This window comes from Dromiciops gliroides, chromosome 1 (genome assembly GCF_019393635.1).
Source record: "Dromiciops gliroides isolate mDroGli1 chromosome 1, mDroGli1.pri, whole genome shotgun sequence".
NCBI lineage: Eukaryota > Metazoa > Chordata > Mammalia > Microbiotheria > Microbiotheriidae > Dromiciops > Dromiciops gliroides.
Window position 1 is genome coordinate 529,805,561 of NC_057861.1, and position 109,372 is coordinate 529,914,932.

At 36.8% G+C, this 109,372-nt stretch overlaps 1 pseudogene; it reads left to right on the forward strand.

Moving 5' to 3' along the window:
- The first annotated feature begins 3,575 nt into the window (after positions 1-3,575).
- Positions 3,576-69,808, forward strand: LOC122746548 (annotated as a pseudogene).
- The last annotated feature ends 39,564 nt before the right edge of the window (positions 69,809-109,372 follow it).

Here is a 109,372-nt window from a genome sequence, read left to right on the forward strand (position 1 = left end):
GTTTCAGAATCTATCCAGAGGCTTGATTTAATGTTCTTTTTGAGGGAACCGAAGGAGAGCTCAGGCAACTCGCTGGCTTCTCTATGCCATCTTGGCTGCTCCCCCCTACCCCAGTTCCAAAAGACTCTTGATGGAAAATATTGTCCATATCTAGAGAAAGAACCATGTAGTATTAATGCAGATCAAAGCATATTGTTTTCACTTGTTTTGTCTTTTTTTATGGGTTTTGTTCTTCATTCACAATATGACTTATGTGGAAAAAGGTTTAACATAATTGTACATGTATAACCTATATCAAGTTCCTTGCTGTCTTGGGGAAGAGGGAGAAAAATTTGAAATTGAAGATATCATAAAAATGGATGTTGGGGGGTAGCTAGCTGGAACAGTGGATAAATCCCCTTCCTTGGATTTAGGAAGACCTGAGTTCAAATCTGGCCTCAGACACTTGACATGTATTAGCTGTGTGACCATGGGCAAGTCACTTAAGACTCATTGCCCTGCTAAAAAAAAAACCCAAAGTACTAACATATGGATGTTGAAAACTAATAATTAAATAAACAAATGAATACAAAATAAATTAACTATTTAGAAAATATGTAAATTTTATTAAAAAAGAACCCCAAGATTATACTAATAGATAAAGAAAAAGCTCCTGACTATGGACAACACACATTTCTGTTATAGAACAACAAACCTAAAGGAGATTTGCATTGAAGCATTGTTTTTTTCATATTTTGACATCCATATATTTGAATCCAAGAGGTAACATTACTTGCAGTGGAGAAATACTAAAACTTTCTTACAATTACTTGACTAAAGCAAAGATGTTTATTATTAGTTCACATAATTTAAAAATTCTATCAGTAAATATAAAAAAATGAACAAAGTAGAAGGCCAAACACTATCAAAGAGAACATAAAATTATTCCTATTTTGAGATTGTATAATGGCTTAGTTAGGCAACCCCAGAGCATCAGCTAGGAAATTGAGATACTGCCTACATTAAAGTAATGATTTACAAAATAAACCCACAAAAATTAATATCCTATCAATCTACCTATCGGTAGACAGAGGAACAATATGGACACAATTACAAAATACTCTTTGTACAAATAAAAAACAGATCTAAATTATTGGAACAAAGTTAATTATTCATGGGTATACTAAGCCAATACAATAAAATGACAAAGTTATATAAATAAGTTTACTTATTCAGTGTTACCCCAATCACAGTCCAAAAGAATTACTTTATAGAGCCAAAACAACACTAACAAAATTCCTTTGAAGTTCAATTCAATTTAATTTCATAATCATTAATTAAATACTTACAGCATGTTAAGAATTAAGCTAAGTGCTGCAGATATGCATAAAAAAGAGAGTCTCTTTCCTCATAGAGCTTACAATATAATTGGGGAAGAAAATACACAAAAGAAGGTGAAAACTGGGAGGGAGGGGTTGGAAGTAGGAGAGAAGGTACCCAGAATAGAAGCATGAGAATGATGGAGTGAAACATAGGGAGTATAACTGTATAACTGTTGGGATAAGGAACAAGAGGTCAAGAATGTTCAGAGAATTGGTGAAAAAAAGGAAATTAGCTTAGCCTTATTTTAAACTATTATACTATAATACCATATTTGTGAAAAAATGCTTGGTATTCAGTTTAATAAAGAGAGGTAGTGGGAAAATTAGGGACACAATAAACAGAAACAAATGAGCCTGGTAACCATTTTTTGATAAAAATGAATATCTCAGATTTGGGGGCAAGAACTCAGTATTTGACAAAAACTGTTGGAAAAACAATGTAGTAGAAACCAGGCATATATCAATATCTCACATACCATATCAGGATAAGCTCAAAATGAATCCATGATTAAGACACAAAGATCAGAAGCAAATTAGAGGAGTATGGACAAATTACTTTTCAGATCTAGGGATGGGGGAGGGTTCATTATCAAATAAGAGACAGTGAGGTTGACAGAGGGTATAGCTAATATGGACATTTTTTGCATCTATATACAAATATGTATTTTTGTACATAAATATGCCTATATATGTATACATGCAAATCTGTGTATATGTGTATCCTTAAATATGTATATAAATGTGATTATATATATATATATATTTATAAGCTTAATTATTTTTGTTTTTCTTGCCTTCCTAATAGGTTGTAGTGAGAGGAGAGGATAGAGGGAGAGAATCTGAAACTGTAAATAAAAATAAAATGAATTGAAAAACACAAAGGGGTGTCATGTTTTTCATTAGGAAGATGTCAGTTATACAGATCTTTGGATTTGCTATAGGCCTTTATGGTCTCTTTGAACTCTGAAATCACATGATTATGAGTTTTATGGAAGAAGATGAACAAATTTCTTTTTCTACCAGTAGTTGGAAGCTAGTAGATAATTAGTACCTGAGGCTTTTTATTTGCTTTGGCATAATATTTCTAACTCTGGTCAGCATCTGGGGTTTGATCACAATGTGAAGCTTCCCTAGAGACTTCCTCCCATGTATGTGGATGACCAGAGAACATATGGTGGGAATTTCCCCATCCCTCCCAACACATTTGGTGTTTGCATGCCCGTATGATAGTGCCTCATTAGCAGAAGGCAATCTTAGTCATAGAGAGCATTCATATAGCATTTAAAGTTTGCAAAGCATTTTGTAGACATTAATTCTTTTATGTTTCACAAGAAGCCTGTCAGGAATGTATTTTAAATGTTATTTTTTCCCATTTCTCAGATGATAAAGTTAAGGCTCAAAGAGGATACATACAGGGGCAGCTAGGTGGTTCAGTGGATAGAGTACCAGCCCTGGAGTCAGGAGTACCTGAGTTCAAATCCGGCCTCAGACACTTAACACTTACTAGCTGTGTGACCCTGGGCAAGTCACTTAACCCCAATTGCCTCACTAAAAAATAAAAGATGATACATACAGAGCTTGGAGAGTCTTTTGCACTCTCTGAGTCTCTCATTATTGTGAGGAGTAATGTTACATCCTGTGATGGAAAGCAAATTTTCCATGATTGAAAAAACCATAGATGGCAGACCTTGATTTATGCCTGCTTAATCTTAGTTCACCTCTTTTTTCATGGTTCCATCACCCATGACTTTGCTATACTCATAAAGCTACTAATTGCCACAGGCAGAATTTTCATTTTTGCTTCCCAAGGACTAAGTATACCACCTAGCACATACAGGCACTTGGTAAATACTTTTTGATTATTTCATCTGTACTTTAGGACTCTGTAAATCTTTAACTCTTCTCTGGTTTTGTCATAACTATCTCTGATAAGAATTAAAGATGTTCCTTTATTGCCAGTATGTATTTAAATAGCTAAGATTAATTATTATTTTCTGAATCTAACTGACCATCACAGGGTGCCATGCATTTTTTTTTCCTACAAAAGTTTAATAAACATAAATTCTGTGACTTCAGAGATGAAGATTTGTATAGAATCCATAAAACTTCCTAGCTTGATCATAATTTAATTGGTTGTCCCTTTATCTCCACCCCTTGTTTTGCAGCCTATATATTTCTTTCAGAATTTGTTAGGGAATTACAACAGCACTCAAAGTTGAGAACCAAGGAGCAAACAAAGAGAAGGAGAAGAGAAAAAAGTAAAAATCTGCTTAGAGAGCATGACAATGGACATCATCCCAAGCTTAAGTGTTGGAACCTGGACACTCCTTGTTCTCTTCCTGACTCTCCTGTTTCTGTAAGTGAGAAGCTCCTTTCCTGCCCCCCCCCAAACCCCTTTACACTTTATCAGGGCATTAGGGCCAGCTCCTTTGTGACTGTCACAGGACATTTGACAATGACTGGTTTCTAGTTGCTTCTACTCTGCATAATGTACATAAGGATATATTGGTTATATGGAATATTTACTGGCCTTTATTTTTTATATAAATGAATTGACGTTGTTTAATTGATAAAATATCAAGAGAAATCTGTAAACACCTTGATCAAAGGCTCGATTGTCTTTTACCAAAAGAATCAACTTTGAGGATAGTGTGTGGGCATTGCTCAAGTGATTGAAAAGCAAAGAGAACACCTTAAAGAAACTTGAGTACATCTCAACTGTTTTTCTTGTTACCTTTCCAATTTTGCTCCCTATTATTTTACTTTCCCATAGTTAAAAAGATATTTCCTTTTCTCCCCAAAATTACAGCTCATTTGCTAATACTCATCTTGACCAAAACTCTGTGGTCTTTTCTGTCTGCTGGTTTCTAGAGATTATGTATAACATATTTCTTTATTCTCTTTTTCAAAGAGCAATCCTGTTCTCCACCCATCTCTTTTAACTAATCACTCACCTGGAAAGAGAGCAAACTAGAAAATTGCTTAACATGGTCATTGATACATTAAAAAATGGAAGTTTCTGTGTACAAAAAAATACAAGTAGATAAATTATCTCTGGTGTGGCAATCTACACAAGTTGATGAGACCAAAGGATCTGTTCTGGAAGAGGACATGTAGAGACCCCACTGCAGATATTGCATTTCTCTAAATTTCATCATTTGTTGTCTCTATTTTTAAGGCTTCTTATGGCTTCAAGGAGTATTATTTAATTGTTCTCCTTAATATACAAGATTTTTTGCATTTAGGTCTTTGTTTATTCCCTCTTATGTTAGTTTATCACAAAATGTGACAGTGGTCACTGTTAAGTGTTAGAGAAAAATTCACAGAGGAACTTCATACATTTAAAAAATATATTTTTATTTTTTCCTGCAGACTCTGAATCACACTAATTAAGTCAGGCAATAGAGGATAATATTCATTTGCCCCTTTTTTACTAGGATTTTCAAAATTCCCTGTAAGTGAATGGTGGAAACTTGGTGCTAGTTTTCCATCAGGATATAAAAAAATGACCAGAATTATTGTGGGATTTTCTATTATATTTGATAATGTGCCATAATTAATTTAGGTAATTTTGAACTCAATATTTGACCCTAGTTTGTGTCTCAAAAATAAAGAACCAATAACTATATTTTTATGTGTATAAGTAATGTAAATATTTAAAGTTTATTTCAGTGATAGTCCTTCTAGAATAATTGCTCAATTAAAAGGTATAGCCAGTTTTGTGACTCTTAAAGTGTATTGGCATGTTGCTCCCCAAAATATTTTCTTGATTCTGTTTTTTGTGTGTGTGTGTGAGGCAATTGGGGTTAAGTGACTTGCCCAGGGTCACACAGCTAGTAAGTGTCAAGTGTCTGAGGACAGATGTGAACTCAGGTTCTCCTGAATCCAGGGCTGGTACTCTATCCACTACACCACCTAGTTTCCCCTTTTCTTGATTCTGACATCTCACAAATAATATACTAAGGTATCTGTCTCCTCATAACCCCAACAAAAGTGGATATGATCATTGGTGATCTTATTACAAGGTTTTGCAATGTAGTCTGGTTTAGGACAATGAATTCAATGTCATCTGCAAATGGAAACACATGAGGTACCTCACCATATTAATATCCTATACAGGAAAGCATTTTGGGATTTTTCAGAGGCACAATTACTACAGACGCAACTCTACCTGTTCTCCAAGTTAGGTCTGCAATACCAGGTTGCCTAGAACAAATGAGCGAAGGAATGTGTAAAAACAAATTATTAAGAATTATTAAGAGACCAAGGATATTGGAGGCAGCTAGTTGGCACAGTGGATAAATCACTGGCCCTGGATTCAGGAGGACCTGACTTCAAATCCAGCCTCAGACACTTGACACTTACCAACTGTGTGAGCCTGGGCAAGTCACTTAACCCTCATTGCCCTGAAAAAAAAGCAAAAGACCAAGGATATCCAATAAGTAAACCAAGAAGAGAATAACTCTCATTTTCTCTCTCTGATTAAATAAATAAATATAGGTTATATATTGATGTAAGGAAGTATGTATGTATGTAGGTATGTATATAATCAAGGCCTTGAAGAAAATCACAGCTTTTCCACAAAACCAATTATAATCCCTAGAAAAAAATAAAACAGTATTATAAATGAATTGGAAATGACAGAGAAAAGAACTGGAATAGAAATGAGAGATGTAGAAGACACACTTGGAAAGACATTTAACTGTTGTACATAAAAGGTTGTTGCTATTGTTGTTTGTCCTTTGTACTTAAAGAGAACCATGATACTGAGGTGATGTCATGACTTGCAGTGAATAGAATTTAAGTCAGGGAGGCCTCCATAAAGGGTACAAAATCTTATCCAAGTAACTGCCTCCTTGAAAATTGGAATGTACCAAAAAGAAGATCATGATTCTATAAGACAAGAAGAAATAGTAAAATAAAGTAAAAAAAATTAAAAAACAACAACATTGAATCAAGTCTCTAAATAGATTCTGGAGCTACAGAAAAAAAAAGATAGAGAAAAAGTACAACACTGTGCAGAGGGTGTCTGGGCAAGCTGGTGGGAGGCTTTTAGCCATAGCAAAGATCAGCAACTGAGGCCCCTTGGTCCTGGCTCAGCAGACTAGTGGTATAGCAGGCCTATTGGGAGGCCCCCAGCTCCATCACTGAAGGCAATTTCCCTGCCAGAATATCCCCTGCACAACAGATGCAACTAGGCTGGGCCAACCCAGCACAGGGACCAAGGCAAGCCCCTGAGTCCTCAGAGCAGAAAGTCAGTGATACGGCCTCTGGCCCCCAGGAAAAGAAATTTGGGAGAGTGCTTCCTATGCCTCAGAAGCAGAGCTCAACTTTAAAAACCACAAAATAGACTAAAATATGAGTAATAAACAGAAAAGATTTTCTCCTTTGACTGATAATTCTGGAATTTATGGGATGCAAAGTAGTTCTTACGGGAAATTTTATTTCTTTAAATGCTTATGTGAATAAAATGGAGAAAGAGGAGATCAGTGAATTGGGCATACAACTAAAGAAACTAGAAAAAGAACAAAATAAACACCAATTAAATAGAAATTCTGAAAATTAAAGGAGAAATTAATAAAATTGAAAGTAAGAAAACGATAGAATTAATAAATAAAACTAAGATCTGGTACAATGAAAACATCAATAACATAGATAAACCTTTGTTCAATTTGATTTAAAAAAGAAGAAAATCAAAATACTTGTATCAAAAATGAAATGGATGAGGGGGTTGAGTCAAGATGGTGGAAGAGAAGCTATGACTCCCACAAGCTCCAGATAAACCCATCCAATCACCCCAAAATAATGTGGTAAAAACAAAGAAACAAAAAAACGCCAGAGCAGCCTAATGCACATAAGAGCAGAGTGAGACTTTTTCAGCAAAAGAGGGCAACTGTGATCACCTACTGACCAGGCTGAACAGCTCAGCCTGCAGTCTGGACTGTGGAAATTTATTTTGATTTGGGGACCCTGCCTTTGGGCTGAGATTACAAAGCCTTAGGCCCTCAGGGGTTTTTTCTGTGTAAGAGGGGCTGGTGCCCCTCCCCTTCCACTTCAGCTGAGCAAAAAAAACCCCATGGCCTTTACAGGATGCCAGATCAGAAGGCTGGGGGAAAAAGCCCCAGCTCCCTACACCCCAGGTGGAGCTGCCCTGGAGATCCTAGGCTTGTCCTGCCAGGCCCTAGCATAGCCCATGCAGAGGTCCCAGGCATGCAGCAGGGAGCACGGGCCCCTCGAGCCCCATTGAGCACAACCCTAGTGTGGCCGGCGGGTTAGCTTGGTGTGTGCGGGGGCACAGGGAGTCCAAGGTTTGAGGGGAGAGAAGGAACATATATACAGGGGGAAGACAGTGAAGAGGAAGCTGGAAGATTAAGAAGACAGGAAGGGAGGTTGGACAAAGTGGATACACTGGAGCACTAGGAGAATGGAAGGAGAGGTTGGTGAGAGAGAAACACAGGGGCTCAGTGTGACAGTATGGAGAGGAAAGTTATATGCTGGGGGGTCGAAAAAGTGAAAGGAGCTTGGAGTTAGAAGAAAAGAGCTGAGCAGTGAAAGGGAAGCTGGAGTGAAGGAGAAAAAGAGTGAAAGTTGGAGAAAGCTGGAACATACCCTAAAGGAAGAGGCAGCAAAGGCCCTTATTAAAAACAGACAGGTAGTATAATTTGCATTTCTTTACCCCTATCATTTACATTGATTTTTATAAATAAATTCTGCTTTGATCATTTAAAAAAATCTTTGTGTAAAAAAATTAACTTAATCTGAAAAAATTATATCTGTCCTTATATGGAAAATTGTAATTATATGAAAAATTATAATTTGGCCATAAGTCCTGCTGTGGTAGTCATTCAAATGTAAAAATTATTTTATTAATTAATTGCATAATTTTGGGGGACTAATCTGACTGGGGGGCCTAATCTTACTGGAGGACTAATCTGGGGACTGGCTGGCTATCTGACTGCTATTAATTTAATATGGGCCATTTAAAAATTTCTCCACACTGCTCCCAAATTGATAGACAAATGATTAAGAAGCCTCTTAATTAAAAATTGACACACTTTAGAGGTTCTGTAATGACTTTTAACTGTTTGATCTGAGAGGTGCTAGGATGCTTCTGTGAGCATGCTTCGCAGCATCCTGCATGGGAGGCTTCTGCTGACCTTCTTTTAAAGACAGGTCAACATGTTTTTGTGAACTCAGGTTATTTCTAGCAGAGGGAGCTCTGGCACCCCTCTGAATACATGGCTTACTATGGGTACAATTCTTTTTCTCTCTCCAGAGTTGTATAAGAAAATACCATGCTATAGTATTAGTAATGGAGAGAAAAAAATTACAATTGCTAGAGCTATTATTATAGCATAATAAGGGTCAAAATTAGTCAAAATGTCTCCAGTAATATTAACCATGGGATCAGTGGGGAAAACAGACTCACTCATCCCATCATTCCAAAAATTTTTTGTAGTATGGATGAGGAGAAGTCCTATAAGGCTATAAGAAAGTACTGAGATAGTCATTCTTTGAAAGCGAGACAATATGTAGTCCCAGAATATCCCAATGAAAAAAGGCAAGAGGTAAAACAAATATTCAAGTATGATTCAGTATAAATGCTAAGGCTTTGCTCTGCTAGAGGCTTTCAAAAAAAATTAAGGGGAGCAGTGGTTGGAAAATTTTTTATTTTTTTATTTTTATAGGAAAATCTTACCAGGTTAGTAACTCCTAGTGGACCTATTTTTTTTTTTTTAAGATTTACCAATTTAGGCTAGAAACTCCTTGTGACTCACCAATTAATATGTAAAAAAATTAGTAATTTAACTTAATCTAATCTAAAAAATTATATAACTGGATTTATATGAAAAAGTATAAGTATATGAAAATTACAACTTTAGAAAAATTATAATTTGGGCCATAAGTCCCGCCACGGTCGCCATTCAAATGTGAAAATATTTTACTGACTAGGCCTAATTTTGGGGGACTAATCTAACTGGGGGGCCAATATAACTGGAGGACTAATCTGGAGACTTTTAATTGGCTGGCTATCTGACTGCTATTAATTTCCTAAGCCAATCTGTTAGGGCCTTTTAAAAATTTCTCCACTCTGCTCCCTACCAAATTGATAAGCAAAAGATTAAGAAGCCTTTTAATTAAATAATTAGAGTTTATTTATAAAAATCAATGTAAATGACAAGGGTTAAGAAATGCAAATTATACAACGTGTCTGCTTTTAATATAATAAGGGCTATTGCAGCTTTTTGCCTTAGAGTATGCTCCAGCTTTCTCCAACTTTCACACATTTTCTCCTTCATTCTAGCTCCCCTTTCACTGCTCAGCTCCTATCTTCTAACTCCAAGCCCCTTTCACTTTGTTGACCCTCCTGAAAAGCCCGATAGCTTCCTCACCTCTGTTGCCAACCCCCTGGAATCTCTAGCGTCTCTGTATCATAACCCTTCCTCGCTTTCTCTAACCTCTCTTTTTCCAACCTCACTTTCTCCAACTCCCAGACATCTTCTCTTGTCATCCTCCTTCCATTCTCTTAATCCTCTGGCCTCCCCTTTCACTGTCTTCTCCCCTGTATATATGTTCTTTTTCTCCCCTCAAACCTTGGGCTCCCTGTGCCCCCTTACACGCCAAGCTAATTTGCCAGCCACGCTAGCGCTGTGGCCAGGCAGGGGCTCAAGCGGCCTATGCCCCCTGCTGCACACCTGAGACCTCCACATTAGCTGCACTAGAGGCCAGCCTGAATGATCCCGGGATCTCTTGGGTAGATCCCCCCAGGGTGGAGGGAGCTGGGGCATTTTCCTCCAGCCATCTGACCTGGCATCCTGTAAAGCCCCCAGGGCTTTTTGGCTCAGCTGAAGTGGAGGTGGAGGGGCACCAGCCCCTCTTACACAGAAAAAACCCCTGAGGGCCTAAGTCTTTTTAATCTCAACACAAAGGCAGGGTCCCCAAATCAAAATAAATTTCCACAGGACCCAGCCAGAAGCAGACAGTGCTTCCAGAGTGCTTCAGAGTCTTCAGCACCAGCAGCTTCTGAGGATCTGATTGGGGACTTGTGATGGGGTTTGGCAGTAGGCTGGGGTGAAATGGAAGCAGTCTCTGCTGGAATTGGGCTGAAGCACCCTGTTTCTGAACCAATGGGCTGAATTGAAGGGTGATGGCCCAGTGGGAGAGGAGCACAGGCATGTCAAGCTTTCAACCATAGAGAATTAGAGTTCAATCAGATTTCTATTTCTGGGTCAGAGAGAAAGCAGCCGTGGTTAATCAGAGGCCAGGCAGGCTGAGAAGAAGCCCAATCACCTCCTGGGCCACCCTGTAGCTTGAACAATGTGTCCTGGAAGCAGCGCTACACTTTAAGAAGGATTCAAAAGCCAAGAAATAGTAAGCCAGGATGAGTAGGCAGAGAAAGGAGCAGACAATGCAAAACTTCTTTGGGGAAATGGTAGACCAGAATACACACTCAGAAGAAGAAGATAATAACAGGGTCAAAGCTCCAACATCCAAAGCTTCCAAGAAAAATATGAACTTGTTTCAGGCAAGGGAAGAACTAACAAGGGACGTTGAAGGGAAAGTAGTAGAGATAGAAGGAAGAGAGATGGAGGAAGGAATGGAAAGAGAATTGAGAGCAATGCAGGAAAGGAAATAGAAAAGCTCTCCCAAGAAAATAATTGCCTAAGAATTAGGATTGAACAAATGGAAACCAGTGGATTTATGAAAAATCAAGACAAAGTAAAACAAATACAACTGAATAAAAAGATAGAGGACAATATGAAATATCTCCTTGGAAAACAGCTGACCTGGAAAACACATTCAGGAGAGATAATTTGAAAATAATTGGACTACCTGAAAACCATGACCAAAATAAGAGTTTAGACAGCATCCTCCAAGAGACTGTAAGGGAAAATTGCCCTGATATCCTAGAAGCAGAAGGCAAAATAGAAATTGAGAGAATCTACCACTCACCTCCTGAAAGAGATCCCAAAAAGGAAACCTCCAGGAATATCATAGGCAAATTTCAGAGATCCCACGTTAAGGAGAAAATATTGCAAGCAGCTGGAAAAAAGGAATTCAAATACTGTGGAGTGACAATGAGGATAGAACAAGATCTACCAGCATCTATGTTAAAGGACCGGAGGGCATGGAAAATGATATTCCAGAGGGCAAAGGAACTGGACTATAACCAAGGATCATGTACCCAGCAAAACTGTGTAGAATATTTCAGAGGAAAAAATGGGACATCAATGAAAAAGAGGACTTTCAGGCATTTCTGATGAAAAAACCTGAACTGAATAGAAAATTTGATTTTCAAATACAAGACCCTGGAGAAGCATAAAAAGGTAAACAGGAAAAAGACTTTACGAGGGATATTAAAAGATCAAACTGTTTACATTCCCACATGGAAAGATAATACTTCAAACTCATAACTTTCTCAGTAAGAAATTCACAGAAGACACAGGTCTGAACTGAATAGGAAGAGATGATACCCATAAAGCATTTATGTTTTGTTCTTTTTGAGGCAAACGGGGTGGGGTGTCTTATGTCTGGGGCCAGATTTCGGCTTGGGGCTTCCTGGGTCCAGGGCTGGTGCTTTTTCCACTGTGCCACCTAATTAATCCATGAGGACATCTTTAAAATAGGGTTAAGGTGTAGGAGGAATACACTGGGGGAGGGGGAAAGGGAGAGAGAGTCTGGGGAGAGATAGTTCACATGAAGGAAACAGGAAAATCCCTTATGGAGGGGAGGGGAGAGGGGGAAGGAGTGGAGGAGTGAGCGTATCTTACTATCATCAGAATTGGCTCAAAGAGGGACTAACATACATATTCAAATAGGTATAGTAATAAATTTTTGCCCTGAGGGAGGGGAGGGAGATGGGGGGGGGGGAGAAGAGAGGAAGGAGGGAAGGGTAGATTGGGGGAGAGAGCAGTAAAAAGCAAAACATTTTTGAGGAAGGTGAAAATGTTCTGCATAACTGTACAACTATGACATATTGAATTGTTTGATTTCATAGGGAAGGTTGAGGAGGGAGGCAGGAAGAAAAGTTTAGAACACAGAATTAGCTCAAAGACCTTAATCTCATCTGAGTGGGCTCAAGGAGGGAATAACATTCACACCCAGAAAGTAGGAGGGGAAGAGGATAAGGAGGGAAGGGTGAAAAAAGGTAATGCAGAGTGGGGGAGGGGTCAGTCAGACGTAAAACACTTTTGAGGAGGAATGTTAAAAGAAGATAGAAAATAGAGTAAGTATCATGGAACGGGAATAGGATGGAAGGAAATAGTTATGATGATTGATTACAATGGCAAAACTTATGGTACCTACTTTGCTGGGCTAATATCAAGAAAATTCTTTGTCAAGTTTAAGGTACTATATACAGATTATAATGAACAGGATACTTTCAGAAAAACCTGGAAAGACCTACATGAACTGAAACAGAGTGAAATGTACTGTATACAAAATAACAGCAACGGTATACTATGCTCTGCTGGGAAGCATTTGGTTATTTTCAGCAAGGCAATGATCTAATATAACCCTGAAGGACTTATGAAAATTGCAATCCATCTACAGAGAAAGAACTGATAGTATCTGAAAACAGATGGAAACACATTTTTAAAAAAAAATTGTTTTTGACAATTCCTTAATCTGAAGTTTTATTTTTTTAAACTGTTTTCTCTCATAACCAAGCTAATGTGGAAATGTTTTCAATGACTACTAATGCATAACTCATGTTGAATTGTTTGAGTTCTTGTGAGTGGGATGGGGGACAGGATAGAGGAAGAGAAGATGGAACAAAAGTTTGGTTTTTTTTAAACATCCTAATGAGGTTTATATAAGTTATTGCTTATAGCCATCAAATATCTTAGGAGGACTGGAGATATATATTTTTAAAAATTCCTCAGGTTTGCATTTTATGTTAGGCTTGAACAAGCTAACTGGCATTGTAGGAGCCTGTGGTCTCAGATCAACTTATAGTGTGTGGGGGGGTAGTAGCTCCTCAGATTAGTCATGGGACTAGCAGCACCCCAGATGGGTTATCAGAATTAAAAAATTACTCACCAGCTTTCCTTTTTTTTTTTTTTTTTGCATATGTACCCTGCTTTTCTTTATTTATTTTATTGTCCAGTTACATGTAAGGGTACTTTTCAACATTCATTTCCATAAGATTTAAAGTTACAATTTTTTCTCCCTCCCTCCCTCCCTTTCCTCCCCTCTCCACAAGATTGCAACCAGGTTATACATGTACAATCCACAAGTGTTCTTTTTATCAGTTCTTTCTATAGGGGTGCATAGTAAGCTTCCTCATTAGTTCGTTGGGATTGTCTTGGATCATTGCATTTCTGAGAATAGTTAAGTCATTCACAATTGCTCATTGAACAATATTGCTGTCACTATGCACAATGTCCTCCCAGCTCTGCTCACTTCACTATACATCGATGTTCATTAGTCTTTCCAGGTTTTTCGCGGATCATACTGTTTGTCATTTCCTGTAGCACAAGACCATTCCACTGCAATCATATAGCACAGCTTTTTCCATCATTCCTCAATTGATGGACGTTCCCTTGATTCTCAGTTCTTAGCCACCACAAAGAGTTGCTTTCTTGTACAATTTTTCCCCTTTTCTCTTTTTCATGATTACTATTGTAAACTCTTTTGGAACACAAAGTTTTAAAAAACTGATATACAAAACTTGTCTTTACACATATTTTGGAAAATAAAATTCTATTCATACTGAAAAAAATGAAACAGGTGAATTTACCAGTGAAGGAGAAGAAATTAAAGCAATAATTTTGAGCTGTTTTGCCCAATTGTATGCCAATAAATCTGGCAAACTAAATGAAATGGATGAATATTTACAAAAATATAAATTGCCCAGATTAACAGAAGAGGACATAAAGTTCTTAAATAAGCGTATTTTAGAAAAAGAAATTGAACAAGCTATAAATGAACTCCCTGAAAAAAATCTCCAGGGCCAGATGGATTTACAAGTGACTTCTACCAAACATTTAAAGAACAATTAATTCCAATACTATCTAAACTATTTGAAAAAAATAGGTGAAGAAGGAATTCTACAAAATCCTTTTATGAGACAAATATGGTGTTGATAACTAAATAAAGAAGAGTCAAAACAGAGAAAGAACATTATAGACCAATTTCCCTAATGAGTATTGATGTAAAATTCTAAATAAAACATTAGCTAAGAGATTACAGCAAGTGATCACCAGGATAATATACTATGATCAGGTGGCTTTTATATCAGGAATTCAGGGCTGGTTCGTTATTAGGAAAATTCTCAATATAATTGTCCACATCAATAACAAAATTAACTAAAATCATATGATTATCTCAATAGATGCAGAAAAAGCTTTTGACAAAACACAACATCCATTTCCATCAAAAACACTTTAGAGCATAGGAATAAATGAATCTTTCTTTAAAATAATATGCAGTATCAATCTAAAACCATCAGCAAGCATTATATGTATTAGGGATAAGTTAGAAGCATTCCCAATGAGATCAGGGATGAAACAAGGATGTCCATTATCACCACTATTATTCAATATTGTACTAGAAATGTTAGCCTTAACAATAAGAGAAGAAAAAGAAATTGAAGAAATTAGAATAAGAAAGCAGGAAACAAAACTATTACTCTTTGCTGATGATATGATGGTATAGTTAGAGAATCCTAGAGAATCAAGTATAAAACTACTTGAAACAATTAACAAGTTTAGCAAAATTGCAAGATATAAAATAAACCTAGATATGTCATCAGCATTTCTGTATATGACAAACAAAGTTCAGCAGCAAGAGAGAGAAAGTTCATTTAAAATAACTATAGACAATATAAAATGTTTGGGAGCCAAGACAAACCCATGAATTCTATGAACACAATTACAAAACACTTTTCATACAAGTAAAATCAAATCTAAATAAATGGAAAAATATCAATTGCTCATGGATTGGTTGAGCTAATATAATAAAAATGACAATTCTATCCAAATTAATGTATTTATTTAATTCTATACCAGTCAAGGTACCAAAAATTATTTTATAGAGCTAGAAAAAATAATAACCAAATTCATCTGAAAGAAAAAAAGGTCAAGAATATCAAGGGAATTGGTGAAAAAAATGGAAATGAAGTTGGCCTAGCTCTATCATATCTAAAACTATATTGTAAAAAGGCAACCATCAGGGGGCAGCTAGGTGGTGAAGTGGATAAAGCTCAGCCTTGGATTCAGGAGGACCTGAGTTCAAATCTGGCCTCAGACCCTTTACACTTCCTAACTGCGTGACCCTGGGAAAGTCACTTAACCCTCATTGCCCTGAAAAAAAAAAAGCAACCATCAAAATTATTTGGAAGTGGTAAAATAATAGAATGGTGGATCAGTGGAATGTTTATGCACATAAGACACAGTAGTAAATGAATATAGTAATCTATTGTTTGATAAACCTCAATATTCCAGTTTTGGGGATAAGAACTCACGGTTTGACTAAAACTGCTTGGAAAACCGGAAAATAGTTTGGCAGAGACTAGGTATAGACCAATACTTATACACCTACCAAATGATTTAGACATAAAGGGTGCTTCCATAGTCAAATTAGGAGAGGGAGGAATAGTTTACCTGTCAGATTGATGGAGAGGGGAAGAATTTATGACCAAACAAGACATAGAGAACATTATAAAATGAAAAGTGGATCATTTTGATTAAATTCAAAAGGTATTACACAAACAAAACCAAAGCAACTACAATTAGAAGGAAAGAATTAAGCTGGGAAACAATTTTTAAAGCCAGTGTTTCTGATAACAGACTCAATTCTAAAAGATACAGAGAGCTGAATCAAATTTATAAGAATGCATGTCATTCCCCAATTGAGAAATGGTCAAGGATATGAACAGGCAGTTTTCAGATGAAGAAATCAAAGTTATCTATTGCCATATGAAAAAATACTCTCAATGACTATTGATTAGAGGAATACCCATTAAAACAACTCTGAGTTATCACCTTAGAGCTCTCAGGTTGGTTAATATTAAAAAAGGGAAAATGATAAATGTTGGAGAAGATGTAGGAAAATTGGAACAGTAATACACTGTTGGTGGAGTTGTGAACTGAATCAACCATTCTGGAGAGCAATGTGGACCTATGTTTAAAGGGTAATAAAAGTGTGCATATCCTTTGACCCACTAATATCACTCTTAGATCTGTATCCGAAAGAGATCATATAAAGAGGAAAAGAACCCACACGCACAAAAGTTTTTATAGCTGCTCTTTTTGTAGTGGCAAGTATTAGAAATTGAGGTGAAGTCCATCAACTGGGGAATGGTTAAACAAGTTGTGGTATATGAATGTGACAGAATACTATTGTGCAACAAGAAATGATGAGGTGGAGCCAAGATGGTGGAAAGGAAGCAGCAAGCTGCCTGAGCTCTCCTTCTGTTCCCTCAAAAAGAACATTAAATCAAGCCTCTGGATGGATTCTGAAACTACAGAACCTGCAAAGAGACATGGAGACACAGTCTTCCAACCAGAGATAATTTAGAAGACTTCAGGAAAAGGTCGGTCTGACTCGGGCAAAAGGGAGGCCAAGCACAGGGCAGCAGCCCAGCCCTGAGGGGGTCAGGGCAATTTAGCAGAAGCTGCGGGCCACAGCTGAACAACTGAGGCCCCTGGAACCTGGCTCAAAAATCTGGTGGCCAAGAAGGACAGTGGAAAAAACAATCTGCACCGGCCAGGAGGGCCACGAACGGGTCAGGTGGGATTGCATGCTGGGATCAGGCGCCTGGCTGAGCGCACGCAGAGAGGAAGTGCAGGGGGGCGAACTGCACACCCTGTAAAGGCCTCAGAGTAAAAAGCTGGTCACACAGCACCTATACCCCTGCACAAGAACCCCAAAACAGGGACCCTGGTGCCCCCAGAGCAGACCTCAACTCAACTTAAAAAATAAATAAATAAGCTGCATTAATGAGTAAGAAGCAAAAAAGAGCCCTCTCCATTGAGAGCTTCTGTATCAATAGGGAAGAAGCCAACACAAACTCAGATGAGGACAATAGCCTCAAATTGCCTACATGCGAGGCCTCACGAGGGAAGGTGAATTGGTCTCAAAAACAAAAAGCCTTCCTGGAAGAGCTCAAAAAGGATATTAAAAATCAAGTGAGAGAGGTAGAAGAAAAAATGGGGAGAGAAATGAAAGCAAAACAAGAAAACTATGAAAAAAGAATCAGCAGCTTGGAAAAGGAAGCACAAAGATTGACTGCAGAAAACAATTCCTTAAAAAAATTCATCTGGCCAAATGGAAAAAAAAAGTGCATAATTTCACTGAAGAAAACAATGCCATTAAAAATTAAAATTGGACACTTGGAAGATAAGGAATCCATGAGACAGCAGGAATCAGTCAAGCAGAATCAAAACAATGAAAAAATAGAAGAAAATGTGAAATACCTCATTGGAAAGACAACTGATCTGGAAAACAGATCAAGGAGAGACAATTTGAGAATCATTGGACTGCCTGAAAGCCATGACCAGAAAAAGAATCTAGACACCATATTCCAGGAAATTATTAAGGAGAACTGCCCTGATATCATAGAATCAGAGGATAAAATCATCATTGAAAGAATCCATCAATCACCTCCTGAAAGAGACCCCAAAAGGAAAACTCCAAGGAATATTGTAGCCAAATTCCAGATTTATCAGGTGAAGGAGAAAATACTCTAAGCAGCCAGAAAGAAGCAATTTAAATATCATGGAGCCACAGTCAGGATTGCTCAGGACCTGGCAGCTTCAACATTAAAGGACCACAAGGCTTGGAATATGATATTCCAGAAGGCAAAGGAGCTTGGATTGCAGCCAAGAATCTCTTACCCAGCAAAAATGTGCATTTTCTTTCAGGAGAAAAGATGGACATTTAATGACATTGGGGACTTTCATTCTTTCCTGGTGAAAAGACCAGAACTGAATAGAAAATTTGATCTCAACATACAAGACTCAAGAGAAGTTTAAAAAGGTAAACAGAGGGGGAAAAAAAAGGATACCCTATTAGGTTAAACTGTTTATATCCCTACACGGGAAGATAATACTCATAACTCTTAAGAACTGTAAATGTATTTGGGCAGAGGGAAGGACTTTACACAGAGGATATAAATACAAATTGTCTTTGATGTGATGATACAAAAAAAAAATTAAGGGGTTAAAAAGGCAGTCTATGGGGAGGAGAGGAAAGGAGGGGTGGAAGGGGATGAATTATATCATATGAAGAAGTGGAAAAAAACCTATTACAATAGAGGGAAAGAAAGGAGGGGTGAACATTGCTTCAACCCTATTCTCATTAGATTTGATTCAAAGAGGGAATAACATATATGTTCATTGGGATAAAGAAACTTAACTCATTCTTTAGGGAAGCAAAAGGGGAAGGGAAAGGGGGGGACTGATAGAAGGGAGGACAAAAGCAAGGGAGAAAAGGGTAAAGAAAAGAGAGGGGGGTGATAAAAAGGGAGGGCAGATCGGGGGAGGCAGGAGTAAGAAGTAAAACATCAGTGAGGAGGAATAGGGTGAAAGAAGGGGGGAAAAGTACAAAGGGGGTAAATAGAATGGAGGGGAATAGACAGTCAGTAATAATAACTGTGAATGTGAATGGGATGAACTCTGCTATAAAACGGAAGCAAATTGCAGAGTGGATTAAAAACCAGAATTCTACAATATGCTGTTTACAAGAAACACATTTGAAGCAGAGAGATACACACAGGGTAAAGGTAAAAGGCTGGAGCAGAATATATTATGCGTCAGCTAAAGTAAAAAAAGCAGGGGTAGCAATCCTGATTTCAGACAAAGTATAGGCAAAAATAGATCTCATTAAAAGAGATAAGGAAGGAAATTACATCTTGCTTAAAGTTACTATAGATAATGAAGTAATATCAATATTGAATATGTATGCGCCAAGTGGTATAGCATCCAAGTTCTTAGAGGAGAAGTTAAATGAGTTACAAGAGGAATTAGACAGTAATACTATACTAGTAGGGGATCTGAATCTCCCCTTCTCAGAATTAGATAAATATAGCCAAAAAATAAATAAGAAAGAAGTAAAAGAGGTGAATAGAATGCTAGAAAAGTTAGATGTGATAGATGTCTGGAGAAAATTGAATGGGGATATAAAGGAATATACCTTTTTCTCAGCAGTACATGGCACATTTTCAAAAATTGACCATGTAATAGGGCACAAAAATATCATAGTTAAATGTAGAAAGGCAGAACTAGTAAATACATCCTTTTCAGATCATGATGCAATAAAAATTACATGTAAGAAAGAGCCAGGGAAAAGTAGAATGAAAATCAATTGGAAACTAAATAATTTCATTCTAAAGAATGAATGGGCCAAACAACAAATCATAGAAACAATCAATAACTATATCCAAGAGAATGACAATAATGAGACAACATACCAAAATCTATGGGAGGCAGCCAAAGCAGTGCTTAGGAGAAAATTTATAGCTCTAAATGCTTACATGAATAAAAAAGAGAAAGAGGAGATTAATGAATTGGGCATGCAACTTAAAAAGCTAGAAAAAGAACAAATTAGAAATCCCCAATTAGATACTAAATTAGAGATCCTGAAAATCAAGGGAGAAATTAATAAGATTGAAAGCAAAAAAAACTATAGAATTAATCAATAAAACTAAGAGCTGGTTTTATGAAAAAACCAATAAAATAGATAAAATATTGGTTAATTTGATTTAAAAAAAGAAAGAAGAAAACCAAATTTCCAGTATCAAAAATGAAAGGGGTGATGTTACCGCCAATGAAGTGGAAATTAAATAAATAATTAGGAATTATTTTGCCAACACTATGCCAATAAATTTGACAATCTAAATTAAATGGGTGAATATTTACAAAAATACAAACTGCCCAGGATAACAGAAGAAGAAATAAAATCCTTAAATAAACCCATATTAGGAAAAGAAATTGAACAAGCCATTAATGAACTCCCTAAGAAAAAATCCCCAGGGCCAGAGGGTTTTACAGGTGAATTCTATCAAACATTTAAAGAACAATTAATTCCAATATTATACAAATTATTTGGAAAAATAGGTGAAGAAGGAGTTCTACCAAATTTGTTTTATGACACAAATATGGTGGTGATACCAAAACCAGGCAAAGCAAAAACAGAGAAACAAAATTATAGACCAATTTCCCTAATGAATATTGATGCTCAAATCTTAAATAAGATATTAGCAAGGAAATTACAGCAAGTGATCACCAGGATAATACACTATGACCAGGTGGGATTTATACCAGGAATGCAGGGCTGGTTCAACATGAGGAAAACTATTAACATAATCAACCACATCAATAAGAAAAATAACCAAAATCATATGATTATCTCAATAGATGCAGAGAAAGCTTTTGACAAAATACAACACCCATTCCCAATAAAAACACTGGAGAGTTTAGGAATAGGGGGAGCTTTCCTTAAAATAATAAACAATATCTACCTAAAGCCATCAGTAAGTATTATATGCAATGGAGATAAATTAGAAGCCTTCCCAGTAAGATCAGGGGTGAAACAGGGATGTCCATTATCACCCCTATTATTTAATATTGTACTAGAAATGTTAGCTTTAGCAATCAGAGAAGAGAAAGGAATTAAAGGAATTAGAATAGGCAAGGAGGAAACAAAACTATCACTCTTTGCAGATGATATGATGGTATACTTAAGGAATCCTAGAGAATCAACCCAAACATTACTTGAAACAATTAACAATTTTAGCAAAGTAGCAGGATATAAAATAAATCCACATAAATCATCAGCATTTCTATACATGACCAACAAAGTACAGCAGCAAGAGATAGAAAGAGAAATTCCATTTAAATTAACGGTAGATAATATAAAATACTTGGGAGTCTACTTGCCAAGACAAACCCAGGAACTCTATGAACACAACTACCAAACACTCTTCACACAAATCAAATCAGATCTAAATAATTGGAAAGATATCAATTGCTTATGGATAGGCAGAGCTAATATAGTAAAATTGACAATACTGCCTAAATTAATTTACTTATTCAGTGCCATACCAATCAGACTACCTAAAAATTATTTTATAGAGCTAGAAAAAATAATAACAAAATTCATCTGGAAAAACAAAAAATCAAGAATAACCAGGGAAATAATGAAAAAAAATTCACAGGAAGGTGGGTTAGCGGTACCAAACCTGGAGCTTTACTATAAAGCGGCAGTCATCAAAACTATTTGGTACTGGCTAAAAAATAGAGTGGTAGATCAATGGAATAGGCTAGGCTCAGGAAATGCAGTAGTAAATGACACTAGTAATGTAGTGTTTGATAAACCCAAAGACTCCAGCTTCTGGGATAGGCACTCAGTATTTGACAAAAACTGCTGGGAAAACTGGAAGATAGTATGGCAGAAATTAGGCATAGACCAACATCTTACACCTTATACTAAAATAAGGTCAAAATGCATAAATGATTTAGACATAAGAGGTGATACCATAGGTAAATTAGGAGAGAAAGGAATAATCTACCTATCAGACCTTTGGAAAGGAAAACAGTTTATGACCAAACAAGAGATAGAGTACATTATAAAATGCAAAATGGATGATTTTGATTACATTAAATTAAAAAATTTTGTACAAACAGAAGCAATGCATCCAAAATTGGAAGGGAGGCAGAAAGCTGGGAAACAATTTTTGAAGCCAGTACTTCTGATAAAGGCCTCATCTCTAAAATATATAGGGAATTAAATAAAATTTATAAGAATCCAAGTCATTCCGCAGTTGAGAAATGGTCAAATATGAACAGGCAGTTTTCTGATGAATAAACCAAAGCTATCTATTCCCATATGAAAAAATGTTCTAAATCTCTAATGATTAGAGAGATGCAAATTAAAACAACTCTGAGGTACCACCTGACACCTATCAGATTGACTAAAATGACAAAAAAGGAAAATAGTAAATGTTGGAAAAGCTGTGGGAAAATTGGAACACTAATGCATTGTTGGTGGAGCTGTGAGCTGATCCAACCATTCTGGAGAGCAATTTGGAATTATGCCCAAAGGGCAATAAAGCTGTGCATACCCTTTGACCCAGCAATACCACTTTTGGGTCTTTTTCCCAAAGAAATCATGGAAAGGGGAAAGGGACCCACATGTACAAAAATATTTATAGCTGCTCTTTACGTGGTGGCAAGGAATTGGAAGTTGAAGGGGTGCCCATCAATTGGTGAATGGCTGGACAAGTTGTGGTATATGAATACAATGGAATACTACTGTGCTGTAAGAAATGATGAGCAGGAGGAGTTCAGAGAAACCTGGAGGGTCTTGCGTGAGCTGATGATGAGTGAGATGAGCAGAACCAGAAGAACATTGTACACAGTATCATCAACATTGAGTGTTGATCTACTGTGATGGACTATATTCTTCTCACCAATGCAATGGCACAGAAGAGTTCCAGGGAACTCATGATGGAAGAGGATCTCCAAATCCAAGAAAAAAATAAAAGAACTGCGGAGTATAGATGCTGAATGAACCATACTATTTCTTTTGTTTTTGGTGCTGTTGTTTTTTTTTTTTTACTATTTTGAGGTTTTTCATCATTGCTCTGATTTTTTCTCTTATAACATGACTAATGCAGAAATAGGATTAATGTTATCATGTGTATATATAACCTATATCAGATTACCTGCTGTCTAGGGGAGTGGGGAGGAAAGGGAGGGAGGGAGAAAAATCTGAAATTGGAAAGCTTGTATAAACAAATGTTGAGAACTATCTTTACATGTAATGGAAAAAAATAAAATACTTTATTAATTAAAAAAATGATGAGTAGGCAGATTTCAGAAAAACCTGGAAAGGCCTACATGAACTGAAACTGAGTGAAGTGAGCAGAACCAGGAGAACATTGTACATAATAATAGCAACATCATGGCATTATCAACACTGATAGACTTAGTTCTTCTTAGCAATACAATGATCCAAGACAATTCCATAAGACTCATGATGTAAAATGTTGTTTACCTCCAAAAAAAATTATGGAGTCTTCATGCAGACTGAAGCATAGTATTTTTACTTTGTTGTTATTTTTTCTTCCTTGTGTTTTTCCCTTTTGTTCTGATTCTTCTTTCATAACATGAGTAACATAGAAATACCTTTAACATGATTATACATGTATAGCCTATATCAGGAGAGAGGAAAATTTTGAAATCAAAATCTTATTAAACAAGTGTTAAAAATATTTCACATGTAGTTAGAAAAGATAAATAATATTAAGAATTTTAAATAAAATGTATCAGTGGACTATCTGAAAGTCATCACAAGAAAAAAGAGCCCAAGAATTCTATTTTAGGAAATCAGGAGAGAAAACTTCCCAGATATCATTCAACTACAGAGTAAAGTAAAAATTGCAAGAATTCACCAGACAGTTCTGGAAAGAAATGTTTGAATGAAATAAATTAAAAATGTCAGCACCAATTTGTATGGGTTCCAAAATAAAACAAACTATGGCAAATGCTAAGAAAGAATTTTGGAACTTCAGGGAGGAGCCAAGATGGCAGAGGAAAGACATTAACGACATAGAGCTCCTGACACAATTACCCCCCAAACAGCAATAAAACTACCCCTGGAAAATCAAAGCCCACAAAAAGACAGGCTGAAATTATTTTCCAGGCAAAGACAGATTAGAGGGGGCCATGCTGGGCTGCAAGAAGAGTCCAAAGTTGTGATCAAGCTGACACAGTCCCCAGGCAGACTGTGCTACAGGAAGCTCCAAATAAGCTTCACCACATGTATCTTCTTGAAATAAGCTGATGGTCAGGTGAGAGGGCTGAATGGCTGACCAGGATGGAAAATACAGGGATGTATGTAGAACCGAAGGAGGAATTCAGCTATCCTACTCCAGCAAGGAACCAGGAAGAAATCTTGAACAGTGTGAGGCCCAGGTGGTGGGGGTGGGGAAGGCTCATCAGAGCTAAAAAGCACAGCACAAAAAGATTTGTTGACTGATTAATTAGGAAGCTGGCTAGAAGTTATCTTCAGACCAGAGAACAGGCCAGGTGAGAGAAAAAAAAAAAACTTGCCCTCCTTCCAACCAAAACAACTGGGACCCTCTGTAGCTTTGGACAATGTTGCTTGGAAGTAGACCCCACTGTAAAAGGGAGTTAAAAGTCAAGTAAAAGACAGCAAGAAGAGAAAGCAAAGAAAGGTGAGAAGTATAGAGAGTTTCTTTAGTGTCAAGGAAGATGGAGGTGCACCTTCAGAAGAGGATAACAACCTCAGGGGCCCTACATCCAAAGCTTCCAAGAAAAATATGAATTGGTCTCAGGCCATGGAAGCTCTAAAATGGGACTTTGAAGAGAAAGTATGAGGGATAGAAGGAAGATTTAGAGAAGTGGAGGAAAGATTGGAAAGAGAAATGGGGGTAATGCAGGAAAGTCATGAGAAAAAAGTAAATAGCTTGAAAAGCCAAATGGAAAAGGAGATATAAAAGCTCTCTGAAGAAAATAATTGCCCAAGAATTGGGACTGAACAAATAGAAGTTCGAGACTGTATGAGAAACCAAGACATGATAAAGCAAATCCAAATGAATAAAAATATAGAGAGCAATATGAAATATCTCCTTGGAAAAACAGCTGACCTGGAAAATAGACCCCAGAAAGATAATTTGAAAACCATTAGACTACCTGAAAACCATGACCAAAATAAGAGTTTAGACAGCATCCTCCAAGAGATTGTCAGGGAAAATTGCCCTGATATTCTAGAATCAGAAGGCAAAATAGAAATTGAAAGAATCCACCAATCACCTCCTAAAAGAGATCCCAAAAGGAAAACCTCCAGGAATATTATAGCAAAATTCCAGAGCTCCCAGGTCAAGGAGAAAATATTTTAAGCAGCTACAAAAAAGGAATTTAAATACTGTGGAGCTCCAATAAGGCTAAAACAAGATCTACCAGCATCTACATTAAAGGATAGGATGGCATGGAATATGATATTCTGGAAGTCAAATGAACTGAGACTACAGCCAAGAATCACCTACCCAGCAAAACTGATTATAATCGTTCAGAGGAAAAAAAATAGGACATCAATTTAAAAGAGCACTTTCAGGCATTGGTATTGAAAAGACCTGAACTGAATAAAGAAATTTAATTTCAAATACAAGACCCTAGAGAAGCATAAAAAGGTAAACAGTAAAAAGAAATCATGAGGGATATTAAAAGATTAAACTGTTTGCATTCCTACATGGGAAGATAATATTTCTAACTCATAAGAACTTTCTCAGTATTAGGGTAGCTGAAAGGAATACACTTAGACAGTGGACACAGGTCTGAACTGAATATGAAGGGATGATATCTGCAAAGAATTTATTTTTGGTTTATCCTTGTTTTTCGTGGGACAGGCAGGATGGAGTGTCTTATGTCTTGGGTCGTATCTGGACAGACAGAAGTAAAACACTTTTGAGGAGGAATAGGGTAAAAGCAGATAGAAAAGAGTGTAAATATCATGGGAAGGGAATAGAATGGAGGGAAATAGTTATGATGATTGACTATAATGGCAAAACGTTTGATACCTACTGTAACAACTGGAATGATGCAACCTGCTGGAAACTTACTGTAGGAAAGCTCCAACATGAGGAGAGGGCCTCTGAGGGCAGGACCATGTGTCTTTTCTTTGGTGTCAGGAAGTGAGTTTGCTTGTGGGAGGTAGAAGGGGGGCCTTGCGCTCTGATTGACTCTTTTCTGAGGACTCTGGTGGAGAAGGCAGCTAGAAATGTGCTCTCCCTTTAATAGATAGATGAATCTAGGCCTTTGTCTCTCTCTTTACCAAATTCTTATTCTCCTTAATAAAGGCTTAAAAGTCCAACTCTTGCTAAAGCTTATAATTTATTGGCAACCAGTCAGATATTTTAGACAGTATAGCTAGAATTTTAGCCCTTACCCTACTTTGCTGGGCTCTTGTGAAAAAAAATTATTTGTCAAGTTTAAGTTATGATTAACAGGATGCTATCAGAAAAACATGGAAAGACCTACATGAAGTAAAGCAGAGTGAAATGTTCTGGATACAAAATAAGAGCAATAGCGTAAGATGATCCACTGGGAAGCATGTGGCTATTTTCAGCAATGCAATGATCGACTATAACTCTGAAGGACTTATGAAAATTGCAATTCATCTCCAGAGAAAGAACTGATGGTATCTGAAAACAGATTGAAGCATATTTTTTGACAGTTCTTTAATCTGAAGTTTTGCTTTTATCTGTTTTCTCTCACAACCTAGCTAATGTGGAGATGTTTTACATGACTACTTATGTATAATTGATATTAAATTGCTTAATTTCTTGGCTGTGGGGGGTGGGAAGGGAGGGAGGAAGAGAAGTTGGAACACAAAGTTTTAAAAAATTGATGCCAAAATTTGTCTTTATGTGTAATTTGGAAAATAAAATTCTAAACAGAGATAAAAAAAAAGAAATTGACCCAATTAATATCCCTACAATGTCCTTTAGGTGTTCAAGTGTGAGATTCAAAATTGGATATATGGAGCATTAATCTCCCCCTTTAACTTTTCTTTTATATATATATATATATATATACACATACATACATATATATATATATATGTGTGTGTGTATATATATATGTGTGTGTATATATATATGTATATATATATATATATATATATATATATATATATATATATGTATATGTATATCTCCCAGACCAATAAGAAAAAGGAGCTTCTGAGCTTTAATCTGTGAGGGATTAATTTTTATTGCTTGGGAATTAATTATGCAACAAAAAGTGAAACCAATTAGGGAAATAAGGAAGTAGAAATAAAGATCGATGGTCTTAGATCTAAGCTTAGTCTATTTTCCTTTATAAAACTCACCGAATCCCAAACTGCCCGCCAGGCTTTGAACCAGCACACCCAAGTTCGAGCACCAACCACGTATTTCTGAACTCCTCTCCCTAATGTGCCGCCACAGCTAAGTTTAACAGCCAGAGAGTGCGAACTTCCATTCCTGCCCTCACTTTCAAGTTTGCATCCCAGAAGTTCCTCGTGTTTTCCTCCCCAAAAGGGAGATCCTTTAAAAGCTGCTTCAGTAGCATGTGCAATCTCTCAAATGATTCAGCTAAAACTTCTGATATTAATCCTTACCACAAATAATTTTTACCACATAAGTGAAAGGAAGAGTCAATCACTGTGGCTAACTTCATTGTCGACTTATTTTATGAAACTGACATAGCCACCCCAACACCATTCAGCAATCACCACTCTGATCAGTCAGAAGCCATCAACATCAAGGTAAGACCTTCTACCAGCAAAAGACAACAACTCAGTGAAGGTTCAGATGATGATTAGCATTTTTTAGCAACCAAGCATTTTAATTAAGGTATGTACATTTTAGACATAATATTATTATACACCCAATACACTATAATATAGTGTAAAAAAGGAAAGAATTTCAGTGATGAGTAGCCACAGAATAGATCTTGTTATATTTTGCAGCTAATATTAAAGAGGAGTAGAGGGTGTGGTATATGGTTTTCCCCTAAGCAAATGACATTCATTTAGAACTAAGAATAATTTAGTAAAACAGAGTTTGATTATATTGGGCGCAAAAAGATTGATAATGAAATAGAGAACATCAAAAAATTCTTGAATAACAGACTAGATCAAAGAAGAAACTTTAAATTACAAACTTGAAAGAAAAGATATAAAAAGGTGAGCAATTGGAAATTACAAGTCTGTTATGGATGAAGTGTTGGCATTCTAATTGGGTGAGGAATAGGATGCAATATCTCATAAGATTACTAATAAATGGACAGCACACTTTTTGTCTTTGGTCTTCTCAATTCCAATGTCTTTCTATTTTTCTTTCACTTTACAGATATGCAACCTGGACACACAAGTTCTTTAAGAACCTGGGAATTCCAGGACCAACACCTCTTCCTCTAGTTGGAAATATTCTTTCTTATCAGAAAGTGAGTTTCTATGAGTTCTCCATTCCTGGCTTTGGATAGCGGGAACAGCATTTGCTCATGGCTCAGGTGAATTGGGTACAAATATGAGCTCTGACCCTTATTCCCAGTGTGACTTTGGATAAATCAATTTTTCTCCCTACGTCTCAGTTTTCTCATTTGTAAAATGAGGGGGCTCGGTCTCGGCTCAAGGGCTAGGATCTTCTGATCCTTTGTAAGACCTCCTATTTCACAAATATGTTATTGTGCATTTTTCCTTAAGAGTTAGAGGATGTAGAATTCAGAGCCTCTTCATTGGACAAAGGACTTCATTAACAAATATTAGGGAATAAGAGTTTTACACTAAATTCTGCCTGAATGATTTACTCATTTATTCAAAGAGAATTTACTTTTCAGCCCTTTGCCCTCAGTGCTCTGTAGATAGTGACTAGACTTGTGATTTCATAGGCATAAGAATTCCCAGGTGAGTTAACTACTATTAACACTTGATTTTGTCCCACAACTTCTGGTATTAGAGAGTTGCCTATAGTATTAATTAATTACTTGCCCAGGGTCACACAACCAGCATGCATGAGAGGTAGAACTATAATCCAGGACTTCTTGATTTTGAGGCCAGTTTTGAAAGATCTATGCTTTCCAACTAACTACATAAAAGGGTTTATCTCCAGATGTTGACACATATATAAAAGAAACTGTATGTAAAGATTTAGATCAGAAAATGTGTCATGTATTGCCAAGAAATATTGAATTGCTTCTAATGAATGGTTGTCAGTGACAACCATTAAGGCAACCATTCACCTTTTCTGTGCTTCAGTTTACTAATTACCCAATCAATTTGTTTTGAGAATTAAATAAAACTTATTGAGGCATGAAATGGATGTGAAATAGCTTCAGAACATGAAAGATATTATTGAAAGTAAAAGGGATTTTTCAAAGGATTTCATCATCATTTTTATATTAGCACTAATCTTGTAATGAATGTTTTAATAATTTACTTTGAATGATGCTCTGTTCTAGACATTAAATCAAGGATTCTTCATATGGGGAATATAAAGTTTTTGGATAAATAGTTTTAGAATAATTGGTTTCATTTGTAAAGCTATAGATTTTATGCATTTAAATACATCATTTTGAGAAGGAGCCCATAGGCTTTCCTAGACCACTAAAAAGGTCTATGACACTTAAAAGTTTAAGAAACTTTGAAATACAAAGATTAAAAAAACCATTGTAGATGACCTCAGGGAACCTATTATCCAGTAGGAAAAATATATATTCAGATAATTGTATTATAAATGAGAATATATTGAGCGCACAAGGGTATAGACTTTATCAATCCATCAATAAAAGGGTTTTTATTAAGCGCCTACTATGTTCTAGGCACTGAGTTACAAATACAATGAAAAGAACACTCCCTACTTTAACCTGGCTTTCATAGCATAGGGGAGAAAAAGCATTGCAGCTAGGTGCCACAGTGGATAAAGCACCAGTCCTGGATTCAGGAAGACCTGAGTTCAAATTCAGTCACTTGACAATTACTAGCTGTGTGACCCTTAGCATATCACTTAACCCTAATTGCCCTACAAAAAAATGAAGAGAGCAAGGATCCTGGAGCAATGTCTTTTGGCTGGAGAGATCAGGAAAGACTTTATGGGAGTTATCACATTTGAGTTGGATGAGATGTTTGTAAGTACAGATGGGATTAGGCAACACACCTTCCAGAAAAAATGAAAAAGATAAGAAAAATAGCAAAAAAAATGCTATTCTTTTATATTTAACTTTCTAATGTAAGGCATACTTAACATTATTCATTATTTTTTATCATAAAACTATTTTATTATTCTCTAGTTACATGTAGAGATATTTTTCAACATTTGCTTTTATAAGATTTCTTGTTCCAAATGTTTCTCCCTCCCTCTCTTCTCTCTCCCCTCCCTAAGACAGCAAGCAATGTGATATAGATTGTATATATACAATCACATTAAACATATTTTTGCATTAGTCATATCATGAAAGAAGCAGAACAAAATGGAAAAACCTCAAAAAAGAAAAAAAACAACAAAAAAAGTAGAAAATATATGGTTTGATCTACATCTTGATTCCACAGTTCTTCGTTTTGGATGTGGAGCCCATTTTCCATCATGAGTTCTTTTGGAATTATCTTGGTTAATTGTATTGCTGAGAAGAGTTAAGTCTATCACAGTTGTTCATCATACAATTTTGTTGATTCTGTGTACAATGTTCTCCTGGTTCTACCCATTTTACTCAGCATCAGTTCATATACGTTTTTCCAGATTTTTTTTTTCTGAAATCATCCTGCTTATAATTTCTTACAGCACAATAGTGTTTCATTACATCCATATACCACAACTTGTTTAGCCATTCCCCAATTGATGGGCATGACCTCAATTTACAATCCTTTGCCACCACAAAAAGAGCAGCTATAAATATTTTTGTACATGTGGGTCCTTTTCCATTTTTTAGGATCTTTTTTGGATAAAGACCTAATTGTGGTATTGCTGGGTCAAAGGGTATGCACATTTTTGTAGCCCTTTGGGCATAATTCCAAATTGCTCTCCAGAATGTTTGGATGAGTTCACAACTCCACCAACAATGCATTAGTATTCCAATTTTTCTGCATCTTTTCCAATATTTATTATTTCCTTTTTTTTGTCATATTATCCAATCTCATAGGGCTTAGGTGGTACCTCAGAGTTTTTTAATTTGCATTTTTCTAATCAATAGTGATTTAGAGCATTTTATCATATGGCAATAGATATCTTTGATTTCTTTATCAGAAAACTGCTTGTTCATATCCTTTGACCAATTCTCAATTGAGGAATGACTTGCATTATTTCCTTATATATTCTAGAAATGAGGCCTTTATCAGAAATAATGGCTGTAAAAATTGTTTCCCAGCTTTCTGCCTCCCTTCTAATTTTGGCTACATTGCTTCTGTTTGTACAAAAACTTTTAATTTTAATGTAATCAAAATCACCCACTTTGTATTTAATAATATTCTCTATCTCTTGTTTTGTCATAAATTATTCTCCTATCCATAGATCTGAGAGGTAAACTATTCCTTCCTCTCCTAATTTACCCATGGTATCATCCTTTATGTTTAAATTATTTACCTGTTTTGACCTTATTTTAATATATTGTGTAAGATGTTGGTCTATACCTCATTTCTGCCATAATATCTTCCAATTTTTCCAGCAGTTTTTGTCAAATACTGAGTTCCTACCCCAGAAGGGGAAGGCTTTGGCTTTATCAATCAGTAGATTACTATTGTTGTTTACTACTGTGTCTCTTGTTCTTAAACTGTTCCATTGATCTACCACTCTATTTCTTGATGATTGCTGCTTTATAGTATAGCTTCAGAATTGGTATGGATAGCCCACCTTCCTGTTCATTTTTTTCTCATTAGTTCCCTTGATATTCTTGACCTTTTGTTCTTTTAGATGAATTTATTTTTTCTAGCTCTATAAAATAATTTTTAGGTAGTCTGATTGCTATGGCACTGAATAAGTTAATCAGTTTAGGTAGAAGTGGCATTTAAATTATCTTAGCTCAGCCTATCCATGAACAATTGATATTTTTCTAATTATTAATATCTGATTTTATTTGTGTGAAAAATGTTTTGTAATTGTGTACATAGAGTTCCTGGGTTTGTCTTGGCTGGTAGGCTCCCAAGTATTTTACATTGTCTACTGTTACTTTAAATGGAATTTCTCTTTCTATCTCTTGCTGCTTGAATTTGTTGCTCATGTATAGAAATTTGGATGATTTATGCTGATTTATTTTATAATCTGCAACTTTGCTAAAGTTCCTAATTTCAAGTAGTTTTTTAGTTGATTCTCTAGAATTCTATAAGTATACCATCATATTATCTGCAAAAAGTGATAGTGTTTTTTCCTCCTTGCATATTATAATTCCTTTCATTTCTTTTTCTTTTCTTATTCCTAAAGCTAAAATTTTTGGTACAATATTAAATAAAAGAGGTGATAATGTGAAATCCTGGTTTCATCCCTGGTCTTATTGGGAATGCCTTTAACTTATCCTAATTACCTATAATGTTTGCTGATGGTTTTAGGTAGATACTGCTTATCATTTTAAGGAAACCTCTATTTATTCCTATGCTCTTAAATGTTGTTTTTAAAAGGAATGTGTGCTGTATTTTGTCAAAAGCTTTCTCTGCATCTTTTGAGATAATCATATGAATTTGGTTAGTTTTGTTATTGATGTGGTTGATCATGTCGATAATTTTCCTGATGTTGAACCAGCCCTGCATTCCAGGTATAAATCCCACTTTTTCATAGTGTATTATCCTGGTGATAAATTGTTTTAATCTCCTTGATAATGTTTTATTTGAGTTTTTACAGTTGAGATTCATTAGGAAATTTTCTTTCTCCGTTTTGGCACTGCCTGGTTTAGATAATAATTAGGGCAAAATATCTCCTAATTATTGCTTTAATTTCCATTTCATTTGTGGTAAAATCACACCTTTCATTTTTGATACTGGTAATTTGGTTTTCTTCTTTCTTTTTTAAATCAAATTAAATTAAGATTTATCTATTTTATTGATTTTTTCATAGTACCAGCTCTTAGTTTATTCATTAATTCTATAATTTCCTTACTTTCAATTTTATTAATCTCTCCTTTGATTTTCAGAATTTCTACTTTAGTATTTAATTGGGGATTTAAAATTTGTTCTTCTAGCTATTTTAGTTGCATGCCCAATTCATTGATCTCCTCTTTATTTTATTCCTGTAACCATTTAGAAATATAAAATTTCCCTTACGAAATGCTTTGACTGCATCCCAGAATTTGTTATGTTGTCTCATTGTTGTCATTCTCTTGAATGAAGTTATTGATGGTTTCTGTGATTTATTGTTTGACCCTCTCATTCTTTAGGATGAGATTATTTAATTTTCCATTAATTTGTGGTATATTTTCCCATGGCTCTTTATTACATATAATTTTTATTGCATCATGATATGAAAAGGATGCACATACTATTTCTGCCTGTCTACAATGGATTGTGAGCTTTTTTGTGCCCTAATACATGGTCAATATTTGTGTAGATGCCATGTCCCACTGCCAAAAATGTTTATTCCTTTCTATGCCCATTCAGTTTTCTCCAGAGGTTTATCATATCTAACTTTTCTAAAATTCTCTTCACCTCTTTAACTTCTTTCTTACTTATTTTGTGGTAAGATTTATCTAGTTCTGAGGGGGGAAGTTTCAGATCCCTCACTAGTATATTTTTGCTATTTCCTCTTGTAACTCATTCAATTTCTCCTCTAAGAATTTGGATGCTATACCACTTGGTGCATATATATGCACCAAGTGGTATAGCATACACACACACACACACACACACACACACACATATAGTATTGATATTACTTCATTGTCTATGGTGCCTTCCTGCGTTATGTATTCCAATTTGATCTATTTTTGCTTTTGCTTTATCTGAGAGAAGGATTGCTATCCCTGCTTTTTTGAATTCAGATAAAGCATAATTTGTTCTGCTCCAATCTTTTACCTTTACTTGGTATGTATCTTTCTGCTTTAAATGTGATTCCACTCTGCTATTCATTTTCATTTTATGGGAGAGTTCATCCCATTCACATTCACAGTTATGGTTACTGTCTATTTCACTCCATCCTCTTTTCCCCTTTGTACTTATTAAAAATTTCTTTCACCCTATTCTTCTTCATCTTCTTTTTTTTTAGTGAGGCAATTGGGGTTAAGTGACTTGCCCAGAGTCACACAGCTAGTAAGTGTTAAATGTCTGAGGCAGGATTTGAACTCAGGTACTCCTGAATCCAGGGCCTGGTGCTCTATCCACTGCTCCACCTAGCTGCCCCCACCCTATTCTTCTTGACCAGTGTTTTGCTTCTGATCCCTGCCTTCCCCAATCTGCCCTCCCTTTTATCATCTCCTCATCCTTTCCTTTATCCTTTCCTATGCTGCTTCTGCCCTCCTTTCTGTCAGTGCCCCCTTTTCCCCTTACCCTTTTACTTCCCTAAAGGTTAAGCTAAATTTCTTTATGCAAATGAGTTTATATATTATTCCCTGTTTAAACCAAATCTGGTGAGAGTAATGTTTGAACAGTCCTTACCCCTCCCTTCTTTTCCTCTATTGTAATACTTTTTCAACTCTCCATATGATGTAATTAACCCATTCTATCTCCCCTTTCCCATTCTCCCCATGTATTCCTTTTTCTGCCCCTTAATTTTCTTTATATCATCACATGAAAGACAATTTATACCTATACCTTGTATGTATATTCCTTCTGTCTGCCCAAATAGAGATTTAGTTCTCAAGAGTATTATCTTTCCATATAGGGATGTAAACAGTTTAACCTATTTGAATAACATTTTTTCCTGTTTACCTTTTTATACTTCTCTCCAGTTTTGTATTTGAAGATCAATTTTTCTGTTCAGTTCTGATCTTTTTATTGGTAAGCCTTGAAAGTCCCCTATTTTATTGAATGTTCATCTTTTCCCCTGAAAGAGAATGATCAGTTTTCTTGGTTATTTGATTCTTGTTTGCAATCCAAATTCCTTTGCCTTCCAGAATTTCATGTTCCAAGCCTTTAGATCCTTTAATGTTGAGGTTGCCATGTCCTGTGCAATCCTGACTGTGACTCCATGATATTTAAATTGTTTCTTTTTGGCTGCCTGCAGTATTTTCTCCTTAACCTGATAACTCTGAAATTTTGCTACAACATCCCTTAGAGTTTTCTTTTTTGGGTCTCTTTAAGGGGGAGATTGGTGGATTCCTTAAATGAGCATTTTATCCTCTGATTCTACAATATTAGGGCAGTTTTCCTTGATAATTTCCTGGAACATGGTGTCTAGCCTCTTTTTCTGATCATGGATTTCAGGTAGTCCAATAATTCTTAAATTGTCTCTCCTGGATCTATTTTCCAGGTCAGCTATATTTCTAATGAGGTATTTCACATTTGCTTCCATTTTTTTCATTCTTTTGATTCTGTTTGACTGTTTCCTGGTGTCTCATGGAGTCATTAGCTTCCATCTTCCCAATTTGAATTTTTAAGGCATTGTTTTCTTCAGTAAGCTTTTGTACCTCCTTTTCCATTTGGCCATCTTCCCCCTTTTGATCAATTGGGATTTTTTTGCAGGGCAATGAGGGTTAAGTGACTTGCCCAGGGTCACACAGCTAGTAAGTGTCAAGTGTCTGATGTCAGATTTGAATTCAGGTCCCCCTGAATCCAGGACTAGTGCTCTATCCACTACACCACCTAGCTACTCCCAATTGTATTTTTTAAGGAATTGTTTTCTTCAGTCCATTTTTGTGCTTCCTTTTCCAAGTTGTTGATTATTTTCTCAGAATTTTCTTGTGACTTTCATTTCTTCTCATTCTTTTCCCATTTGTTCTTCTACCTCTCTCATTTGAATTTTTAAAAACCTTTTTTAAAAGCTCTTCCAAGAAGGCTTTTTGGTCTTCAGATCAATTCATCTTACCCCTTGAAGCTTCACATGTAGGCATTTTGAGAGTATTGTCCTCATCTGAATTTTTATTTTGGTCTTCTCTGTCAACACAGAATCTCTCAATGGTAAAGACAATTCTCTGTTTCTTACTCATGTGGCTCATATTTTAAACTTTCTTTTTCTTTTTCTTTTTCCCCAGGGTTAAGTGATTTCCCCTTGAGGGTTAAGTGATTTTTCCAAAGTCACACAGCTAGTAAGTGTCAAGTGTCTGAGGCTGGATTTGAACTCTAGTCCTCCTGAATACAGGGTCAGTATTTATCCACTGCACCACCTAGCTGCCCCATATATTTTTACTTTTCAAGTTGAGGTCTGCTTCTGAGTACAGGGGCCACTGTTGCAAGGTTCATGTGCTGGTGGATCAAGGTCAGAGTTTTCTGTTCTGAGTCCTCTGTGACTTCTGGATTTCTCACCACCCCTAGGTTTGTGACTTGTGTGGGAGTGATTTGGCCTAATCATGCCTGTCCTGTGGATAGTTCTCTAGCTGGCAGCTTTCCCTCTCAGCTGCTGCTGGCAGGTCTCACAACTGGCCTGCTGTATCACCAGCTGGCTGAGCCAGTGCCAAGGGGCCTCATTTGCTGTTCTGTGGCCAAGAACCTCTTGGTGACTTGCCCAGACCCCCTCCATGCTGTTGTGCTGAGCTGCACTGTGCTCCCCTTCTGCCCAAATGAGACAGACCTTTCCTGAAGTCTTCTCAATTATCTCAAGTTGGAAGACTATGTCTCTCTTTTTGTAGGTTCTGTCATTTCAGAATCCATTTAGAGGCTTAATTTAATGTTATTTTTGAGTGAAACTTGGGAGAGCTCGGGTAACTTCCTGGCTTCTCTCTGCCATCTTGGTTCAGTCCACAAAATTATTCATTATGGAGAATTCATGACAATATTGATTTTAAAATGTTTTTTTCAGGGTGTGGCAAATTTTGACTTGATGTGTTTTAAAAAATATGGGAAAACCTGGGGGTGAGTATTCTAAGGAATCTTTCCATCATACCTACACATTTCTATGGTCAGCATTTCAAGAACTTCCCATTCAACTCAGATTTGAGAAGGAAGAATTATGGAAGATCTGTTTAATGTCACATAATTTTAATACAAGCATATCATCATAACAGATGTACCTAGTCTGATATTTCCCTGGATTCAATGTGTACTCCCTTGTTTTAGTTCAGTGCTTTGATGATGTGAATGTTGAACAGATAAGGATATATCATATTTTGTGGCTACCATATAAAAAGCTTACTGAACAATGCAGATACAAAGACATAAAAAGAGTTCCTTGCCTGAAAGAGCTTCCAGTCTCTTGCATAGTTCAATATATAAAAAGAACAGTAATGAAAAAAGATGATTAGAGAAGTAGTAGCATATGGTGCAATGAGGGTAACCAATATTTCTTTGAGAATTAATTTTACTTCAAATGACTATAATTGCACTTTCTTTTATTTACTATGTAAAATCTTATTTATTCTGACCAATTAATTTAGACTCAATGAATTTATGATAATTCATATTTAGTAAATGTCATTCTTACTGACAATGAAGTGTTGGTAGTGTGATTTTTAGAAATATTAGAAATTTTGTGTGATACATCATTACAAATGCAATTGCCAATTACATGACATCACATTAATTTCACTTTAATTTCCATGAGTAACCAGTGATAGATTGGTTAATATTAGTATGGCATTTGATACCCTGTCAATCTGGACACTCCTATTAATTAACTCAGATTCTAGAGATTTGGTAAAGGGCCTAGAATCCTCTCCAAATCTTAGCTCTTGAGCAGTTACACAAAGGTTTTAAATTTAATAATCAGCAATAAGGCACATGGTCCATAGAAGGGAATATAACTAAATAGTAATGAAAAGTGTCCAACAACAGAACATGGCTTTGAGCTCACTCAACCACAAAGAAACTGAAATTCACTGAAAAGTGGTTTTCATTGGAATTATGCCTGGGCAACTACACCTTGGTACAAACGTGGGTAGAAGGGACAAGTATATTGGGAGCAGATGTGAATGAGACATATATGTAGTGTCAGCAGAGTAGTGTGACAGCCAAAATTTGATATACTGAGTGTTATTTGGGTGACTTGACTTAATATTGGGGTCCCAGAAATATGAGGGACCTTTAAGGTTTAACCCTCCTCTCTGAACTGCCCTTTTTAGATATTTTTCTCATGCCAATAAAAAAGGATCAGATTTTATTACTTGGGAATTAATTAAACAACAAAGGTGAAATTAATAAAAATGAAAGATAAGGAAATAGAAAAATAGAAATACAGATAGATATTCTTAACTCTAAGCTTAACCCTGAAAGTTTACAGTTGCTGACCAGAGACAGCATTCTCCTCAGACAGAGCACAAACACACTCTGCGCGCCACCACCACAAGGGCCCCAGCAGAGAAAACAACAGCAAGCTTGTGTACCAGAAGTAGCCCACCTCCCTTCCAGGAGTGTTCAATCTCCCCTCCCCCAAAAAGGGAGGTCTTTAAAAAGCTGCCTTCATAGCCTCGGGGTGGGCCAGGTGTGGCCCCTCCCAAATGAGTTAGCTAAAAATGGGAATATTAATCTTTACCACAAATAATTTTTTTACCACAGTAGCATAGCTGAAAAATCCTTTGCTGATGTCATTGTGGCACTCTATTGGACTCATTCTCTGCCAATCATCTTCTACCACATCTTTTCTTTTTGTATTAAATCTTAGTTACTGTGGAACACCAAAATTCTAAATTCTATATTAAACTCTCAGGAAGGTAATCTATTGATTGGCCTTTGAAAGCATGCCATGCTAACACATCTCTTATATTAGCTTCATAATTATTGTCATTCACTTTAGGTCATTGCATTTTAGGTGCAAGTACATACAATGCTTCATCCTGAATACTTTTTCTTATTTTAATCACTTCAATTCCTTCCTGGGCCCACTCTGAACCAATTTTCCATTACCCACTGATTCTGTGCTTCAAAGAATCCTCATTCCATTCTAATCCAACTTCTACACACCTGTAAACTTTCTGACCAGCTTGATTTCTACTTCCTTGATTTAATAGAAACCTCACTCTAACCTGAAAATAACTTTTTTTTTTTTGGTGAGGCAATTGGGGTTAAGTGACTTACCCAGGGTCACACAGCTAGTTAAGTGTCAAATGTCTGAGGCCAGATCTGAACTCAGGTCCTCCTGACTCCAGGGCCAGTGCTCTATCCACTGTGCCACCTAACTGCCCCTTTCTTATTTATTTTGTGGCTAGATTTATCTAATTCTGAGAGGCAAAGATTCAGATCCCCCACCAGTATTGTTTTGCTACCTATTTCCTCTTGTGACTCATTTAACTTCTCCTCTAAGAATTTGGATGCCATACCACTTAGCTTATACATGTTTAGTATCGGTATTACTTTATTATCTATAGTACCTTTTTTCAAGATGTAGTTTCCTTTCTTATTTCTTTTAATTAGATCTATTTTTGCATTTGCTTTGTCTGAGATAAGGATTGCTACCCCTGCAGGGAGAAAGTTAAAACTCAGTCAGTTTGTATATTTTACTTTTCTTATCTCTAAGTTTATTCATCTCAATAATTCCTGGTTTTGCTTTAATTAAAAACAGGCTATTACTTATCAGTCAGGGAGAAGCAATTGGGGGATTTTTAAAATGGCTCTTACAGACTGGCTTAGCTTTAACAGCCTGTAGATAGACAGCCAGCCAGCCAGGAGTTCACAGAGTAAGACCAAGGTAATATAATTTTTACATGAATGGCGACCACAGCAGGACTTACAGCCAGTTATATTTCAGATTCTAATACAGTTATAGAAAGGTTACAGATTATATAGCAGTTAATATTTTTTACACCCCCTTTGTACTTCCCCACCTTCTTTCACCCTATTCTTCCTCACCAATGTTTTGCTTCTTACCCCTGCCTCCCCCAATCTTCCCTCCCTTTTATCAGTCCCCCTCCCTTTTCTTTACTCTTTTCTCCCCTGCTTCTGTCCTCCCTTCTATCACTTCCCTCTTTTCCCCTTACCCTTTTACTTCCCTAAAAACTATACTAAGTTTCTTTATCCAAATGAATGTATATGTGATTCCCTCTTTGAATCAAATCTAGTGAGAGTAAGATTGAAATAATGTTCACCCCTCCCTTCTTTCTCTCTATTGTAATAAGTTTTTTGCACCTCTTCATATGATGTAATTCACCCCATTCCACCTCAACTTTCCTATTCTCCCCATAAACTCCTTTTTAACCCCTTAATTTCCTTTATATCATCACATCAAAGACAATTTATAGCCTCTGTTTACAATCTGTCTGCCTATATATATACACACTTCTTAAGAATATAAGTATTACCATGAAGGGATGTAAACAGTTTAACCTTATTGAATAACTTTTTTCCCCTGTGTTTACCTTTTTAAAATTTCTTTTTCTATTCAGTTCAGGTTTTTTCATCCGGAAACCTTGAAAGTCCCCTATTTCATTGAATGTCCAATTTTTGCCCTGAAAGATAATGATCAGTTTTGTTGGGTAATAGATTCTCAGCTGCAATCCCAGCTCCTTTGCCTTCCAGAATATCATTTTCCAAGCCTTGTGATCCTTTAATGTTGAAGCTGCCAGGTCCTGTACAATCCTGACTTTGCCACCATGATGTTTAAATTGCTTCTTTCTGGCTGCTTGCAGTATATTCTCCTTCACCTGATAATTCTGGAATTTGGCTACAAAATCCCTTGGAGTTTTCCTTTTGGGTTCTCTTTCAGGAGGTGATAGGTGGATTCTTTCAATGACAATTTTATCCTCTGATTCTATAATATTAGGGCAATTCTCCTGGATACTTTCCTAGAACATGGTGTCTAGACTCTTTTTCTGATCATGACTTTCAGGCAGTCCCATAATTCTCAAATTGTCTCTCCTGGATCTATTTTCCAGGTTAGTTGTCTTTCCAATGAAGTATTTCACATTTTCTTGTATTTTTTCATTCTTTTGATTCTGTTTGACTGATTCTTATTGTATCATGCAGTCATTAGCTTCCAACTGGACAATTTGAATTTTTAAGGCATTGTTTTCTTCACTTCCTTTTCCATTTGGCCAAATAAAATTTTTAAGGAATTGTTTTCTTCATTCAATCTTTGTGCTTCCTTTTTCAAGCTGCTGATTCTTTTTTCATAATTTTCTTGTGTTGCTTTCATTTCTCTCCCCATTTTCTTCTACCTCTCTTAGTTGATTTTAAAAATCCTTTTTTTGAGCTCTTCCACGAAGACTTTTTGTTCTTGAGAAACATGCCTCAGTTTGTGTTCAAGCAATATCAGGTTTCTTTGGAGGTGGATATTATGCTTTATCATATTTTTGGGATTTTCTTGGATCATTATATTGCTGAAAATATTGCTATCACTATGCACAACTCCTAGTTCTGCTCACTTTAGTATACATTAGTTCATTTCTAGGCTTTTTCAAAATAGTTCTGTTTGTAATTTCTTAGAGAACAATAATATTTCATCACAATCATATACTACAGCTGGTTTAGTCATTTGCCAATTGATGGACCTTTCTTTGATTTCTAATTCTTGGCCAGCACAAATAGAGCTGCTATAAAAATTTTCATATAAATATTTCTTTTTCTCTTTTTTGGGATGTCTTTCAATATAAACCTAGGAATGGCATTGCTGTATCAAAGTCAGGCATTTCTATAGCCCTTTGGGTATAGGTCCAAATTGCTCTCCAGAAAGTTTGGATCAGTTCACAACTCCACCAGCAGTGTATTAGCATCACACTTTTTCTACATCCTCTCCAAAATCCAGTATTTTCCTTGTTTGTTATATTTCCACTCTGGTGGATGTGCAGTGATACCTCAGACTGGTTTCAATTTGCACTTCTCTGATCAATAGTGATTGAAAACATTTTTTTCATATGATTGTAGATACCATTAATATCTTCAGCTACTTATAGATCACTTATGAATTGGAACACTCAGTTGTAAATGGTTTTTTATTTTCTTAATGTTGAGAATTATATTCAATAGCTTTTCTCCCTCTTGTATCAGATTCATTCAGTTTAATGAAATTTCCAATTCTATCTCTGCAGCTTCTCTTAAATCCCTTTTACATTCCTACTGAAACCACTGCCAATATTAGTACAAATTATTACATCTCATGTTGATGTTATGTGTGGCTTTTGGACAAGATTCCTCCTGCCCACACTGTCCCTTTTACTTTGTCCATTTAAAATTATTTATTTTTAAAAACTCTTAATTTATTTTAACATTAATTTAAAAAAAACCTTAGTTCTAAATAGTCTCCTTCTCTTGAGTTCCTCCCTGACCCATTGAGAAGGAAAGTAATATGATTTCAATTATTCATATTTACATATTAACATGTTACAAAAAAGCAAGAAAAATAAAGAAAATTATTTCTCTGTGATTGGATGGCATATTTCTTCATGAATAGGTCATTTGGAATTTTCTTGGAACATCTGTATCTATTCATAATGCCATTGGAAGAATAATCTTTCAAGTATATAAATTTGCCTGTGTCTACTCTTCTGGGCAAAAGTCCTTACGAGCTCCCTCTTGCTTCCTCAGGAAAATTCAAACTATTGCCTGTTATTGAAGATTCTTCCTAGCATGTTACTACCTTAGCATGGCTTATTTCCTATTATTCACCTCTATGGACTTTTTCCTGTACCCAAACTGGGGACACTTTCCCTCACAAATACACTTACCACTCTCATGCCACTGTGACTGCTCAGGTTGTCTGCTGTCAATGAAATGTCTTCCAACTTTATTTTCCTTCTGAGTCCATGGCCATTCTTTAAAGCCCAACTCAAAAGTCACTTCCTCAGTGAAACTATTCCCTTTTCCCATTGTATCTCACGTTTGCACTTTAATTTATACTTCTCTAACCAAAACAACAACAAAACAATAAATAAATTGACTCCTTAAGGTTTTCATATCACACTAATTATTTCATGAATATATTATGATGAGTTTTATTTTACATACTTGGTTCACCTCCACATCTCAAATTAGAGATAAAATAAGGCAATAGTGAACTGACGGCCATCAATTTATAGTTTCTACTTGAAATCTCTGTAACTTGGTGATTGATGTAATTTGTTCCACTTGGGGGTATAGGTTTTTTGATGGCAGACAACCAATATTGGCCATCACGGACCCAGAGATCATCAAATCAGTGCTGGTAAAAGAATGCTATTCTGTCTTCACCAATCGTCGGGTAAGTAACAATGGAAGAAAAATGCTGGAAGCAATGGGGAATACATGCTAAGCACATTAAGTGCCACAGAGTTTTTAGAACATCTTATAAACACTAGCTTCACTGTCAACATTCTTGCATGATAGGGCAGGAAAGATAGTCTCACTAAGGGAAGTGCATCTTCAGGAGTAGACAGAAGGCAGGTTTCAATGGGTAATGTGAACCCCCATCAGTATTTCTTTGGCCCAAGAAACTTGGGAGTGGCAATGCCTCCCCCAAAACTAGACTTGATTATAATGTAGCCTCCAAGGATGCTATTAATGGGAAAGGTCACTGTGGAGAATGTGGCTGCTTTTCTTGTGTTTATGGGCAATAACTATTGTCTAGCTGTCTCCAACAGACACATGGGGACAGGCAACACAGTTCTGGAAGTACCCACAAAGCCTCCTTCTCTGCTTTGGGACATCCATTTCTAGTCATGATCCTGGGGGTAAATCCTATAGAGGAGGTGCTGGTAATTCTCACCAATTGTCAAACAATTATCTCACATATGACAGGCCAGCCAGAATAACTAAAGGAATTGATGCCATGAGGAAGAGATAGGAGGTGATATGTAGCAGGCAGGTCAACTTAGCACCACCACCACCACCACCACCACTTCACCTTAGATACTGTGGGAGAGAGTCAGGCTATGGCATCAAAGACCCCTGGGAGTAGCTATGCTTTTATTCTAAAATTCCCAGCCCTTATCCTGGGGAACAACCTCTATAGTGATGTCACCTGGAAATTGCATCAGCAAGTTCTAGAATCACAACTTTCAAGGACCCAGAAAAGAGGATTCTTGCCATCAAAGTCTATGCTCCGTAAAGAGTATTTTATTAAACTACATTTCTATAAAATTGGTTCTTTAAATGACTACTAAATTAAATGATTACTACTTCTGATTCTGCCACTTAATACATGAGTGGTCTTCCCTTGTCCTTTTGTTTCTAGAGGTTTGGTCCAACAGGCATTTTGGAGAGTGCTATCTCAATTGCTGAAGATGACCAATGGAAGAGGGTTCGAACAGTGTTGTCTCCCACATTTACAAGTGGAAAACTCAAGGAGGTAAAGCAATGGACATAGGTCAAATTCTACAAAACTGAGTCTAAAGGAGATTAAAAAATAACTTCCAATGATTTTTTACTTTAAAGCCTAAGAAATAGGCCAACAAGTTTGAGCCTTCTCTAATATTTTGATTACTACTTTTTGGTGATAAAATGGGGAGAACACTGTATTTGGAGTAAGTGATCCTGATCTCCAATCTGACTTCTCATGCATATTTCTTGAGTTACTATTGGGAAGTCATTAAACTATTTTAGATAGCAGTTTCTTCATCTTTAAAATGAAGTAGTTTGTCTACATAACCTAGAATGTCTGTTCTTTCTATAGATCTATGATTCTTTACATTGTAAAATACAGAAATGAATTTATGAAATGCCATTGTGCTTCTTCTGGCTTGAGAAATCTGGTTTGTTCTGGAACTGGGTTTTCCACATGGAACTGTTGTCATTTGGCATTTAGATGTTTCCCATTGTTAACCACTATGGAGAAGTTTTGGTGAAGAACATACACAAGAAAGCAGAGAAAAGCATGCCTGTAACTTTGAAAGAGTAAGTATGGGGCAACAGTTGTAGGTATTTGAGAGGCATCAGAAAACCCTCTTTACCCAAGCCCGTCTCCTGCCATCTTTCCTTATAAATGGAAACACACAATTTTAGAGTTATTGTCTTGACGTTTAAATTAACAAAGCAAATGTAAAGGATAACATGATTGGATCTTCCCCTGTAAGGCCAAACCCTTTTTTCTTTATCTTTTCTTATTCTGCACACTCTTTAGTCTGGCTTACAAATTTATTATTCAATAACGATTAATTTTTTTAAAAAACATTCTCTAAAATTACTACTAATGCTCTTTTCTACATTTATAAATATATTTTAACCTCTTTCCTTAATCTCTTGCTTTATTTCTTCCAGAAATTGCAATGGAATTGTATCCAAATTTTGTTTTACTTTGAGGCTTTTCTAATCAATTTTTAAAAGTTATTCTTCTGTTCTGGGTTTGTCTTTTGAGTGCCTCTGTCAAAGTAATAGCTTTTTATTATAGGATTCTTATTATTTTCTTGATAATTTTTTCAAAATCCTGCCTTTAGAATTTATGTTATGTCCAGGTCCTACACAATTCTGAAGGATGATATTGGCCATTTTCCACTCTGTCCCATCTACCCTGTGAGCCTATGCAGAAAAAACAGTTGAAAACCTGGCCAGACCACATTAAAATATAATCATGAAATATGTAATAAAACAAAAATATAATAGATATTGGTAATATTAACATGAGTTTTTTTCTAATTTAAGTATATAGACCATGAGTATCTTTTTGAATTGTTTAGTGACAGCAGTTTCTTTTGAGTTTGACACCAACGGTTTAGATACTCACTTCTTGCCTTTGCCTAAAGATGAAAAATGCAGTGCCTGTTTTGAGTATTTTATTTCTTTTTCTTTTTAGGATTTTTGGGGCCTACAGCATGGATGTAATCACCAGCACTTCATTTGGTGTCAACATTGATTCACTGAATAACCAGAATGATCCTTTTGCCAGAGAAACCAAGAGGTTAATGCGATTCAATGTTCTGAACCCACTCTTATTTACAACAAGTAAGTTGGTTCTTCTATACAGAAATGAATAATTAAAAATTCAATGTTTCTGACATCTCAGGAGATAACTCAATGAATTGGTTTATAGATTTAAAGATGGAGGGAAAATTAGAAGCCATCAAGTCTAACCCCTTTATTTAACATAGGATTAAGTTGGTACATAGAGAGATTATAGCACAATATCAGTAATTCCGGAGATACAGTTCATAATTTTTATCTGTTATACAGTGAAGGCTTTCAGAGAGCAACTGACCAAAATCCTCAAGGTAATCATTTACTGACTGTGTCAGTCATGGATAGCTTAGCAATTAACCCAGGAGACTGAGGATGGGCATAGTACACCTGATTTTGGAAAGAGATTCCCTACTTTTGGTGGGTTTTGCATTGATTCTCACTAGTTCATAGATAATTGGTGACTTCAAAAAGGAAATGCATCAGCCATATTACAGTTTATACCTCTGGTACCATCTCCCCATCTACCCTTTGAATAAAGTTGATAGCAAGTATCATAAAATGCTACAGTTTCATAAGGATATTTTTGATTATTTTTTCTTCAGCAATCTTTACATTCCTTATTCCTTTGCTTCAAAAATTGGATATAAGCATATTTCCAAAAGAGTCAATAGACTTCTTAGCAAAGGCAGTTGAAAAAAATAAAGGAAGAACGAAAGAAAAATACACAGAAGGTAAGTAGGTCTCTCCAATGTTTAGAATAAGAATATGTGTATATCATAAAAGGTTGTATCCTTTATCCTCAGAGTAGAGAAAAAAACAAACAGAACAAAACCCCCAACAACTTGTGTTCCATTTCATTTAATGTTCCTCTGTCCTCATTGTATTGGTTTTTATTCAATTTCAGCAGTCAGAAATTTATTGAGGACTTTATGTAGCATGAAGAAGCATTTCTTGATGGCTTCTAAGCTCACTCCCAGCTCTAATTCTATGTATCTATTATTTAATAATAATCAAACCTTGTGGTCTGTGTCTCTTGGAGTACAAAGAGAGAAAAGATATCATCCCAGCTCTCAACAGATTTACACATTTACACTGGGATACAACACATAGCCAATATTATACAGTAAATTAGTATATGATATATAGCAGGACTCCCAGGAGGAAGGAAATACATTTCTCTGTTATTTATAGACTCCTAAAGCAGGGTTTGTTAACAATACCAAGATGTATATAAGAATGGACCCCAAAATAATAATTGTGAAAGTAAGCTTGCTTTCAAAATTGCACATGTATGCTCTTGGACCAAATTTAGAACATTTTTCATTTTCCCATAAAACTCCTACTCAGAGGCCTCTTTATAGAATAGCTATGACACTTAATAATTGATGGAAAAGTACAAGCTATTGTTGACCCTTTCAAGCTACAAAGTCTTCAAGCTTGGGCATGTTGGTTTATTGTATGTGTGCTAACCTAGGACCAATCTAGCTAAGTTTGAAGAGCTGTGTCCATGGCTTAACCACAGTGACATCAATTTCTTTGCCTACAGTGATGCTGGAAAACCAGTAGTGAAGTTATTGTAAGATTGTGATCAATGGTATCAATGATATTATAAACCATTAAAGCATTATCTTTCTATCCTTTCTGTCAGACTTAAGATAATTCATTTCCTGAAATACTTAATAATTGTTAAAAAATATTCTTCAGTGTCTGCTTCCCTGTCATGAGGCTGGTCCGGTGATTGGGATATAATCTTTTAAGGTTTAGGAATCTGATTTTAAGCCCTTATTTTATTCACCTGAGGGTCAGGTTTTTTGGCCCTCCACAGTCCTGTATGGAAGTGCCTTAGGTAAAATTCTAACTCTGCCCCTGAGGTGAAATCACAATGTTTCTAATCATACGAATCTTATTTATCATACAGTAGAGATATTAATTTGCTGTGTTCATAGATAATTCCTGTGTGCTCCAGTATTTTCTCAGTGTCACTTCTCATTATTTTTCTAGAAGCGTGTAGATTTCATTCAGCTTTTGATTGATTCTCAGACTTCTAAAAATTCGGAGATGAACTCTTACAAAGGTAACTTGGGAATGAGGGTACTCACCGATTGGAATCTTGAAGACGGTACATGTGGAAGTATGAAAACAATTTCAAATTGCTTAGATGATATGCCAAATGGCAATAAAAACCTCAATGATGACAAGGATGGTGTTACAAGGTTTTAAGATTTGTAGAGCACTTCACACACACACACACACACACACACACACACACACACATGCACATATATCACTTCATTTTATCTTCATAACAATTCTCTCTAATTGGTATCTTTCTTACTTCTATTTTGGAGATGAGGATTCTAAGTCTGAGAATTTAAGAAAATTCCACAGGATCACAGCTAATAAAACTTTGAGGTAGGATTTGAACTCAGATCTGAATTACCTCAAAGACCAACACTTTCACCTAGCCATCTCAGAAAGATTCTTGCCATTAGTATGTTGAGTTAAATGAAGACAGTTTTCAAACTCTTAGTTGAATTTCTGATGATCAAGTTAGTCTGAAGCCTACTTGGTGACACTAACATGACTTTTTTCAGCTCATAATTAGGAGAACTATAAGGCATGGTGAGGAGGGAAAAAATGCATTTTTTTCAAGAGAGAAAAATCTGTTTTCTTATGCTAACTGTGCTACTAAGTACTTGTGTGACCTTGGAAGCATCACTTTAATGGTCTGTTCTTGTTTCTCATAGGTAAAAGCAGGGTATTTGGCCAGTTTTTCTCTCAGGTCTCTCCTAGCTCTAAATCCTAGCATTTTCTTCTGTTCCCTGGGCTTGTTTCTTTGTGCTGAGCTAGTGGGGTAGTTATTTAGCACGGTGAACAGAGCAGCAGTCCTGGAGTCTGCAAGTCCTGTCTTCAAATATGGCCTCAGACACTTACCAGCTGCATGACCCTGGGCAAGTCACTTAACCCTGTTTACCTCAGTTTCCTTGTCTTTAAAATGAGCTGGAGATGGCAATGACAAACTACTCCAGTATCTTTGCCAGAAAAATGCCAAATGTGGTCAGAAAAAATTGGATATGACTGAAAAACAACTGAACAAAACTACACAGGAAAGGAAAAAGAGACTACTATGAATACAAGTTTCTCTTGCAACATAAAACTTGTGGGCAAATGTCTGAAATTGTGTTTTAATTGGCACCATTCTCAGTTAAGGATAAGTAAGATATAGTTCATCCCATCTCATACCTAAGCATTCTTACAAGAACTCATCCTCAATGAGGCAGCATATTTTAATTCTAGTCTCAGTGTCAGCTACCTATTAGCTCAGTGATTTGGAACAGTCAATGTCCTGTTGTGAAACTCAATTGCTTTGTCTGAAGAATGGAAAGAAGCATTCTTGAATTAGTAATTTGTAGGTAAAATATAAAGAGCAGGCATTTGTAAATATCAGTGTTTCTTGTTCCCTCATGGATGCCTTCCCTACATGGAATGCATCAGAGATAGGATGTTGTGGGGTACCTTGCAAAAAGCATAGTCTCTGAAGCCTGAAGAGCTAGGTTAGAATCCCAAGTCTGAAAACTCTGAGACTTCGGAAAAATCTTTTAACATCTTTAGGCCTCAGTTTACTAAACTGAAAAGTTAAGGCATTGGACTACATGCCTCTTGAGGTCCCTTCCAGTTCTAGATCTGTGATCTCCCTTCAAATATATCTCCTCTCTATTTGCTTCACTCTCTATATAACCATCCTACCATAGGTGCTTATCCCCTCTCCTCTGGACTACTGCTAGAGCCTTCCAGTATGTCAGTCCTATGACAAAGTGTGTTAGAAAGAAGAGAGAATTACCTGAAATCATATGTCACTTTTTCACATCCAGAAACAATTGAGGATGAGGCAGGTGTTTGGAAAGAAGAGAACATATATAGGAAAATTAAATTATACAACCCCCAGGAGACCTTTTGACTGCCTTGTGATGATAGATTTTGGTTGAAAATTCCTATCATATCAATGAATGTACTTCAGATCTTTTCTAGATATTCTGGAGCTTCAGGTAGATGCCTTTCCTAAATTCTTGTGATATGTCTGAATGATATAACAAAGGTATGATGACTTTGAATATCTCCCTTGCCTGTATTTCAGAACTGAGTGATGAGGAAATCCTCGCCCAATGCATTATCTTTTTGTTTGCTGGCTATGAAACCACCAGCTTGGTCCTCTCCTTCCTTTTTTACAACCTGGCTACCCACCCTGAGATCCAGGAGAAACTTCAGAAGGAGATAGATGCAGTTTTGCCCAACAAGGTAAGAGGATGAGAAGAACAGAGCTATTCACATATCCCTCCCAACTAACTTCTTATTCCCCCACTTGCCTCATCTCCTAGTAGAAGCTTTGTCAAAATCACCTGTGCTGACTGGGTATTTGCCCATTACTGGAATATCATTAATGTTTGAGAAGGCAAAGTTATGCTGAAATCCCATAGGTTTATACAAAGTTATTTTTGATAAGAATGAAATATCTCAACAAGTATTGCCAGCCCTGGGGGAGATTCTGAAAAATTTAATTTGTACTTACTTTACATAGCCATTTCATAGCCCTTCCTCTAGTTAATGGCACTCTTTTCTCATCTTTCCTGATATTAAATATCTTGACTTTGGGTCTCCTCTCTACTCCTCACTTAGCCTCTTTCCCTTATTTCACATTCCCTTTTCTTTTTTTCTTTATAATAAAATTATTTTACTATTTTCTAGTTACATGTAGATATAGTTTTCAACATTTGTTTTTATAAACATTTTAATTCCAAATTTTTCTCCCTTACTCCCTTCTTTCTCCCCTCCCAATGATAGCAAGAAATATGATATAGGTTAAACATATTGCTGCATTCGTCATATTGTGAAAGAAGAATTAGAACAAAAGGGAAAAACTCAAAAAACAAAGGTATAAACCATATGGTTCAATCTGCATTCAGATCCCACAGTTATTTTTTTCTGCATGTTGAGTACATTTTCCATCATGGAATTTTTGGAATTATCTTGGATCATTGTATTGCTGAGAAGAGATGTGTATCACAGTTGATCAACACAATATTGTTGATACTGTGTACAATGTTCTCCTTGTTCTGCTCATTTAACTCAGCATCATTTCATATAAATCTTTCCAGTTTTTTCTGAAATCAGCCTGCTTATAATTTCTTAAAGCACAATTGTATTTCATTACATTCACATACCAGAACTTCAGCCATTCCCCAATTGATAGGCATCCCCTCAATTTACAATTCCTTGGCACCACAAACAGAGCAGCTATAAATATTTTTGTACATATGGGTCTTTTCCCATTTTTGATGATCTTTTTTGGGATAAAGACCTAATAGTGCTATTGCTGGGTCAAAGGGTATGCACAGTATTGTAGCACTTTGGGCATAGTTCCAAATTGCTCTCCAGAACACATTCCTTTTTCTTGTCCCTTGCCTGTCTTCCCCTTCCCCACACCCCTCTTATCTCCTCTTCTCACATTCTCATTCGTTCTCTGATGTAACTGATAAAAGTCACATTCTTGGAATCAGATGATGGAAGGTTTCATGAGTGGATATTGGAGTTTTTCTAAATCCAGGAACCTCTTTTTGATGCACCAGGATCATCCTTTTCTGTCACCCTTAGACCAAATCAGATAATACTTGCCATAGGAACAGTGAAATAATTATTTCCCTTTGAAGTTAGGAGAAAGACTTGATGGTATATTGAAATAGATCATGCGAGCAGTAATGAGTGACCAAACTACAGTGGTGGCAGTCATAGTGGAGAAGAGAAAAATTCCTAAAAGTAGTCCTGTAGATCTCACTGATCACCTAGCAAACCAAATCTGAGCCTCTATTTATGTACTGAGAAGAACTAAATTCACATGAGAAAACCGGGATAGATTCTGTCTCATCAGATATTTTATGTATGTTCCAAATTTTCTCCATTATTCTGTAGGTTTCCAGGATTTTTTTCTTTCAATTAGGTAATGATGACTAAATAGTTATTACCCTACACTCCCTCTAAGCCTCATGATATTCTGAAAATTATATTGAAGTCTTAGAATAAATATGATCAGGGGGCAGCTAGGTGGCGCAGTGGATAGAGCACCGGCCCTGGATTCAGGAGGACCTGAGTTCAAATCAAACCTCAGACACTTAACACTTACTAGCTATGGCAAGTAACTTAACCCCAATTGCCCTACAGAAACAACAACAACAACAACAACAAAAACAAAAAAAACCTACCCAAAACAAAACAAAGAGAATAGAATATGATCAGAGTTTACCTTGTAATTAGATAACTGTGTAAGTTATCTGTTGTAAAGGAGGCTGAGAAGGCCTCTCTGCCCCTACCCCAAGTATCTGTTTTAAAATCTACTCTTGAAAATGCATTCCTTTGAATCTATTGTTCAAAAGTTCTCTGGAGGTGTAAAATATTAAACTGTTATGAAATTCTGCCAGAGCATCCCAACGTTGATGATGATCTGAGAGTATCTGGATAAAAGGTAATCCATTTTGGAAAGAGAAGCAGAGATTTAAAGAAGTGGAAGCTTGTGAGCAACAAAGACATAGAAGGGCTCTTTTCACGTTTCACATAGATACAAAGTAAATTTAACTGAGGTAGATTTTGTCTCACCCTCGATTTCATAGTTAGTCTGGTTTGCTCCAAAAGAAGACCTGGAAGAACAGAAGAACAAGATTCATCTTGGCAATACTTCCTTTTATGGAGGTTCAAGAATTTTGTCCCAGGCTCAACCATCTCATTTTTGAAAACATTTATATAGGTGCAGATCTCACTACAGAGCTCAGAACTTTTTAGTAACTTCATTAGCACATTGACAACTTTTGTGACTCTGAAATTCTATAGGTTCAATAGTAAAATACTTTTGTGAATTTCATCCAGAGCATATTACTGTAACATCTGGTGCCCAGATATCCAATGCAGTTGGATTCTAAGACCATGTGTGAAAACAGATGTGGTATGTCACCTTAGTATTTAGGACATAGTACTTAATATCATTTGTTTCTCTTTGCAGGAAGCAATCACCTATGATGCCCTGGTACAGATGGAATACCTAGACATGGTAATGCATGAAAATCTCAGGATGTACCCCATAGCTGGCAGGATTGAAAGGTTTGCTAAGAAAACGATTGAGATAAATGGACTGATGATTCCTAAAGGGATATTGGTGATGACCCCATCCTACGTCCTTCATCATGACCCAGAAAACTGGCCAGAACCAGAGGAGTTCCACCCTGAAAGGTACATCCTTTTTATTTTTCTAAATAAAGGAAAAGGTTGCTTAATGTGGTCATTTGAGACAGTTTGGAGAGAACACTGAAGTGGGAGACAGGATCAGCTTCTGAATATTGGGTTTGTGTCTTGCTTAGTTTGATGACTCGGTTTGTAACTTAAACTGTCACAAAAACCTTGTATAGTGCCTACTGTAGCTATTTTCATAGCTTTGAGATAGCCACATTAGGCATTATTGTCCCTCTTTTATGGATGAAGGAAATAAAGCTTATATATATACATATGCATATACATATACATATGCATATACATATACATACATACATATATACACACACACACACACACACACACACATATATATATATATATATATATATATATATATATATAAAATGACTTGGCATTAGCCCTGAAGCTAAGAAGTGTTAAAAGTGGGCTTCAAAAATGGGTTAATGCTAGGTTTGGCCAAAATGTTGGAGAGAAACCAGAAAGTTGCCTGAGCTCTCCCAAGTTTCCCTTGAAAACAACATTAAATCAAGCCTCTAAATGGATTCTGAAACTACAGAACATACAAAAAGACAGAGAGAGACAATCTTTCAATTTGAGATAATTTAGAAGACTTCAGGAAAGTTCAGTCTCACTCTGGCAAAAGGGGAGCAGAACACAGCTCACAGTGCTTCACAATAGAGAGGGGGTCTGGGCAAGTCAGCAGGAAGCTCTTGGCCACAGTGGAGCAACTGAGGTTGCCTGAACTTGGCTCAGCAAGCTGGTGACACAGCAGGCCCAGCAGAACCAGCAGAAAGGGCAGCCTTCCAGCTAGAGGGCCACCCACAGGCAGGACTAGGCCTGGCCATCGCAGAACCTGGAGCAAGCACAGGGAGCAAGCCCAGGGCTATGATAAATTTACAAGACATAGAGGCATCAGAGTAAAAAGCCAGTAACATAGCCCGTATCCCTCAGCACAAGAAGTTTGAATCAGTGACCCTTGTGCTACAGGATCAGACCTCACCTTTACAAAAATAAACTGCAATATGAGTAAGAAAAAGTAGATGGGTTCTTACCACTGAGAGCTTCTTTGTGGACAGGAAAGAGCAAAACAACAACTCAGATGAGGACAATATTCTAGGGAAAATTATTTGGTCTCAAGAGCAAAAAGCCTTTTTTGAAGAGCTGAAAAATATTTTAAGAATCAGTTGAGAGAGGTAGAAGAAAAAATTGGGAGAGAAATGAAAACAACACAAGAAAATTATGAAAAAAGAATCAGCAATGTGGAAAAGGAAACAAAGAATCAGCAGCTTGGAAAACAATGCCCTAAAAATTTGAATTGGGAAGATGGAAGCTAATGACTCCATGAGAGACCAGGAATTGGTCAAACAGAATTAAAATAATGAAAAAACGGAAGCAATTGTGAAATACTTCATCAGAAAAACAGCTGACCTGGAAAATAGATCCAGAAGAGAAAATTTAAGAATTATTGGACTACCTGAAAGCCATGATCAGAAAAAGAGTCTAGACACCATGTTCTAGGAACTTTTCAAGAATTGCCCTGATACTGTAGAAACAGAGGATAAAATACTCACTGAAAGAATCCATCAATCACCTGTTTACTTTTTTAAACTTCTCTTGAGTCTTGTATGTTAAGATTGAATTTTCTATTCATTTCTGGTCTTTTCATCAGGAAACCTTGAAAGTCCCCTATTTCACTGAATATCCATCTTTCCCCTGAAAGAGAATGATCAGTTTTGCTGGTTAATAGGTTCTTAGTTGCAATCCAAGCTCCTTTGCCTTCTGGAATATCATATTCCAAGCCTTGTGAACCTTTAATGTTGAAGCTGCCAGATCCTGTGCAATCCTGACTGTGGTTCCACATTGTTTAAACTACTTCTTTTTGGCTGCTTGGAATATTTTCTCCTTCATCTGATAAAGCTGGAATTTAGTTTTCCTTTTGGGGTCTCTTTCAGGATGTGATTGGTGGATTCTTTCAATGATGGTTCAACATGGTTAAGCTGTTTATATCCCTACATGGGAAGATAATACTTATAACTCTTGAGAACTGTATCTCTATTTGGACAGAAAGAAGGAGGAAGTATAGAGGGTATAAATATAAATTGATGTGATATTTGATATGATGATATAAAGAAAATTAAGTGGTTAAAAAGGAGTTGGTGGAGAGAAGAGGAAAGGTTAGGTGGAATGGGATGAATTACATCATATGAAGAGGTGCAAAAAACCTATTACAATAGAGGGAAAGAGGGAGGGGTGAACATTGTTTCAACCTTACTCTCATCAGATTTAGTTCAAAGAAGGAATAACAAATATGTTCATTTTGATAAAGAAATTTAGCTAATTCTTTAGGGAAGTAAAAGGGTAAGGGGAAAAGGGGGGAGTGATAGAAGGGAGGAGAGAAGCAGGGGAGAAAAGGGTAAAGAAAAGGGAGGGGGGCTGTTAAAAGGGAGGGAAGATTGGGGGAGGCAGGGGCAAGAAGCAACATGTTGGTGAGAAGGAATAGGGGAAAAGAAGGGGGCGGGAAAGTACACAGGGGGTAAATAGAATGGAGGGAAATAGATAGTTACTAATAATAATTATGAATGTGAATGTGATGAACTCTGCCATAAAATGGAAGCAAATAGCAAAGTGGATTAAAAACCAAAATCCTACAATATGCTATTTACAAGAAACATATTTGAAGCATAGTGATACACAGAGAGTAAAGGTAAAATGTTGGAGCAGAATATATTATGTTTCAGCTGAAGTAAAAAAAAGCAGGGACAGCAATACTTATCTCAGACAAAGCAATGGCAAAAATAGATCTAATAAAAAGAAATAAGGAAGGAAACTACATCTTGCTAAAAAAGTACCATAGATAATAAAGTAATATCATTATTAAACATGTATGTGCCAAGTGGTATAGCATCCAAATTCTTAGGGGAGAAATTAAATGAGTTACAAGAGAAAATAGTAAAATTATACTAGTGGTGGATCTGAATCTTCCCCTTTCAGAATTAGATAAATCTAGACACAAAATAAGTAAGAAAGAAATGAAAGAGGTGAATAGAATACTAGAAAAGTTAGATATGATAGATGTCTGGAGAAAACTGAATGGGGATAGAAAGGAATATACCTTTTTCTCAGCAGTACATGGCACATATTAAAAAATTGACCATGTTTTAGAGCACGAAAACCTCATCGTCAAATGTAGAAAGGCAGGAAATAGTAAATGCATCCTTCTCAGATCATGATGCAATAAAAATTACAATAAAGAGCCATGGGAAGGTAGACTGAAAAGTAATTGGAAACTAAATACTTTCATTCTAAAGAATGATTGGATCAAACAACAAATCAAAGAAACAGTCAATAACTTCATCAAAGAGAATGACAATAATGAGACAACATGCCAAAATTTATGGGATGCAGCCAAACAGTGCATAGGGGAAATTTTCTCTCTAAATACTTACATCAATAAAAAAGAGAAAGAGGAGATCAATGAATTGGGTATGCAACTTTAAAAGCTAGAAAAAGAACAAATTAAAAATCCCAAATTAAATACTAAATTTGAAATTCTGAAAATTAAAAGAGAAATTAATAAAATTGAAAGCAAGAAAACTATAGAATTAATCAATAAAACTAAGAGCTAGTTTTATGAAAAAACCAATAAAATAGATAAGCAATTCATTAATTTGATTATAAAAAAGAAAGAAGAAAACCAAATTACTGGTATTAAAAATGAAAGTGGTGATTTTACCACCAATGAAGTGAGAATTAAAGCAATAGTTAGGAACTATTTTGCCCAACTGTATGCCAATAAATTTGACAATCTAAATGAAATGGATAAATATTTACAAAAATACAAATTGCCCAGGTTAACTGAAGAGGAAATACAAACCTTAAATATGCCCATATTAGAAGAAGAAATTGAAGAAGCCATTAATGTACTCCCGAAGAAAAAATCTCCAGGGCCAGATGGGTTTATGGGTGAATTCTACCAAACATTTAAAGAACAATTGGTTCCAATATTGTACAAATTATTTGGAAAATTAAGAGAAGAAGGAGTTCTACCAAATTCCTTTTATGACACAAATATGGTGTTGATTCCAAAACCAGGTAGAGCCAAAACAGAAAAAGAACATTATAGACCAATTTCCCTAATGAATATTGATGCGAAAATGTTAAATATAATATTAGGAAGGAGATTAAAGTATTTTATCACCAGAACAATACACTGTGCCAAAGTGGTATTTATACCAGGAATGCAGGGCTGGTGCAACATTAGGAACACTATTGTGAGGGCCAAAATTTGATATACGGAGCATTAATTGGGTGACTTGCCTAAATATTAGGGTACCAGAAATATGAGGGACCTTTTAGGTTCACCCTCCCCTCTGAACTGCCCTTTTATGATATTTCTCCCAGGCCAATAAGAAAGGAGCCTTACAACTTTAATTCACAGAAGGATCAGATTTTATTATTGGGGAATTAATTAAAAACAAAGGTAAAACTAATAAAATCAAAGATAAGGAAATAGGAAAAAAGAAATACAGATAAATATTCTTAACTCTAAACTTAGCCTATGCAACCCCCAGATCATTTCTAATTAAGCTAATTGAAAGGAATTTAGGGTTTTCCATAATTAACTCACCAACACCTGCAAAGTCTGACATTGCTCGCACCACCAGAAGGGGAGAGACCAGAGAGAGAGCCAGCATTCTGGAAGCACCTCTGCCTCCCCTCATGGAGCATTCAATCTTCCTCCCCCAAAAGGGGAGGTCCTTCAAAAACTGCCTATGGAGAGCTCTCCTTCTGACCTCAGTAGTATATATGACTTCAGGGTGGGCCAGGTGTGGCCTGTCCCAAATGAGTCAGCTAAAAATTGTAATAACAATTTTATCACAAATAATTTTTACCACATTCCCCCCTTTGTTTCTTCATAAAACACATTTGCTTGATGAACCAGCCAAAAATAACAGAATATAATACCCTATGCTAGCAAACAATATGTTAATAACAATGTAGAAAAAGGAGAGAGGAAAGTTTTGTCCAGAGGGGAGGTCCCTCATGAACTGGCACATTTACACTGGCCTGCAGAGGGAGGGCCCCTTCAGACAGTACATGTTAAACATGGTGTATATAATAACAGAAGAAAAAAAGAAAAACAACAAAACAAAACTGTTCATTTAAAGTCTCTGAGCTCTTGTCTTCTTGGAGTGGTCATCAGGAGAAAACTAGACTCTGGTCTGGACTCTGGTTTGGAAAGCTGGATTCTTTAGCTGTTGAACTGCTGGGTTTTTTCTAATCCTTAGCACTAGCATTGTCAATGATCAAAATAAACAGTGAGAGTTCTTCAAAATATAACTCATATTCAAACTCGATATATATTATATATCCTATTACATTATATTACATTCCCCTCCTTTATATAATACAGGGTTGAGGTAGTTATGCAATATCTAACACTTCTTACCACCATGTGTCTGGATCAAAGGCAAATTAAGTAATGTGTCCATGATACCTGAAAATGTTATGAAAAGATTATCATACCACATCTCATGGTTCTGAGACATCCGGCAATTGTGCTTGGCCACAGGTGAATGGATTCTGACCATCCCATCAGACTGAGTGAAAGAAAAAGAAAACAAGTTAAGTTAAACTAGGTACATGTATTGGAGCTTCCATGACACCAGTCTATTTTAGGAGGGAGAGAGAAAGAAACTGGACTGTGTCCAGCAATTGTGGTCTACATAGTCACCATTATAAGCAAACCATGGACTTATGTGTACCTGTCTCTCCTCATGTTGTACTTATATTCTCTCCAGTGCCTGCATCAAACTCACTGTAAGAGCAGTTAGTCTCTGAAATTATAAGTTTCCATAATTCATAAATCTCATATTAATTTCACCAAAGATAGTATGATGGTAAAAATGTGTGCTATGCTGCATAACTGAGGATATACTTGTAATATATAAAATAATTCCAAACCATACCCAGAGTATGATGACATATAAATGATAAATGAATATAAAGAGCTGATAATATTAGACATTATTACATAATCTTCTTTGAGCAAGTACACACATCATCTTATACATGAATTCTCTATCTAGTATGACAATAACGGATAAAGTGATAATCAATTTATCAAAAAAAATAAAACTTCAATCATCAAGACTCAATATTCAATATGTTCATTGATAAATCAAGCAATAGGTTTCATTAACCCTTTTAAAATAAAAACCATAATCCCATAAACAAACTAATCAAACCCATGGTTCTTTCGAAAAAAAAAATTGTGATAGCTTCTGAGGACCAATGGCCCCACAGCATATACTTAAAATGTCTTTGAAAATTCACTTAGTTTACAAAATTGAGTAAAAAAGAAAGCACAAGAAACAAAAGTCAAAACCAAAACCAAAATCAAAAGATTTGCTTAGCACCATTTTGTGCTCATGAGGTGAAACTCTAGGCCTGTCCTATGGATTTTAAAAACAAAACAAAACAAAACAAAAAGATGATTTCAAGGAACAAAGGTTAAGTAGGGGGAGGGGAAAAGGTGGGGGAGATTGAGGTAGGCCAGAAAACAAGGCCATGTGCTTCATGTAATCATTCATCAGCTGAATAAGCCCCTATGGCAAATCCGTGGTACAAACAAAGCCAATGCTAAAGAACTCCACATCTACCATAGAGAACATAATGACAGCATTAGAAAATCCAGTGACAATTCAGAAACCAGTGCCACTTTGGCTTGCAGAGAATTGGTATAATTGGTATAAAATGATGTGGTATACCCCAAACTCTAGCAGTATAATAATTTAACTTTAACACTATGAACATAATCAACCACAGTAATAAGAAAACTCACTGAAATCATATGATTATCCTAATAGATGCAGAGAAAGCTTTTGAAAAAATACAGCACTCATTCCTAATAAAAACACTAGAGAGCTTAGGAATAGGTAGAACTTTCCTTAAAATAATAAGCGGTATCTACCTAAAACCCTCAACAAGCATTATATGTAATGGAGATAAGTTATAGGCCTTCCCAATAAGATCAGGGGTGAAACAGGGATGTCCATTGTCACCTCTTTTATTCAATATTGTACTAGAAATGTTAGCTTTAGCAGTCAGAGAAGAAAAAGGAATTAAAGGAATTAGAATAGGCAAGGAGGATAGAAAAGTTTCACTCAGCAGATGATATGATGATATACATAGAGAATCCTAGAGAAGCAACTCCAAAAATACTTTGGTGCTGGCTAAGAAAGAGTGGAGTATCAATGGAACAGGTTAGGCACAGGAGAGACAGTACTTAATGACTTTAGTAATGTACTGTTTGATAAACCCAAAGACTCCAGCTTCTGAGATAGGAACACAGTATTTGACAAAAATTGCTGGAAAAACTAGAAGATAGTATGGCAAATACTAAGCATAGAACAACATCTTATACCTTATATTAAAATAAGGTCAAAATGGGTTCAAGATTTAGACATAAATGGTGATACCATACATAAATCAGGAGAGGAATGATAGACCTCTCAGATCTATGGAGAAGAAAAAAATTTATGTCCAAACAAGAAATAAAGAATATTATAAAATGCAAGATAGAAGACTTTGATTACATAAAATTAAACATTTTTGTACAAACAGAAGCAATGCATCCAAAATTAGAAGGGAAACAGAAAGCTGGGAAACAATTTTTATAGCCAGTGTTTCTGATAAAAGCCTCATTTCTAAAATACATGAGAACTAAATCAAATTTATAAGAAACCAAGTCATTCCCCAATTGAGAAATGGTCAAAGCATATGAAGAGACAGTTTTCCAAAGAAGAAAACATATGAAAAAATGCTCTAAATCACTATTGATTAGAGAAATGCAAATTGAAACAACTCTGAGGTACGACCTGACACCTATCAGATTGGCTAATATGACAAAAAAGGAAAATAATAAATTTTGGAGAAGCTGTGGAAAAATTGGAACACTGATGAATTGTTGGTGGAGCTGTGAACTGATCCAACCATTCTGGAGATCAATTTGAAATTATGACCAAAGGGCTATAAAGTTTTGCATACCCTTTGACCCAGCAATAACATTATTAAGTGTTTTACCCAAAGAGATCACAAAAAAGGGAAAAGGACCCACATGTACAAAAATATTCATAGCTGCTCTTTTTGTGGTGACAAGGAATTGTAAATTGAGGGGTTGTCCATCAACTGGGGAATGGCTAATCAGATTGTGGTATATGAATGTCATGTAATACTATTTTGCTATAGAAAAGATGTGTAGGCAGATTTCAGAGAAACCTGGAAGGACTTACATGAACTGATGCTGAGTGAGATGAACAGTACACAGTATCAACATTATGTGTTGATCAATTGTGATAGACTTGTTTCTTCTCAGCAATACAATTGTCCAAGATAGTCCCAAAGGACTCATGGTGGAAAATTCTCTCCAAATCCAGAAAAAAAAAAAAAGAACTGTGGAACCTAGATGCAGATTGAACCATACTATTTCTATTGTTTTTCTCTTTGGGGGTTTTCCTTTTTGCTCTGATTCTTCTTACACAGCATGACTAATGCAGAAATATGTTTAATGTGATTGTACATATATAACCTAGATCAGATTACTTGCTGTCTTGGGGAAGGTGGATGAAGGGTAGGGAGGGAGAAAAATTTGAAATTAGAAATCTTATAAAAACAAATGTTGAAAACTATCTCTATATATAACTGGAAAATAGTAGAAAATACTTTTATGGAAAAAAATGGGTTATTGTTAGAGTTTCCAACCTGAAAAAGTGAATCTTTAAACTATATGCCACCCGAGATCCCTTCCAGCTTTAAATTCTATAATATTTGACTCATTTAATTATTTCTTCTATAGGTTGTCTATTTCAGGGTCAATGAAAACAGATGTAATTATTTTTATGTATCACTTATTTATAGATTTTCTTTAAGTGCTTAGCAGTTACTAAATTTTTCAGGTCATATCAGAGAGAAGATCTGGTGCTACATTCAGAGTCTGAAAGACCCCTGACAAAGCCCCTCTCTGAAACCACTTTAGGGATGTGGCTAAGGATACTAATGATCTCCTTCTACACAGTGACTATTTCAAACATTTCCTTCATCCTCAGAACTCCCATTACTTTTCTTCTTTCCATTCCCTAACTTGAGAACCTTCCCTCATGTTTTACAGAAAAAATTGAAGCCATTCACAGTCAACTCCATTTTCCCTCTTCCTAGTCTCCTATCATTCACAAGCATTTTGCCATTAACCCCTCCTTTACACCTGTATCACATCAAAAAGTGAACTTATTCCTGACCACAGTTAACTCGGATTCTTGTCCAAGTGACCCCATCTCTTCTTTCAAATTGCTTCCTCTGTCATTCCCACTCATACTTGTTTTCAGTCTATCCCTGTCTACCAACTCATTTCCTCCTGCATACAAACCTGCCCATGTTTTTTAATATCTTAAATATATCTTCACTTGATTATTCCATCTATGCTATTGTTCTATTTCTCTTCTTTCCTTTCTGGCTAATTTTCTTAAAAAAGGTTACAGAAAAATAAAAATGTACAAAATTTATCTATAATAGGTACCTCCACTTTCTTTTCTTTCAACCTCTTTTTCTTCTTTTTACTTTGAAGATTTATTTTAAATCTTTTGTTATTATTTACTTCTTGTTCAGTCATGACTTCATAAGGGTTTTGTTGGCAGAGATACTGGAGTGGTTTGCTACTTACTTTCCCACTCCATTTTAGGATAAGGAAATGGAGGGGTAGGAGCCAAAATGGGAGAGGAAAGGCATTAAACACATAGAGATCCTGACCCAATTCCCCCAAAACAGCAATAAAATAACCCTTGGAGCAACAAAACCCACAAAAAGATGGCTGAGATTATTTTCCAGCCAAAGATATATTAAAGGCACGTGTGCTGGGCTATAAGAAGAGTCCAACATCATGATCATGCCTACACACAACCCATGCATGCTGCACCAGAGGAACTTACCCCTGAGCCTCCAAATCAGTTGCAGCACCAGCATCTTCTGGAACTAAGCCTACGGTCAGGTGAGAGGGCTGAATGGCTAGCTGGGATGGAAATACAGGGGTGTCTGCGGGACTGAAGGAGGAATATGACTATCCCATGCCAGCAAGGAACCAGGAAGAAATCTTGAGCAGTGGGAGGTCCAGGTGGGGGAGGAGGAAGGATCCTCAGAAGCTAAGAACCACCACAACACACAACATTCTGCCAGCTGGTTAATTAGCAAATTCGCTTCAGTTTATCTTTGGGCCAGAGAACAGGCCAGGCAAGAGAAAACCTGCCCTCCTTCAAACCAAAACACCTGGAATTCTCTGAAACTTGGGACAGTGTAGCTTTGAAGTAGGGCCCCATGGTAAGGGGAAGATAAAAGTCAAGTGAAAGATGGCAAGATGAGCAAGCAAAGAAAGTTGAGAATTATTAAACGTTTTGTTAGTGTCAAGGAAGATGGAGGTGCACTGTCAGAAGAGGATAACAATCTCAGGGGCCCTACATCCAAAGCTTCCAAGAAAAATATGTATTAGTCTCAGGCCATGGAAGCTCTCAAAGGGGACTTTGAAGAGAAAGTAGGAGAGATAGAAGGAATATTTAGAGAGATGGAGGAAAGAATAGAAAAAGAAACGAGAGCAATGCAGGAGAATCATGAGAAAAAAGTCAATAGCTTGAAAAGCCAAGTGGCAAAGGAGATACAAAAGCTCCCTGAAGAAAATAATTGCCTAAGAACTAGGACTGAACAAATGGAACTTCGAGACTGTATGAGAAACCAAGACATAATAAAGCAAATGCAAATGAATAAAAAAATAGAGGGCAACATGAAATATCTCCTTGGAAAACAGCTGACCTGGAAAATAGATCCAGGAAAGATAATTTTAAAATCATTAGACTACCTGAAAACCATGACCAAAATAAGAGTTTAGACAGCATCCTCCAAGAGACTGTAAGGGAAAATTGCCCTGATATTCTAGAATCAGAAGGCAAAATAGAAATTGAAAGAATCCACTAATCACATCCTGAAAGAGATCCCAAAAGGAAAACCTCCAGGAATATTATAGCCAAATTCCAGAGCTTCCAGGTCAAGGAGAAAATATTGCAAGCAGCTAGAAAAAAAGGAATTCAAATACTGTGGAGTGACAATGAGGATAAAACAAGATCTAGCAGCATCTACATTAAAGGACAGAAGGGCATGGTATATGATCTTCCAGAGGGCAATGGAACTGGGACTGCAGCAAAGAATCACATATCCAGCAAAATTGTGTATATTCTTCCAGAGGAAAAAAATGGGACTTCAATGAAAAAGAAGACTTTCAGGCATTTGTGATAAAAAGACCCAAACTGAATAAAAAAAATTTGACTTTCAAATACAAGACCCTAGAGAAGCTTAAACAGGTAAACAACAAGAAGAAATCATGAGGGATATTGGAAGATTAAACTGTTTACATTCCTACAGGGGAGGATAATACTTCAAACTCACAAGAACTCTCTCAGCATCAGGTTAGCTGAAAGTAATGCACTTAACCAAAGGACACAGGTCTGACCTGAATATGAAGGGATGATATTTGCAAAGCATTTATTTTTGGTTTATCCTTGTTCTTGGTGGGGCGAGCAGGGTGGGGTGTCTTATGTCTGGGGCCAGATCTGGGCTCAGGGCCTCCTGGGTCCAGGGCTGGTGCTTTGACAACTGTGCCACCTAGCTAACCCATGATGATATCTTTAAAATAGGGTTGAGGGGCAAGAGGAATGCACTGGGGGAGGGGGAAGGGGAGAGGTGGACTTGGGAGAGGTAGCTCACATGAAGGAAATGAGAAAAATGCTTATGGAGGGAAAGAGAAGAGTGGGAAGGAGTGGGGTATTGAGTGAACCTTACTATATTCAGAATTGGCACAAAGAGGGAATAACATACATACATAAGTTGGTATAGTAATATATTTTTGCCCTGAGGGAAAGTTGGAGGGGAAGGAAATGGGGGAGTAGAAGAGGGGAAGGAAGGAAAGGCAGATTGGGTGAGGGAGCAGTAAAAAACAAAACACTTTCAAGGAAGGTGAAGATGTTCAGCCTAACTGCACATATATGACATATTGAATTGCTTGATTTCATAGGGAGGGTTGAGGAGGGAGGCAGGAAGAAAAATTTAGAACACAGAAATAGCTCAAAGACCTTATTCTCATCAGAATGGGCTAAAGGAGGAAATAACATCCACACCCAATTGCAAGGAGTAATCTATTTAACCCTACAGGAAAGTAGGAGGGGAAGAGGATAAGGAGGGAAGGGTGAAAGAAGGGAGGGCAGAGTGGGGGAGGGGACAGTCAGAAGCAAAACACTTTTGAGGAGGCACAGGGTGAAAGAAGATAGAAATAGAGTAAATATTGTAGGAAGGGAATAGGATGGACAGAAATAGTTATGATGATTGACTATAATAGTAAAACATATGGTACTTACTTTGCTGGGCTACGGTGAAGAAAAATATTTGTCAAGTTTAAGATACTATATAAAAGTTATGATGAACAGGATGCTATCAGAAACACCTGGAAAGACCTACATGAACTGAATCAGAGTGAAATGTACTGTATACAGCAATAGTGTAAGATGTTCTACTGGGAAGCATGTGGCTATTTTCAGCAAGGAAATGATCCAAGATAACTGTCGAAGACTTATGAATATTGTGGTTCATCTACAGAGAAAGAATTGATGGTATCTGAAAACATGTTGAAGCATAATTTTTTGATAGTTCCTTGATCTGAAGTTTTGTTTTTGACTGTTTTCTTTCACAATCTGGCTAATATGGAGATGTTTTGCATGACTACTCATGTATAACTTATATTGAATTGCTTGAGTTCTTGGGGGTGGGAGGAAAAGAAGTTGGAACACAAAGTTTTAAAAAATTGATGTGAAAATTTGTTTTTACATGTAATTTGGAAAATAAAATTCTAAATAGAAAAAAAGAATAAGGAAATTGAGGCGAACATGGTTAAGTGACTTGTGCAGGGTCACACAGGTAGTAAGTGTCCAAATCAGATTTGAACTCAGGTCATTGCCTCCAGGTTGGATTCTCTAACCACTGCCAGCCAGCAGCCCAAAAAATTTTTAGTCTAATTGAAATACTATTGCAACCCTGGGCAAGTCATTTAACCCTCATTGCTCCACAAAAACAAACAAACAAATAAATGGATGAAAAGATAGATAGATAAATGGATAAATAAATAAATCTAAAAAAGAAAAGAATGCTATTGCAATAAAACGTCAACAATTCTATTCCTTACATTTCTTAGAAATCCTAGGTTTAGAATGACTACATTCACAAAAATATTGATATTAGATTAGGTTGTTGAGAATCTGTTGAAATTTCTGCCTTTCAAGCCCACCTTGAGATTTAAAAAAAATGACAAATAGCAGAATGAGCAACTTAATAAGAAAGCATTGCTCCAAAGACAGACAAGTATTACTTTTTATGGCATTCTTTTTTTTTTTTTGCAGGGCAATGAGGGTTAAGTGACTTGCCCAGGGTCACACAGCTAGTAAGGGTCAAGTGTCTGAGGTCAGATTTGAACTCAGGTCCTCCTGAATTCATGGCCAGTGCCTTATCCACTGTGCCACCAACTCCCCCAATGTCACTGTCTTCTTAAGGCAGCTAAATTGATGTCTGATTTTTTGTCTTTTTTATTTTTTCCATTAATGCTTAAAAATTTCATTTCCAAACTCTTTCCGTACATACGGCCCTTTCCCCACCCATAAAAAAGCAAGCAATATGATTAATTTTATATGTGAAGTCATTCAAAAGTATATCCATATTTTCCTTGTGCAAAAAAGTAAGACAAATAAAATGAAAAGCAATATGCTTCAATCTGCACTGAAAATTCATAATTCTTTATTTAATTTATTTTTTGAACTAGATATATTTAGTTTTGGAAGAGGTATATTGAAGATTCCCCAATAGTACAATTTTATTATTTCCTCCTCCTTTAACTTCTCCTTTAAGAATTTGAATGTGTTTCCATGTAGTGAATTTATATTTAGTGTTGATATTACTTCATTCTTTGTGGTACCTTTTGACAAAATGTAGTTTATTTCTTTTAATTAGGTCGAGTTTTGCTTTTCATTTGTCTGAGATCATGATCTTTACCTCTGCTTCAACTTTACTTCAACTGAAGCATAACAGATTCTGTTATAGTCCTTTAAGTTTATTCTATGTGTGTCTCTTTCTGTTTCAAGTTTGTTTCTTATAAACAACACATTGCTGGATTTGACTTTCTAATGTATTCACCAACTGCTTCCATGTTGTGTGTAAGTTTATTTGATTTACATTCACAGTTATGATTGCTGGCTGTATGTTGCTCCTTACTTTCTCCACATCCTCCTCTTCCTCTTCCTCTTCTTCCTCCTCCTCCTCCTTCTTCCTTTTTTAAAAATGATATCTCCAAAAAATAATGTTATCTCCTCTCCTCTGATGCTGCTCCCACTATAGCGCAGTGCCTTATCATGTCATCTGGATTATTATAATAGCCTATTGTGAGTCTACCTGCCTCAATTTTCTCCCCACATCAATCCAGTCTCCATTATGCCATGAAAGTGATGTTTCTGAAGTTCAGGTATGATTATGGAATGCCCATCCTCAATAAACTCCAGTGATTCCCTAGTGCCTCCAGGAGCAAATACAAAATGCTCTATTTGGCATTCAACATACTTCTTACCCTAGCCTCCTAATACCTTACTTACTCCTAATCCTTCCTACCTTACTCTCTGTCACCTATACTTTGATCTAGTTTCACTGGTCTCCTGGATATTTCACAAAGAAGTCACTCCATTTCAGCTCCAAGCTCCTTCCCTGACAGTTCCCCATGCCTGCAATGTTTATCTTTGTTTTCACTAATGATCACCCTACCTTCCTTTAAATCCCAATTCAAATCTGAACCTCTATAGGAAACCTTCCTTAACCACTCTTAATTCCAGTGCCTTCACTCTGTTATTTCCTATTTATCCTGTATGTATCTTGCATTTTATATATTTATTTGCATATTGATTTTACCACTACATTGTAAGTTCCTTGGGGGCAACAAATATCTTTGGCCTCTTTACATATCTCCAGCACTTAGCACAGTTCCTGGAACAGAGAAAGTACTAAATAAATGTTTATTGATTGATACCTCAATTCCAGAGGCAGATTCATTGTTCTGACAAGTCCTGCATTTTGTTTTTTCATTTACCTCTTTTCTCCTGCCATTTTGAAAAACCAGGTTCAGCAAGGAAAACAGGGAGAGAATCAACCCATTTGTGTATCTGCCCTTTGGCGCTGGTCCCCGAAACTGCATTGGGATGAGATTTGCACTTATGAGTATGAAAGTTGCTACTTGCCAACTCCTGCAGGAATTTTCCTTTACAACTTGTAAAGAGACACAGGTGAGGAGTGACATCTTTTCTTTCAATACCTAGGATGGGTTTTTATCAAGATGATTTTATTTTCAAAGTAAAAATTGTCCTATGCCACATGGATGAATTTAATTCAACACAATTGTCCTATTTATTGTGAGCAGGCTATTAAAATTGTTGCCATTTTAAATATGGAACAATACAGAAAACCAAGAGAGAAATAATGAAATTATTATTGGCTACATAATTAATTTGATTTAACCATAATAGCAATAATACAAAATTCTTGGTTACAAACAATATGGTTTTTGAACACCAAAGTATTGCTGACTTTTTTCATTTCTTTATTTTATAAGAGTAAAATAGGCAGTGTTAAAGGTGATGGAAGTAAATAAAATCTCTTAATTTCAGGAAGACGTTTGATTCTCTCTTAGACAAGTGTTAAAATCTAAGTACACAGTTAATACATATTTCTTATATTTTGTGATAATCTCTTATGTCAAACCTACACAAGTTTTCTATTACAATCATATTAATCTAACCCTCCTTTGTGTACCATTGTAGCTAGTTTTTCTTCATTTGTATAATCTTTTTTTAAAATATCATAAATATTTGTAACCACTTCACTTCCCCCCCCTTGTTTGGCGGTGTCTATTTATTGCACTGGAATTGTTCTTATTGTTTCAGATTCCTCTGAAGCTGAACAACGAACCACTCCTTACACCACTTGTACCCATTGTCCTGCAGCCTGTAAAAAGGACCAAGAATGCAAACCAACACTAGCCATCCTCCATCTCCTTCTACTCACCCCCATCTACAGCCTACTATGGTCTAAAGCCACTGAATCCTAGGAGTTCAAAAGTAACTTGATTTACCTTGTGAACCAAAGAAAGAAATTGTTTTTCATCAGCAGAGATTGAGTAGTTAGGTATTGCAGATAGTCTCTTGGAGATTTCTGTCTGAGGGCTAATATATAATGTTCTGTGGTGTAAAGTGTCACAAACCCTGATCCAGCTGATCATGTTGCAAAAGTAATGACCCATAGTAGATTAGTACCACTTGATAATTCTAGGCTATAGTCTTTCAATAGATGAACATAGAGAAAACCATGAATTGAGTATCTGTTCATTATTTTTTTTTTACTAACAATAGTCTTTAATGATTACAATTATACTGAATATAGTAATGTTGGGGGCAAGTTTCTCTTGTAATATTCTTCATTCAATTGAAGCATACTCTTTTTATACTTTCTGGGTTTTTTTTTCCATTTTTTCCCTTTATGTCTTCTTTTACAAAATGAGTACTATGTTAATATATTTTGCATGACTGAACATATATGACCTATATCAAATTGATTCCTTCCTTTGGGAAGGGGAAAGTAAGGGAAGGAGAAAGGAAATTTGGAATGCAAAAGTTTAAAAAAAACCCTGAATGTTAAAGATTGCCTTTATCTCTAACTGGAGGAAAAATAAAATATAATTTCTTTAATATTCTGCATTTGATAACTATGCTGATGTGAATTACTAAAGACATTTCTGTAAAACTCTTGTTTGATGTCTAGTATCCTTTAAAGTCATATCAATATCATTTAGTATGATGAGCAATGTATTGGTTTTGATTACCTTAAATTTTTTTTTGCTAATTTCTGATCAGAATATTTATATGGATGTCCAATTTAACCATTCATAGATTTGATATGTCAATAAATAGGTCAGCTCTTTTTTCCTTTTCCATTCCTTCCACAAACATTTGAGTATAAGCACTGACAAAAACCTTGGGCTTACTTGGTTCAAGATCAGTACTGAAGATTCCTTTAAAATCATAATCTTTTGGTAGTGTCCCCATTCAGGGTTTTACCCAAGAACATCAGAATTTGTCTCCTTTCTTATTGCCACTGCAAATGGTAAAAAGACCTTCAGTTTCCACCTCAATATTTAAGTTAACACTTTATCAAATACAGAATAGGCTTTCTTTCAGGTGACAAAAAATTTAAAAGTAAAACATTTATACCCAAGCTCGTAAATAGTCAAAACAGTTCTGCTTAAATAAGTGGTTGGCCCCTATTTCACTGAAGGATATGTTGTGGTTGAGGTACAGTCAAAACAGGAAAAGATTTGGGGCCACTTGAAAGCCAAGCCTGATGAATGTTTATTCTCCCTTACGCAGTCCTTCTGTGCAAGGCAAATTCAATAGAATTCTGTTATTTTTAATCTCTCTCACCCAATAAATTTAAGTCCTTTTCCTATTAAAGAAGGGCTTTTGCAAAGCAAATAATGGACTTTAACAGTGTTGGGAGAAAGACTAGATGTTCTTCCAACTTCAACATTCTAAGACATCTGACACTTTTTTTTTTCATCAGAGTAATCAACTTTTCTTTTGTAATGTTTCTTGTATTTGTTTAATCATTGTCATTCTATTTGACCACTCTAGTGCAAACCTACATTATTTTATTCCTGTATTTCTACAGTACTGGAGTAGGTGTGTAAATGGGGTCCCTCCCTTGAATTTCTCCCTACATGAGTCAGTCATCTGGATTCATACTAGATTATTATTCCTACAATGTTACTTACAAGGTACCATTCTCCTAGTCAAATTTCTATTCTTTTCATTTTCTACAGCATTAAATGCAAAATCCTGGTATCACATGTACATATATATCAGTAAAAATAACCTTAAACATAATCTTTCCAAATAAAATTCAATGTGGTTTAAAATTGAAAACATATTGGGCAACTAGGTTGCATAGTGGATAGGGCACTTGTCTTGGAATCAGGAAGACTTCTTCAGGGGTTTAAATCTGAACTCAGATGCTTACTAGTTATGTGACCCTGGGCAAGTCACTTAAGGTTATTTGTCTCAGTTTCTAGTCTGCACAATGGACTGAGAAGGCAGTGGCAAAATATTCCAGCGCCCTCATCAAGCAAATCCCAAATGAGGTCATGAAGAGCTGGACACAAATGTAACAACAACAACAACAAAGGTGAAATCAATACTGTTATCAAATGTATGGGCCCATGTGCTTTGGGACCATTGGCAAGTAATTTACCCAGTCTTGCCTCAATTTTCTCTTCTGTAAAATGGAGACAATACATGTTTTGGCATAACTCTTAAGGTTATTATGAGCAAAACACCACTTAAGCTTTAAAATGCTAAATAAATGAGTGGTGATGATAATCAGAATGAAGTATTCTTCATGTCCAGGGAGAACTGAATTTAAATAGGCTGTTATGTACACAATCTCTTGAGATCCCCCCTGCTTGTTTCCAGGTTGACCACATACTCACTGTTTTCCTCACTGGGAATGATCATCCATCATCTCTTTTTCTATCCAATTGATGATAGTCCTCTAGGTGTACCTTAAATCCTTCATTGTTCATTGAAGCCCCAGTGATCTTGGACTTCTATGGGCCTTGTGTGATCTTCTGTTCATTTGGCCCACATTGCCTTTTGTTTTACTTAATTTCTTGATGCATAAAGGACTTATTTCCATAAGCAGACTATAAGCTCCTCAAAACAAAAGACTACGTGTTATTCTTCATTCAAATCTTTGACAATGTCCAGCCTAGTATCATATTTTCAGATGGCTTTCAAAAATTTTCATTGATTGATAAATATAAATGCAGCACTATTGCTAGAAACATAAGTAAACCACATGAAAATAAAATCCATGCCCTGATCATGGTGGGAAAGTGGTTCTAACACTGTACAAAGAGGACAGATCATAATATATCTTTCTTTGGTTATCAGTAAATTAATGAAAGCATGTAAATATTGGTGAATGTGTTAGACAGTCATTCACAGATGGGAATTCCACTTCATGGGTGATGGGTAAGGCAAGACAGAGAGAGAGAGAGAGTAAAGTTGGAGATGCTATATGAAGATGACAATTAGCATTTAAGAAATTAAAAATTTGGGGCAACTAATTAGAAATTGAGAGACTCACCATCAATGGGGAAATCTCTAAAGAAGTTGTGGTATATGAATACTATAAGAAATGATGAGCTTGTGGATTTAAAAAAATCATGGAGAGACCTAAATGGACTGATGCTGAGTCAAGTGATCAGAACTAGGAGGACATTGTTTATAGTAAAAGCAACATTGTGTGATGGTCAACTATGATTGACCTAGCAGTATTGCTGAGAAAATGATCCAATGATCCAAGACAATTCCAAAATACTCTTGATGTACAATGCCATCTACATCTGGAGAAAGAACTATGGAGTCTGTATGCAGATTGAAGCATACTATTTTCACTTTGATTTTTTGTTTTTGATGGTTTTTCCCTTTTGTTCTGTTTCTTCTTTCACATAATGACTAATATAAATCCATATTTAATATGATTGCAGTTGTAATAACCTATATCAAACTGTACACTGTCTTGGAGAAGAGGGATGGAGAAAATATGAAATTCAAAAGCTTATACAAATGAATCTTGAAAACTTAAAAATGGTTAAAAATGAAATGAACACTTAAGAAAATAAGTAAATTTTATTTAAAAAAACCCAGAATTGTATTAATAGACAAAGAAAAAGTCCTTCACTATGAGCAACACTCATTTCTGTTTTAAAACAAAAAACATAAAGGATATATGCATTGAAGGGTGTAAGGGCCAAATTTAGTATGGGAAGAGTTAATTGGGTGGCTCGCCATAGTATTGGGGTAAGAAAACAAACAGCCTTTAAAAAAAACAAAACAGGTTTATTAATGGGAACAAATTTAAAACACAAGTGAGATGAATAGAGGTAGGGACAATGAGAAAGAATTTACATCTCTGGGGTCAAAAGGGCCCAGGCACCCCAAACCTGCCTCCAGTCCAGCTAGCTCCAAAGAGCTAGCTTTGCCTCAAAAACACAACCTCACCACCACCTGAAATCTGTAGCTCTAATGAGAATTAGCTTGCAGTCTCTTCTGTTTTGGTCTGAAGGTCAAACAGCAACAGCTCCTCTAACTGATCCTACCTTCCTTCCCCATCTCTCTCAGAATACTCTCTCCTCAGACTCTAAGTGCCTTTCCTACAGGAAGGGGTGATTCTTAGTCATGCTGAGTTTTCATTTGGCTCAGAACACACACATGGGCTGTCCCCATTATAATCTGGCCAGGCCCATGTGGGCGTGGGAGAGCTATTAGGGGAGGCTTAGTTACTTAGTTTCAATAAATGTTCCCTGTGGTCAGAGTTCCTCTTGTTTGTTTAATTATCTCCCAAAGTACACACCCATCTTCGCTTATGCTTTTCACGTTTACATTTTTTTTAGTCTGAACACAATGAAGCAAAGACAGGGCCATGAAAACCCCAAATCACAATCAATTCCCTACAAGGGTCATTTTATAATATTTTAGTAACCATATATTTATAGCCAAGAGGTAACATCACTTTCAGTGGAAAAATACTAAAACTTTTCTCAAATTAGATGACTAAAGCAAAGATACTTATTAGTTCACATAATTTTAAAAATTCTGGCAATACACATAAGAAAAGGTGAACAAAATACGTCAAACATTCGCAAAGAGAGCATGAAATTTTTGCCATTTTCATACTGCATTATGACTTACATAGGCAATCAGAGAGCATCATCTAGGAAACTAATTGAGATACTGCCTACATTAAAGTAATGGTTGCTTACAAAATAAATCCAAAAAAATGTAATATTTCTTTACTATAATTACAAATACTAGAAGGAAGCAAAAAGAATCAAAGTCACTCTAAATCTTTTAAAATACCAAACAAAACAACTTGAAGTCTAATCACAAAAACAGTCTGGAGTAATGTAAATATAATTGGAGCCTTTTTTTGAACTGATGCAAAGTAATGTAAGTAGAACCAAGAAAACAATATAGAAACTAACTACAACAATGTAAATAGAAAGAACAATGACACAGGCAAATAAAAAATAAAATGTAACAAAATTATAGAAATCAAATGAGACTTAGACCACAGGCCAGGGGAGTGTAGAACCTTCCTTTCCTAAAATCATACCACCTGGGAATCCCTAAAGCTTGGGACAGTGTGCCTTTGAGAAGGAGTTAAAAGTGAAGAAATAAACTGGCAAAATTGGCAGACAGAAAAAAAGCAGACACTAGAAAGTTCCTTTGGTGACAAGGAAGATGAAAATTCACCCTCAGAAGAACATAACAAAGTCATAGCTCCTACATCCAAAGCTTCCAAGAAAAGTATGATTTGGTCTCGGGCCATGGAAATACTCAAAAAGGACTTTGAAGATAAGTTAAGAGAGGTAGAGGAAAAAAAACGGAAAGAGAAATGATAGTGATGCAAGAGGATTTTCAGGGCTTTGTGATGAAAAGACCTGAGCTGAATAGAAAATTTGCATTTCAAATATAAGACCCTTGAAAAGTATAAAAAGGAAAATAGGAAAAAGATATCATAAGGGATATTAAAAGGTTAAAATGTTTACATTCCTACACGAGAAGATGATACTTGTAACTCATATGAACTCTCTCATTATTACGGCAGGTGGATGGAGTATATTTAGAAAAGGGCACAGGTGTGAGCTGAATATGAAGCAATGATATCTATTTTATTTTTTGTTCAGTATTTTATTATTTTCCAGTTATATATAAGGATAGTTTTCAACATTTGTTTTTATAGGACTTTCAGTTCCAAAATTTTCTCCCACCCTCCCTTACCCCCCTCCTCCCCAGGACAGAAAGCAATCTAATATAGGTTATATATATGCAATCATATTAAACATTTTTCTGCATTAGTCATAATGTTACAGAAGTCAGAGCACAAAGGAAATAACACACAAAAAGAATAAAAAAAAAACAGCCCCAAAGTAGAAACAGTATTGTTCAATCTAGATTCCTAAACCACAGTTCTTTTTTTCTGGATGTTGAGAACATTTTCTATTATGAAGTTCTTTGAAATTGTGTTGGACCATTGCATTGCTAAAAAAAGCCAAGCTTGTCACCATTGTTCATCATAACAATGCTGCTGTTACTGTATACAATGTTCTCCTGGTTCCCTGCCTCTCAGTCATGTAAGTCCTTCCAGGTCTTTTTGAACTTCCCTGCTCATCATTACTGTTCACATTGATTTTTTAAAACTTTGTGTTCTAAATTTTCTTCTTCCCTCGCTCCTCATCCCTCCCTATGAAATCCAGCAATTCAATATAAGTCATACATGGGTAGTTATGCAAAACATCTTCTCATCAGTCAAGTTGTGAAAGAAAATAGACAAAATCCCCTTAGAAAGAGGAGCTAACAAATAAAATTATACTTCAATCTGTATTCAGATATCATCAGTTATATCTCTGTTGATGGTTTGCATTTTTCATACATCCTTCTAATAGCATCCTGCTCATCATTTCTATCATGGTTACTATTGTTAATTATATTACCCTCTATCTTAGTCCCCCCATCGGTATTTACTCTATTATCTATATTCCTTCACCCTATTCCTTCTTTTTTTTTCTTTTTTTACGTATAAGGTATTTTATTTTTTCTGTTACATGTAAAGATAGTTCTCAACTTTTGTTTATACAAGCTTTACAATTTCAGATTTTTCTCCCTCCCTCCCCTCCCTTCCCCCTCCCCTAGACAGCAGGTAATCTGATATAGGTTATATCTATATATCTCTATACATATACATATATATATACACATAATAAAATTAATCCTATTTCTGCATTAATCCTGTTACAAAAGAAAAAATCAGAGCAGTGATGCAAAACCTCAAAAAAAAAAAAACACAACAGCACCCAAAACAAAAGAAATAGTATGGTTCAATCAGCATCTATACTCCACAGTTCTTTCTTTTTTTTTTTTCTTGGATTTGGAGATCCTCTTCTATCATGAGTTCCCTGGAACTCTTCTGTACCATTGCATTGGTGAGAAGAATATAGTCCATCACAGTAGGTCAACACCCAATGTTGATGATACTGTGTACAATGTTCTTCTGGTTCTGCTCATCTCACTCATCATCAGCTCACGCAAGACCCTCCAGGTTTCTCTGAACTCTTCCTGCTCATCATTTCTTACAGCACAATAGTATTCCATTGTATTCATATACCACAACTTGTCCAGCCATTCCCCAATTGATGGGCACCCCCTCAACTTCCAATTCCTTGCTACCACGTAAAGAGCAGCTATAAATATTTTTGTACATGTGGGTCCCTTTCCCCCTTCCATGATTTCTTTGGGCAAAAGACCTAAAAGTGGGATTGCTGGGTCAAAGGGTATGCACAGCTTTATTGCCCTTTGGGCATAATTCCAAATTGCTCTCCAGAATGGTTGGATCAGCTCACAGCTCCACCAACAATGCATTAGTGTTCCAATTTTCCCACAGCCTCTCCAACATTTATTATCGTCCTTTTTTGTCATTTTAGCCAATCTGATAGGTGTCTGGTGGTACCTCAGAGTTGTTTTTATTTGCATCTCTCTAATCATTAGAGATTTGGAGCATTTTTTCATATGGGAATAGATAGCTTTGGTTTATTCATCAGAAAACTGCCTGTTCATATCCTTTGACCATTTCTCAATTGGGGAATGACTTGGATTCTTATAAATTTTATTTAATTCCCTATATATTTTAGAGATGAGGCCTTTATCAGAAGCACTGGCCTCAAAAATTGTTTCCCAGCTTTCTGCCTCCCTTCCAATTTTGTATGCATTGCTTCTGTTTGTACAAAATTTTTTTAATTTAATATAATCAAAATCATCCATTTTGCATTTTATAATATACTCTATCTCTTGTTTGGTCATAAACTGTTTTCCTTTCCAAAGGTCTGATAGGTAGATTATTCCTTTCTCTCCTAATTTACCTATGGTATCACCTCTTATGTCTAAATCATTTATGCATTTTGACCTTATTTTAGTATAAGGTGTAAGATGTTGGTCTATGCCTAATTTCTGCCATACTATCTTCCAGTTTTCCCAGCAGTTTTTGTCAAATACTGAGTGCCTATCCCAGAAGCTGGAGTCTTTGGGTTTATCAAACACTACATTACTAGTGTCATTTACTACTGCATTTCCTGAGCCTAGCCTATTCCATTGATCTACCACTCTATTTTTTAGCCAGTACCAAATAGTTTTGATGACTGCCGCTTTATAGTAAAGCTCCAGGTTTGGTACCGCTAACCCACCTTCCTGTGAATTTTTTTTCATTATTTCCCTGGTTATTCTTGATTTTTTGTTTTTCCAGATGAATTTTGTTATTATTTTTTCTAGCTCTATAAAATAATTTTTAGGTAGTCTGATTGGTATGGCACTGAATAAGTAAATTAATTTAGGCAGTATTGTCAATTTTACTATATTAGCTCTGCCTATCCATAAGCAATTGATATCTTTCCAATTATTTAGATCTGATTTGATTTGTGTGAAGAGTGTTTGGTAGTTGTGTTCATAGAGTTCCTGGGTTTGTCTTGGCAAGTAGACTCCCAAGTATTTTATATTATCTACCGTTAATTTAAATGGAATTTCTCTTTCTATCTCTTGCTGCTGTACTTTGTTGGTCATGTATAGAAATGCTGATGATTTATGTGGATTTATTTTATATCCTGCTACTTTGCTAAAATTGTTAATTGTTTCAAGTAATGTTTGAGTTGATTCTCTAGGATTCCTTAAGTATACCATCATATCATCTGCAAAGAGTGATAGTTTTGTTTCCTCCTTGCCTATTCTAATTCCTTTAATTCCTTTCTCTTCTCTGATTGCTAAAGCTAACATTTCTAGTACAATATTAAATAATAGGGGTGATAATGGACATCCCTGTTTCACCCCTGATCTTACTGGGAAGGCTTCTAATTTATCTCCATTGCATATAATACTTACTGATGGCTTTAGGTAGATATTGTTTATTATTTTAAGGAAAGCTCCCCCTATTCCTAAACTCTCCAGTGTTTTTATTGGGAATGGGTGTTGTATTTTGTCAAAAGCTTTCTCTGCATCTATTGAGATAATCATATGATTTTGGTTATTTTTCTTATTGATGTGGTTGATTATGTTAATAGTTTTTCTAATGTTGAACCAGCTCTGCATTCCTGGTATAAATCCCACCTGGTCATAGTGTATTATCCTGGTGATCACTTGCTGTAATCTCCTTGCTAATATCTTATTTAATATTTTAGCATCAATATTCATTAGGGAAACTGATCTATAATTTTCTTTCTCTGTTTTTGCTTTGCCTGGTTTTGGTATCACCACCATATTTGTGTCATAAAACGAATTTGGTAGAACTCCTTCTTCACCTATTTTTCCAAATAATTTGTATAATATTGGAATTAATTTTTCTTTAAATGTTTGGTAAAATTCACCCGTAAACCCATCTGGCCCTGGGGATTTTTTCTTAGGGAGTTCATTAATGGCTTGTTCAATTTCTTTTTCTAATATGGGTTTATTTAAGGATTTTATTTCTTCTTCTGTTAACCTGGGCAGTTTGTATTTTTGTAAATATTCACCCATTTCATTTAGATTGTCAAATTTATTGGCATACAGTTGGGCAAAATAATTCCTAATTATTGACTTAATTTCCACTTCATTGGTGGTAACATCACCTTTTTCATTTTTGATACTGGTAATTTGGTTTTCTTCTTTTTTTAAATCAAATTAACCAATATTTTATCTATTTTATTGGTTTTTTCATAAAACCAGCTCTTAGTTTTATTGATTAATTCTATAGTTTTTTTGCTTTCAATCTTATTAATTTCTCCTTTGATTTTCAGGATCTCTAATTTAGTATCTAATTGGGGATTTCTAATTTGTTCTTTTTCTAGCTTTTTAAGTTGCATGCCCAATTCATTAATCTCCTCTTTCTCTTTTTTATTCATGTAAGCATCTAGAGCTATAAATTTTCCCCTAAGCACTGCTTTGGCTGCATCCCATAGATTTTGGTATGTTGTCTCATTATTGTCATTCTCTTGGATAAAGTTATTGATTGTTTCTATGATTTGTTGTTTGGCCCATTCATTCTTTAGAATGAAATTATTTAGTTTCCAATTGATTTTCATTCTACTTTTCCCTGGCTCTTTCTTACATGTAATTTTTATTGCATCATGATCTGAGAAGGATGCATTTACTATTTCTGCCTTTCTACATTTGACTATGATGTTTTTGTGCCCTAATACATGGTCAATTTTTGAAAATGTGCCATGTACTGCTGAGAAAAAGGTTTATTCCTTTCTATCCTCATTCAATTTTCTCCAGACATCTATCATGTCTAACTTTTCTAGTAATCTATTCACCTCATTCACTTCTTTCTTATTTATTTTTTGGCTAGATTTATCTAATTCTGAGAGGGGGAGATTCAGACCCCCCACTTGTATAGTATTACTGTCTAATTCCTCTTGTAACTCATTTAACTTCTCCTCTAAGAACTTGGATGCTATACCACTTGGCGCATACTTATTTAATATTGATATTACTTCATTATCTATAGTACCTTTAAGTAAGATATAATTTCCTTCCTTATCTCTTTTAATGAGATCTATTTTTGCCTGCACTTTGTCTGAGATAAGGATTGCTACCCCTGCCTTTTTTACTTTAGCTGAGGCATAATATATTCTGCTTCAGCCTTTTACCTTTACTCTGTGTGTATCTCTCTGCTTCAAATGTGTTTCTTGTAAACAGCATATTGTAGGATTCTGTTTTTTAATCCACTCTGCAATTCACTTCTGTTTTATAACAGAGTTCATACCATTCACATTCACAGTTATTATTATTGACTGTCTATTCCCCTCCATTTTATTTACCCCTTTTGTACTTTTCACCCCTTCTTTCACCCTATTCCTCCTCACCAATGTTTTACTTCTTACCCCTGCCTCCCCCGCTCTGCCCTCCATTTTTATCACCCCCCTCTCTTTTCTTTACCCTTTTCTCCCTTGCTTTTGTCCTCCCTTCTATCAGTCCCCCCCCTTTCCCTTCCCCTTTTGCTTCCCTAAAGAATGAGTTAAGTTTCTTTATCCCAATGAACATATATGTTATTCCCTCTTTGAGTCAAATCTAATGAGAATAGGGTTGAAACAATGTTCCCCCCTCCTTTCTTTCCCTCTATTGTAATAGGTTTTTTTCCCACCTCTTCATATGATATAATTCATCCCATTCCACCTCCCCTTTCCTCTCCTCCCCATAGACTCCCCTTTTAACCCCTTAATTCTTTTGTATCATCACATCAAAGACAATTTATATTTGTACCCTCTATGTAAAGTCCTTCTCTCTGCCCAAATACATTTACAATTCTTAAGAGTTATGAGTATTATTTTCCTGTGTAGGGATGTAAACAGTTTAACCTAATAGGGTAACCTTTTTTTTTCCCCCTCTGTTTACCTTTTTAAACTTCTCTTGAGTCTTGTATGTTGAGATCAAATTTTCTATTCAGTTCTGGTCTTTTCACCAGGAAAGATTGAAAGTCCCCAATGTCATTAAATGTCCATCTTTTCCCCTGAAAGAAAATGCACATTTTTGCTGGGTAAGAGATTCTCAGTTGCAATCCAAGCTCCTTTGCCTTCCAGAATATCATATTCCAAGCCTTGTGGTCCTTTAATGTTGAAGCTGCCAGGTCCTGAGCAATCCTGACTGTGGCTCCATGATATTTAAATTGCTTCTTTCTGGCTGCTTGGAGTATTTTCTCCTTCACCTGATAATTCTGGAATTTGGCTACAATATTCCTTGGAGTTTTCCTTTTGGGGTCTCTTTCAGGAGGTGATTGATGGATTCTTTCAATGATGATTTTATCCTCTGATTCTATGATATCAGGGCAGTTCTCCTTAATAATTTCCTGGAATATGGTGTCTAGATTCTTTTTCTGGTCATGGCTTTCAGGCAGTCCAATGATTCTCAAATTGTCTCTCCTTGATCTGTTTTCCAGATCAGTTGTCTTTCCAATGAGGTATTTCACATTTTCTTCTATTTTTTCATTGTTTTGATTCTGCTTGACTGATTCCTGGTGTCTCATGGATTCCTTATCTTCCAACTGTTCCACTTTAATTTTTAAGGCATTGTTTTCTTCAGTGAGATTATGTACCTTTTTTTCCATTTGGCCAAGTGAATTTTTTAAGGCAGTGTTTTCTTCAATGAGATTATGCACCTTTTTTTCCATTTGGCCAGATGAATTTTTTAAGGTATTGTTTTCTTCAGTGAGATTATGTACCTTTTTTTCCATTTGGCCAAATGAATTTTTTGTTTTTTTGTTTTTTTTGTTTTTTTGCAGGGCAATGAGGGTTAAGTGACTTGCCCAGGGTCACACAGCTAGTAAGTGTCAAGTGTCTGAGGCCGGATTTGAACTCAGGTACTCCTGAATCCAGGGCCGGTGCTTTACCACTGTGCTATCTAGCTGCCCCCTGGCCAAATGAATTTTTTAAGGCTTTGTTTTCTTCAGTGAAATTATGTGCTTCCTTTTCCAAGCTGCTGATTCTTTTTTCATAGTTTTCTTGTTTTGCTTTCATTTCTCTCCCCATTTTTTCTTCTACCTCTTGCAATTGATTTTTAAAATCCTTTTTGAGCTCTTCCAGGAAGGCTTTTTGTTCTTGAGACCAATTCACCTTCCCTCGTGAGCCTTCAGATGTAGGCAATTTGAGGCTATTGTCCTCATCTGAGTTTGTGTTGGCTTCTTCCCTATTGATACAGAAGCTCTCAATGGAGAGGGCTCTTTTTTGTTTCTTACTCATTATTGCAGCTTATTTATTTATTTTTTAAGTTGAGTTCTGCTCTGGGGGCACCAGGGTCCCTGTTCTGGGCTTCTTGTGCAGGGGTATAGGTACTGTGTGACCGGGTTTTTACTCTGAGGCCTTTATGGTGTGTGGAGATCCCCCGCCCTGCACTTCCTGTCTGATTGTGCTCGGCCAGCCAGGCGCCGGACCCCGGCATCTGATCCAGTCTGACCCGTTTGTGGTCCTCTTGGCCGGTGCAGGTAGGTTTTTCCACTGTCCTTCTTGGACACCAGATTTTTGAGCCAGGTTCCAGGGGCCTCAGTTGTTCAGCTGTGGCCCGCAGCTCCTGCTGACTTGCCCCGACCCCCTCGGCGCTGGGTTGCTGCCCTGCGCTGGGCCCCCCTTTTGCCCGAGTCAGACCGACCTTTTCCTGAAGTCTTCTAAATTATCTCTGGTTGGAGGACTGTGTCTCTCTGTCTCTTTGCAGGTTCTGTAGTTTCAGAATCTGTCCAGAGGATTGATTTAATGTTTGTTTTGAGGGAACAGAAGGAGAGCTCAGGCAGCTTGCTGCTTCCTCTCTGCCATCTTGGCTCCGCCCCTACCCTATTCCTTCTTGAAAGTGTTTTGCTTATTACTGTCCCCTCCCCTAATCTTCTCTTCCTTCCATTGCCTCTCCCTGCCCCACTCCTTATCTCCTTCCCCTCCCAATTTCTCACAGGGCAAGATAGAATACTTGAGTGTGTAAATTATTTCCTCTTTGACCCAATTCTTATAAGAGTTAGGTTCACTTATTTCCCCACTCCTTCCCTATCTTCCCCTGTACTTCATGAGCTTTCTATCTTTTATGTGAATACTTTTCCTAATCAAAATCTCCCTTTCATTTCTCCAAGTGCATTCCTCTTACCCTTTAACTTTATTTTGAAGATATTATCATGGATCAGCTAGGTGACACAGTGGACAAAGCACCAGCCCGGGACCCAGGAGGCCTTGAGCCCACATCCATCCCCAGACATAAGCCACCCCACCCTGCATGCTCCACAAAAAACAAGAATAACCAAAAAAATAAATTCTTTACAGATATCATCCCTTCATATTCAATTTACACCTGTGCCCCCTAAGTATATTTCTTTCAGCTGCCTTAATACTGAGAAAGATCTTATGAGTTAGGAGTATTATCTTCCCATATAGGAATGGAAACAGTTTAATCTTTTAATATCCCTCATAAATTCCTTTTCCTATTTACATTTTTATGCTTCTCTAGGGTCTTGTATTTGAAAGTAAAATTTCCTATTCAGTTCAGATCTTTTCACCACAAATGCCTGAAAAATCCTCTTTTTCATTGAAGTCCCATTTTCCCCTGAAAGATTATAATCAGTTTTCCTGGGTACATGATTCATGGAAGTAGTCCCAGTTCCTTTGCCCTCTGTAATATCATATTTCATGCCCTCTGGTCTTTAAAGGTAGATGCTGCTAGATCTTGTTTTATCCTTACTGCCGCTCCATAGTATTTAAATTCTTTTTTTCTAGCTTCTTGAAATATTTTCTCCTTGAACTGGAAGCTCTGGAATTTGGCTATAATATTCCTGGAGGTTTTTCTTATGGGATCTCTTTCAGGAGGTGATTGGTAGATTCTTTCAATTTCTCTTTTACCTTCTGCTTCTAGAATATCAGGGCAATTTTCCCCAACAATCTGTTGGAGGATGGTGTCTAAGCTCTTATTTTGTTCATGGTTTTCAGGTTTTCCAATAATTTTCAAATTATCTCTCCTGGACATATTTTCCAGGTCAGCTGTTTTTCCAATGAGATATTTCATATAGCCCTCTATTTTTTTATTCAGTTGGATTTGCTTTACTGTGTCTTGGTTTCTCATAAAGTCACCAGCTTCCATTTGTTCAGTCCTAATTCTCAGGCAATTATTTTATTGAGAGAGCTTTTCTATTTCCTTTCCCATTTGGCTTTTCAAATTGTTGACTTTTTTCTCATGACTTTCCTGCATTGCTTTCATTTTTCTTTCCTTTCTTTCCTCCATCTCTCTAAATCTTCCTTCTATCTCTCCTACTTTCTCGTCTAAGTCCCTTTTGATTACTTCCATGGCCTGAGACCAATTCGTATTTTGCTTGGAAGCTTTTAATGTTAGAGCTTTGACTTTGTTATTATCTTCTTCTTCTGAGGGTGTATTCCGGTCTACCTTTCCCCCAAAGAAGTTTTTGATGGTCTGCTGCTTTCTCTGCCTACTCATCTTGGCCATCTATTTCTTAGCTTTTAAATCCTTAAAGTGTATTGCTTCTTCCAGGACACACTGTTCTGAGCTACAGCATGGCCCAGAGTGGGATTAGGCAACTTCTCAGCCTGCCTGTCCTGGGAGCAACCATGGCTGCTTTCTCTTTGACCCAGAAACAGAAGTCTGATTGAACTCTGATTCTCTATGGTCAGACGCTTGACATGCCTGTGCCTCTCCCACACTGGGCCATCACCACCTGATTCAGCCTATGGGTTTAGAACCAGGGTGCTTCGTTCCAACTCCAGCAGAGACTGCCTCCACTTCACTCCAGCCTACCACTGAACCCCCTCACCAGTCCTTGGTCCAAACCCCAGAAGAAGCCACTGCTGGTGCTGAAGACTGATGCATGTTGGAGGCACTGTCTATTCCTGGCTGGGTCCAGACCATGTGCTGAGCTGTTCAGCCTGATCAGCAGATGATCACAATTGCTCTCTTTTGCTGAAAAAAGAGTCTCACATTGTTCTTATGTGCATTAGGTTGCTCTGGTTATTATTTTTTTATGGCATTATTTGGCTGTGAGTGGATGGGTATATCTGGAGCTTGTGGGAATCACAGTCTCTCCCCTGCCATCTTGGCTCCACCTCTGATATCTTTAAAATAATAAAATTAAGGGGTGAGAGAGGAATGCCCTGGGTGAAAGGGAAAGGGAGAGGGAATGGGGTAAAGTATCTCATATAAAAGAAGCAAGAAAAAGCTTATGGAGTGGAAAGGAAGATGGTGGAGGTACAGAGGAGTAAGTGAGCCTTACTCTCATCAGAACTGGCTTAAAGAGGGAATAACATACACATTCAATTGGGCAGAGTAATCTATCTAACGCTGCAAGAACGTAAGAGAGGAAGGGGTTACGTGGGGAGGGGGGAAAGAAGGGAGGGACAGTCAGAAGCAATACACTTTTGAGGAGGGATAGGATGAAAGAAAATAGAAAAAAGAGTAAACATCATGGGGAGGGAATAGCATGGAAGGAAATGCAGTTAGCAATAATAACTGTAAAAATTTTGAAGCAGAGTCAAGAGCAATGAAAGATGATGGTTATGATGATGATGATGACCATGATTGATTGATGGATTGATGAACATTGGATGAAGATGAGGATTTATTGATGATGATGATAAAACATATGGTACTTTGTTGGGCTATTTTGAAAAAAATATTTGTCAGGTATAAGGTACTATATAAATATTATCTATTTCTGTAGTTTCAATAATCACCCTCATGGGGTTATTGTAAGGAAATCTCTCTTTAAAGTACTGTATGTACTTTATGTACTAAACTAAATGTAGTTTATTAGTTTAAAGCATGATGAGCAGGATGCTATCAGAAAAAAGTGGAAAGACCTACATGAGCTGGTGCTGAGGGAAATGTATTATATACAAAATAACAACAATATTGTAAGATGATTTGCTATGAATGACTTCATTATCTTTAGCAATGCAATGATCCAAGACAACTCTGAAGTACTTATGAAAAATGCAGTCCATCTATAGAGAAAGAACTGATGGTATCTGAATAAAGATTGAAGCATAAATTTTTTTTGTTAGTTCCTTTATCTGAAGTTTTGTTTTTGGCTATTTTCTTTCACAACCTGGCTAATGTGAAAATGTTTTGCATGACTACTCATATATAACTTATCTTTAATTGCTTGAGTTCTTGGTGGGGATGGAGAGGGAGGGATGAAGAGAATTTGGAACATGAAGTTTTAAAAAAGTGATGTCAAAATGTGTTTTTATGTGTAATTTAAGAAAATAAAAAAATCTAAATTTAAAAATGATATGATGAGCAGGCAGATTTCAGAAAAAACCTGGAAAGACTTACATGAACTGATGCTGAGTATAGAGAGCAAAACCAAGAGAACACTGTACATAGTAACAGCAACATTGTGTGATGATCAACTGTGATAGACTTAGCTCTTCTCAGCAATACAATGGTCCAAGACTATTCCAAAGGACTCATGATAGGAAATGCTATCCATCTATGGAAAAAAATAACTATGCAATGTGAATGCAGATTAAACCTTACCATTTTTACTTTTTTATTTTTTGTTTTTCTTTTTCAAGGTTTTTCCATTTTGTTATGATTCTTTTTTCCCATGACTAATGCAGAAATATATTTAATGTGCTTGTGTGTGTGTATGTATACATACACACATACATACAACCCCCCAAAACCCACATCCCAACATATATAAACACATATATGTAAATATACATATATACATACACACATACATACAACACCCCCAAAACCCACATCCCAACATATATAAACACATATATGTACATATACATACACACATATACACACACAAACACACACACTCATATATATATATATATATATATATATATATATATATATATATATATATGAAACATATCAGATTGATTTGTCTTCGGGAGGAGGGAGGAAAGGGAGGGAGAGAGAAAAATTTGGAACTCAAAATCTAAAAACAAATGTTGAAAGCTATTTTTCCATGTAAATGGAAAAAGCAAAATACAATTAAGATTAAGAAAAATACTTTTTTTGCCTTCCCAATGAGTAGTGGTGGCTGGAGAGGAGAGAGGGAGAGAATTTCCACTAAAAATAAAATAAAATTGATAAGTATCATGTTTTTCATGAGGAAGATGTCAGTTACATGGTCCTTTGACCTAGTGATATCCATTATGAAATATCATGGCAGGTCATAGCTGTCATGTTTGAGAAATGATGCCTCCCATCCTCAAGAAAATATCTAAGGAAATACAATCAAGATTGGTAGGAACATTTATTCTGTCATCTGAAGATCAGCAGAAGGAAGTGAGGATGCTTTGCTTGGGACAGAGACAGTTTAGGAAGTTGTGCTATCTGTCTTCAAATGTATTAAAGCTTGACACATTAAAGAGGGATTAGACTTGATTTACATGGCAGCACATCAGAACTAGGACCAATCATGGAAGTTAAAGGGAGAGTGATGTTGGCTTGATTTGAGTGTAAAATTTCTGGGGATTAGAACTACCCAAAATTGGAATAGGGCTGCCTTAAGAAGTAGAGGCTTTGCATTCTTTGGAGGTCATCAGAGAAAAGCTAAGTGGTGTAGTGGGTAGAGTGCCAGCCCTGGAGTAAGGAGGACCTAAGTTCAAATCCAGCTTTAGACATTTATTAACTGTGTGATGGGGGCAGGTCACTCTACCCTGTTTGTCTTAATTCCTCATTTGTAAAATGAGTTGGAGAAGGAAATTACAAGCTGCTCTACTATCTTTGTTAAGAAGGTGTCAAATGGAGTCACAGAGAGTCAGACATGACTGAAACAAATCAACAACAAGAAAAAGACTGGATGAGCACTTGCTTGGCCTACCATGGACAAGATGCTTTTTTCCCCCAGAGAAATGAGGGTTAAGTGATTTGCCCAGGGTCACATAGCTTGTAACTGTCAAGTATTTGAGACTGGATTTGAACTCAGGTCCTCCTGAATTCAGGGCCATTGCTTTATCCACTGCACCACCTAGCTGCCCTGACAAGATGTTTCTTTACAAATATGCTGTAGGCCTTCAAGTTTCCTTTCACCTCTGAAATCATATGATTCTGCAATTTAGGGAAGAGGATGAACAGATTTCTTTTTGTATCAGTAGTTGGAAGCTAGCAGTTAATTAGTGCCTAATGCTTCTTATTTGCTTTGAGATGATATTTCTAATCTTCTTCAGCAACTAGGGTTTGGTCACATTGTGAAATTTCCCTAGAGACTTCCCTTAGGTATGTTTCTCTGTGGGTGACTAGAGAATATATGGTGGGAATTTCCCCCTCCATCCAACACTTCTGGGGTTTGCATGCTATAGCTATGTATGATAATGTCTCATTAACAGAAGGTAATCTTAGTGATACCTAGCATTTAAATATGATTTCAAGTTTGCAAAGCACTTTGTAGTCATTACTTCTTTTGAGGTTCACAAGAAATCTGTCAGGAATGTATTATAAGTGTTATTTTTCCCATTTCTCAGATGATGAAATTAAGGCTCAATGTGATGCATACAGAGGACTTCTGGGCCAGAGCCAAGATAGCAGAGGAAAGACAGTGAGTGAGCTCTCTAACTCATGACACAATCACTCCAAAAAACATCCAAATAACACAATAGGAAAATGCCTGAAGCAGAAAAACTCACAGAAGAATGTGCTGAAATCATCTTCTAACCAAGAATGGCCTGGAAGGTCAGAAGGAGGGAGCTGCTGTGCTGATACAGGAGTCGAGCCCAATCCCACAGTCACCCTGACATAGATCCAGTCCCAGGAAGGCCTCACCAGAGAAGGAGACCCCCAGAGTCTCTGAATCAGCTGAAGTGCCAGTATCATCTAGAACGAAGCTCACGGTCTGGTAAGAGGGCTGAGCACTGGGCAGGGGGAAGACTACAGAGGTCTATGCTGGTGCTGAGTTGGAACTTGGGTTTTTCACTCCTTCTGGGAACCAAGAGGTAGGCTTGAGTAGCAGTGGCCCAGGTGGAGGAGGGGCACTGGCTCATTAGAGCTAACAACCACAACACACAAAGGTGGTTGATTAACAAGTTAGTCTGGGGTCATCTACAGACCAGGGAACAGGCCAGGCGAGGGAAGAACCTGATCCTCCTTAAATCATACCATCTGGGAGTTTTTAAGCTTGAGATAGCGCAGCCTAGAAACTGTTCCCCACTTTAAGGAGCTAAAAGTCAAGGAAAAGAAAGACAAGATTAACAGACAGAGAAAGGTGAGGACCATAGAAAGTTTCTTCAGTAACAAGGAAGACCAAGGGGCACCCTCAGAGGAAGAAGTCAACATCAGGGCCCCTATATTTAAAGCTTCCAAGAAAAATATGAATTGGTCTCAGGCCATAGAGACACTCAAAAAGGACTTTGAAGATAAAGTTAGAGAGGTAGAGGAAAAAATGGAAAGAGAAATGAGGGTGATGCAGGAAAGACATGAGAAAAAAGTCAACAGCTTGAAAAGCCAAATGGAAAAGTTCTCTGATGAAAATACTTGCCTAAGAATTAGGATAGAACAAATGGAAGCCAGTGACTTTATGAGAAACCAAGACACAATAAAGCAAATCCAAATGAATAAAAAAATAGAGGGGAATGTGAAATATCTTCTGGGAAAAACTGCTGACCTGGAAAATAGGTCCAGGAGAGATCATTTGAAAATCATTGGTCTACTTGAAAACCATGATCAAGGAAAGAGCTTAGACATCATCTTCCAAGATATTCTCAGGGAAAATTGCCCTGAAATTATAGAAGAAGAAGCTAAAATAGAAATTGAAAGAATTCACCGATCACCTCCAGGAAGAGATCCCAAAAGGAAAACTCCTAGAATATTATAGACAAATCCCAGAGTTCTCAGGTCAAGGAGATAATATTGCAAGCTGCCAAAAAGAAAGAATTCAAGTACTGTGGAGCCCCAGTAAGGATAGCAAAAGATCTAGCAGCTTCTTCTACATTAAAGGACTGGAGGGCATGCAATATGATATTCCAGAGGGCAAAGGAAATGGGATTACAACCAAGAATCACCCACCCAGCAAAACTCATCATAATCTTTCAGAGGAAAAATGGGACTTTAATGAAAAAGAGGACTTTCAGGTATTCATGATGAAGACCTGAACTGAATGGCACATTTGACTTTCAAATATAAGACCCTAGAGAACCATAAAAAATTGGAATTGGGGGACATACCTGGGGTCGGGCATTGGGTGACTGTCTTGTGTCTGAGGCCAGGTTTAGGCTGGGATCCCCCTGGATCGAGGGGTGATGGTTTGTCCACTGTGTCACCTAGCTGCCCCATGATGACATCCTTAGGGTTAAATTGAGTGGTGAGGGGAATGCACTGGGGCAGGGAGAAGGACAGAGGCAAAATCCTACATGAAAGAAACAGGAAAAGGCTTATGGAGTGGGAGAAGAGAAGGGAGAGGAGCAGAGCAGTAGATGAATTTTACAGTCATCAGAAAAGGCTCAAAGACCTTAAACTCATAAGAGTTGGCTCAAGGAGGGACTAAAACACACACCCAATTGGGTGGAGTAATCTGTTTAATCTGAGCAGTAAATGAGCCTAAACCTCATCAGAATTGGCTCATAGACCTCATTTTCATCAGAATTGGCTCAAGGAGGGATTAATATACACACTCAATTGGGTGGAGTAATCTCTCTAACCCTGCAGGAAAATAGGAGGGGAAGGGGATAAAGAGAGAGGGGCAAAAGAAGGAAGGGCAGAGTGGGGGAGGGGACAGACAGAAGCAAATCCCTTTTGAAGAGTGATAGGATGAAAGAAGAGGGATAATAGAATAAATATTATGGGGAAGGGAATAGTATGGAAGGGAAACAATTAAGAATAGTAATCATCAAAAAGAAAAAAGGGGGAAAAATTGCACAAAGAATATTTATAGAAACTCTTTGTGGTGGCTAAGAACTGAGAATCAAGGGAATGTCCATCAATTGAGGAATGATGGAAGAAGCTGTGCTATATGATTGTGGTGGAATGGTCTTGTGCTATAGGAAATGACAAACAGGATGATCCCCGAAAAACCTGGAAAGACTAATGAACATCAATGTATAGTGAAGTGATCAGAGCTAGGAGGGCATTGTGCATAGTGAGAGCAGTATTGTTCAATGAGCAATTGTGAATGACTTGACTACTCTCAGTAATGAATCCCAAAGAACTAATGAGGAAGCTTACTATCCACCTCCATAGAAAGAACTTATAAAAAGAACACTTGTGGATTGTACATATATAACCTGGATGTGATCCTGGGGAAGGGGAAGGAAAGGGAGGGAGGGAGAAAAATTTGGAACTCTAAATCTTATGAAAATGAATGTTGGAAACTACCCTCACATGTAACTGGAAAAAATAAATAAATGCTTGTTGCTAAAGAAAAAAAAATAGTTGAAGGAACCATCTGTAAGAATTTCAGAATCTCAACTGAATATATGAACTGTACCATTTGACCTTGTGCTATAGATAAAATGGGAGGTGTTAATGTCTTAAAATAATAAGTTATGGGGCATCTAGGTGGCACAGTGGATAGAGCACCAGCCCTGGAGTCAGGGGGACCTGAGGAAAGTCATGGGTCATGGAACCATGAAAAAAGAGGTGAAAGATTCATAAGGCATAAATTTGAATTCAAGGGTCTGTCATCTATGGCCTCCAGGATCATGGAAAATTTGCTTTAGAGCATAGGAAGCAACATTTCTCATCAATAATGAAAGACTCTGATCACAATAGTCTCTTCATACTCTGAATCGCACTCATTTATTTATTTATTTTTTAATCAAAAAGTACTTTATTATTTTCCAGTTAAATGTATGATATTCTTCTTTTCTTTTTGGGGGTGGGGTGGGGTGGGGCAATGGGGGTTAAATGACTTGTCCAGGGTCACACAGCTAGTAAGTGTCAAGTGTCTGAGGCTGGGTTTGAACTCAGGTCCTCCTGAATCCAGGCCCGGTGCTTTATCCACTTTATCCAGTTTATTTTTCAACATTTGTTTTCATAAGATTTTTAGTTCCAAATTTTTCTCCCTCCCTTTCTTCCCCACTCCCCAAGACAGAAATCAATCTGATATAAGTTATATATGTACAATCACATTAAACATATTTCTGCATTATATTACTAATGTGAAAGAAGAATCATAACAAAAGGGAAAAAGGGAAAAACCTCAAAAAAGAAAGAAAAGAAAAACAAAAACAGACGTAGAAACAATATGGTTCAATCTGCATTCAGAATCCACAGTTCTTTTTTCTGGATGTGGAGAACATTTTCCATCATGAATTCTTTGGAATTGTCTTGGATCATTGCATTGCTGAGAAGAGCTGACTCTATCACAGGTGATCATCACACAATGTTGCTGCTACTATGTACAATGTTCTCCTGGTTCTGCTCACTTCACTCAGCATCAATCCACTTAAGTCTTTCCAGGTTTCTCTAAAATCTGCCTGCTCATCATTTCTTACAGCACAATAGTATTCCATTACATTTATATATCACACTTTGTTTAGCCATTCTCCAATTGATGGACATTCCCTTGATCTCCAATTCTTTGCCACTACAAAGAGAGCTGCTATAAATATTTTTGTACATGTGGGCCCTTTTTCCTTTTTTATGATCTCTTCGGGTGAATCCCACTAAATTATTCACGCAGTAAAAGCTGACATTCATATGTTCCTTGTATACTAGGATTTTCAAAATTCCTTGTAAGTGAATAGAGGGAACTCAGTGAATTCTCCACATTGATATAAAAGAATGATCAGTCTGGAACAAATGAAATTGTTATTGAATTGGGAGATAGTTTAATATGATAATCCAAATATCAGGCTTCTTTCTTAGTGCTATCAGGAGAAACCAGAATGTCACAGTATATTTATGTATTTTTTGTTTTGTTTTGTTTTGCAGGGCAATGAGGGTTAAGTGACTTGCCCAAGGTCACACAGCTAGTAAGTGCCAAGTGTCTGAGGCCAGATTTGAACTCAGGTCCTCCTGAATCCAGGGACAGTGCTTTATTGACTGCACCACCTAGCTGCCCCCTACAGTATATTTATGAAACCCACTCCTTTGAGGTTGTAATCAGCTATGTATAAAAGAATAAAAAATTTTCCACCAGATGAGAAAGTGATATCAATATTAAATATACAGAAGATGAATGCTATATCAACCAAGATCTTTAAAAAATTATTAGAAACTTTATTGTGAAGTCAAAACTTAAATCAGTTAAACCTTTGAAACTAGTCATAAATTTAGTCCACACTTCAGCCTATATTGAAGTAGAATCAGATGGAGTAATAAATGAATAATGAGGAAATAAAATATCATAATTCCTGTCTAGTCTTTCTATTTGGGCCCCGGCTCTTTTCTTTGTATCTTTTTTCCTTTTATGTAGGAGAAGTTACAGTATAAGGCTGTAACCATTCTGGTTTTGTCAATTTTGTCTCTTAAAGGTTGTTCCTTATTTCCTTGTGTACATTAATTACAATTATTGTGGGAGGTTCTATTATATTTAATTATGATACTGTGCCATAATTAGTTTAGCCAACTTTGAATGTAATATTTGCATCCAAATTTTTGCTTTTAAAATAAAGAACCAATAAATATATTTTATGTGTATAAGTAATTTTAAAAATTTATGTTTATTTTTGTGATACTGTTGTAGTAGAGGAATTGCTTGGTTAAAAGGTATATTTCATCTTGCGATTCTTATACTATATTGGCATATTGCTCTCCAAAATATTTTCCTGATTTTGAAGTTCCACCAGCAATACATTAGGGTGCCTGATTCCTCATAACCCCAGCAAAAGTGGATATGAAGATTGTGGATCTAATCACAAGGTTTTGTAATGTATCTTGGTCTAGGGCAATGAATTCAAAGGCATCTGCAAATAGAAACACAGGAGTTATTTTACCATCTAAAATCTTGATTTTGACTCTGTTGCTGAACATCCTCCCTGTCAATGTCTTGGAAGCTTTGTATGTTGGAGCTTTGACCCTGTTATTATCTTCTTCTTCTAAGGGTGTATTGTGGTCTACCTTTCCCCCAAAGAAGTTTTTGATGGTCTGCTGCTTTCTCAACCTACTCATCTTGGCCGGCTATTTCTTGTCTTTTAACTCTTTCTTAAAGTGTAACGTTGCTTGCAGGACACATTGTTTGAGCTACAGTGTGGCCCAGGGGGTGATTGGGCTGCTGCTCAGCCTGCCTGTCCTGGGAGCAACCATGGCTGCTTTCTCTTTGACCCAGAAAGAGAAGTCTGATTGAACTCTGATTCTCTATGGTCAGAAGCTTGGCATGCCTGTGCCCCATTCCCATGGGGCCACAACCACCTGATTCAGCCCACTGGTTCAGAACCAGGGTGCTTTGCCCCAACTCCAGCAGAGACTACCTCCACTTCACCCCAGCCTACCATCTAACCCCCTCACCAGTCTGGAATCAGAGCCTCAGAAACTGCTGGTGCTGAAGACTCTGAGGCACTCTGGAAGCACTGTCTGTTCCTGGCTGAGTCTGGACTGCATGCAGAGCTATTCAGCCTGATCAGTAGGTGATCGCAATTGCCCTCTTTTGCTCTCTCCCTGTCAATGTCAAACACCTTAAGCAAACCTGTCTCCTTATTCAGTACAAAAATCTTTGAGGAATTAAAGCTGTGGGCTTCCCAAACCATATTGGATACGTGCATGATGAGCTTGAATAGACTGCAACATATGATGAAGGAAGGAAGTTTATACATACACACACATATATATACACACATATAAGATGTATATGTATACACATTCATATATGACACACATACATATACATATTTTGTGTCATATAAGATGTATATGTATACACATTCATATATGACACACATACATATACATATTTTGTGTACATATATACATATGTATGCATGTATCTTTGTATGTATATACATATACAAAGCCTTAAGAAAACCAAAGCTTGCCAACAGAAACAATTAGAATGCCTAGAAGAAACAATGCAGGTGCTAAAAGAATTCAAATTAAAATGGTGCTATAAATGACAAGAATGATAGAGAAAAGAACTGTAAAAGCCATACAAGATGTGGAGGATACACTTGGAAAGAAAAATAACTGTTGGTCAAAAAGGGTACAAAATCTTATCCAAGTAAGTACCTCCTTGAAAATTAGAATGGACCAAACAGAAAATGATTCTATGAGAAAAGAAATATTAAAATAAAATAATAGGCATTTCTGGAGAGCCCTGTCTTAATGAAAACCCCTAGGATGTCAGCACCAATATCTCAAGGTTCCAAAGCAAAGTAAAGTATTGCAAATGCTAAGAAAGAAAAAAATTTAGTAATGAATAGCCACAGAAAGGACCTTGTAAGCAGGTAACATTAAAAAGGAGCAGAGTGTGGTATTTGGTGTTCTCAAAATCAAATGACATACATTTATTTAGAACCAGCTATAACAACTATAGTAAAACTGAGTTTGATTATAATGGGGGGAAAAGGAATTGATGATGAAATAAAAAACTTCCAAGCATTCCTGAAGAACAGAAGAGATTAAAGTAGAAACTTTGAACTACAAACTTGAGAGTAAAGCGATATATCCAAAAATGAGCAGTTGAGAAAGACTAAAATCTTTTAGGGATGAAGTGTTTGTGTTTCAATTGTGTGAACGATAGGATGTGATATCTCATAAGAACTATAGTGCCAGATGATGTCATAGAAGGGCCAAATAAGATGGAGAACTTGGAAGTTATTTTTGTAATGTTTTGAAGATCTTCAAGGAAAAAGGAAGGGGAGAGAAGAGAAAGAATATATTGGGGAAGAAAAGAAGAAGAATGTGAATGTGAAAGTAGAAATCCAACCAAAGGAGGATGGGGGAAGGGTATGACTTGAACCTCACTTTAAACTGAAAGCAGAATAAAATGAACAGAACCAGCAGAGTAAATAGTATTATAATTAAAAAAAAATAATCAGTTTTTAAGAACTTAAGAACTTTGATCCTCAAAAAGATGAAATATAATTCCAAAGGATTGATGATTTTGAACACTGTACATCTTTTGGCAGAGTTGATGGACTAGTTTTCCAGAGGGAGACATACATTTCTGTATATGGACAATGTGGGGATGTGTTTTGCATGATTGTTTATTTGTTATAGAGGTTTTGTTTCCCTTTTTCTTTTCACATTGTGTGTATTGGGGGAGATGAAGAATGGGGGATACTGAGCCAATGTTTATGAATATAAAATTATTATTTTTACCAAAATAAATAAAGCCAGAACCTGGGGAGAATTATGGATGGTCCTGGTGATGGTGGGACTAGAGTTCAAGGCAAAGATAAAAAATGAGATTATGAAAAAATAGATGTGGAGAGAAAAGAAGTCATAGGATTTAATCAGATAAAATAATTTTAGAACATTTGACCATAGAAGTCAAATACTTTGGGTGATAATGAGATCAAGATTGTTATTATCCCTGCATGTAGCTGATAGGAAATAAAGGAATAGGACATGGGAGCTGAGATTAAGTAATAGGCCAAGGTGCTCAGGGGAGTACCTGAATATTGATTTCACCTGACATAAGGGCAGGGTTAGATAGCAGAGGAAGGGTGAGTCAGTGTCTGAACTGCTTGAAAAAAGAGGGCTGTAATACAGTGTTGGACTGCACTTCCAGAAGTGAATTGAGCAATATATCTGTTGTGGAAATTTATTTTGATTTGGCGACCCTACCTTTGGGCTGAGATTAGAAAGCCTTAGTCCCTCAGGTTTTTCTTCTCTGTGTGGGAGGGGCTGGTGCCCCTCCTTCTCTGCTTCAGCTGAGCCAAAAAGCCCTGTGGACTGGGGGAAAAAGCCCCAGCTGCCTCCACCCTGAGCGGATCTATCCAAGAGATCCCGATCTCGTCCAGGCCAGCCTTTGGTGTAGCCCATGCAGAGGCCCCCTGGGCACACAGCAGGGGGCACGGGCCCCTGGAGCCCTGGGTGTGGTGCATGGGACACTCAAGTGTCTCCCCCAGGTGGCTGGTGGATTAGCTTGGTGTGTGTGCGAGCACAGGAAGCCTGAGATTTGAGTGGAGAAAAGGAAGATATATAAACCAGAGAGTTAGACGCAGAAGGAAGGAACAGACAGAAAGGGCTCTACAAGGATGCTAAGGAGACTGAGGCTACATAAAGAGAGGTAAGAAAGTAGTGTGTGTGTGTGTGGGGGGGGGCGACTGACGGAGCAGACAGACAGAACAAGAGGCAGTGGAAAGCACAGAAGCGGTCAGCACAGGGTACAGGTTGGAGAAAGCAAAGATTGAGAGAACAGAAAGGCTGGAGCACTAAGAGACTGTGGAAGGAGAAAAAGGTAAGAGCAAGAAGGCACTGAGACCGATATGGAGCAGGGGGCTTTTCAGTGAGGGGAACGCTAGAAGAAGGTCCATTGGTACACAGGAGGAGGCTAAAAAAGTTCCAGGCACAGCAGGTGGAAAGAGACACGCTGGAAAACAGTCAGGTTGTACATTTTATTTCCCTGTATTCTTCATTTTAAATTGTATCTCATAAATAAACCTTCTGCTGTTAAAATGGAAGAGGCTTCGTAATCTTTTGCTTATCAATTTTGGGAGTGGAGCAGTGTGGTGTGACTTTATAAATAGCCCATATTAAATTAATAGCAGTCAGATAACTAAACAGACAACAGTCCCAGATTAAGTACCCCAGACAGATTAGGCCCCCCAAATTAAGCAAGTTAATAAAATATTTTTACACTGTAGAGAGTGAAACTCAAAGGAGGACAAGTTGCTAAGTAATGGCAGAGGAAGGGACCATGAGTAGTGATAAGGGGCAAGGACACTGATTTCACCAGGACTAGTGTGTGTGAGGGCATGAAAACCCAGGAGATGAAGGGAAATGTATTGATAATAGAATGCATATCCAGAGGTCACAATGTAAGAGATGGGCAGGGCTGGATTGCTAACTGAGAGGGGTAGGGATAAGAGAATGGGAATTAGTGGCAAGATAAGTGGTTGATTTTTGCTTAGTCATATGAGAACTCTGAGAAATGGGAGAGTAAGTATTAGAAGTATAGTAGTCATAGAAAACAGTCATTTCTCTTTCTAGTATCAGGAAGAGAGAGATGTTGGGAATGGTGTATATAGCTGTTCCTACATGTAAGGTCCTAATTGTCTTTGGTCTTAACTCAGAATTAACTTTAGAGTCCCCCCGCCCCATTTCCCCTCCCCATTACTGATAAGTGTTCTGTAACTTTTATTTCTTTGGTCTTTGCCTTGACTCTAATGTCTTTTATATCTCTCCTTCACTTTATAGATATGGGACTTAGACACGCAAAATCTTTAAGGACCTGGGAATCCCAGAATCAACACCTCTTCCTTTCTTTTAGCACTACTGTTCTTTTGTATAGCAAAGTGAGTTTCTGTGAGTTCTCCTTTACTGGCTTTGAAAAGTGGAAATAGCATTTGCTAGTGGCTCAGGATACTTGGGTACCAATACCAGCACTGATGCTTATTACCTATGTGACTTTGGGCAAATTCACTGTTCTCTTTAGTTTCATCATCTGTAAAGTCAGGGGTTTTCAGCACAAGGTCAAGGATCTTCTGATTCTTTGTAAGATTTCAGATTTCCCAAATATAAGCTATAGTGGACTTCTCCTTCAATGATATAGGATCAGTGTGTAGTAGTATTCAGAGTCCCTTTTTATTGGACAAATGGCTTAATTAGCAAGAGTTAAGGACTGAATGTTTTACACTGAATTCTTCCTGAATTCTTCCTGTCAATGTTAATAGCACTCTCTGGAAGATTTAGCCATTTATTCAAAGGGAATTTCCTTTTGAGCCCTGTGACCTCAGTGCTCTACGGAAGGGCTTCTTAAACTTTTCTCAATCATGACTCCTATTCACCAGAAAAATGGTTACATGACACCAGGTATATAGATGTATAAAATAGGTATACAAATCAAACACTTACTGCCAAGTTTTTCATGACCCCAACATTCAGTTACCTGACCCCATATGGAATTTTGACCCACAGTTTAAGAACTCCTGCTCTAAGGGATAATGACTAGACCTGGGATTTCAGAGGCATGAGAAATCCCAGCTGTTATTACCACCTGATTTCCCCACAACTTATAGTCTTAGAGAGTTACCTCCAGTATTGATCAATTATCTTTCCCAGGGTCACACAACCAGCATGTACGAGAGGCAGAACTTGAACCTAACGTGTCTTGATTTTGAATCCAGTTTTGAAAATTCTCTATGCCTTTCAACTGACTACATAAAATGATTTATCTCCAGATGTTTATGCATAGGTAAGAAAGACTGCACATGAAGTTTTAGGTCAGAAAATATGCCATGTACTAGCAGAAAGAATGAATAGATTTCAATGACCTGGAATTATGAGTCAGTGGCTGAGCCAAGGCAATAAGACAGCTTTTTTGTGCTTCAGTTTTGTTGTGAGAATCAAATGAGATTCATTGATTCATGAAGTAGCTTCAGAAAGTGTAAGCTATTATTAAAATTAAAAGTGAGTTGTCGAACAATCTCATCATCACAATTATGTAAACAAAAATCTTTTAATGAACATTTATTAATCATTTAATTTGAGTGATACACAGTGCTGAGCATTAAAAAAAGGATTCTTCACATGGGAAATAAGTTATTGGATAACAACTTTTAGAAAAGTTGGGTTTCTTTTGAATTTTCTGTATCTTATCTATTTAAAACATCATCTTGAGAAGGGGTCCATAGGCCTTTCTAGACTACTAAAATGGTCTAGGAAACTTGTGATGATTAAAAATATAAGAGCCATTGTATCTGGGTATTTTAATAATTTTACTAATACGGGATGTTGTGACCCTTGGAAAGCCACTTAATTATGTTGAATCAGTTTCTTCATCTTTAAAATGAGTTGAAGAATTAAAGGGAAAATCATTCCATTACCTTTGGCAAGAAAATGGCATATGGGATCACAATGATTTGGACAGGACTGAAAAACAACTGAACCACAACAACAACACATGAAAGAAAAAAGAGATTATTCTGAGATACAAATTTATCTTGGACTTTAAAACTTGTGATAAAGGGGGCAGCTAGGTGATGCAATGGATAAAGCACCAGCCCTAGATTCAGGAGAACCTGAGTTCAAATCTGGCCTCAGACACTTGACACTTACTTGCTGTGTGACCCTGGGAAAGTCACTTAACCCTCATTGCCCTGCAAAAAGAAAAAAACAAACATAAAACAAAAACAAACAAACAAAAACTAGTGGTAAAACCTTTCAAATTTTGTTTTAATTAGCACTATTCTCATTTAACCATAGGTAGGAAGTAGCTTCTCCTATCTTGTACCTAAGCATCCTTATACCAACTCACCCTCAGGGAAGTGGTACGTTTAAGGAAGAAGGACTGGAATTGGGAGTCAGAAGACCATATTCTAGTCTCAGCTTCAGCCATTTATTAGCTAATGACTTTGGAACAGTCATTGTTCTGCTCTGAACTTCAATTGTTTTATCTAAAGAATGGAGAGATGCATTCTTGCACTAGGAATTTCACAGGCTTGTTTTGGCAGTCAAATGAAATAATGTGTGTGTGTGTGTGTTTATACATATATATAGTATAAAAACTAGGAACTATGTATATCTAATCAATGTTTATTGTTCCCTCCTGCATGCCTTTTCTTCGTGGAGCCCTTCAAAGATAGGATACAATGGGGTAAAGTGGGAAGAGTGTGGTCTCTGAAGCCTGGGGAGCTAGGTTCGAGTTCTACCTCTGATGCCTGTAAGACTCTGGAGAAATCATTTAACCTCTTTGGGCCTCAGTTTACTGAACTGAAAAATTAAGGTATTGGACTACATGATTCTTGAGGTCCCTTCCAGTTCTAGATGTGATCTCCCTTCCAACATCTCTCCTCTATATTTACTTCACTCTATGCAAAATCACCCTACCATAAGCACTTATCCTCTCTCCTCTGGACAACTGCTAGAGCCTTCCAATATGTCAGTCCTATGACACAGAGTGTTAGATAGAAGAAAAAAATTCCCTTAAATCATATGTTACTTTTTTACATCCAGAAACAATAGCTGAGGATGGGGCAGGTGTGTGGAGAGATACAGAAAAATTAGTTTGAAGAACCCTGGTTAGACTTCACTTTTTCCTGTCTTCTGATAATACATTTTAGTTGAAAATTCCTATAAAATAAAAAAGAAAGGAAGAAAGGAAGAAAGGAAGAAAGGAAGAAAGGAAGAAAGGAAGAAAGGAAGAAAGGAAGAAAGGAAGAAAGAAAATATCTATCAAATCAACAAATGTATTTCTGATCTTTTCCACTTATTCTGGAGAGTCAGGTAGATGCCTTTCCTAAATTCATGTTATATGGCTGAACAATATAGCAAAGGCCTGAACACTTTCTTTGAATATTTCCCTTGCCTTTATTTCAGATCTGAGTGATGAGGAAATCCTGGTCCAATCCATTATCTTTCTTTTTGCTGGTTATGTAACCACCAGCTCTGCCCTCTGCTTTCTTTTTTACTATTTAGCCACCCACCATGAGATCCAGAAGAAACTTCTGCAGGAGATAGATGCAGTTTTGCCCAACAAGGTAAGAGTATGGGAGGAACAAAGCTATTCACATCCCCCTCCTACCCCCAATTAACTTTTTTTTTATATATACACATGAGTAGCTATGGAAAACATTCCCACATTAGATAGGTTATAAGAGAAAAGAGTTAAAAAAAACAAAAGTCCAGGTTAAGGAATTGTCAAAAAAAAATTTAAAAATGTGTTTCCATCTGTTTTCAGATACCATCAGTTTTTTCTCTAGATGGATTGCAATTTTCATAAGTCCTTCAGGGTTATATTGGATCATTGCCTTGCTGAAAATAATCACATGCTTCCCAGCAGATCATCTTACACTATTGCTATTATTTTGTATACAGTACATTTCACTCTGCTTCAGTTCATGTAGGTCTTTCCAGGTTTTTCTGATAGTATCCTGTTCATCATAATTTGTATATAGTACTTTAAAATTGACAAAGTATTTTCTTCATAATAACCTGGTAAAGTAGGTACCATACATTTTGCCATTATAATCAATCTTCATAACTATTTCCCTCCATCCTATTCCCTTCCCATGATATTTACTCCATTTTCCATCTTCTTTTACCCTATTTGTCCTCAAAAGTGTTTTACTTCTGACTGTCCTCTCCCCCACTCTACACTCCCTTTTTGCATGCTTCCCTCCTTATCCTCATCCCCTCCTATTTTCCTATATAGTTAAATAGAATACTCCTCCCACTTGGGTGTAAATGTTATTCCCTCCTTGAGCCCAGCCTGATGAGATTAAGGTCTTTGAGCTAATTCCGTGTTCTAAATTTTTCTTCCTGCCTCCCTCCTCAACCCTCCCTATGAAATCAAGCAATTCAATATATCACACTTATGAAGTAATGCAGAACATCTTCACCTTCTTCAAAAGTGTTTTCCTTTTTACTGCTCTCTCCCCCAATCTGCCCTTCCCTCCTTCCCATCTTCTCTCCCTTTCCTGCCTTATCTTCCTTTCCTCCCTCAGGGCAAAAATATATTACTATACCTACTTGAGCATGTATGTTAGTTCCTCTTTGAGTCAATTCTGATGATAGCAAGATACCCTCACTCCCCCACTCCTTCCCCCTCTTCTCCTCCCCTCCATAAGCTTTTTTCTTGTTACCTTCATGCGAACTATCTCTCCCTAGACCATCCTCTCCCCTTTCCCCTCCCCCAGTCTATTCCTCCTACCGCTCAACCCTATTTTAAAGATGTCATCATGAATTAGTTAGGTGGCACAGTGAACAAAGCACCAGCCCTGGACCCAGGAGGCCCCAAGCCCAAATCTGGTCCCATACATAAGACACCCCATCTTCTTTTCTTCACAAAGAACAAAACATAAATGCTTTACAGACATAATCCCTTCATATTCAGTTCAGACCTGTGTCTTCTGTGAATTCCTTACTGAGAAAGTTTTTATGAGTTTGAAGTATTATCTTCCCATGTAGGAATGTAAACAGTTTGATCTTTTAATATCCCTCATGAAATCTTTTTCCTGTTTACCTTTTTGTGCTTCTCCAGGGCCTTGTATTTGAAAATCAGATTTTCTATTCAGTTCAGGTCTTTTCATCAGAAATGCCTGAAAGTTCTCTTTTTCATTGATGTCCCATTTTTTCCTCTGAAAGATTCTAAACAGTTTTGCTGTGTACATGATTCTTGGCTGTATAATTTCAGTTCCTTTGCTTTCTGGAACACCGGTCCCTTAATATAGATGCTGCTAGATGTTGTTTTAGCTTTATTGGAGCTCTACAGTATTTGAATTCCTTTTTTATAGCTGCTTGCAATATTTTCTCCTTGAACTGGGAGCTCTGGAATTTGCCTATAATATTCCTGGAGGTTTTCCTTTTGGGATCTCTTTGAGGAGGTGATCAGTGTGTGGTAAAATAATGGAATTTTGCAGATGCCCAGGAGTCCAACTTGATTGATATAATAGTGTTTGAATTGGGTGTGAATGAGAAACTACTAAGGACCTGCTTAAAAGGATTAGATTTTGAGCCACACCTGGCCCACCCTGTTAAAGCTAGTCTAAACTTTGCCAACCCTGAGAGAGTGCTCTCAGAGGCTATGGATGATGTCGTCAACAGGGAACCAATCTTAGGCACATAACTTGAAGGACCTCCCCTTTGGGGGAGGGAGAAAAAGGTAGAAAAAAGGACCCCAACAGGAAGTAGCTCACTCTCTCTTACTCTCTCTCTTTTGCCTGGGAGAAGCATTTGTAGGGGACTAGAGGCTGGCTGCTGAGTCCCATAGAAATTACAGACCCCTGGTGGTGAGTTAATAAAATCCAACTCTTTCAATTAGCTGAGCTGAAAGCAAGTTTGGGTTTGAGGCAGCCTTTGCTAGAGCCAGGGAGACTATCCATTTTCCTCTTTCCCTATTCCCTTCTCCTTGAGCTTATTAATTTCACTTTTGCTGTGTATTTTATTCCCATGAATAAAACCTGATTTATTGTGGAAAAGAGGCTTTTAATCACCTTTCTTATTGGCCTGGGAGAAATAACTAAAAAAGGCAGTTCAGGGGAGGAAACTTTGGACCTAGAGGGCCCTCATTTTTTCTGAACAACAATATTTGGCGAGCCACCCAATTAATTTTCCTCATATTAAATTTGGCCCCTACAGGTGGATTCTTTCAATTTCTATTTTGCCTTCTGCTTCTAGGATATCAGGGCAATTTTCCCTGATAATCTCTTGGAGGATGGTTTCTAAGCTCTTATTTTGGTCATGGTGTTCAGGTAGTCCAATGATTTTCAAATTATCTCTCCTGGATCTGTTTTCCAAGTCAGCTGTTTTTCCAAGGAGATATTTCATATTGCCCTCTATTTTTTTTATTCAGTTGGATTTGCTTTACTGTGTCTCGCTTTCACATAAAATCACTAGATTCCATTTGTTCAATCCTAATTCTTAGGCAATTATTTTCTTGAGAGAGCTTTTCTATTTCTTTTCCCATTTGGCTTTTTAAACTGTTCACTTTTTTTCTCATGATTTTCCTTCATTGCTCTCATTTCTCTTTCCATTATTTCCTACATCTCTCTAAATCTTCCTTCTATGTCTCCTACTTTCTCTTCAAAGTCCCTTTTGAGTGCTTCCATGGCCTGAGACCAATTCATATTTTTCTTTGAAGCTTTGAATGTTGGAGTTTTGACTTTGTTATTATCTTCTTCTTCTGAGGGTGTATTGTGGTCTACTTTTCCCACAAAGAAGTTTTTGATGGTCTGCTGCTTTCTCAACCTACTCACCTTGGTCATCTATTTCTGGGGTTTTAACTCCTTCTTAAAGTTTAGCGCAGCTTCCAGGACACACTGTTCGAGCTACAGGGTGGCCCAGGTGGTTATTGGGCTTCTTCTTGGCCTGCCTGGCCTGTGAGAAACCATGGATGCTTCCTCTTTGCCCCAGAAACAGAAGTCTGATTGAACTCTGATTCTCTATGGTCAGAAGCTTGGCATGCCTGTGCCTCTCCCACACTGGGCCATCACCACCTGATTCAGCCTATGGGTTTAGAACCAGGGCCTTTCACCCCAACTCCAGCAGAGACTGCCTCCACTTCACCCCAGCCTACTGCCAACCCCTTCAGCAGTCCATGATTGCAGCCTCAGAAGCTGCTGGCACTGAAGACTCTGAGGCACTCTGGAAGCACTATCTGTTTCCATCTGGGTCCGGACTGTGTGCTGAGATGTTCAGCCTGATCAGTAGGTGATCACAATTGCCCTCATTTGCTTAAAAATAGTCTCACTCTGGGGCAGCTAGGTGGCGCAGTGGATAGAGCACCAGCCCTGGATTCAGGAGTACCTGAGTTTAAATCGGGCCTCAGACACTTAACAGTTTCTAGCTGTGTGACCCTGGGCAAGTCACTTAACCCCAATTGCCTCACCCCCCCCCCAAAAAAAATCTCACTCTGTTCTTATGTGCATTAGGCTATTCTGGGTTGGGTTTTTGTCTGTGTGTGTGTGTGTGTGTGTGTGTGTGTGTGTGTGTGTGTGTTTTACTACATTATTTGGGAGTGAATGGATGGGTTTATCTGGAGCTTGTGGGAGTCACAGCCTCTCCTCCACCATCTTGGCTCTGCCCTCCCCCCACTAACTTCTTATTCAACCTCTTGCTTCATCTCCTAGGAGTAGCTTTGTCAAATCACCAGTGCTGACTAGGTATTTGCCAATTATTGGAACATCATCAGGGTTTGAAAAATCAAAGATGAGGGGCAGCTAGGTGGCACAGTGGATAAAGCACTGGCCCTGGATTCAGGAGGACCTGAGTTCAAATCCGGCCTCAGACACTTGACATTTACTAGCCGTGTGACCCTGGGCATGTCACTTAATCCTCATTGCCCCACAAAAAAGGCAAAGATATGTTGAGACCCATAGGTTTACACAAAGCTTTTCTAGAAAATAATAAAATATCTCGGCAACTAGTGCCAATCCTTGGGGAAATTCTGAAAATGCTAATTTTTCACATCTCTTCTGCTATTAAGTATTTCTGTGACTTTGGATTTCCTCTGAACTCAGTTTCTTTCCCTTTTCCTCTTTTCATATTCCCTTTTCTTGTCCCTTGCTTGTCCCCACTCTCCTCCCATCTCCTCTTGTCAGATTCTCATTCAGTCTCTAATGTGACTGATAATAGGGTTTATAAACTCTTCTTGGTGTTAGTAAATGAAAAGATTTTATGAGTGGGCATTGGAGTTTTTTCGTACCAAGGAACTTCATTTTGATACACCAGGATCACTGTTTTCCATCACTCTTGGACAAAGTAGGATAACATCTGTAATGGGGACACTTACATAGTCATTTTCCTATGAAGTTAGGAGAAAGTCTTGAGGATTTATTGAAATAGACCATTTAAACAATGATGAGTGTCCAAGCTAAAGTGGTACCAGTAGGAAAGGAGAAGAAATAAAGTCCTAAAAATCAACCTATATATCTCATTGACCACCTAGCAAACCAAACCTGAGCCACTATAACAGTGCTGAGAAGAACCAAACGCACATAAGAAAATGAGAACAGATTCTGTCTCATCTTGGTTTGGGACCAGAACTTTTTTGTATATCACTAAGTTTCTGTGTTATTCTGCATGTTACCAGAATTTTTTGTAGTGATAACTACTAAATAATGATTACCCTATACTTCCTCCAAGCACCATAATATTCTCTAGTATATATAGAAGTTTCAGAAAAGAACAATATGATCAGAATTGCCCTTGTAGATAGGTAACTGTGTGTGTTATCGGTTGTGAGGGATACTGGGAAAACCTCTCTGCCCCCACCCCAAGTATATCTTCTAAATTCTACCCTTGCAGATTCATTCCTTTGATTCTATTTTATTTTGAAGTCCCTTCAAGTTGTCAAAATTTAAACTGTCATGAAATTCTACCAGAGCATCCCAACATTGATGGTGACCTGGGAGTGAGGACTTTCAGAGTCTTGATAGAAGTTAAGCAATTTTGGAAAGAGAAGCAGAGATGAGAAGTAGGAGATGGAGAGTTATGAAGACACAGAAGGCTTCTTCTTGGGTTTCAAGTGTATCTAAAACTTAGCTGAGGTAGATTTTGTCTCGCCCTATATTTCATAGTTAGTCTGGTTTCTTCTAAAAGAAGCCCTGGAAGTACGGGAGGAAAACAAGTTTCATCTTAGCTTAACTTCCTTTTATGGAGGTTCAAGAGTCTTGTCACAGGTTCAAAGGGCTCATTTTATGCAAACATTGATATAGATGCAAATCTCACTTGGACAGATCTCAGGAATTGTGAGTCACTTTATTAGCATATTGACAAGTACAGTGACTCCCAACATTCCACAGATTCAGTAGTTAAAAAAAAAAAAGAGTGAGAGAGAGCAAAAAATAAAAAACAAAAAACACTTCTGTAGTAGCTTTCTTCCTGAAGGTATTACTGTAACCTCTGGTGACCAGATATCCATTAGAGTTAGTATAGACTCATTCTAAGACTGAGTCAGTCAAGGCAGATTTGGTATGTCACCTTAATATTTAGAACTTAGTACTTAGAACTCTTTGTTCTCTCTGCAGGAAGCAGTCATGTATGATGCCCTGGAAAAGATGGAGTACCTAGATATAGTGATACTTGAAAATCTCAGGCTGTCCTCCATAGCTGGCAGGATTGAAAGGGTTGCCAAGAAAATTGTTGAGATCAATGGACTTTAAATTCCAAAAGAGACAATGGTGATGACTTCTCCTTTTGTCCTTCATCATGATCCAGGATACTGGCCAGAACCAGAGGAGTTCTAACCTGAAAGGTACACACTTTTTATTTTTCTTAACAAAGGAAAAGATTGCTCAATATGGTTTATTGAGACAGTTTGAAGAGAACACTGAATTGGGAGATAGAATCAGGCTTTGCATCCTGGCTGTGCATCTTACTGAGCTTGATGGCTCTGGGCCTGTAACTTAAACTCTCACAACAACCCTGCACAATGCCTACAACAGCTATTCCATAGTTTTGTTTTAGCCATTTTAGGCATTATTTCCCCCATTTTATAGATGAAGGAACTGGAAGGTACGTATGTTAAATGACTTGACATTAGCCCTACAGCTAAGAAATGTTAGAAGTGGGCTTTGAATAGTGGTCATTGTTAGAGTTTCCCAGCTGAAAAATGAGGGTTTACACTATATGCTATCTGTGATCGGTTCTGGCTTTAATTTCTATAACCGTTAACTCTTTTTTATTTTTATTTTTTGGTGGGGCAATGAAGGTTAAGTGACTTGCCCAGGGTCATACAGCTAGTAAGTGTCAAGTGTCTGAGATCAGATTTGAATTCAGGTCCTCCTGAATCTAGGGCCAGGTGCTTTATCCACTGAGCCACCTAGCTGCTTAACCTTTAAATCTTTTAATTAATTATTCTATATGTTGTCTATTCCAGGTTCGACGAATACTTGTGTAATTATTTTCATGAATCACTTATTTGTAGATGTTCTTTAAACCTTTTGCAGTGATTACATTTTTCAGGACATATCAGGCAGAGGACCTGGTGCTTTATCAGTAACTGTATCACATGAAGCTACACTATTCTGGACAAAGGCTAACTCCTCTACTTGTTCAAGTGATTCCATCTCTTCTAACAGATTGCTCTCTCTCTATCAGCTCCATTCATATTTCTTTTCAATCTGTGTCAGTCTACTGACTCATTGCTGACTGCCTACAAACAGGCCACATTTTTTTTCTATACTGAATAAACCCTCATTTGACAATTCCTCCCTGCTATTCTACATCTCCTTTGTCCTTTGTAACTAACTTCCTTTAAAAAGTTACAATAAAAGAAAAAAAGACAAATATTATCTACAATAAGTGATTCCACTTTCTCTCTCTTCAACCTTTTCTTTTTCTTTGGACTCTAAAGACTTATTTATTCTTGGGGTTTGTTTTATTTTGTTCTTCAGTCATGACTAACTCTTCATGACGCTTTTTAGGGTTTTCTTGGCAGAGATACTGGAGTGGTTTGACACTTATTTCCTATCTCATTTTAGAATAAAGAAATGGAGGCAGACATGGTTAAGTGGTTTGCCCAGGTTCAAACAGCTAGTCAGTGTCTATGGCTGAATTTTAATTCAGACCACTGTCTCCAGGCTGGGCTCTCTAGTTACTGTGCCACCTAGAAACCCATAAAGTCTTTAGTCTAATTGAAAAGTTATTACAGTGATAAATCAATATTCTCATTGCTTAAATTTCATAGCAAGCTAAAGCTTTAGAATCACTACATTCTAAATAATATTGATATTATAACAGGTTGTTGAGAGTCTGTTGAAATTTCTACCTTTTAAGCCTAGTTTCAGATTTTTTAAAATGACAACAAATAGGGCATAGATATGAAAGCACTGTTCTGGAGACAGACAAGTGATACTTTAGATGTGTCGCTGTCATTTTAAGGCAGATTTCTTGATGTCTGATTTTTTTTTTGGCTCTTATTTTTTCCATTGCTGTTTAAAATTTTGATTTCCAAAATATCTCTCTCCATCTGGCCCCTCCCCCACCCACTGAACAATCAAGCAATATAATATCAATTTTAATGTGAAGCCCTGCAAAACATTTCCATTTTAACTTTGTGCAAGAACAGTAAGAAACATAAAGTGAAAAAACAATATGCTTCAATCTGAACTGAGAATTCATAATTTCTCTTTCTGGAGATGGAAAACATTTTTCAATATAGTGACTGGAATTAATCTTGGGTTATTGTAT